The sequence below is a fragment of the Oryctolagus cuniculus genome, chromosome 13 (assembly GCF_051225735.1).
Source record: "Oryctolagus cuniculus isolate XC-2025 breed Fujian yellow rabbit chromosome 13, ASM5122573v1, whole genome shotgun sequence".
NCBI classification, from domain to species: Eukaryota; Metazoa; Chordata; class Mammalia; order Lagomorpha; family Leporidae; genus Oryctolagus; species Oryctolagus cuniculus.
The window spans coordinates 53,750,408-53,890,017 of NC_142879.1; the positions used below are offsets into that span (position 1 = coordinate 53,750,408).

Genomic DNA, 139,610 nt, shown 5'->3' on the forward strand with positions numbered 1-139,610 from the left:
GTCACGGGAGGAGACGGGGACATGAGGACTAGATGCAGCAACAGGCAAATGACAGCGGTGGGAAAATGGGAGCTCGAATGGGTCTGGAGCTAGTGACCAGCCCCATTACTCAGGTCTGGGTTTGCTAAGTGTCACGTAGGCACCACGTTGGAGGCGTCTGGGTGAAGGGCAACCCTAACCCTTCTGCCAAGCAAAAATTATTTCAAAATAAAGCAATAGAAGAAAAAGGTGATGGACTCTGAAATGTAAACATCATTAAAGGAAGACACATGCAACTGAAGTACAAAGGCAGCATGTGAAAATTCCCAAAAACTTCATATGAATGATCATGGCCTAATCCACGGCTTTAAAAGTAGTAGGGCCGCAGCACCGGCTCACTAGGCTAATCCTCCGCCTGTGGCACTGGCGCCCTGGGTTCTAGTCCCAATCGGGGCGCTGGATTCTGTCCTGGTTGCCCCTCTTCCAGGCCAGCTCTTTGCTGTGGCCCGGGAAGGCAGTGGAGGATGGTCCAAGTGCTTGGGCCCTGCACCTGCATGGGAGACCAGGAGAGGCACCTGTCTCCTGGCTTTGGATCGCTGCAGCAGCCATTTTGGGGATGAACCAACGGAAAAGGAAGACCTTTCTCTCTCTAACTCTGCCTTGTCAAAAAAAAAAAAAAAAAAAAAAAGTAGTGACCAACCAGAGCACAGTGGGTCCGACAGGGACGTGAGCTCAGGACTTGCCAGGTGTGTGTCTCCCGAGGGGAATAAGCAGCTCGGAGACCGAGGAACCCTCTTTACGTCAGCCTCACTGCATCTCCTCAGCACCTATTCATGGACCACAGCTGCTTTCACTCTGCCTCACTGTTCCATCGCCACGTTTCTGACAATACTAGTGTGCAGGGAAGAAGTTGTCTTTTTAGAATACCTTGCTTTATTTCTACAATTGCTTAAAATGTTATTAAAGAAGCAATTCAATTTAGCTAAAAATGTTTATTAAACGGAATAATACATAGCAATATAGTTAAGGCACATAAAAGAGTTTTGGCATTAACTGCAAGAAAAAAATACAAATTCTCCCAGGAGATTTCTGGATCTATTTCCTTCATCAAAGAGTTTTAAAAAGGAAAGGTTTCGAGAGCCCGGCAGGGCCCGGCCCCCGGGCGCTGGAGCAGCCGCTGCCGCGTGTACTCCCAGATCAGCAGGGCCCCGCTCACGTGCACGTTCAGAGAGCGCACGACACCCTGCTGCGGGATCTCCACGCACACGTCCAACTGCTGGATCAGGTTGGCGGGGATTCCTTCCCGTTCGTTTCTGACGAAGAAGAACAGGGGGAGAGAGATTAGGTTAGTTTTCCGTGATAACTACTTTCTTAGATATTCTGAGCGTCATTGAAAGAAATAAGCGACAAATGAAGTCAGGCTGTGGTACCAATAGAGAAAGACGACTCGGGGTCCACGCTGCATCCATGAATGTTCTGAGTCAGGAAACGCGCAGGGATACCACCAGGAGTCCGGGCAAGCTGTGGGCCGGCTCCGAACACACCACTCACCCCAGCAAGAGCAGCGACTTCTCAGGAAAGCAGTATCGCGTCAGGTCTAAGCTTTTGGCCGTTTGCTCCACTCCAATGATGGTATAACCTTCCGCTTTCTTCTGCTGCAGGTAATCAACCAGCTGAGGCGGCCTTACCTTAATATTCATTTAAAAAGAGCAGAATACTAAGTCATTCCATCACAGCCCTACTTCGAGTAAAATGAGAGTTTAACAAAAACCTTATTAAATAAATTTGTTAAAGATCTTTGTAGAAGGAAAATTGCAAGCTGTAAACAAAATCCCCCCAGCATCTATACATTTACAAGAATTATCCCCAAATCAAGAGTGAGCTGGTCTATATTCATTAAATAAAAGTTAAAAAAAATAAAATAAATTACTTAATGTATAGTAAACTGATCTTCTGTGTATAAAGAAAATTGAAAATGAATCTTCATAAGAATGGAAGGGGAGAGAGAGCAGGAAAGGGGAGGGTTGTGGGTGGGAGGGAAGTCATTGGGAGGGGGGGAAGCCAATGTAATCCATAAGCTGTACTTTGGAAATCTATATTCATTAAATAAAAGTTAAAAAAAAAAAAAAAGAGTGAGCTGGAACAGGACGCGTTTTACTGAAAAGAATTCCACATTATTGATGATTTCTAAAAATGTAACACTGTGAAAATATAAGAAAAGGAACAGGAGAGCAGAAACACACCAGTATTCTACTTGTAAGTATTATTTTTAAACTCTTAAAGGCTGGACTACTACAAATTACTGCCAAAGCTTGAGCTACGGCGCAACCAAGTACGGTCACAGGTAAAAGCTTTAGGTAGCACCCACCTCCACTAAAGGCAGCCACTGTTCCGCTGAGACGCTGAGGTGCTGGAACTGTTTGTCACTGACACACTGAAGATTGCCAACAGCCAGCACTGAGGCCCCAAACACCTCACAGGTGCGGCACAGTCCTACGGAGAACAGCCCGACAGCATCAGGGGTGCTTGTGCTGCAATGCCCACAACTCCTCTGAAGCTCCCCCACCCTCCCCAAGAGGGTTAAACGAGGCGGCAGCAGCCAAAAATGGCAGTGGATGGACTAGAGATTATGAGGTCCCAAAGATTTTAAGCCAGTTCCCTGGAAAAACCACAATTTTACCTCCTAAATTGGTTGCTTTGTCAATGAGAGAGGCCACCACAATCAGTCTGCTATTCGACTTTCCAAGTTTGGCTGCACGGTCCTGAAACATGAGCTCCAGGTCTAAGTCCGGAACATTAGTCTTCCACGGGATCACCTTCTTCTGAACATCAGTCCACTCTGCCTCTGCTTCACCTGGGCTGGAGCCTGGGCAGGCAAAGCAAAGAATCCCATAGATGTAAGAGTGCAAATCTCTCTATACGGGTCTATGAGTATTTATGTATTTCTGAAATGACAGTTTCGAATGAGATTTCTTCAACTAAAAAAACCTTACTGAAAAGCTTTAATTGGAGTCAACCACAATTGCCATTCTTAATAGTAATTTTAAGGGGCTAGCATTGTGTTCCAGGAGGTTAGGCCACTGCCTGCATTCCTTATCAACACAGGCATTCCTTATCAGGGCACCAGTTTAGTCCTGGCGGCTCCGCTTCTGATCCAGCTTGCTGCTAATGTGCCTGGGAGAGCAGTGGAAGTTGGCCCAGTACTTGGGCCCCTGCCACCTACATGAGAGACCTGGACAGAGTTCACGGCTCCTGGCTTCAGCCTGACCAAGCCATTTGAGGAGTGAACCAGCAGATGGAAGATCTCTCTCTCTCACTGTCACCCTGCCTTTCAAATAAATATAATGAATCTTTTAAAAAAATAATAATTTTAAGTTTTCAAATTCAGCTCTCCTAACCAACATACTATGGCATCTCATGAAAATATAAGAGGCCATTGGTTTACATTTTAGCATATCAGAAATTGGGAAGCATCTTACAGTCAACAGAACATCTTCATTTGGTAACATTTTTTTCTTGGCAGCACACAAAACAGTGGTGTGTCTTATAAACAAGAGTATATTAGATTAGAATTTCTGTGGAAATACTATATTCCTAAAAGCAATAAAATAAATCTCCATCTTAAAATAATTTATAAATACCTGGGTGGGGGGAACTTTCTAAAATGAAAGAGATTCTATAAAGCGATTGCCTCGTGACTAAGCCAATGAGAACACACAATGGTATCGACCTGTCTACCGGCGGTTTGATCTAACAGAGGACTGAAGCTCCACTTCCGGGGCGCTTCCTCAACCCTGTCCTGCTCCAGACTGATCACTGCGCGATCAAGGAGCATCGAGCCTCCTGGGGCAAGAACAGACATACAACTCACTGCTGCACTGCGATAGTGAAGGTGTGCACAGCCTGAGAGAATACGAACGCGTGGGGAGGGAGGGCGAAGATTAAGAGCCAGGAAGGCTCTAGGGAAGGGGGTGAGGGTCTGCAAAGCAGACTGTAGACACAGCACGTGCACACGCAGGGATGTGCAAGGAAATGACTCGGGCAGCAGATGGGCCTCCAGTGTAGTTCCCAGCCTGCAACAGAATGGAGGGAGATGGCTTGGACCAGGTCAGTGGGGTCCTGCAGATAGTGACAAAGAATTTATTCTACAGATAGGAGCCACTGAAGAGTGTCAAGGAGGGAGATAACAGCAGTGGTGTTGTGTTTTAGAAAAATCCCTCTTAAATGCTATGTGGAGGATATCCCGAGGCTGTGCAACGTTAATAGGCTTTTACAGTAGTCCAGACAAGGACAATGGCAGTCTAAATAAAATCAGTACGAGAAGGGCTAAAGATGTTAAAGAAGACCTGGTTGCAAATTTATAGCGGCTCAGGAAGGATGCTGGGCACGAGCTAAGGATTTGAAAGTTACAGTTACAGAGGTGGTGGTTTCAAAATGCAGAAATCAACAAAAGTGTTCAAGGAGAGCAGGAAGAATGAGAAGACCCAGCCAATGACGAGCTTCTGGGATTACTAGCATCCAGGCTGCAGCTGCAACACGCATCTCTTTACCAAACACCAGCAAAGCAGAAAAGCACTAAGACCCCCTTAGCCCTCACCTCGTCCAGGTAACGGGTCATTTCTTGGCCCCACTCTAGGGCGGAACCCAGCAGCCATCTCCATGGGTTGTCCCTCTTCCCTCTCCTCCCAGTCTCTACAGCACGCTGAGGAAATACCCTCTGGTCACCATCTTTTGCCCCCGAATTTTCCCAGCTCCTGTTCTCCACCCAGGAAAGCTGTTCCCTAGATGTTGGCTTGTCTTGCACTCATCTGAGGTCTCTACGCAGTGTCCACTCCTTACCAAGGTCTTTCTCTTTGCCATGCTCTCTGTACTCTGCTTTATTTTTCCCTAGCGCTCTTTACTACCTGCGTTATATTACGTATTTGTTTATGCCTGTGTCCTCTGTACAAGTGTGAGCTCCAGGAGAGCCGAGACTTACTTATGCCTAGCACATAAGAGCCCATCGGTCTCTGTGGGATGCAGAAATAAACCTAAGATGGTATTACATCTAGAGCACTTGATGAAAACTACACATTCCCAGAAATCTCCTCCAGACATTCCAAATTAGAACCTTAGGGTGGGAGTTGGAAGCTGCGTTTTTAACAAGCTGTCCAAGTGATTCGCAGATAGGAGGGACAAGTGGGGACGCTCACATGGGAGAGTGAGAAGAGTCACAGTTAGGAAGAAAATCAGGAGGGCACAAGACTAGCCGTCGAGTAACACAGAAAGGTCAAGTATGAGAGTGCGTCTATTTGATTTTGTAAAGGAGGAGACTGGTTATGGGTTACAGACAGCCAGGATGGGGACAGAATGTGACAGTGACAGAAGTGAGGGGAAGGGGGACTGGTATTACACGACCATTAGGAGGGTTAGGGGTGATTTTAAAAGTGGAGTAGGGCAGCCTGACTCTGAAGGCATAGATGAGTGACAGATGGAGAGGATGTGGGTTTTCAAGAAACAAGGGGACAAGGCAGGCTGGAGAAGCAGGAGGAGGAGGGCGCGGTGTCCAACCAGACAAAGCTGACATGAACCAAGGGCAATGCTCTATTCCTAAGAGGGACCAAAAGAAAGATCTCATAATTTGGCCCTCCAGAAAATTTCTATGTTACTATAAAGCAGGTCAGGCTCTCTTTGGCTTCTTATAAAAGCACAAAAATTATACCAAATTTTTTCAATGACTTTTTCCTAAGCAGAGAAGCAGAGTTGCCCACATCAATGAAAAAGTGCTATTATCCACCATGTACTCTGAGGAACTTAAATCAATAAGCCTAACTCAGTGCACAAGGAGAGAACATAAAATGAAAATGCTTTTTACCTATGTCCTGCTGAGACCAGTCGCCTGGTTTCAGTTCTCGAAGCTGGGTTTGAGAAAGGTACCACTGAAATCCCGCATCCAGCGGGATGGGAGCGAAGCCGGTCAATTTACCCACGGCGATCCACTCGTCCTCCACGAGGCCCGCGAGGCGTGGAAGGATGTAAAATATGGTCTGGAAAAAGAATGGTAAACTCTTCATTCTTCCCCTTATGAGATAACACATAGGGGATAACACATCACAAGACAGAATTGTAATCACTGACCTGTTCTCCCAAAATCTGAGCTGATCAAATAGTTGCATTTGTATCAGGTAGCCATTGTCCACAGACATGTGTTAGGGGGTTCCTTTGGGAAACTCCTGGGAGCAGACAGAGCTTCTGACTCTATGCAACCAGCCACTGTGTGCAAGCTCCTTAGATGCCAAGTCTTTTACTCTTGCTACCTTTAGACACACTCAGAATCTGAACTCCAGCCTGATCATACAACCTACTGGCCGGGTGACGTCAGGACAGCATTTAGCCTCTCATCTGTGAGATGAGGACACAAAGTCCCTTTGAAACAGCCCATGAAAGCATTTTGAGGGTTCAGAGGGGAGGCCACCATCCACAGTCACCCCACAGGAAGCCCGCTTTCCTCCTTTTACCAAAAGAAAGGTGGAGAACCAGGAAATGATCGACAGTGAAAGGCAACCTGGGCAATTCAAAAATAAAGTGACAGATGCCCAAGCATGAACGTTAATGCACGTCTTCACAGAAGGTTTTAGAATGAATAAGGTTTCCTTTACGCCAGCCGTACTCGGGCAGATTTAAACTGGAACTACGGCTGTGACTGACAGTTCAGTACGTACCACGTCCAGCTCCAAACACAGAGACACAGCTCTTATGAGCCTTTACCTCTCTTAATTTTATTTACATACAGTCCTATTGTCACTAATGGAGAATAAGATACATAAAATACGCGACAGGGCGGCCGTCGAAGGCAGAGACGAGGGAAATGCAAGCGTAGGACTTACTGGAGAACTGAGCAGAAAGGCTGACTCAGCACCAGAGGGTTAGTAAGGGGTCCTGCAGAAAGACGGCAGACAAAGCACTCTGGGCGCTGGGAACAGAGCAGAGCACGTTACAATGCTTGAGAATCCCAACTATTCTTCGCAGCGAAGCAGCAGAAAACACACGTTAATAGTCTACGGTGCACATCTCACAATCTATGTATCTGTATGTTTTAAAAGGCCAATTACTAATACACTAAAAAAACTGCTTATGCACACTAGCCAAAAGTTACCAATACTTACCAGTTCTTTTAGAGAAAAAAATGCCCGATCAAGGGTTTTAAATTCAAAGGCAGTGCATTATAAACAAAATTGAAAAGGGGAGAAAGTATTACTACTTATGCAATTTTTAATAACATGTAGTAGAAGAAACATGTTTATAGCTCTTTAAATCATATCAGCACATTCTGCTGCAATCAGTGAAGTGGTGTCTCATTCCCTATATAATTTTCATTACCCAGATCTTTAAAAAAAAAGCCATGAATGAAAGAGTTGATCTTTTTGTTCTTTCATTAACAACAGGCTTCAGTTCTATAAAATCTCACCTGTATACATGTTCTCACTCATTTCCTTTTACTGTTTAGAGTTAAATATTCCCTTCCAGTGTTTACAAGCCAAATACTATCTGAGAAATAGAAAGTGAAAATGACTAGCCAATTTTCACCGCTTAAGAATGAAATGCAAGCAAGTCATCTGCATAAAGTCACAAACTTAAACGCAGAACTTTAAAATGTTAAGGTGATGCTTGCAAGCAAGGAAAGAAAAAAAATTTAACCTACTCACAACCCTTCAACAACTAGGACAGAAAAGATAAGACAAGGGAGAGAATGTACAAACGATGTTCTCTGCTCACCTCCAGACAATAATCCTTAAGTGGGTGAAACGTTGCAAAAAAGAAATGCTCTTGGATGCGCTGCCAATTCTTCTTGGCATTCCTAAAGATTAAAAACACAGCATGAGGCACAGACAAGTGGAATGAGCTGGGTCAGCTGGGTACCTCGGAGATGTACCGCGGAACTTAGGAGGCAAGAAAAACTGTGAATTTTATCCTGAGATTTACTCAAGCGTATCTCCGGTGCTGACATATTTTAAAAACTGGCATTTTGAAATTTCACATTTTGAAATGGAACTTAAAGAAGAACAGAGAAATGAAGTCTTCCAAAGTCATACAAAAGCCAACCATTCCACGAGAATCAAACCCAGGTCTGCACGCATCGGTCCACTAGAGGACAAGGCACGTGGGAGCCACTGCTCAATCAAACCTAATGGGGTCACAGACAGCTGCCACCTGACTACTGTGGGGAGCACCCCCTGGGCTGGAATCCTGGTCTCTGTCTGGCAGCAAACCCTCCCGGAGAGGAGACCGTTCCGTAAGGCACCTCCTCTACTCTGAAGGCTCCAACGTGGCCAAACGGTGCTTATTTGCATAAACCAGAAACATTTAATGTGAGCAGGGTTTAAATTCTCAACCTATCTGCCAAGTTTTAAAAGGCAGAAGAGGTAGGGATGAAAATTATACAATTTCACAGGCAGGTTTCAGTTTAAAGTCAGGATCATCCACTTCAAGACAAGTTCCTGGCAAGTCCTTCCTCCTGCACTGATGGTCGTGTCTTCCCGCCCTCCAGCTCCTGCCCACGCCCCTCACTCTCCCAGTCCAGACAGCTGTGCCTCCCACGTCACTGGGGCGGAACAGCGGGCCTGAGATGAGATCTTTCATTTTCCCGCTGCCTCCTGACTCACTGTCCATCCTCTTTCTTCCCTTTTGAGAGCCCTTTTCCCATGGGGCCATGTGCGCTCGAGATCCCACTCCTTGGGTTTGCTCTAGTCCCCTCCATGTTCCCATCTATTCTAGCCTTTCCTTCAGCCCATTCAAAAGGCTTCCATGTCTAATCTTTTTTTAAATTTTATTTTAAAGATTTATTTATTTATTTGAAAGGCAGAGTTACAGAGAGGCTGAGGCAGAGAGAGAGAGAGGGAGACAGAGAGAGAATCTTCCATCTGCTGGTTTACTCCCCAGGTAGCCACAACGGCAGGAACTGGGCCGATCTGAAGCAAGGAGCTTCTTCCAGGTCTCCCATGCAAGTGCAGGGGCCCAAAGACCTGAGCCATCTTCTACTGCTTTCCCAGGCAATAGCAGAGAGCTGGATCAGAAGTGGAGCAACCAAGACTCTAACCAGAGCCCATATGGGATACTGGCACTGCAGGCGGCAGCTTTACCTGCTAAGCCACAGTGCCAGCTCCTCTGTGTCTAATCTTAAAAAATAAAATGGGGGCCAATATTGTGGCCACTGCCTACAATGCTAGCATCCTGTATTAGAGCGCGAGTTCAAGTCCCGGCTGTTCCTCCTCTGATCCAGCTCTCTGTTAAGGGCCTGGGAAAGCAGTGGAGGATGGCCCATGTCCTTGGACCCCTGCATCTATATGGGAGAACCAGATGAAGCTCCTGGCTCCTGGCTTTAGCCTGGCCCAGCAGCCATTTTGGGAGTAAACCAGCAGAGAGATCAGTCTCCTTCTCTCTCTGTAACTAAAAAACAAACAAACAAACAAACAAACAAACAAAAAAAAACACTGCAAAAGCGAATCCGATGTCATTCTCAAGTTTAATGCCTTTGCTAGCTTCACAATGCACTAATGTAACCCCACCCCACCCCAGGTCTCCTCAGTCTTGCCGCTGCTCTGTTCCCTCCCTCATCTACTACCCTGGCATCAGACCAACCTTTCTCTAGAGCCTGCCCTGCTAATCAACTTGTCTGGGATGTTCCCAAACATCGCTTCGTCTACCCAGGAATCTCTTGCCTCACTCTTCCTCATTCATTACAACCTTTCCTTCTCTGTGATTTCTTTTAAGAGCTTTTATTTGCATAATTAGTACCGGAAGTCTATCTGCACCTGACCGAGCTACATGAAGACGGAAGCTTCTCTCTATCAGGCCTGCCGCCGACAGCCCAGCACTGAGCCTTGTGCCCATCACAAAGCTGACTCCAAGGAGGTGTGTATTCAAACAGAGGCAGCTTAACACCCAGGGTTCCTTCCTTTTATTGGCTAAATCTGTTACCTGATGCTGGCATTAAAAAAAAAAAAATGAGTCTATTTCATACAAGGTTGATTTACTGCTTAAAAATAACTGAGTTAAGGGAGGAGGTGGTTAAGATGCCCAGGTCCCACATTAGGGGACCTGGATTTGACTACTGGCGCAGCTTCCCACTAATGCTGATTCTAGGAGGTAGCGGTGATGGCTCAAGTACCTGGGCTCCTGCCACCCACATGGGAGACCTGGATTGAGTTCCTGGCTCCTGGCTTTGGCCCCAGCCATCACAGGTACTTAGGGAGTGAACCAGCAGATGGGAGGTTGCTCTTTCTGCCTCTCAAATAATCAAGTAAATCAGTAGAGCCAATTGCTTTTAGCAGTCAAAATACAGCTACCAAGAAACTCAGGATAGGAAACCAGAGGCAAATACCTCAATGGCAATTGATCATGACGAGTCACGGGGGAAAACGTTACCTGACAAGTGCCTACCTACATGTTACATTATGCCAGTTCCCTCAGACTAATCCAACTAAGAGGCTAACAGCCTGTGGATTGACTGTACCCCGTGTCCTCTGGAAACCTACACCTCTAACTGTTCAACACAAGTTGCGCATCACAAAAAGAATGTGTCCTGTTAACATATAAGTTCATTAACTTACGCAACTACATTAAAAGGAATGACTTTCGTCGCTTGAGTTTGGATCACTATGCGTTAACGCAAATGTGACCCTGAAAAACATTAATGCCCAAATCTGTGCAAAGAAACAAACTTAGCCTTACAGTCACCAAACATTAGAAGTGATAAAGACATATCCCCATACAAACCAGGCAGAGAGAATTCTCACTGCCAGATTATACCTGGAGGGCGGGCGATTTCTAGGCAATGCTATGGTGAATTATGAATGCTAATCACCAAACATTGCTAGGCCCTGTGTCATGTGGGGTTTTTCCATGAACTATGCACGCATGATGTGCCAAAGGTGCTCACCCAGGCTTTGTTCTCTGTCCCTCGTCTGTTACATATCTCCCTGCCCAACTCTTTCTTCTGCTCCCTCTCGTTGTGAATATATTTTTTGTGCTTTTATTTGCTGAAATGAATAGCTTTCTCCTGAGCCCCCTAACCCTCTTACCCACTTAAGCACCCAAATGCCTCTCTTCAACAAATGTTATCTTAAGTTATGGTAGGAAGAGGGCAACAAGGCAGTCTGTGGCCAGGGAAGACCCTCACCCAGCCCCACATGAAGCCAAGTAGTGACTTTCCAAGGGTCTCACTGAGGCCACTATACCTGTTCCTGGTTTCCAAACACTATTTCATTTGCTGCTTCCAGCCTTTAACTATTTGTGTATATAAATCGGTGAGTGCTTTTTGGCCTTTTAAAGACTTTTACGCTGACTGATTCTGCCCAGGTCTCTGTCATGTAGAAACCCAGGCATTCCTGGGTGGTGATAATCAATGTTACTAATAATAATAGAAGCAGAGCAGCACCTCAGAGATGAGGAAGCCAGCTCAGATACCAAGAGACGCTGAGGACGCTGTGGCTGCCTGCTAGCGTGCCGTGCTGGGGGTGCAAAGGAGAGACCTGTCTCAGAATCGCCACGCGGGCTTCTCAAAACACAGGCACATGCACGCCTCACTCGCATTTCACCTGCATGATGTGCAGCTTCCGCCTGAGACTCTGGGGAACAGAAGGGTTCTCTGAGAAAGGAGAAAGGAGACAGCCCTCGACTTAACCGGGCACCCACGGCCGAGAGGCACAGCCGGCCCGTGCTGCTTCTCAGCGGTCCTTGGACAGGAGGAAGATGGCACTTGGCCATACTGAAGAGCAACATCTGGATATAAAAGATTATTTGTAAAATAAAGGAGGAGAAAACAACACTGAAAGGTCACGGTGGACCTGACAACGGAAGATGCCATTGTAAGGGCTACCCCAAACAGGGAGCCTGGCGCTCTGCTCCAGCACAGGTGCGGGCCGTGCCCCCGTCTCCGTGGCGCTCGCTGGGAGGAAAGGGAAGCCGGAGAGCGGGCCTTACCCGGCTCCGTGCATGCTCTCCACTTGATCGAGACTGGATTCAATCACGGGCGCCAAGGCATCGAATTCTTCAACACGCTGCGCTTTACACATGTTCCAGATTTTCTTTAGAGCCATTAAAGCGTACAGCCGGATGCTAAAATTGTGGTTGAAACACCACTGCAGCACAAGAACAAGGGCCTGCTTCAGGATTAGCTTCTGAAAAGAAAGGGAAGCTTTCTTCAGCATAAACGAGGGCTATTTTACCCGACGGTATGACAAACCTGTCTACAGAAGATAAGGTTCTAGCAGGAAACCTTGTTCCGCTGGTGTGGCTGGCAGGGCTTCTCACTGCTACTCCTGGATAAACCAGGTAACACTGGCACTCACAGCTCTGTGGTTTTCATTACGTGGCCACACATTTGTCCACGTACTCCAGTATCTACGTTAATGTGCACAAAGTACTTTTATGCTAACCTGCAATGTGTTAAAAACATTTTGTACAGGAGATTTTGTGTCCCCATTTATTCAATCACTTATGTACATAGCATCGGCCCAGGGATGTTCATTTGAATCTCTGGGCTGCAATCCAATAATACTTTACTTTGCTGCTCACATAGTTTCAGCTTTAGTCACTGGCATTGCCTTCACTGGTTCTTGGGTCCCTCTGCATGCCTGTCCCACATCAATACACACAGGAATAAAGCACTTTCTCACTTTCTGATTTAACAAGATGCTCCAGGCTCATCTTGTATATTCCCAGTCCCAGTTCTAGAATGAATCATTTCCCCAAGGAGCTCTGGTTCCTTTTATTAAAGAATGATGTTAGAAACCACAATCTGGAATCTGGTTACATAACAGCTGTAAATGAGGGTGAATAGTTTTCAATAGGGAATACAGTCCTTCTGAGACTCCTACACTGAAAAATGTTGGTATATTCAGCAGTTGTTCAGCCGAGGCTAGGATGGGTGTAAATGATGCTTCTACTGATATCAGTATAAAAAGTTCTGCTGCTGAATTCTCATATTTTGTTCACTGTATTTGCTGACAAGCTTTGCAAATACAAAGAACAAGCCAACAGGACAATACACAAATATAAACATAAGTAAGAACAGTGCTTTTTCCTTTATGGTTATCTTCTGTAGAACACTGAGTATCCTGATCTTTGGTCCTGTTGGAGAAGTTTTGAATCTCTGACGACTTAGTACAGATCCTCTATACTGTTTAGTTGCGTACTCCGAAGCAAACAGAAAACCTCATATGACTATTTCCAAGGAATCTTTTTTTGAGAAACCCACGTTGATCCAACAATGGACTTTACAAATTGGAAATGGTAAGTTTGGCAAAGTAAACCAGTTTGGCCCTTTCTTGGGCATGTCAACTTAGATTTTTTGTTTGTTTTGGGAGATGTTGAAATTGAGATCATTCCATCCTACTCATCAACATTCCTTTTTCGATACTTTGAAAATTTGATGGGGCCAGCGCTGTGGCACAGCTGAAGCGCCAGCTTGAGACCCAGCTGCTCCACTTAAGATCCAGCTCTCTGCTATGGCCTGGGAAAGCAGTAGAAGATGGCCCAAGTCCTTGGGCCCCTGCACCTGTGTGGGAGACACGGAGGAGACTCCTGGCTCCTGGCTTCAGATCAGCACAGCTCCGGTCATTGCGGCCAACTGGAGAGTGAACCAACAGCTGGAAGACACCACCCCCTCCCTTTTTTCTCTCTCTCTGACTCTCCTCTCTCCGGGTAACTCTAACTTTCAAATAAATAAATAAATATTTTAAAAAAAGAAAATTTAATAACCAAAAAGAAACACCTATATTATGTAAGACACAGCAAGCACTAAAAGGGTTTACCCCAGACTTTACGTGGACATCATTTAAGATGACTCTGTTTCCAGAGCTTGTCTCAACTACTCTGTCAGGCCATCTACTTTGAAATGGATAGTGCCTGCTCTGTGTTAGCTTTCTCTTCCCTGTACATATGGAAAACAGAAAGATAACATTTGAGGTTATGTGCTGCCAGTTAGAGCTTTCTAGATCTTACTGGAAGGTGTGAGCATGTTTCCCCTAACACGATGCCACCTGGCTGGTAGACACAGTAAGATGCCACCAATTTAAGATGCTACCATTTTAGAGGTTAAAAAGTGGTGGGGAGGAGCATTTGCCGCACAACTGATAAAACAGCTTAATAAAAATATACTGCTGTTTAATACCAACACGTTTTGAAAAATTCAAGGAAACCTTTTTTGCCTTACATTTTTATGTTACTTTCTACACTTAACAACACTTCTTATTTCACATATTAAGTTCTCTCCTAGAATTTATAAAGGTATCAGTAGGTTCTTCTCTGTAGATTGAATAGAGGATCCTGCTCTCAATCTTTACTGGCAAGTTCTCCTAAACTGTTGCCATAGTGATCAACCAGAATTAGCTAAGATTTCTTCTTATCTATGTTGATAATCACTAGGGAAACTGCTATGCACTCCAAATGATGACAGTCATTGGCTATTAACCTCAATTCCCCAGTACCCTTCCATTCTCTGACCCTAGTTTCTTTGCATTAGCATCTGTTAAACAACTACCATTCAGTCAAGGAATGCAATAAATGAAATCCTATCTAAGGAAGCCTGAGCAAGTAATAATGTGAAATTAAGAATCACGTATATCAATAATAATTACCCACTAACATGTCTATGATTTTGATATGTCTTCAGGCACACCTCACAGTGTGAGTGGGTAACACCTTATTGTGTATTTGTGTCTAATGCATGTACATTAGAGGAGCAGTGGAAGGGAAGGGGAGAAAATGCAAAAAAGGGTACAAATAAATAAAATTCATTTTTGATAGTGTAGTTTAAACTCTTCTTACAATTTAAACTCACCTTTTCTGGAATATTCTGAGTAATGACATCCAAATGTGTCAAAACTGATAAAAATGTACAAATGCTGGTTTTAAATTTATCTTCACCCTGAAAAAAAAGAATCAGAAAAACAAAAATGTTCACGCAAGGCACCGTGCTAGACTCTCTGAGGGTGCGGGTGGGAGGTGGCTCTTTGCTGAAGCAGCCTGTGCACTGGGAGGGGACACAGGACTGAGAGGAAAGCAACTTCCTGGAGACAAACACCAAAGTGTGCAGATAACACAAAGCACTACACAACCCAACAACACGTGTAGAACGGGAATGCTGGAGCCAAGGGCCCACTGAGTTCAGAAGTGGCCGGGACTCTGAGAGGGACTAGGCTGGAGAAGGGACAGGCGAAAAGGGGTAGGAAGGAGGCAGAACAGTTGGAAATGAGTAAGACAAACAAAGAAGAGAGGCAAGAGGAATGCAAAGGAAGGAGGAGGTGACCAGGAAAGCTGGGCAAAGGAGTGAGAGGGCAAGGCTCAGTTAATCGGCACTGTATTAAAGAAGACCTGAAACAGCCACAGTGAAAAGCTAGGTAAGAGCATCAAATTGGAATCTGGAAAACTTCCCTACGTCAGTGATTGGGAACACTGCATTGTATGAGTGCTAATAAGCTGAGGGAAGCCAGGCAGATGGGAAGGAGACTACAGGCAGGAAGAACAGCTCGGAAGTCTCTCCAAGAGGTGCATCCAAGGGGGTGATGGATTCCTTTCTTTACCAAGCAGTTACTTGATGTCTTCCCTGGGACAGGTATTAGGGAAACAAGAGAAAGCAACAAGAGACAAGGTTCTTGCTCTCACGGAATTTAGAATCTGGGAGGAAGGAAAAGCAAAAACGCAATCAGATAAAAATTCTGATTGTAAGAAGTACCATTTACATGCTACAAAAAACTTAAAATGAGAAGATCCTAATGCTGCTTTAGGAGTGGCATATGAACCCAGATCAGAAGGGAGAGACTGCTAGAGAAGGAGAAGGAAGACCATTTCGGGAAGAGGGCACAGCTTGTGCCTGGCCTGAGCACAAGAGGCTAATGAGGAAAGATGGCAAGGGCCAGCGCAGTGCCTGGTGCTGCCAGCCGCCCGCAGTGAGCCCGGCCCCCACACTCACGCCCTGCTCAGGCTCCGCCCACACCGGGAGGGCTGGTCCCGAGATCTGCTTTGGCCAGTGAGACCTTCACAAGCATGATGCAACCAGAGGCTGGATGGACAGCTGCACTCCAGGCTGGGACCTCTGGAACGCTCATTCTTGCAACCCCGAGCGACCAATACAGAAGTCTGATTACGCTCTTGCAAACTTGGAGCAAGAGGGACGCTGGCTACCAGAGCACTTGCGGTCACTACAGCTAAAGAGACAAATACGTGAGTGGTGCAGCTATCTGGTAGCTGAAGCCCCAAGAGACATCACATGGCATTTCTTCGTGTGTCTTGGAACAGGCTCAAAGGGATGGATCCTCATTTTCCCCACCTCTCTGCCACCAGCAAGAAAGCTCCTGACCTGGTTCCAAAGACCCCCAATTCTGAATCGAAACCCTGCTTGCAAGTGGCTATGGCGGGGGCACTGCTGTGATGGCACCAGGTGTCTGGTGGGGTGAGGTCCCCTGTGGCTGCGCCCAGGAAGCTGTGGCGCCACCTTCATTCCCGTAAGCGTCCCCGCCTGACCCTGTAGCCTCCCTAGCTTTCTGTAAGCTGCCTAAACCCCTCCACGGCTACGTTCTTTTTTGTTTTAACTTTTGGTTGATGCCATCAGCCAAAGTTTCCTTTGCTCACAACTGAAAACTCTCGGCCCCAGAAAAAAAAATCAGAGATTTGAAGAGAACATACAAGGCCTACGGCAAACTGAGAGGATGAGCTAGGTGGAAACACTTGGCAGAACTGCTGGCACCGCTGCTGACCCGTGGCCTCGCAAGTCTTAGAGGCCCACTGGGAGCTTCTGGGGCAGGGTTTCTCCGCCGAGAGCAGGCGAAAACCGGAGTAATAAGGCAACGGATGTGAGGAGCAAGCAAGGAAAAATGATGCAATTTTTTTAATTACACAGTCCAGAAAAAGGAGAAAAGCCAGAGGAGGCACCTTAGAACCATGGAGGGAAACGCAGCTTTTGAACGAAAGCTTTGTCATGTCTTCGTAGAGTGACAGAGTACTTAAATCTTTGGTTCCTTCGTGAGTAAGATGTGCACACTCCAATCGCTCTGCCAGCATTCCTGTGAGGATACTGTGCTCGCTGTACACCGTGATCTCCAGGCTCCAAGCTAGGAGACTGGGGGCGTGGAGGAGAGGGGAAAGGGGCAGCAGCGTTTGCAGTGACTACGGGGAGGGCTTGTAGGTGGACAAAGACGCGGGGGATCCAGCAGGCGCTAGAGTCTACACAGCAACGGGGCCGGAGAAAGAAAGGCACAGGACTACGTAATGAGTCTTCAAGTAAAGCCGCGGGTAAGCGCTGAGAGGAAGAAGGGAAGCACGCAACGGCAATGGAGCAGTCATCAGCCTACAGGATGGGGCTGCAGACAGAGGCGCAGCCACCAGCTACAGAGAAGGCAATGGCCAGTGTGAAAAGCTACTGTGACAGAGAGGCAGGGGAGGAAAAGGAAATGGCTGTGCAGCTGAAGACGCCCATTAGGATACCCCTGCTGCGAATGCAGAGGGCCCCAGGGGCTTGTGGAAGGCAAACCCTCATCTGCAGGGTTAACGGTAAAGAGAGGTCAACACCCAACCATGGCTGGGGGTTAGGGGGACAACGGGGAAGAATTCAGAGCGAGCAAAGCCCCAAAGGAAATACCAATAAGGACGCAGGGACAAATGTGGAAAGGGGAATAGTGATTTCCTCACCTTGAAACAGAAAGGAAGAAGCAGGGTACTGAGCAAAGTACCTCCATGCTCCACTTTCCAACAAAATAGGTAACTTATTAAGCAAGGAAAGGACATATTCGAGAATGAAAAGGCATTCAAGGCTAGGATTTCAAATTGGTTTTTAGAAATAAGACATTATTTGTCAGGAAGCCAGATTATAAAATTCATCACTAATCTTAATTCCTTAAAATCTGGAGGTTGATACAGCACAGCAGTTTCAGCAGCTGCCTGCAACACTAGCATTCCATATCAGAGGTTTGAGTCCCAGCTCCTCCGCTTCTGATCCAGCTCCCCTAATGGGCCTGGGAAGGCAGCAGAGGACTGCGCAAGTGCTTAGGCCCCTGCACCTACGTGGGAACGCCGCATGAGAGCTCCAACTCCTGGACCTAGCCATCATGGCCATCTGGAGGGTACACAAGCAGAGGGAAGAGTCTCTGCCTCCCTCTCTGCCTTTCAAATCAATAAATAATTCTTTTTTTAAAAAAATATTTATTGTATTTATTTGAAAGACAGAGTTACAGAGAGAGGTCAAGACAGAGAGAGAGGTCTTCCACCTGCTGGTTCACTCCCCAGATGGCCGCAACAGCTGGAGCTGTGCCGATCTGAAGCCAAGAGCCAGGAGCCTCCTCTGGGTCTCCCACGTGGGTACAGGGGCCCAAGGACCTGGGCCATCTTCCACTGCTTTCCCAGGCGATAGCAGAGAGCTGGATTGGAAGAGGAGCAGCTGGGACTAGAACTGGCGCCCATATGGGATGCCAGCACTTCAGGCCAGGGCTTTAACCTGCTGTGCCACATGCTGGCCCCAATAAATAATTCTTTAAAAAAATTATATTCAAGCTATAAGAAATTCTGGAAGGGGTGAGGTTAGGAAATGGGTGCAATACAGATGAAACAAGAATGGAAACAAGCTGGTATCTGTTGCACTGGTTGACAGGGGCTCCTTCTGTTCTCTCCACTTTGGTTGTTCTTCAAACTTTCCTAACTGAAAAGGTTTTTTCTTTTTTTTTGGTAAGAAATGCACTGAATTATTCATTGTTATTTCTAAGATCAAACAAAGACACAGCTTGGTAAAAAGAAGATAGAAGTCTTCTATTTCTGCCCTTCTTAATAACAAAGCCTTTCCTATCTTTTGTTTATTGGAACAGAACAGCTCTCAAATAAATGCTATGATTGATATACTCAAGACGAACGCCAGGGATGTCTGTCTTCTGAATCGACTCATGTTTTGCAAAACAATGTAAATGTCAATGCATTTTGGTAACTGAGAACCAAAAACAACTACTAAAATGAAACCAATCACCAGCACAGTCAAAACCATTTCCTAATTAAAAAAAATATGAAAAAAATCTCTGTTACTTACACAAGACAAACAATCCCAGAACTTTGGAAGAAACTGAGGGAATTTATGAAGAATCAATATAATAATCCATTCTATAAAGTATTTTATGGATGCTTGATTGTTGACGAAACCAGCCTGGAAAATCTTGTCAATAATTCCGTTCAAGAAATTCTGAGAAAAATAAATTTTACAAATTAAACTATTATGAGATGGTAATTAAATTTAATATAATAGTCCCCATTCAAAAAAGACTAAGGTTTCATCCTAAGCAATGTATTGAATCTACAGCCCTCTGGGCACAGCTCCTAAAACAATCTGATGATGAAGCTCTTCCCTTATTAAGAACTTCCCGATTTGCACATCAATTTGACCATCAGAAAAGCTGAATAATTTCTCCAGAGTCACAGACCTATTAAAATCATGGACCTACTAAGTGGCACAACCCAGATGCACACCAAGATGTGCCGAGATGCCAGGACTAACCCCGGCACTGAGTCCCAGAGAGGGAGGTCTCGGGCCGCGTATACTCCTTTCAGACGGCGGGTCCTCCTGCCTTCAGTCACTCCACCCACCACTTCCTCTGCTGCTTCCTGGCTAAGACCCTGAGCTCCAAAACCACTCCTTCCCTTCCCACCTTTCTCTCAGAACCATGCTTCTCCCTGGGTAACTGAACACATCCACCTACACGAGCCTACAAAAATAATAATGTTTATTACTCTTGCTTATATTTACATTAAAGGAGAAAAGCCCATCTTACAAGATTTCCTGATCAATAGAAAAAGAGCAGAAGAGCTCACTTGTAGCCCAGGGACAGTGTTGAAGAGTGCAGCGTGAGCTCTGGCATAAGACTTGGTCTTAATCTACTTCTACCACTCACTGGCTGTGCCCCTTTGTGTCAAAACGGAATATTTATGGCCTGCCTTGGAAGACTACTACAAAGGTGAAATGAAACCATAATATATAACAATGTAAGGCTCTTAAAGAAGCAGGTTTTGTGATGCAGTGGGCTCAGCTGCCCCTTGGGGTGCCTGAATCCCATTACCACCATGCCAGTTTGAATCCCAGCCATCAGCTCCCTGCTGATGCACCTGAGAAGCAGCAGATAACGGCTCAAGTGCATGGGCCCCTGCCACCCACGTGGGAGACAGCAATAGAGTTCTTGGCTCCTGGCTTCAGCCTTAGCTATTGCAGCCACTTAGGCAGTGAACCAGCAGATGGAAGATCGCTCTGTCACTCTGCCTTTCAAATAAATAAATAAATCTCCAAGACACTTAGTGGTGCCTATTCCCTAACAGGCAAGGGAGCTTTCTTCTTTCACAGCCCACACGCCCTCCAATATCATACCTCTACAGTCTCAACAAACAAAGTGCTCAGTAATCCAGCGAGGCATTTCTGAAATGTTTCTTTTTTTGAATGCACTTTTATGTTCAATGACATACAACACCAACAAATCAAATCATATTCAAAGGCCTCGGATACGGAGCAGCGGACCCGACCACCCACTCATGAGCACCACTCCCCACATAAGCAATTCTTTGAGCTGCCATGAAAACTTTGAAAAGTTCGTGAAAAATGGGTTACAGATAAATAATATAAACTTAGTATCTCAACATGACCTCCATCAGGGTCCACTTTTTATAAACAATGACGTCAGCCATTAAGTCCATCCCTAAAAGAAGGGTCCTGGGAATTGGACCCTTTTGATATTATTAACTGCAGACAAACGGGTGCTCTCTGCAGATGTTCTGACGATCAGCAAAGAGTGGATCAAGACTACAAGGTGCACGCCCAGTGATTTCCCGCGGAATTCCCACAGAACTGCCCCTGCCTGATGGGAGGAACGCGCAGGAATATTGTTGTGGTGGGGAAGGACTCTCTAGTGAAGCTTTCCTGTGCGTTTTTCTGCTAAAGCTTTGGCTGCATTTCTCAAAACAATCTCCTCATTAGCAGAAGTTACCATTCTAGAAAGTCAACAAGCAAAATCCCCTGAGCATCTAAAATACTGTCGCCGTGACCTCTGCTCTCAATGGGCCCGTCTGTGCCTGACTGGACCACTCTTGCTAACCACTGCTTTAGGAAGACACCTTGCATTTCCTTTGAATATCCAAATATCTCATGTGGATACCTATACACACTTGCACTGTGACTGAACTACTCATCTCTCACAAATACAAGACTTTATAAACTTGTAATTTAAAGAGCCACCAATTACGTTTTTTTTAATTAAAACTCTCTTAGGTATTTAAAAGAAAGCACAGAGGACAGTAGCAACCTTAAAGTCTGAAGGGATTATTTTGCATTCAAAAATGTTTTCAAAAGTTGAATGAGTCATATACCATCACTTTCTCCGAATGGCGGTGTATTTTCTGAACAGGAATATGAAGCAAAGCAGACAGCCCACCCAGCTCTCCCTTGTGTCCCCAGGGAAGAGTTAACTGGATAAAGACCCTCTGCCATGATGGCAGGGATCTTGGACTTTGCTTCATTGGTTTACATGGCCACGCTACTCTATGAAACTATGGGCAAGAAAGCCTGCAACAGAACATGAGACCTCCTCCCAAATGATGCTGTTTGCCAGGTTTCTAAGTACAGATGAAGAGTACAGGCCTTGCATTTCTAATCAAATAGCATCTGATAATTTAAATAGTTTCAATGTCATGGGCCCAGTGTTGTGGCATAGTGTGTGCAGCTCCAGCATCCCATATGGGTGCCAGTTGGAGTCCCGGCTGCTCCATTTTTGACCCAGCTCCCCGGTAATGCACTTGGGAAAGCAGTAGAAGATGGCCCAAGTGCTTGGGCCCCTGCACCCACATAGGAGACCCAGAAGAAGCTCCTGGCTCCTGGTCCAGTTCTGACAGTTGTAGCCACTTGGGGAGTGAACCAGTGGATGGAAGCTCACACGTTTTCTCTCTCTCTCTCTGTAACTTTGCCTTTCAAATAAAATAAATCTCAAAATAAAGGTCATATTAAAATTTTGAAAGGGAAAAATATTTGTTGGGGCCATGTAAACCAACTTCCAATTTGTTTCTACAATACCTAATTGCCTTACTATTCTTTCTATTGCCAAAAAAAAATTAATAACTTCCACTTGATGCTCTTAAGTATATATATATATTTTTTTGGGACAGGCAGAGATAGTGAGAGAGAGAGAGACAGAGAGAGAGAAAGGTCTTTCTTTCCATTGGTTCATCCCCCAAATGGCCGCTACCGCTGGTGCGCTGCGCTGATCAGAAGCCAGGAGCCAGGTGCTTCTCCTGGTCTCCCATGCAGGTACAGGGCCCAAGCACTTGGGCCATCCTCCACTGCCTTCCCGGGTCACAGCAGAGAGCTGGCCTGGAAGAGGGGCAACCGGGACAGAATCCGGCGCCCCAACCGGGACTAGAACCTGGGGTGCCGGCGCCACAGGTGGAGGATTAGCCTTGTGAGCCGAGGCACTGGCCACTTAAGTATAAATTTTAAGTAGACTACTTTCTCAGCTTTAGAAAAGCACAGGACAGTTGCTACAAAATATCTACTAACGGGAGACAATAGGCTGAAAAGGTACCAATACGATAAACATCCTACCTGATCAAACCTGGGGAAGAGCACGAGCAGCGTCTGCCATATTCGGTTCTTCACTCTGTGCTGCAGAGAATTCACACAGCAGCGAGCTCTGGACTTGGACACCAACTCATCCTGGAGGGGAAGGGGTGAGGAGCAGTGCTAAGTTACCTGCTGAGGCTGTGATGGACAGAAATGAAATCAAAGGCGACTTCAAATGTACAAGCTTTAAGTGGGGCACAGAGGCCTTTTGTCCCACCAAAAGTAGTTAGGATAAGAATGGCAAGCGATAACATTTTAAAATCTCCTTTCAAAACACCGAATTTGGTTGCTTTTGTTTAGTTTTTTGGCTTTTAAAATAAGGGAAGGACCGTGAAACTGGAGCAATGGGGTGATAGGAGCGAGGAGAGGCAGAGATATCCGACAGATATTACTACGCACCAACTTAGGCACTTCTCATGTTACATCCCCGGTCCTATTCACCTTTGAATAACGGAGTCTGTGATCTGATACAAATGTCACTGACACAGGAGCCATCCCAGGAAATGGACAGCACAATGCAGTCTCTAGTTGCAGACAAAGGCTGCCACGCAGCTCTTCCTGGCTTTTTAATGGATTATGCTGTCCAAATTCAGCCACATGCAATGTTTACTTTTGTGACTGTAACTAATAGTGTTCTAGCTGCCAAGCCAAGATAGCATAGAAGAGTGAGTTTAAAACATCTGAAACTGTATTCAAGGTGAACAGGTAAGTCATCCAGCACCTCCAGAGCCATTTTCATCTAAGGCAGATAAAAAACATCTCTGTGACTTTACTTCTTCCATAATCTCAGGCTATAAATGTCAGTGTGCAGAAAATTTCACAACCATAGCTAAATCCACATAGATTCTAATGGCTCCTGCCAACGATTGAATCTCATAACCTCCCTCCTCTATTACCATTTCTTGGGGGAAATTTTCTTTTGATACAGGCCCTTTTTAGGTTTTGTGTACTGCTCAGCCTCCTTCCACCTAAACACAGAATCCTTGGGCAGATCACTCATGCATTCAGACGCAGTATCCTCATGCCAATCAACCTGCATTAAGGCCTCACCGAGTCACTCTCCTCACTTAGAAGTGGTACAATTCCCTTCTCAGCTCGAAGGCTTCCCTCTCAACATGCTCTTTTATTCAGAAAGAGCTTTCTTCTCCCCACTAGTCTATCAACTCTCTCCTAGGTTGGCGAGCCTCTTGAGCCAACCTGCACCCCAAGAATAATCTCCACAATATCATCAAAGGCACAGTCCAATCTTTCTACTACAACCTCAAAGCTGTTTGCAGATTCCCTGCTTCTGAAGCAGCCCTGGGGTTTTAAATCCTCTGACCCCTTTTTTCAAGTTGCCAGGCATGAAGTGAAGAAAGAGAGAATCACCTGCCCCCACTGACTTCATTAAAAATATGTATTCCAGCGGTAACTGGGCCCGTATTACTGCTAGACCACTGGTTCCAAACTCTGCCGCGCTTCAGAATCACCCACAGGCTTGACGAAGCACAGGCTTCTGATGCAGTCGGCGGGTGGGGCCTGGGAGCATGCAGTTCTCACAGCTCCCAGCTGATGCCACTGTCCTAGGCAGACACTTGCAGGTCTGAGCTTTCCAAAGCAGCTACACCACTTCCTATCCCACCACCAATGTATGAGGGTTCCAACTTCCCTGTCTCCTCACCAATGCTTGCCATTTTCAGTTGTTTTTTTTTTTTTTAATAACGATCCTACTAAAGAAATCTGCCTACATGATTATTACCAGCCTCTCCAATGTTGTCATTTTCTCCTCCCTACCGGTCATTTCCTCCAACATACTAACATGCTCTGATTATGTCCTATCTTTAAAAACCCCCTCCTTGGTGTGGGTGTGGTGGCACAGTGAGTTAAGCCATACATGCAATGACTAGCATTCCCTATCAGAGTGCCGGTTTGAGTCCCACCTACTCCGCTTCCTATCTGGCTTCCTGCTCACGCGCCTGGGAAGGCAGAGCAAGGTGGCCCAAGCAAATAAACAAATACATGTTTTAAAAAGCAGCAGCAGCAGCGCCTTCTTTAACCCCATGCCTGCCCCCTCCAGGCACCACCCCATTTACTCCTCCCCTTGGATAGCAAGTGTGCAAGAGTGCCTACCCTCACTGTCTCTGCTAGCCCAGCTCACTTCTCAGCCAGTTTCTGTTTCAGTGCTCATCCCTGCCGGGTCACTGAAACGCCTTTGTCAGGTGACCTGTGACGGCCGAGCCAGCAGCCCACGGGCAGCCTCCCGTCCTCCACCCAACACTCTGCTCACTCGCTCCTGACAGTGTCTTCCCACCTCCCAGAGAGCTCACCCAGAGCTCAACCCAAACATCACCCTGGAGCGGAGATCCTCCCCAGCCCCCTGTCTGAAGAGCTAAAAAATACATCACAACACATGTTTTTGGTTTTGATGAAATACCCTGCTCTGATCACTTTAAATCTATTCTCCTTTAGGAAACCGACACAGAACTCTTTCCTCTGGGATGTCTCCCCTGACTCCTGCAGTGAAGAGGCAGCAAGTGTCAACAAGAAATGCTTTCTGCGTCTCACATGATAAATCCAGTCTGCTACTTGCAGGAGACAAACGGGTCCTGTTTTAACACAGGTGGCCTAGGGGTTCCGCAGTCCCCCAGGTGGCCCAGCCAAGGCTAGAAAGCAGAGCGTGTCAGCGTCCAATTCTACATGTCATTCAAAGAACAGAAGGGAATGGAGCATCGCACTTTCTCTCCCCAAATATATTCGGTCCATTCATCAGAGCCTGTAATGTTCATTTCTAAACAATTCAGCAGGCCCAAGGAACTCTAGTTGGATTATTTTTATCTGAATAAGAAATTGTCCTCAATCTTGGATAAACATCACAAACCTGTACCTAGAAAAGATAATAGATTACATTAGAAGCAAATCCTCAGGTAATCCTTCATGACTCTCAAGGCACAGCCATCAGCTCTTCACCTCTTGCCATTTTCTAAATTTTGCCTTTTGCCTCTCATTTCTTTCATAAAACAGTGCATGGATATAGCACTCGAAACATAACAGGTTTTGACTGGTACTGGAAAATACACAGGATGAAGTTTAAACCGTGTAAGAAAAACATTACTGTTCTCTAAAATCAAACCTAACTTGGACAATTGCTAACCAATACTTAACTAAAAATATAGAACTTAAACTTCATGCTTTCTCCTGATAAAAAATAGTTAGAAATAAAAATGCATGTAATTGCTACAATGTACATGATTGAGGCTACTGTGAAAGTGATCTGTGACTATTGGTGCATTCTGTTGAAATTTAGAAACAGTTTGCTGATCTTGTTTTAATTATTTTTTACCTGGTGTTTTCAGACTGTCTATTTTGAATTAAAATTTATTACATCACTACAAAACATACTATAGCATTATAAATACTGGACTCTGACTTGTTAAAAACAAAAATAATTTAAAGTAAAATAAAGTACATTTACTTTATCTAACAGCTTGACTGCAAGATCTTCCAAAAACAACTTATGGGATACATTTGAGCCATCTAATAAACACAGGAATTTGATTGCACAAATTCTCACATAATGGTCTTCTCTTTTAGCACTGAAAGATATAAAATGGTAAACTATGTTAATTGTGAAAGTAGAAAAACACATCAAATATTAGTTTCAAAATATCATAACAAATATCAAAACCTCCCCAAGTTTTCTAAGATTAAGTAGGTTCATATTCAACGACAATACATTTTGTCTCAGGATATGCAGCAGGAGATAACAGATGGATACATCAAAAGGAGAACCTGGACAGAAAGTAATCGTGAGCACAAATTCACGCAGACTGCTGGAAAAACAGCGCGAGTGCATGTGCTACTGATCCTGGGCTGATAAGGACAAAACCGGGCACAGCTCATGGAGGCACTACTCCCAAAAGAGGACCAAAGACACTGTCCAGTTGGGCAAGAACATGCTTCAACTCAATGGAGTGCCTTCACCACGAACCATAAATGCACACTGCCACATGAGGCCCAACTCAGCAGGCACCGTGTGCTCCCAGCACCCCGGCACTTTTAGAATCCAAAGGTGGAAAGGAAAGCTACAGAAAACCAGTAGTAAGTATTCCCACATTGCATTACAACTGTTAGAAGGTGAACAGATGCTATTTAGCTTAACAGCTTATCTAGTGAAATCAAAATATGTGGCAACCATGAACCAGAAAAGTCATTCTTATTGCTACATTAAAACAGCCAAGAAAACAAAAAATACATTCAATGAACAGGGGTTGGCGCTGTGGCATTGCAGGTAAAGCCACTGCCTGCAGTGCCAGCATCACATGTGGGTGCCAGTTCAAGTTCCAGCTGCTCCACTTCCAATCTGCTCTCTGCTATGGCCTGGGAAAGCAGTGGAAGATGGACCAAGTCCTTGGGCCCCTGCACTCACATGGGAGACCTGGAAGAAGCTCCTGGCTCCTGGCTTCAGATTGGCCCAGCTTTGGCCATTGTGGACATTTGGGGAGTGAACCAGCACATGAAAGACATCTCTCTCTCTCTGACTCTCCCTTTCTCTGTTTATAAATCTGTCTCTCAAATAAAATAAATAAAATCTTTAAAAAAAACAACAATGAAAATAATGTGTATATTTAATGAAGACTGTCAGAGGATTTAAAACTCAGCTAGGACACTCAGAATAATAAGTACGTGGTGATAATGATGCCAAATAATGATCTGTTGTCCTAAAGTCTAAGATCACAGCGAGTCATTCAACACTAGTTTTATCTTCTATAAATACCGGGGGCTGGGCGGGGGGGTGGGGGGGACGACAGTGTCAGGCACTGTGGCCCTGTATCCCATAGCAGAGTGTTGGTTTGAGTCACAGCTATTCCACTAATGCACCTGCAAAAGCTGCAGATGATGGCCTAAGTACTTGAGTTCCTGCCACCCATGTGGGAGACTGGATGGAGCTCCTGGTTCCTGGCTTCAGCCAAGCCCAGCCCCAGCTGTTGCGGGAATTTGGGGAGTGAACCAACAGATGGAAGACTGTTGTCTCTCTCCATCTCTCTCTGCCTTTCAAATAAATAAATCTTTAGAAAAAAATAAATATACACACAAATTGTTGAAACCGATGAGAAAAAAATAAAACATTAAAAAAGCTATTTGGCAAGCACCAAAAAAATAAAATAGTTTAGAAGTTAGATAGTAACAGTCTTATCTCAGAAAACAAAATTGTAGGACCTATCACCAAACTCATTGAGTTATATACATTAAACATGGACAGCTTTTACATGTCAATGAAGTGATTTAAAACATCAATAAAGTAGTATGAAAACAACAGCAACAGAAACACTTCAGAGCTTATACCAATTCTATTTCGGTGTGTAACATACTGAGTGCTTAAATGCTGAATTTTGATTGCGTGTTAAAACTAAAAATATGCTGATGATCACCTCGTCTCTCAAAAGAAAAAGGACAGGGGTTTCATGTTATCCACAGTCACTTCCTTATCTATGTTGGACTTTGCACTAAAATCTTTTTAAAGTCTACTGAATTTTAATAAATGGTGAAAGATGTAAAGAAAATATATTAGCAAAGGAATATACTTTCTAACATAATTTTGAAGGTTCAATCTGTATCTTATAATAGGTTAAATATCACTAGTAAATATTTATTAAATTTAACAAATATAGAATGCCTGTTATATTTTGAATACCTCATTTATGTCCAGACATACTTACTTTTCTATAATAGCATTTGCTGCACAGTCATGTCCAAGATTTTCTACAAAAGTCTGTACGTCCTGAATAAGTCTGTCCATAAAAAATATTTGATAAAAAAAAAAAGCAGATTTTAGATAGGGAAAAAAAAAATCAAAGCCCCAAATGTAGCTTCTTATTAAAAGCTTTAAAACAGCAGCAAGATTCTACCCAAGCAGGCACTTAGTGTAAATGAAGGAAAGTTGAAAGAGTGGCATCTTTTACCTTTGATCACGCCTAAACACAGTTCCAAATATACAAGCCTCAAGGACCATTTCACTATAATGTTTAGCGCTTGATAACAAGTCTTGGGACCCATGTGAAGCAGACACTATCCAAGATTGGCAGCAATAATTTATCAGTGTATTGAAGACTCCAGTTTTTAGAGCAGACATTTCAATTATTTTGTACATAATCTGAAATGAAATATAACCGCTGTTTTATTTTGTGATCTATTTAGTTTAAAAAAATCAGTGTTGTTAAAAAAATTTACTTGAATAGCTTCAGATTATACTTTCAACACAACCATGGTTAGTCTAAAATATTTAAACTCACTGTTGTTCAAATAATTTTGCAAGATGATCAATAATGACAAAAAGCTAATTTTTCTTTTTTTAAAGTACCTTTCATTTTGTTATTTATTTATTTATTTTACTTGTTTGAAAGGCAGAGAGACAGAAGGACGCAAACAGAGTTCCCAACTGCTAGATCATTCCCCAAATGCCCACAATAGCTGAGACCAGGCTAGGCCAACGCCAGGAGCTGGGAACTCAGAGTGGGTGGCTGACACAGGTGACAAGGACCTACCACTTGAGCCATTACCTGCTGCCTCCTAGGGTGTACAGCAGCAGGAACCTGGAATGTAGAGTAAAGCCAGGACTCAACCCAGGCACTCCCATATGGAACTCAGGCATCCCGAGCAGCTATATCGAACTGCTAAACTGAAGGCTCAGCCCCAAGAGTACTAGTTTTTCATCTCTCGATGATAAAAGATGAAATTTTACTACAATAGTGATATTCATCCCTATCCTTCATGAGAAGCAACTGCCCAAAGCAGCAAAACAAAAACAAAACACCTCCTCCCGTACATTTCCAGTTTCTTTTGCATTTTGCAGTGGCTGCGGTTTGCATGAAGATCACGGTCTCTAAGTTGGTACTGTGACCGAGAGGCAGCACAGGACGGCAGGGTAACAGCGAATTTGGCTCTCCCTTTCCCCTTCGGATCAGGAGGCACACAGGATGGAATTCCATCATGTTACGTTCCCTGCCACGTGAGTGGTTGCAAATGCAAATACAGTGGTCCCTCAGTATCGCAGGACACTGGTGCCAGGACATGCCCTACACCAACACCAGTGGCTACCCCCAACTGTATAAAACGGCATACTACTTGTACATAACTCAAGCACATCCTCCCATATACTCTAAATAGTCTTTAGAGGATTTCCAATACCTAATATAATGTAAATGCCTCATAAATTATCATTATACTGCATTGTTTAGAGGATAATGACAAGAAAAAAGTCTGTGCATATTCACTCAGTACAGCTGCAAATTTCTGAGTATCTCTGATTGACTCCATGGATGCAGAACCTGTGGGTCTGGAGGACTGACTGCCCATCCAGAACCAGGAAGACCTCTGCATTCAGGGTTATAATCAGAGAACTCTATCTCTACATAAAGAAAAACTGTAGCATAAACTCCATGACAAACGGCACCTGACACCTGCCTTCAGTATCTAGCAGAAAGCAGAATGGGTGTGGGTGGAGATAAAGGGCATGCTGGCTCCTACTCAGTGCCAGGTGACTGCTGGCATCCAGGAATGGCGCTGTAGTGTTGCCAGGGCGTGCAATTTTCCAAGAGAAGGAGAAATTAGATTTTAAAAAAAATTTCATGATTTTATTTACTTGAAAGGCAGAGACAGAGAGATCACTCCAATCCACTGGTTCGCTCTCCAAACATGCCCAACAGCCAAGGCTGAGCAGGAACTCAATCCAAGTTTCCCAGGTGGATGGCAGGGACTCCGCTACTCAAGGAATCACTTGCTGCCTCCCAGGGTACTTGTCAGCAGAAAACTGGAACGCCCACCCTAGAAACCCACTGCATGCAGGTCCCCCAATTCTTAAAAGTTGCCAACTAACAACATTCTACACACTGCATGAGTCAAACAAACTATCTGGCAGATGAGAGGCAGATGCGACTCACGGGCTAACATTCTGCACCTCTGTTTCTACATCTTTCAGGTTTCTCGTTCTTATGCCATTAAGGACGGTTCAAAAATATTAGTTTGCTGAATGAAGTAACAAGAAATCTGATTGTTGGTTTCGAATATAACTTTCTCGTGTCCTGCAGATCACACAGATGAAAAAGGAAAAGAAAAGTTACCTCTTTTATTTTGAAATACACCTGGCTCTTGGTTTTTGCAGCAATGGTCAGAATGTTGTTATCAAATACAAATTGAACAAAGGCTTTTAAATTAGGCCAGAATGTCAGCTGAGTGTTGCTTAAAGAAGATATAATTTTCCAGGCCATGTCAAAAGACTCGATGCAGAGAGATTCAGAGGAGGTAAGGAGCTGGAAAGGAAAAAAAAAGGAGATACTCTTCACAAAACAGACACTCATCACTCATCTTCAGGAACCTGGGTTGCTGCCCCCAAAGTCATTCTCCAGTTCCTGTTGCACTGGCTCTTACCTTGGGAACCAAAATTTTCATGCACTGGAACACAGGTAAAACCTGATCAGAAGGCAGAATTGTGAGGGCTTCCAGTGCAGACTGCAAAGTCCTAACGGGCATTTGAACAGCAGGCAGCAAGGGGTCTGGGATTTCGTTCTCTGTGGCAGGTATCAGAGTGTGATATTTTTTCAACAGGAAAGACAGGCAGACCCACTGATCATGGATATATTGTGCAACGATTTTCCCCCATCCTTGGGAAGACGATGACTCTTCAAAAAAACTGAAATAAGAAAATGAAGTTACTGCACCATTCTTCCCCACGTTGCTTCCATTTTTTTCACGTGTAATATACTACTCTTATAAGGCGGGGGAAAAATGCTACGACTTGTCCCCAGAAAAACTCGCCTAGAGGCTTAACTCCAATGTTGGGAGTTGGGAGCTAATGGGGGCAGAGAGCCCCCATAAATGAACTGATTCTCTTGTTGGAATGAGTTCTTGCTTGCAAGGGACTGCATTAACCAGGGTAGACTGGCATACACTTGCCCCTTGAATCTCTGCCTTCCACACACACCCACTTGCCCGTCTGCTTTTTCTCCCAGGAGGGGGAACAGCACCTGGCTCTCATCAGAAGCCATGCTCTTGGAATTTGCAGTCTCTAGAACCATGAGCCAAAATATACCTCTGGCCTTTATAAGTTATCCAGTCTTGAGTGTTCCGTTACAGCAACAGATAATGGACTGGGATCACATATACAGTCATTAACAAATATCCTAACTACTCAAAAAAAAAAAAAAAAAAAAAAAAAAAAAACCTGAAAAACCCTCTTAAGCCTCCCTTTTCTAACTACCCCAAAAGTAAAGCTTCCAGGTATGTTCACCATAAAGGACTCACTGATAACTAAATGCTGCAAAGTCAACGGTTTCAGCAATACAGATCTAAAACACATCTGTGTCCCAAATGGAGCTCATCTTCAAAATTCTGCAACCTTAAGCAACCTTGGGCGATCACTAATTATCTCAGCGACAACAACAAAACAGGACTGTTAAACCTTAGTAATGAAGATGCCCACGCTGTACCTACTGCTCTCTGTGGGGTGAGCACACCTGCTCTGTTCCTCTGTGTGGGGTTTCTGCAGGGTCTGATTGAGCTGAAGACAGGACAGGAACCGTTCTGTGGGTCCAACATCAAGAGAATCCAGCTGCAGTTCGGGCTTCCGGTCTACGGCCTCACATACCACGGCCAAGGTGGCCATGCTAACGACTTTCTGAATCTGAATACCAAGGGTTGGCTCCTAAGGAGGAAACACGTCAAGGCTTTTCTTAACATAAGCAAGTCTTCATCCCATGGACCTGGCTGCCAGTCTAAGAAATCCCACACCTGCTTTTCCCTCCTTCCCCTGACACTGAACATCATGGGGAGCACATGGAAACTCAACACACGTGACTCAGTTTTGCTTCTTCTCTACAGGTTGGCAGTGAATAAACTGAAAGTGGTGATCAGCAATTCAGATTAAGAAGGAAGTTTGGGGGCCCAGCCGTGGCTCACTTGGTTAATCCTGCGCCTGTGGCGCCAGCATCCCATATGGGCGCCAGGTTCTAGTCCTAGTTGCTCCTCTTCCAGTCCAGCTCTCTGCTGTGGCCCAGGAGGGCAGTGGAGGACGGCCCACGTGCTTGGACCCTGCACCTGCATGGGAGACCAGGAGGAAGCACCTGGCTCCTGGCTTTGGATTGGCGCAGTGCCAGCCGAGGCAGCCATTTGAGGAGTGAACCAACGGAAGGAAGACCTTTCTCTCTGTCTCTCTCACTGTCTATCTGTCAAAAAAAAAAAAAAAAAAAAAAGGGCCAGGGCACAGTCATAATTAAAAAAAAAAAAAAAAGAAGAAGAAGAGGAAGGAAGTTTGATCTCTTCATTGGCAGCAGGGTCTCTGGAACTAGTACATGACAGAGGGGCTGTAAATGTTTGTCAACCTTTCCCCTACTCAAAGCACATCTGTGTGCAACATTCCTAGGGGAGCCCACTTTAAACTGTATGCATCCTGAAGCAGGAGTTTAACATGACAAATAATATCTTCAATCATCTGCAGGCTATTTTTGGAGAGGTCACACAGCACAGCAGTGGAAAGCTGGACCACCGCGCCACATAGCCTAAGTGGGTCTGGAGCCAATTTTTTTTTAAAGACTTATTTTATTTATTTGAAAGGCAGTGTGACAGAATGAGAAGGAGATCTTCTATTCACTGGTTCACTCCCCCAAATGGTCACAATGGTTGCAGCTAGGCCAGGCCAAAGCCAAGAGCCAGGAACTCCATCTGAGTCCCTGATGTGGGTGGCAGGGGCAAAGTACTTGAGCCATATTCTGCTGCTTTCCAAGGCACACCAGCAGGGAGTTGGATCAGAAGCTGGGCAGCCGGGACTTGAACTGGTATTCTGATATGGAATGCTGGTGCTGCAGGTAGCCGCTTAACCCACTGAGCCACAACACAAGCCCCTGCCATCTCTAATCTTTTCTTTTTTCTCTAATCTTTTCTTTTTTTAAAAGAATTTATTAATACATTAGATTCTCAGGGTCACAGCAAATGCATGATATTACTATAACACAATTTTCATCAATTCTCATATTAATGTGATATTAATACAAACAGAATAGATTCAATGTAACTCATAGATAAAATTCTAACATGTTTCCTTTCTCCCTCCCTCCTTTCTTTCTCTTATAAACCTTGAATCAGAAAGCATTACCTGTCCACCGTCCATCTCCTGAAGATGCCGAATGGATGCATTTTTCAAAGGAGAAATAACTCTCCAAATGGAGTTACCCCCTTTCCACCCGACATTTGAATGCAGATTCATTAGCTCAGTTAATACCATCAGGTATAAATGGCAACGCTCCAGGTCTGAAACCTAAGAAAAACATCAAGATACTTAAGGGTACAAGCATGGTCCATGACGTTCACAGAACTTCAAGAGTTTAAGACCAAAGTGAATTCATTCACGCAAAAGTAATAAAACCAGACATTGATGGGAGAACAAGCCATTGCCTCCAGGCAGCCTTCCAAAGACTCAGGGGAGACCTATGGATCTGCCTCTCTGTGCTTATGTAATGACTGCACATCCAGCACAATACAGCACATTCCACACTGGAGTCTTCTGTCTCCCCAGAGATTAGGAACCCTGGAAGGCAGAAACTACGTTCTACTGATGCTTACGGACCACAGTCAGCACGTACATAACAGTAACCATGACAGCAACTACTACTTCCTTTATTAACAAAGACCAGTTCTCACAAGGAAGACCACTGTTCTACTTTCAACATCAGACTACTATCCAGAGAGGTTAGACGAGCTGCCAAGATCTCAGGGTTAGCGGATGGGATAACAGCATTAGACACAGGTCTTTTTGCTCGTAAACCCAAGAAGGGCTGGGTTCAGCCCACCTGTACCAGCCACTAGCTCTGTGACTGAGGGCAAGATACTTAACTGCTAAAGGCCTCAGAGTCCTCATCCATAAAACAGACAGTGACACCTGCCTGCCCCAGGGTTTTGAAATGATCGAGTGAGACAAAGTCTGATAAACACACTGAGTGGTGGCCTTACTCATTACTGCCACACCAATATATTATTACTACACCACAGGACGCCCCCTGGGGCACACAGAAAGCCCTCTGGAAGCAATGCATGCATTTAGTTTTTACTGAGCAATCACTGGACGCCAGGCACTTTGCAGGTGTGAAGGCAACAAGCAGACAGAAGGTAACAATTCCAGCACCTGGTGACAGGGAGGAATAAAGGTGTCAGGGAGGATTCCTATGTTTCTGGCTTGAAAAATCAATTGAGTGGGGCCAGCGTTGTGGCGTAGTGGGTAAAGCTGCAGCCTGCAGTGCCAGCATCTGATACGGGTGCCAGTTCGAGAACCGACTGCTCCACTTGCAACCCAGCTCTCTGCTACGGCCTGGGAAAGCAGTAGAAGATGGCCCAAGTCCTTGGGCCCCAGAACCCACATAGGAGACTCAGAAGAAGCTACTGGCTCCTGGCTTCGGATTGGTGCAGCTCCAGCTATTGCGGCCAATTGGGAAGTGAACCAGCAGATGGAAGACCTCTCTCTCTCTCTCTCTCTCTCTCTCTGCCTCTCCTTCTCTCTCTGTGTAACTCTTTCAAATAAATAAACCTTTAAAAAAAAATCTACTGACTGGTGGCAGGGTTACTGAAAGGGAAGCTGGAGAACCTCCTGTGGGAATGATGATAAGGGGTTTGTTTTTAATAGCGTGCATGAGAAATGAGAGAGAGACAGAGAGAGAGACAGAGAGAGACACAGACAGAGAACAAGAGGCCAGGGCCAGGCTGGAAAGAATTCTAACTTACTCCAAAGGCTAGACAGTAGAGGACTGGTGATGGGGGGAGAAGCGATGGCCAGCTGGACACAGGAAACCAAGATGATGTCACAGACACTAAGGAGAGGCAGTGTTTCATGGAGGAAAAGGTACAGTTTGGAAAGCACCCACTAAGTTCATGATTCAGGAATGCCTAACAATGTTAGTGAGAGTCTGTCAGTATAAAACCACTCTTCTCCTGCTTCCACACCTGCTTAAGCTATCAAACAACGGTGCTTAATTGAGTATTCAAAAAAAAAAAGTTCTCAAAAGTAAGTACATTTTCTCACTTTGTTGACAATCCAAGCATTCTTATTGCTTCAGCATTTGACAAAAATTGACAATTCTCTAAGAACTGGAATTCTCAAAGAATCTATTTTTTTTTTAAAAGACTTACTTATTTATTTGAAAGGCAGAGTTACAAGAGGCAGAGGCAAAGAGAGAGAGAGGCCTTCCATCCGCCGGTTCAATCCTAGATGGCCACAACAAACGGAGCTCCACCGATCTGAAGCCAGGAGCCAGGAGCTTCTTCCTGGTCTCCCATAAGAGTGCAGGGGCCCAAGCATTTGGGCCATCTTCTACTGCTTTCCCAGGCCATGGCAGAGAGCTGGATCGGAAGTGGAACAACTGGGACTCAAACAAGCACCCATAAGGGATGCCAACACTACAGGCAGCGGGTTTACCCGCTATGCCACAGCACTGGCCCCTCAAGGGATTCTTTTTTTTTTTTTTTTGACAGGCAGAGTGGACAGTGAGAGAGAGAGAGACAGAGAGAAAGGTCTTCCTTTGCCGTTGGTTCACCCTCCAATGGCCGCCACGGCAGGCATGCTCCTGCCGGCACACCACGCTGATTCAAAGCCGGGAGCCAGGTGCTTCTCCTAGTCTCCCATGGGGTGCAGGGCCCAAGCACTTGGGCCATCCTCCACTGCACTCCCGGGCCGCAGCAGAGAGCTGGCCTGGAAGAGGGGCAACCGGGACAGAATCCAGCGCCCCGACCGGGACTAGAACCCGGTGTGCCAGCGCCACAAGGAGGAGGATTAGCCTAGTGAGCCGCAGCGCCGGCCAACGGATTCTTGAAGAGGAAAAACGTTGATTCTTTTTAGATGCCCTAGAAAAAGCACATTATGGGGAATGCAGGAAGAGACATACAGCTGCATTCACAGCTCTCTGTACAGCTTCTATATCTAAAACCTACAGCCTCAACCCTAAGTGCATTTAAGACTCATTGATGGGAGCTTTAAAAAATGGTGTACAAGGGGCCGGCGCTGTGGCACAGTGGGTTAACGCCCTGGCCTGAAGTGCGGGCATCCCATATGGGCACCAGTTCAAGACCAGGCTGCTCCACTTCTAATCCAGCTCTCTGCTATGGCCTGGGAAAGCAGTAAAAGACGTTGGGCCCCTGCACCCACGTGGGAGACCCAGAAGAAGCTCCTGGCTCCTAGCTTCGGATCGGCACAGCTCCAACTGTTGTGGACATCTGGGGAGTGAACCATCAGATGGAAGACCTCTCTCTCTCTGCTTCTCCTCTCTCTGTGTAACTCTGACTTTCAAATAAATAAATAAATCTTTTTTAAAAAATGGTGTATAAACACACACACACACACACACAGGTTCCATTCCATACCGGCCCTCTGAATATGGGGCCCAACTATACGCTGTCTGTGTGAAGTCCAGTTTATTTCATTTAAAACTCTCCTGGGAAGCAGAAGACAGCTCCTTCAGAAAGTTCATGGAAGATTTGTGCTACAAAAAGACCATGCATGGACTTCAAACATTTTTTGGCACCAAAATAAAATCTTTTAATTTGATTTTTCCATGAACTTTTCAGAAGCACTCTTATTATGTCCGTGTTGCAGATGAGGAAACTGAGCCTCGCAAGGGCTGTCTAGCGTCCAGGCCACAGAGTAACAGATGGAACCAGAACTAGGAGACTCTCAAATCTTTTTTTTTTTTTCTCTGCTTCCTAAGCTGCTTCTTGAGAAAATTAAAATTATTCTTTTGGGGCCAGCAATGTGGCACAGTGGGTTATGCTGCAGCCTGCAATGCTAGCATTCCATGTGAGCACCACTTCTAGTCCCGGCTGCTCCACTTCTGATACAGCTCCCTGCTGATGCACCTGGGAAGCAAGACAGTCCAAGCATTTGGGGGCCCTGTCCCCAGTGTGGGAGACCCAGATGAAGCTCCTGGCTCTTGGCTTTGCCCCAGCCATTGCAGACATTTGGGGAGTGAACCAGCGATGGAAGACCTCTCTCTCTCTGTCTCTGCCTCTCTCTCTGTAACTCTGCCTTTCAAATAAATAAATCTTTAAAAAAAAAATGTCCTATTCAATTCAATACAATGACTGCCAGACAGTAATTACTCAAACAGTGATGAAATGAATGAAAGAACTGCAGGTCAAAAAAGAAAATTACTGCAGCAAATACTTACACTGCTTAGCTCGTTCATTGTAAGTCTTCTGAGAATGAATTCAGAAATGCTCTCTGTAGCAGACATGACCGAGTTCTGAAGAAGAGTAGACACCTCATCTGCAGGGGAAAAACAGTGGGCAACTAAAATGACAGAAACAGGGTCTCTGCTACTGTGTAGTCTAGTAAAGGTACAACTGTATTAGGCACACGGGTAAAACACTCACCGGAAATGAATTCCAATAACATGACAATCATTCATACCAGGGGGAATTCTTAATCTGTCATAAAAATCACTGAGGAGTTCCAGTTCTACCCCCTCTACCACCGAAAACAGCTCTAGCAGCTGCACAGAACACATGGGGTGGCAGTTTGAAACATCTGCAAGGTGAGAAGTTGCAGCTGAATTCAGAAAGAAGGAACACTGAAAGGTGGTTTGGGTCCTAATTCTGATCCCTCTGCTCCTACTGAGTGGAACCACATGCAGGAGCAATGGAGAAAGTGAGCAGAAGTTTGGGTCCCAGAGGAGAACCCCAGGGAAGCAGACAGCAAATAATACTGAGGGGATTACAGGGGAGGAGAAAGCCAGGAAAGCAGCCTCAGAACACATTTATGAGCTCAGAGGTTCATCTCCCCAAGCTGCACAAGCAGGGATCTGATGTCAATCAGCACACCAGATTTTCAGAACTGAACTAAGAGACTCCACCACCCAGGCCCCAGAGTGGCCTCTGCACAGGACGACCTGGCTTAGGTCCCAAGAACACTGCAGAGGACTTGAAAACAAAATGAACACTGGAACCAATGTCCACAGAACCTGGGTCAGAACATGAGGACTGTACAAAGCCTGAGTGACTGTTGGCTGAGTAAGAATACTGAGATTCTCCAAAGCACTCAAACAAGATCCAGAGTCTCACACTTAAAACAACTAGAATACAGCCAAAATTACTGGACATGTGAAGAATCAGGAAGAAATGATCTGTAATCAGCGCCACCGAGATGATGCAAATGTTAGTCATCTGGCAAAGGCTCTTTTTTTAAGATTCATTCATTTATTTATTTATTATAAATAGTTATAGGGAGAGAGAAGGAGAGACAGAGAGAGAGGTCTTCCATCCACGGGTTCACTGTCCAAATGGACACAACAGCTGGAGCTGGGCCCATCCAAAGCCAGGAGCCAAGAGCTTCTTCCTGGTCTGTCATGTGGGTGCAGGGGCCCACGCACCTGGGCCATCTTCTACTGCTTTCCCAGGCCATCAGTAGGGAGCAGGATTGGAAGTGGAGCAGCTGGGACTAGAACCAGTGGCCATATGGGATGCCAGCATCACAAGCAGAGGCTTAACTACTACATCACAGTGCCAGCCCCTGACAAAGGCTTTAAAGCAGCTATTATAAACATGCTTCAGCTAGCAACCAAGAACACTTCTGAAACAAATGGAAAAATAGGAAGTTTCAGCAAGGAAAGAAAATTTAAGGACAAACCAAATGGAAATTTTATAACTGAAAAATACAACAACTGAAATAAAAACTCACTTGATGGGATCAATAGCAGAAAAGAGATGTGAGGGAAAACTGTTAACTTGAAAACAGATCACTAAAAATAGGCTCTCTAAACAGCTGACAGAAAAATGATTGAAAAAAATACAGATTTTCAGGGACCTGTGGGATAATAACAGGGATCTAATATTCATGCCATCAGAATCCCCAAGGGAAAAGACAAAAAAAATCTCTGAAATAAAATCTGAAAACATATCTAAATAAAAACTGGCTGAAAACACCGCAAATCTGGTAAAGTGTACAAACCTACAAATTATAAAGGATAAGCCCAAAGAAATTCACGCCTAGACATGGCATACCAACCTGCTGAATCTAAAGATGAAGAAACAATCCTGAAAGCAGAGAATGACAACCTATTACCAAAGGGAAGAATAATGTGAATTACTACGAAGTTCTCAGGAGAAACCATGGAAGCCAGAGGCAAGCAGAGGGACATTTTTACCTTATTGAAAGGTAAGATTTAGCAAACCAGAATTTTATATCCAGCAAAAATACCCTTGACAAATATCAGTGAACTAAAGATATTCTAGATACGGGAAACTAAAGGAATTCATTGCCAGCAACGTGTTCCAAAAGAAATGCTACAAGAAAACTTGCAAACAAAAGCACTCTGATACTAGACAGAAACAGGGAACACCAGGAATGAAAGAGCAAAGAAATCTATAAACATCTGGGTAAATATAAAAAGCTATTTTCTCCTGAGTTCTTTCAAAGTTGTCTGTTGGTTGACAGCAAAAATTATATACTGTTTGGTAGGTTTTTAATGAATGTAAATATAAAACAGTTACAGCAGATGGGGTAGAAGAGAAAAGGCATCTATAAAACAGAAAGTTTCAGGGCTGGCGCTGTGGTGTAGCGGGTAAAGCCGCCACCTGAGGTGCCGGCATCCCATATTGGCGTCGGTTCCAGTTCCAGCTGCTCCACTTCTGATCCAGCTCTCTGAGTCCTTGGGCCCCTGTACCCACGTGGGAGACCTGGAAGAAGCTCCTGGCTCCTGGCTTCAGATTGGCACAGCTCTGACCATGTGGCAATCTGGGGGGTGAACCAGTGGATGGAAGACCTCTCTTTTTCTCTCTCTGCCTCTGCCTCTCTGTAACTCTGCCTTTCAAATAAATAAATCTTTAAAAAAAAATACAAAGTCTCTATATTCATTTCAAGTGGTAAAATATTAATTCTAAACAGACAATAAAAAGTTAAGTACATACATTGTAATCCTAAAGCAACCACTGGGCTGGCGAGGCAATCTTTGGACATTTAGTTTAAAAATAAAAGAGAACTTGAAACAGAATACTGAATAATGTACCCAAATGAAACCAACAGATGGGAAAGAGAGAAATAAAAACAGAGGGAATAAAAAGAACATGAAAAATAAAAATGATAGAGCAATCAAAGATATACAAGATGACAAGGGAAAGCTCTGGTCCGGCAGGACGCGGAACGAAGTCACACAAACTAAAGCGCTACCTGGGATCAATGCTTCAGATAACTACTGTGCCGCTCCAGGGGCTGCTCTTACTGAGCACCACACAGCAGAGCCTCTCCGTCTCCAGACACACGGCCCAGTCGCTGCCGCATCTCCAACATTAATAGCACGTCACAACAGCACACACGCACAGTGCAAAGGCTCAGCCATGCCTCTCAGAGCTGACAGTATCTGAATCTTGAAGACAGGATGACCAGAACAGATTGAAAGGCTATTTCAGTCAAAATCATGACAAGATACCGCTTCATAACCATTAGAATGGTTATTCAATTTTTAAAACCTAGGAAGTAATTCATTTTAGTGAGGATGCAGAGAAACTTTGATCCTTGGGCATTGCTGATGGGAATGTAAAATGGCAGTTCTTCAAAAAAGCAAGCATCGAGTTATCATGAGACAGCAATCCCACTTCCAGATGTTTACCCAAGTGAAAGCAGAGACTCGAACAGGTGTTTCCACACCCGTGTTCGCAGCAGCAACACTCGCAAGAGTCAGAAGGAAAGCAATGCAAACAACCACCAACAGATGAAAGAAAAAGCAACTGTGGCACGTACATACAGAGAAGTATTATTCAGCCTTTAGAAGGAAGGAAATTCTGACACAGGCTGCAATGTGGATAAACCTGTAAGAGATTATGGCAAGTGGAGTCAGAACAAAAGGACAGATAATGCAGGATTCCACCTGGGAGAGGAACAGCTAAACTCACGGAGTCAAATATTAGCATGGTGGCTGCAGTGGCCGGGCGTGAAGGGAGTGGGCAGTTAGTGTGTAATGGGTACAGAGCTTCATCCCGGGAAGATGAAAATGTCCCGGAGATGGATGACGATGGCTGCACAACGGTGTGAGGGAACTTAATTCTGCCCTCAGCTGTAGGCTTAAATACAAATTTAATTCTTGTGTCTTTTGCCATAATAATTTTTTAAATGCTCTCACAAGAAGAAAAGTACAACTAGATACAAGAGATTAATCAAGGGGGCCGGCACTGTGGCATAGTAGGTAAAGCCGCCACCTGTGGTGCCAGCATCCCATCCATATGCGATTCTAGTCCTATGGCCTGGGAAAGCAGTGGAAGACGGCCCAAGTCTTGGGCCCCTGCACCTGCGTGGGAGACCTAGAAGAAGTCCTAGCTCCTGGCTTTGGATCGGTGCAGCTCCGGCCACTGCGGTCAGTAACTGGGGAGTGAACCAGTGGATAGAAGACTGCTCTCTCTCTGCTTCTCTTTCTCTCTCTAACTCTGACTTTCAAGTAAAAATAAATAAATCTTAAAAAGAGAGAGAGAGAGAGAGAGAGAGATTAATCAAGACCAGAAGACAAAAGCAACCCAGGAAAAACTGAGACTCGGGAAAGCGGATCATCTCCACCATCGTGACAAATTCAGCAAGTAGGTAGGACAGGAGTGTGATTATCTAAAACCTGGTACTTTGTCCTACACAATCCAGTGTAACTAAAGAGAGAGCTATAATGTAACTAAAAGTATATTTCTTCAAATATAAAAATAAAATCACATGGTTATTTTGGATTTAAAAAAATAACCACAGAAACATCATTACACAAAAACTCTTTAGATAAATACATACGGATCCACCAAAAGTAGAACAACTAACCCTGAATCTCATCTGACTAGGCACTGAGACAGCGCCGACTGCTGTCACTGCCAATTCACCATCTCCAACCTCAAGCGTACCCTCAGCGATCAAAGCCTCTTCTTCAAACATTTCATACCTTGTCCTCACACCTGCACCACTTCCCCTTCCTTCCTCACTCTATTTCCTCACCAAAAATAAATAAATAAAATTAAATTAAATTTAAAAAAAAGATATATCAAAATAGAACTTTTTCCTCTTACAACTGTTAGTTATTTACTTTCATTTTATTTGAAAACCAGAGAGACAGAAAGCCAGACACAGATTTCCCAACTGCTGGTTCACTCCCCAAATGCCCACAATAGCGAGGGCTGGACCAGGCTAAAGCCAGGAGCCCAGGTCTCCTATGTCAGTGCTAGGGACCCAAACACTTGAGACATCACCTGCTGCTTCCCAGGAATCACATTAGCAGGAAGCTGGAAGCAGAGCCCAGGCACTCTGTCTGATGTGGGATGCGGGCATCCCAACCAGCATCAACCACTGCACCAAATGCCTACCCCAGAAAGGAACTTCTATCACTTACTCTGCCACCCACCCGAGCGCACTGAACCCCTGTCAGTGCCCCCTTCTAGAACCATCCTGTCCTCCTGGGCCCTGGATCCCACACACTCACCCACACTTGGACACCAGTTAGCTCCTCACCCCCAATCATCTCCATCAGCACATGAATGCTGATGTCTTTACCATCTTAAGGAAACAAAGAAACTTCTTTATTCAACCAAGTAACTACACCCAGCTTCTCTGCTCCCTCCTGCACAAAACCCCTTGACAGGGCTTTTGGTACTCAAGGCTTCCAAACCTCTCCATGAGTGGCCCCGGCCACCACCGCAAAACTGCTTCCGTCCACGTCACTGGTGACCGCCATGCTGCTAAAGCCAACGGCCAACTCCAAGACCTTGTTTTAGTTTCTCATCAGAGACCACACCCTCCCTATGGAAACTCTGCACTGGTTTCCTGGGTCTTCCCCCTCTTACTGTAAATTCTCTGTGGTATCCTTTTCTGGTTCCCAACTTACTCCAAAATCTTCTGTCTTTCTAATCTCAGCTCATTGTAAATCCGCCCATCCAACTTCTCCAAAATGAGTTTTCTTTGCTTCTCACAACCCACATGCAACCCTTCCATAAATCCTGTTCCTAACACACCCAAAACCTTAACACTCTGCACCCACACTAGCACCCTGGCCCAGCCTGGGAGCTGGTCTTCTGCCTTCTGCTCACAGCTTATTCTCAGCAAGACAGCCAGAGCGAGCTTTTTACCTTCTTTTTTTTTTTTTTTTAACACAGGCAGAGTGGACAGTGAGAGAGAGAGACAGAGAGAAAGGTCTTCCTTTTTTGCTTTTTACCTTCTAATAAAAACTCCCAGTGCCATTAAAATGGCCAACATCCCACAAACTCTCTTATCCCTGCCCCAGCCACTCTCTTCCCAGAATTCGTCTCCTGTTGCTTGGACCTTCCTAGACCTGCTGACTGCTCCCACGGTGCTGCCTTTCCACTTGCCATCTCTCTTTTCAGCAAGCTGCCCTACACAGCTCGTGGATCCTCTCTCTCAGCTGTAACTCTTTAAAAAAAAAAAAAAAATTTTGATTTTATTTATTTAAAAGAGTTACAGAGAGGTGGAGACAGAGAAATCTTCCATCCGTTGGTTCACTCCCCAACTGGCTGCAATAGCCAGAGCTACGCCAATCTGAACCTAAGAGCCAGGAGTGCCAGCCGGGTCTCCCACATGGGTGCAGGGGCCCAAGGGCTTGGGCCATCTTCTACTGCTTTCCCAGGCCACAGCAGAGAGCTGGATTGGAGTGGAGCAGCTGGGACTCAAACCGATGCCCATATGGGATGGCAACACTGCAGGCGGGGCTTTAACCCGCTGTGCCACAGTGTCGGTCCCTCAGCTCTAACTCTTATATTCTACAAGTGAAGACACATGATGTGTGCAAACTGCCTGGGAAAACAATCCCTCGTGAGCTTACAAAGCTGCATCTGCACATACTGAGGAAGGATCTATTTCATTCCTGGGTCTTCCATGCGTGGGGAAAAGTATTCACAGAAGCACCCTACCTGACACCATACTAAACTACACATCATCCAATGGCCAGACACAGGAGAACGCATAAACCGTGGTGTCTTCACACAATGGAGAATTGTCCAACAGGGAAGATCACAAAGTATAACAGGCATGGATGGATCTCAGAAGCATGCTAAGTGAGAAAAATTATAGAAGACTTTTACAGGAAGATATTATTTCCATAAAGCTCAAAAGCAAGATAAGTCAACAGCATATTGTTAAGCCCTTGCATATAGTCTACCAACCCTCAACAAGGGCGCCAACAATACAGAATGGGGAAAGGACAGTGTTTTCAATAACTGTTGCTGGGAAAACCAGATATCCACATACAAGGAATGAAACTAAACATCTATCTTAGACCACTCACAGAAATCAATTCAAAATGGATTAAAGACTTAAATGTAAGACCTGACAGCAAGAAACTACTAGAAGAAAACATAGGAAAAGAGCTCCTTAGCATTGACTTGGAGATGAATTTGGAGATTTTTTTTTTAAGCACATGAGACCAAAAGCACAGGCAACGAAAGGAAAAATCGCGGGAGTCTACCACACTAAAAAGTTTCTGAACAGCAAAGGAAATGACTGACAGAAAAGGGAAGCTATGGAATGGGATGGGAGGTGATGGGCAAAAGCCACAGCTTTCAGTTATGCTAAATAAACAAGTTCCAGAGATCTACATAGCACAGGGATAAGAGCTACTGTGTCGTGTTCTTAAAATTGGCTAAGAGGGTAGACCCTATGTTAAGTCTTCTTACTACAAACAGTAATAATAGAAAGGGTGGGAGGAAACTTAGGAGGCAATGGAGTTGCATACAATGGCCTTAATGGTTTCACACGTGTATACTTATCCCCAAACTCATGAAGTTGTATACTTTAAATATATTCAGCTTCTTAACATGGCAATCATACCTCAATAAAGCATTTAAAGGAACAACATATTAAAAAATATCTATATATGTGATAAAAATTCATTTCTAAAGTGAATGGAGGACATAAAGATGAAAATCAAAATAAGGAGGCCAATGGAAATTCTTAAGGAGTAACAGGAAGATCAGTTCTTAGACTGGAGGTGCCTTCACAGGTGTTTGACTATTTTGCATCATAAGTTAAATATAACTATCACACATTATTTTGTTTATATCAAATATTATAACAATTTTTCAGACACACATGACCCAGTCCTACCCTAAAAGCACTCTAAGAAATAGCCAAGATGTCAAATGAATCCAAATTTATGCCCTTAAAAAGTTAAATGTTATGTTCACAGTATTTGATTCTGCTACCATTATAAAAAAACCTTTTTAATTTGGAAACTAGCTATAATATTTCACAGGCATATATTAAAATCTAATCTTATCAATATTTTCTCAGGTTCAATCTAACATACTTCTCGAGAATTTTTAAACTGCAAATTTCTAAAATGCAAATGAAATTTGTCAGAAATGATTAGTAGTTAAGGTTCACTCATGAGTATTCTCATCCCTGACATCCATGGGTTTTCCACTGTTTTTACGAGTATCTTAGTTTAGGGAGAGAAGAGCTCAATCCTTCTTGAACATCACTAATCCAGAAACTCAAAATCTAAAATGCTGACATGATGGCACAAGTGGAAAATTCCACCCTGGCCTCACATAATGGGTCACAGACAAAATACAGGCTCACTAAAAATATGACATAAAAGTATTCTCTGGCTATGTGTATCAGGTGTAAGTAAAACACTGATGGATTTTATGTTTAGACTTGGGTTCCATTCCCAATATACTTCATTATGTATGTGTAAGTATCCTAAAATCCAAGAAAATCCAAAACACTGTTGGTCTCAAGCATTTTGGATAAATCTTTTTTATCCCATGTATTTTTAAAATTTTTATTGATTTAACTGAGGGGAGAGAAAAATAGAGACAGCTCCCATTTATTGGTTCACTACGCAGATACCAGCATTAGCCCCCAGCTAATGGCCCAGCTAGGGCCAAAGCTAGCAGCTGGGAATTCAATGCAGGTCTGCCACATGTGTGGCAGGAGTCCAATCACTTGAGCCATCAGTGCTGCCACCCAGAGTCACACCAGCAGAATCAGGAGCAGAGCTTGGCGCTGAACCCATATACCATAACATGGGTGTCGCAATAGCTAGGCCAAATGCCCACCTCTCACTACACTTTTTAAAATTAAGTAATTATAAATTCGCTGCCTTTCTCATGCTTTGGCTTATTTGCTACAAGATCTAGCAGAGTGGCAATTAGAAATGAATCCTGCTGAAACACACATGAGATAGTAATGATTTTCAATGATCTGGAAATCAATAAACAAGATAATTTTTTAAAAAATCAAATGAAATCGGGTCTGGCACTATAGTATAGTAGGTAAAGCTACTGCCTGTGAAAGTAGAGTCCCAATGAGCGCCAGTTCAAGTCCTGGCTGCTCCACTTCCGATCCATCTCCTTGTCAATTGCCTGGGAAAGCAGCACAAGTCCTTGGGCCCCTGCACTCACATGGGAGACCTAGAAGAAGCTCTCGGCTTTATATGGACCCAGTTCCAGCTGTTGCAGCCATCTGGGGAGTGAACCAATGGATGGAAAATCTCTCTGCCTCTCTCTCTCACCCTCTCTCTCTCTCTGTAACTCTGCCTTTCAAATAAATAAATAAATCTTTTTAAAAACAAATAAATAAAAGTGCTGTACCTCTGTGAAGTCACAGTGCTACTTTCCACTTTAAAAAAAAAAGCAAATGAGATCACATTCTACAATCAACAGTAACCAACGCAGGTGAACCACAAAAATGTCAACTCCCCGGGGGTAGAGGGTTGCTCCTTCACCACTGCATCTCAGCACCACCAGGAGACACTCATTAAGCATTTGCTGGAGGAGTGAAGTTTTCTATCTTAAAAGGTCGGGAATTCCCTCTCGTTCTTGATTCCAACAACATACGAAGCAAAAACACCAACAGAAACTATGCATCCTCACCATCGTGGGCACTGGAACCCTTCAACATGCAAGTGTGCAAGAGCTTCCACAGCAGCTGGAGGCATCTGTCAGTTTTCAGCAAGGGCATGTAGGCATTTGTACCCAGCTTCATTAGGGCATCCAGCAGAGGATCTAAGAATATCCTCAATACATTCTGTGTCCTCCGCTTTTCACTAGACATTGAAAGACATGCCCAAATCAACCACTTCAAAAGTATAAACAAACTGTTCGCCATCTATAATTTGTGGAGTGGGTTGGCTACGGGAGTCAGGTAGACAGAGTCCCTCTGAGGGATGGCCGGAACGCCCGGCACTAAGAGACCTGATCTCGTGTAGTGAGGGACCAGAGGGGAAGGCTAGGGAAGAACCACGTCCCGGCTCTAGGCGGCGGCAGGAAGAAAAGCCAGACTCGATGCACATGCAAATTACATCACTGAGGTTCTCTCCAAAATACAAAGAAACAAAAACCAAAGCGAAACATGCCATCGTCATTTTAAAAATACAGAGAAAATAGATGGTGAAAACTGTTACAGCCAACTTCGGTTGGCTAAAACTTTGTCCAGAAAAGAGGTTCAATGTAAATAAAATTAATTGTAGTTTATGCAAATGTCCTAATTTAACCTAATGAAGCTGCTTATCACGACAATTACAATCTGGTGAGGCCTAATGTGCTCACATTCTCAAAACAAATAAGATTGTTTTATTATTATTTTTTAAAACTGTGCATTTTACAAAGGGATCACATCTACTAAATTTCTTTACCTAATCGTATGCTAGGATCTTACAATCCAGCCTTCAAATACCCTGATAGAAAACCAATGATGGCTGTATATTTATTTTCAAACCTTCTCTTATCTAACATTAAACTGTTAGATTTAACTTTTAATGTATCACTCCAGAAAACACAAACATGCCCTTATTCCTATTTATTTCTTAATTTTAAGCATTTAAGTATATTGACAAGGTTCTCGTTCTCTCCTTCAATACCTTGCGATCAACGTTATCAATCATGAAAAGCCTGACCGAGCATTGTAAATCGGAGCCTTTTTATGAGTATAAACTGTCTTTTCAGTTGCAGAAATGATTACCTAGGCTGAGTCTTCATTCCTTCCACATCCACAGCCAGCAAGATCATCGTAGCCGTCAGCCTGGCTTCAAAGCCATCAGGCAGAAAGCAATTTTCTCCTGCTGAAATAACAACAGCTAAGGTTTGCGAAGTATTAACAGCAACTTCCAAAGATGATGCTGCCAACCAAAACAGCTAGGCGATTATCCTGTGTCAGTATCAAACGATTAGCGGAATACAGTAGAGTTGAAACACAGTCGAACAACGTACAGCATGGCTCATTATTCCAGACACATATCTAAATAGGAAAAAAAACAAATCCGTGTGGGTCTGCTACTTGCCATGCACTGCCCCAGGTGCTGCGGACATGAGGGATCCCGTGGTCCTGGAATTTGCAGTACAAGAGAAAAGCCTTAAAGAGTAAACAAATATAAAACTGTAACTGCTGTGCTGTAAAAAAGGTGCAGCTGGAGTGCAAGGGAGGAGGAGGTGCCCTCGTCCGGGTCGTCAGGGGCAGTTTCCCTAAAAGAAACGGCTCTTGGGCTGGGTGTGATGGCTAAGAAGGCAGACAAGGACTTTCCAGACAGAGGAAGGAGGGTGTGCAAGACCATCCAGCAGCCGGGAGTTTGCTGTATTCCAGGAAACAGAAGGATGCCCGCATGCCCAGAAAACCCAGTGACACCCACAGGAGGGAGAGGCCAGGAAACCACGTAAGAGACAATTCCAGTGTTTCAGCGAAAATGCAACCAGAAAGAGGAGAGTGGGTAAGACACGGAGGTTGCGGGGTCCCCGGCACTCCCCTCATAGTGTGTGCTCTGGCAAGGATGGCACTGTGTTGACTTTCATAGGTCTCACAGAAGACAGCATGGGAAATTTACTAGACAATAGAGATAATAAAACAGGAGAAATGTTCCAAGAAGAGAAATTCATGCATTTGGGAAGGATAATTATCATTTAAGACCAATCCCACGATCAGATTAGAGAAATCAGTAGATGAAAATGACTTGAGACAAAGCTAGGAAATTTAAGACACTTAAATTCAAATTCACACTAAATGCAATTTCCCCAAATTATCACTAATGACTTTAATGAAGAGGAAGCATTAGAACTGTAAAAAGAATTCTAATTAATGCATATGCTAAGATTCTTCCCTCCTGCAGTCTGACACATTTCCCCAAAGAAGGGATCTTTACAAAGTATCTGGTGAAAAGAAAAGATTAACAAAACCATCCTTTCAAACATAATTTTCCTCTAAAATTGCTTCTCATAATTAGTTCACACTAAATATTTTCACTACAGAGTCTCCAAAAACACATCTGTAGTATTTTGCTCACAAAGCCTCAGTAACTGTAGAAGAAAATAATAAAGTTGCATCCAGTTCCTACTGTGGCAACTAATTAGCTTCTTAAAACAAGAAAATAGTTTAAAATCTCAAGTCTTGGAAAAGGTAAATTTCAAGTTAAAAAACCCAGTATTTTACATTCTTTTATTCACAGTATTGAAATGAAATATAGATTTGACATCAGTAAGTGGAAGCACATTTGGCTAAGTCTAAAACTCAATCTGGAAAACGAGGTAGAATTTCTTGAGAAACATTTTGGCTGTAACTCCACAGAAGATGACTCCAGACTTACTTTCCCACGCAGGCGACGTCACATACTCTTGAACGAGGTTCTTTACGTAAGCATTTAGTGACGTCTCACGGAGTCCAGCAGAGCCACAAACTGGAGATTGCCTAAAGTGGCTTTCATTCACTCGCAACCAGTCACAGAGCTAGAAGAGACAAGATATTACTGTCTTTTAAAACCCTAAAGAAAAAAGGCTTCCTAACTTCCCCTAGCCAATTTTTTTTCTCTTCCACAATAAACTGAATTTTAATCATTCAATACAACCAAGTACTAAAACATTTATTGCCATGACTGAGTTTGACAGTAGATATTTTTTTTAAAAAGTATATGTGTACACCATATGTGTGTTTTCTAATCTCCTTCAGAGAATTTATAAACTTCATTAACAGGCAATAGTTTCTAAAGTACCTAGTATAAAATGCACATTTTGATAAAATATCTCTATGAAAAATAACATGGGGCCGGTGCTGTGGTGCAACAGATAAAACCACCACCTGCAGTGCCAGATTTCCATATGGGTGCCAGTTTGAGTCCTGGCTGCTCCACTTCTGATCTAGCTCTCTGCTATTGCCTGGGAAAGCAGGGGAAGATGGCCTAAGTCCTTGGGCCCCTGCACCTTCGTGGGAGATCTGGAAGAAGCTCCTGGCTCCTGGCTTTGGACCGGTCCAGCTCCAGTTGTTGCGGCCATCTGGTGAGTGAACCAGTTTTATAGAAGACCCCTCTCTCTCTGCCTCTGCTTCTCTGCAATTCTGCCTTTCAAATAAATAAATAAATCTTTATTAAAAAAAAACTATGTAAAATAACTTACAACCTTAAATAAAAACTGCTTTAGCTTCATATACTAAAATAAGGACTTAAAAGACTTGTAAAAATATGCCACAGAATTTCAGTCTTTGATACTGTAATGATAAAATATTTTTTAAAATCTAAATATGTTCTCAATTTCCTTTTCATAACTCAGTAAATGTGCAAATTTAATACCTGATCTTAAACACAAAAGAAATAATTATCAAATGAATATTTCCAAAAAGAATATTTAAAAAATATTTTTGCATCAAGATCATGCAAATGTACATGCAAAGGAAGCAAAAATAATAATATATCACTTGACCCAAGACAAAATTGATGAATGCCTAATGAATTGATTAAGGCTAAAACTGATACCTTACAGGTACCAATGAATGAACAGCTCAACAATACTAACCAAAGTTGTTCTGTGTAAGCCTTTATCAAGTCAGATAATCTTAAATACAATGTGTCTTACAGTGAGTTCAGCCAGGATTTATCCTTAAACTCTTCTTTATATTCCAGGCTAAGCTTATTAACCACTGCCATAAAATATGGGAGGCTTTCCAAACTATATTTCCATATGTGTGATTCTGTTATATCAATATTATTTTTGACAAGTAGACTCAATTCATATGAGTCTGTCTTTCTATCAAATCTGCCACAAAAATTCAGGACATTTTCCCTTCAGGGTTTTCACGTCGGATGGAAGGTTTAACGTGGCATCTACTAGCAACCTCCAGCAGGCAGCCTCCCCGGAGTCACCACCACACTGCCAGTCACAGTAGCTATTAGGACATGGCAAGAGAGCAAGAAGACAAGTCATAGACTGGGAGGACAGAGCCACAAAACACATAACTGATAAAGGACTGGTATCTAAAATACACAAGAAGACGACAACCTACTTAAAAACTAGGCAAAAGAGCTGAACAGACACTTCGACAAGGCCACATACAGATGGCACAAGCATCAGAAAGATGCTCCATGGCATACGTCATCAGGGAACTACAAATTAAAGCAACAGGATACCACTGAACAGCTACTGGGATGCCTGAAGCCCAGCATGCTGACAACACCAAACGCTGAAGAGGCTGTGGGGTAATAAGAATGGAATGCTCCTTTCACTGCTAGTGGGGATGCAAATGGCACCATGATGCCAGAGGACAGCTTGGCAGCTGCCTGAGAAACTAAACACATGCTCACCATACAATCCAGAGATTACCCTCCCAAATGACATGAAAAGTTATGTCCACACAAAAACCTGTGCATGGATGTTCATAGCAGCTTTATTCAAAATTGCCAAGCTTAGAAGCAACCAAGATGTCCTTAAAATGAACATCCCAGGAAAATATCCAGACAATGGAGTATTGGTCAATGCTAAAAATAAATAAGCTATCAAGCTGTATAAAAACACAGAGGATCCTTAAATACCTAATACCAAGCAGAAAAAAAAAAATCTGAAAAAGCTACATTCAAGGGTATTTCAAAAAGTTCTGGAAAAGTTGAATTAAAACATATGCTTATTTTTCTGTAAAACATTCTGGAAATCCAGGCATAGTTTTTTCACAATATGCATCTCCTGTGTACTTTTTGAGGACCCCCACACTGTACGACTTCAATCATATGACAACCTGGAAAGGGCAAAACCAGAGAGACAGTGGAAGGTGCAACGGCTGCCAGGGTCTGGGGGCGGGGGGGTGGGATGAACAGGGGGCACACAGAGGGCAGCTACAGCAGGGACACTGCTCTGCGGGACACCATGAAGGCGACTCATGTCAGTAAGTATCTTCCAAAACCCACAGAATGCATCACACAGTAGGGACCCCTAATGTAAACTGCCGACATTAGCTAAAGATAATGTATCAGTGTTGCGTCATCAGTTGGTAGCAAACATGCCTCTCTAATGCAAAATGTTTTAATAACAGGAGAAACTGCAGGAATGGAGGGAGTGCTGAGGGCTATGTGGGAGCTCTTTCTACTTTCTGTTTAATTTTTCTGGAATCCTAAAACTGCTCCAAAAATAAAGTCTAATAATATAAAATTATTTAGGTTGAGCTAAATGATACTGCCATTTCTACAGATGAAAAATATGTCAAGGGTAGACATTTAGCCTACTGGTTAAGAAACCCACATCAAAGGCCAGCACTGTGATATAGTGAGTGAACTTGCTGCCTGCAATGCCAGCACCACATATGGGTACAAGCTGAAGTCCTAGGCTCCACTTCTGATCCAGCTCCTTGCTAAGGGCCTGGGAAAGTAGTGAACATGGCCCAAGTACTTGGACCCATGCACCCAGTGTGAGATCTGGAAGAAGCTCCTGGCTTCGATCTAGCCCAGAAAGAAGATCTCTGTCTCTCCCTCTCTCTCTAACTCTTTCAAATAAATAAATAAATATTTAAAAACCAACCAACCAACCAACCAACCTATACCCATTGGGCAGGTGTTGTGTCATAGTGGGTAAAGTCATTACCTAAGTTTCTGGCATCTCATATGGGATCTGGTTTGTGTCTGGGGTGATCCACTTCCAATCCAGCTCCCTGCTAATGCACCTGGGAAGGCAGTGGAAGATGGCCCAAGTGCTTGGGCCCCTGTACCCACGTGGGAGATATGGAAGAAGGTGCTGCCTCATGGCTTCGGTCTGGTCCAGCTCTGGCCACTGGGGACATTTGGGGAGTGAGCCAGAGGATGGAAGATGCCTCTCTCTCATTCTCTCTGTGTAACTCTAGTTTTCAAAAAATAAATAAATCTCAAAAAAATAAATAACCTATACTTATCAATCAAAATGAATAGGCCTTAACTGGATACTTGAACAAAGAAAATTCAGGATTTGCACAAAAATTAAAACACATTTAAAACTCACATTTATAAACCAGCTAGAGGAATTTAAACATTACATATTTGAATTTGAAAATTACTGTTAGTTTTTTTTAGATGATAAGAGTCTATTTTTAGGCCCTTTAAAGAATCCCTGTCTGTTGGCAGCACATCCTAAAATATTTATGGATAAAATAATAAGATTTTATAAGATTTAATCAAAAACAGTTGGGAGAAGGGAGAGGAGAGAGGCCCGGACACCCATAAGCAGTCATTGAAGATGTTGGTGATGGGTTTACAAGTCTGTATCCTCCTCTTTAAAGAATGTTTAAATTTTTCATATGGAAAAAACTAAAGGGAAAAAACAACTTTCCACTAAATTAAAAATCAGAAAGAAAAGATGCCCATATTCCTTATAAATAGAGAAACACGGGGCTGGTGCTGTGGTGTAGTGGGTAAAGCTGCAGCCTGCAGTGCTGGCATCCCACATGATCACCAGTTTGAATCCCCGTTGCTCCATTTGCAATCCAGCTTTCTGCTATGGCCTGGGAAAGCAGTAGAAGATAGCCCAAGTCCTTGGGCCCCTGCACCCTTGTGGGAGACCCGGAAGAAGCTCCTGGCCCCTGGCTTCAGATGGGTGCATCTCCGGCTGTTGCAGCCATTTGGGGAGTGAATCAACAGATGGAAGGCCCCTCTCTCTCTCTCTCTCTCTCTCTCTCTTTCTCTGTCTATAACTCTACTTCTCAAATAAATAAAATCTTTTTTAAAAAAAAATAGAGAAACACAAATCAAAATTACACTGGATGCCCTTTCTCATGCACCAGATTGGTAAAAATCCAACTTTCACAACAGGTACCATCATATACTGCGGAATGCAGGTAGCCCTGGGGAGGCTGTGCAACAGCCCCCCGCGACAGCCAGGTCCTAAGCACCAGGACCTAGAACACAGCAGAGACCATCGGGAGGGATTTTCCATCTCACCTCTGTCCACAGGGAAGTTCCTCGTCCCAATGACTCCTCTTGTCTCAGAGACATGATAAAAGTCGAGACATCAGAAAGTGATACCTTCTCCTGGGCGGGGTGGGAGAGTTTTTTAAAAAAAATTACTCATTTTAACTCATTTTAATCAAATCAAATAAAATCACTGAGAAAGCAATCAAGTATACTAGCTAAAGTAGAATACCATTAATTATATCAAAAGAAAGGAATGTTTTAGAAGTATATTACTGGGGCTGGCGCTGTGGTGTAGCAAGTAAATCCACCACCTGCAACACTGACATCCCAGATGGGTGCCAGCTGCTCCACTTCTGATCCAGCTCTCTGCTATGGCCTGGGAAAGCAGTGGAAGATGGCCCAAGTGCTTGAGTCCCTGCACCCATGTGGGAGACCCGGAAGAAGGTCCTGGCTCCTGGCTTCGAATCAGCACAACTCTGGCTGTTGCGCCCAATTGGGAATGAACCAGTGGATGGAAGACCTCTCTCTCTCTCTCTCTCTCTGTCTCTCCTTCTCTCTCTGTGAAACACTTACTTTCAAAACATAAATAAATAAATCTTTAAAATATATGTACTATATATATTTTATTATAAAGTATATAAAATATATACTATATATTTTTATTATTTATTTTATAATATATATACTATATATTATATATATATATATATATATATATTACTTGGGGGCCAGTGCTGTAGTCCAGTAGATTAATCCTACGCCTGCAGCGCCAGCATCCCACATGGGCACCAGTTCTAGTCTGGCTGCTCTTCTTCTGATCCAGCTCTCTGCTATGGCCTGGGAGAGCAGTAGAAGATGGCCCAAGTGCTTGGGTCCCTGCACCCACGTGGGAGACCCAGAAGAAGCTCCTGGCTCCTGGCTTCGGATGGGCGCAGCTCCAGCCACTGTGGCCACTTGGGGAGTGAACCAGCAGATAGAAGATCTTCCTTTCTGTCTCCTCTCCCTCTGCTGTGACTCTTCCTTTCAAATAAATAATCTTTAAAATATATATATATATATATGTATACTACTTGACGTTTAAAATGAAGATTTCAGTTGCAATCCTTTAAAATGAAAGACTATCTTAAATATTTTCTTTAAAATCTTACAGAAAAGATAGCTTTAATCTTAAAAAAAAATGCTTTTATTATATGAAAAGCACAATTTCCCACCAAAAAATGATTCCTCTCAAAGCCCCAAAGTGACCCCTAACTGAAGAAACCATTTAGGTCTCTCTCTCCCTTACAGCGGTGCAGCTTGAATTCCGATGACTTCCTCTGCCCAGGGGTCAGTGAGACTACTGGAAACCTGTTTTGTAATGCAAATTTTGCTGGAATACAGATTTACTTTTAAAGATTCACTTTAACTGTCTATGGCTGTCTATGGCTCTTCTTAGCTACAATGGAAGAGTTCAGAAGTCAACAACAAAGACCACAGTATGCTCTGAAAAGTCTGAAAACAATATTAGCCATCTGGCACTTCACAGAAAGCCAAACCAAAAGCAGAGCAAGAACCACAAATATCCCTTGGGTGCCAATGAACCAGACATGGGTGGCAGGGGAGGTCTGGGGGAAACAGACCCAGGTGGGCCACCTCCTTTCCCAGTGAGCACCTGGCACAGGTAGGGCTCCCAGGAGCAAGCCGAGAGAACTCGTAAAACGCTGTCCACCAGGCAAGTCTGCTAGAGGCTCAGTGCCCAGGCTCGTTACCGGCGCCTGGTCCTGGAAGACACCACCTGCCTCTTATACACTGAAACTCCAGGCTCCCAGGACAAGCAGGGGTGCGGCATAAACCACATGGTACAAACACTTAAGGCAAAGCGAGTCACTCTTACTCATCAAGCTGGTACAGGCCCTCCCCGAACCCAAATTTCCACATGCCAGCCGACAGCACTCTCAGGAGCAGGCCTCCCGGATGACAGTTCTCACAGCCTGCTCCGTTACCGCATGTCCATACACCCCTCCATGAAAACTGACTTGCAAATGGAAGCATCAAAAGATGAACTCACCACATCCACCAAGTGCATGGCTGTTTGAAGAAGATAGCACTGAGCTGCCCCTCTCAGGAGAATCTGATGTGTGATCATGGTGCACTGAATAACGTCCCTGACAGCAAAACACAATAGGTGCAACTCCGTAACCCAAAGACAGGTCTGCTCGTTCGTTAATTAACTGGTCTGTTACAACATCTACAATTTCTTTTTCTTTTTTTTTTTTTTTTTTGCTTTATAACTTTTACTTAATAGAAAACTTTTATTTAATAAATATGAATTTCCAAAGTACAACTTTTGGATTATGGCAGTTCTTCCCCCCCATAACCTCCCTCCCACTCTCAAACCATCCATCTCCTACTCCCTCTCCCATCTCATTCTTCATTAAGACTCATTTTTAATTATCTTTATATACAGAAGATCAACTCTATACTGAGTAAAGATTTCAACAGTTTGCACCTACACAAAGTATAAAGTACTGTTTGAAGATTAGTTTTACTGCTAATTCTCATAGTATAACAAATTAAGGACAGAGGTTCTACATAGGGAGTAAGTGCACAGTGACTCCTGTTGTTGATTTAACAATTGACACTCTTATTTATGATGTCAGTAATCACCCAAGGCTCTTGTCATGAGCTGCCAAGGCTATGGAAGTCTCTTGAGTTCACAAACTCCGACCTTATTTAGACAAGGCCATCATCAAAGTGGAAGTTCTCTCCTCCCTTCAGAGAAAGGTACCTCCTTCTTTGATGGCCCCTTCTTTCCACCGAGATCTCACTCACAAATATCTTTCAGTTAGGTCATATTTTGCCACAATGTCTTGGCTTTCCATGCCTGAGTTACTCTCATGGGCTTTTTAGCCAGATCTGAATGCCTTAAGGTCTGATTCTGAGGCCAGAGTGCTGTTTACGGTATTTACAACATCTACAATTTCTAATGCTGAAAGTCACCACTGGTAGAATTTCAAAGCTATTAATTTTCCATGAGGACTTCTAGAAGGGCTCAATTTTAATACGAAAAAATCTCTTCCAAAATAAGACTGTAGGAGTGTGTGTTGTGGCACAGCAGGGTAAGCCACTTCTGGGAATCTGTATCCCTTATTGTAGTGCCTAGTATAAGTCCTGGCTAGTCTGAGTCTCCAATCTAGTTTTCTGCCAACATGCCTGGGAAGCAGCAGACAATGGCTCAAGTACTGGATTCTTGCCACCTACTGGCAGACCCAGACAGAGTGCCTGGCTCTTAGTTTCAACCTAGCCTAGGTCCAGCTGTTACAGGCATTTGGAGAGTGAACCAGTGGATGAAAAAAATCTGTCTCTCCCATCTCTGTTGCTCTGAGGCCTTCAAATAAATCAATACATCTCAAAAAAAAAAAAAAAGAAGAAGAAGAAGAAGAAGACGACAACGATGACTATGGGCCAGTGCTAATGCATAGTGGGTAAAGCTGCCGCCTGCAGTACCAGTATCCCACATGGGCACCGGTTTGAGTCTTGCCTGCTCCACTTCCCATCTAGCTCTCTACTACGGCCTGGGAAAGCAGAAGATGGCCCAAGTCCTTGGGCCCCTGCACCCACGTGGGAGACCCAGAAGCTCCTGGCTCCTGGCTTTGGATGGGCGCAGCTCCCACCGTTGTGGCCAATTGGGGAGTGAACCAGCGGATGGAAGACCTCTCTCTCTCTCTGCCTCTTCTTCTCTATCTGTGTAACTCTGACTTTCAAATAAATTAATTAATTTTTTAAAAAAAGACTATAAGGAAGACACTTTTAAAATAAGAATTTAACACATAAAAATAATCTGAAATTGGTATTACTGTTTGATATTTTACCTTTAGTTTTCTACTCATCGATGTAATAAAAATACTCAGTCTTTATTTATTTATTTATGTATTTTTCCCAAAGAAACTTTCTATTTAATGAGTACAAATTTCCTAAGTACAACTTTAGGAATATAGTGATTCTTCCCACCATACCTGCCCTCCGCCCCCCACTCCCATCCCACCTCCTCCTCTCCTTCCCATTCCCTGTCCCATTCTCCATTAAGATTCATTTTCAATTAGCTTTATTCACAGAAGACCAACTCTATACTAAGTAAAGATTTCAATAGTTTGCACACACACACACACACACACAATTTGAGAGCAAGTTTTACAGTTAATTCTCATATACACACTCACTGAAGACAGAGGTCCTGCATGGGGAGTAAGTGCACAGTGACTCCTATTGTTAATTTAACAATTAGCACTCTTAGGAATGACGTCAGTGATCACTCAAGACTCTTGACATGAGCTGCCAAGGCTATGGCAGCTTTTTTGAGTCCACAATCTATGTCAGTATTTAGACAAGGCCATAAGCAAAGTGGAAGTTCTCTCCTCCCTTCAGAGAAAAGTACAACCTTCTTTGCTGATCACTGGCCTTATTTAAACGGGCCATGGCATAGCGGGTAAAGCCTCCGCCTGCAGTGTGGGCATCCCATATGGAGGCCAGTTTGAGTTCTGGCTGCTCTGCTTCCGACCCAGCTCTCTACTATGGCCTGGGAAAGCAGTGGAAGGTGGCTCAAGCCCTTGGGCCCCTGCACCCACATGGGAAATGCAGAGGAAGCTCCTGGCTCTTGGCTTCAGATTGGTTCAGCTCTGGCCATTGTGGCCATTTGGAGAGTGAACCAGTGGATGGAAGACCTCTCTCTCTCTGCCTCTGCCTCTCCGTAACTCTGCCCTCCAAATAAATAAATAAATCTTAAAAAAAAAAGAATAAAATAAAATAAAGGGGCCAAAATCTAATAGTATATATCATATATATACTAATTTAAATATATGTACATATATGTACATAAATATATACTATTGTATATATCATATATATACTAAGTTAAATATGTACATATTTAAGTCAGTTATTCATAAAACAAAGTAAGTTCAACTATGCAAATAAAAGATGTTTTAAATATCTTTCTTTCATATAAAATTAACAGCTCAAATATCCCAACGCCAACATTAACAAAAACCATTCACTGTCATTGAAAGATACACTCGTAGAAAATCATGGGAAATAACCAGGGGTCAGCATGAATTACCTGAGAGCCAGAAGCCCTTCTATGCCCAGGGCCTTACATCTTGGGATGTTTGCCAGAGCCTTAGACAGAAACAAAATGGGAACAGCACACCAATGTCTACTCGTCATCTTCTGAATAAACTTCAATAGGAAACCACCTGAAAGAAAACATTTTTAAAAATCAATGTCACCTGAATGAACACGGCAAGATGTTCCGCATCACTAGTCATTAGGGAAATAACGAGACAGCAGGTCACACCCTCAAGGGTGGCTCCAGTCAACAAGGCAGACAACAACAGGTGTCCGGAAGGGTACAGAGAAACCGGAGCTTTCTTCCTACACTGCTGGGAGGTGTGTACACCAGCACAGTCACTGAGGAAATGGGGGGGGGGAGGGGGGGTGTTCCTCAAAAAGCTTACACAGGATCACCACCCGACGCAAGACCACCCTGAGCGTATATGCAAAACAGCCGAAGCACGTAATCACACAAAAACCTGCACATGCATATTCATTATTATTTGTAATACTGGGAACAACCTAAGACCCACCAACTAGTGAACAGATAAACAATATACGGAACACCTATACCACAGAGTGTTATCCAGCCACAGAAAGGAATGAAATACTGCTACAAGCTGCAACACGGATGAAGCCTGAAAAATGCACACTAAGTGCAAGCCAGACTCGAGAGGCCACACATTCAGTGACTCCCCTTCTAGGAAGCGTCCTATAGATATACAGAAACAAAGTGGCTGTCAGGAGCTGTGCGGAGAGGAGAGAATAAGCGAGTGCTAATGGATGCAGGGTGTCTTTCCTGGGGTGATAAAAATATTCTGCAGGGCTGGCACTGCGGTGTGGTAGGCTGAGTCTCTGCCTGGAATGCCAGTATCCCACATGGGCACCAGCTGGAGTCCTGGCTGCTCCACTTCCAATCCAGCTCCCTGCTAATGTGCACAGGAAGGCAGCAGAGGATGGCCCGAGGGCTTGGGTCCCTGTACCCATTTGGGTGACCTGGAAGAAGCTCTTGGCTCCTGATCAGCCCAGCTCTGGCTATTGCAGCCATTTGGGGAATGAACCAGAGGATAGAAGACCTCTCACTGTGTCTCTCCCTCTATCTGTAATTCTGCCTCTCAAATAAATAAATAAATCTTAAAAAAAAATTCTGGAATTAGATGGTACCGATGTTTACACAACTTTGTGACTATGCTAACACTGAATCAAATACTTAAGCAGAGCGAATTTTAAAGTATGTGAATTATAAATCAGTAAAACTAGTATAAAAATATTCCATGTTATACCAAGTTTACTCCTATTTAGTAATATAAGTATTCTAGTTTACATTGTAGGGACTCTGCTAACCATGCAGGCGAATGGTACTTGTGTTATTGTTGGAAGCCATTCTCCTGCTTGAAATGCAAAGGAGGGGCCGGCACCTGCAGTGCTGGCATCCCATATGGGCACTGGTTTGAGGCCCGTCTGCTCCACTTCCGATCCAGCTCTCTGCTATGGCCTGGGAAAGCAGAAGATGGCCCAAGTCCTTGGACTCCTGCACCTGCGTGGGAGACCCAGAAGAAGCTCCTGGCTTCTGGCTTTCAGATCGGCACAGCTCCAGCCATTGTGGCCAGCTGGGGAGCGAACCAGTGGAAGGAAGACTTCTCTCTCTGTCTCTCTCTCTGCCTCTCTGTAATTCTGCCTTTCAAATAAATAATCTTTGAAAAAAAATGCAAAGGAAAAACAGGAGAGTCCTGATGGTTAAGCGGCACTGAGTATGTGCAAACTAAAACACTACATCTTTTTCACAGGCTATTTCTGACCATCCTGGATCTCATCATAACATCACTTCCTATCTGAGGTATAAGGAATCATGCTGTAGTCCTACTGTCTTCTCTACTCATGTGTGATCTTCAAGGCCCTGGGTCACGCAGTTGGTGGAAATGTCTGCCTGTTTTCTCAGATCAGCACTGTAGAATGGTTTAAGAAATCTTCAGAAGCTCCTAACAAGGAATTATGTCTATCTTGCAAAGTACCTAGCACAAAACCAGATACACATAAGATCTTCACTGGAAACGGATGACTGAAAAATAACCAAAAACTGCAAATAAATATTTTAATTGCTCTGTCTTCTGCAGACCCTAATGAAACCCAGTTTCATTTTTTTTTTGCCTAAAAAAAATCACATTTTTTTTTTTTTTTTGCCTAACACTTCACTCACGCCACAAGGAAGATGGCAACAGCCAAGGTTTGATTTCACACTCATTCAACATATTTATCAAGTGTCTACACCATGCCTACCCATGAACCACAACCATGAGGCACTCAAATTCTAGAAATGCTTCCATTATTTCACTTGTGTGTGCTGTTGACGTGGGACGGACCAACATGGGCTGCAAACTAATCCCCATGTTGTTGGAGCCCCATAGCTTGAACTTCTGCATCTTAGCAAACTAAAGAATGGCTCTCAGAGTAAAAATTATCTTCTCTATTACCTAATTTAAAAAAAAAGAAAGAAATCAAATCAATTTTCTATATATTAAAATCTTTATATTCAGGCCGTATTTTCTCTTCTTTCTTGGCTTTTGAATCTATTACCAGTGGTCATCTTGTCTCCCTCTTTGCAGATTCAATATGAAAGATATATGTATTTCACACCCAGGGCCGTGCTGTAAGTCACAGAGGCAGGAGTGAAACAAGGACCCAGAAAGCACGGTGAGTCTTGCTGCAGCCCAGCAAACAAAATCACACTGGTTTTGTGCTTCACTTATCAACTTATCTCATCAGAAGGAAAATAAATTGCTGATCTGAAGAAGCAGCACACTTGTAGTACAGTCTTAGCACAAGTAAGTGTATTTTTCCTGGTCTTTCAAAATTAACATCTATGAAGGGACAACTTGCCACAACTGACACTGTTTATAACACTTTCCCAAAACCAGGCATCTCTTTCTTCAATTTATTATACTAATTCTTAAAAGTGAACAGAAAAGATGACTAATTCCAATGCACTTTCCAATACAACTTCCATGTTACTTATGTCAATCCTGGAAATATGTTGCAAATGAGGGTACTTCCAAAAGCTCAGAGAAAATGGAACTAAAAGATGCTTATTTTGATGCAAAAAAAATCCATGCATATAAGGGGTACTCAGAAAATTCTTGGAATATAAGTATTCTGAAAAAAATTATGCATGGATTTCTAAAATTTTTTGCACCAAAATGAAGTTTTAATTACATTTTCCCACAAACTTCTGAAGTACTCTTGTATACTGGCCAAAGTATATATATTCACAATGGACACTACATAATTCTGACAAAATGTGCACAATCCTGGAAAAAGGAAACTTTTTTGAAAATATTGATTATGACAGTCATATGATGGTCCTTACAACCAATATGCTAAAAAAAGCTAATACATTAAAAAAAACTCTTTAGTGGCACATACTCTTTATTTCTTCTGGAAGAAGAGAAATATAAGTGACTAAAAACTTCTGTAATTTCAATCCTAATGGAGAACCACTTCCTATGAGCTGGCCTGGGGACCTAGACAAAAGAGGAAGGAAAAAAAAAACAAATATTGAAAAATCTATCTACAAATAAGTGTACTGAAACAAACAACAACAAAAAACAGACTATGGCCCAAAAGTTTTTCAATAATAAATAATACAGTCTTCTTTTTTTCTAAACCCACATTTATTTTTCAGTAAAATTCTGAGAATCTTTCTGGCTATAGAAATATCAGGACCTTTTAGGAAACCAGATGAATTAATAAATTCCTATCCAAAACTGGCGCAGATCCTATTTATAATACTTTCCCTTACAATTACATATATACAAACATCACTAATTAAAATTTTAAAGTAGCCTAAAATAATTTTAAATTATATTTAACTGTTCCCAACATATAATCTGGTCATTTTAAATTTTGAAGTCTAAACTAAGAAAAAGGCATCCACAGAAAACACATATATTGGTTAATAAATTGACTTTTGCAAGAGCACTTTTTAACACCTACTAATGTCACATTTTTTTTCTGCTACATGCGTCTTCCAGGAACACTGTCTGTTAACTGAATTCATCAGAGTGCTAGAAAACTGATGGCACTTCATAACAAATGTGTCTGTCATCTCTTTTAGAAAGTACCAAGAGGTTCCCATTGGTTTTACTGATCTCTCCAGCTGTCTAACTGCTTAAGAAAACTATTCAATAGTCATATGAGTTATTGAAAACAAAAAACAATTGGCCAATCAAGCATTGCTATCCTTTTACTAAACACAACTAAATACTAATATCATCTGGCCCAGATTAATTAAAAAACTTTAAAGAAAGTGGTGTGTTAGGAGGGAGGGTTGTTTAGATATATACCATACAGAAGACTTATAACTGTAAATGCAGTTAAGCAACATTAGAAAGACAACATTAGAAAAGTGGGATATTCTGCGGCCAGCAGAAGGGTTTGAGTCTTGGCTGCTCTGCTTCCAATTCAGCTCCTGCTGATGTGCCTGGGTAGGCAGCAGATGATGGCCCCTGCCACCCACGTGGGAGACCAGGATGGAGCTCCTGGCTCCTGGCTTCAGCTTGGCTCAGCTCCAACTGTTACGGCCATTTGGGGAGTGAACCAGTAGATGGAAGAACTCTGTGTGTGTATGTATGTGTGTTTCCCTCTCTCTGTAACTCTGCCTTTCAAACAAATAAAATAAACCTTTAAAAAATTTAATTAAGAAAAGAAATGTACAAACACACAATTACTAAGCAAAATCAAAAGTTGAAAAAGGAAATATGTGTGAAGTGTTGGTTAGTCAAGTCACTACAATCTCTAAGAGGACAGAAAGCAAGAACAAGGGGGAATAAAGTAAGCTACATAAGATTTAGTTACCAAAAGCCCAAGAATGGAGGGATTCAAGGTAAGAAAGAAAACAAAAAACACAAACAAAACAACAACAAAACAAATATAGAAGGAACTACATGATTTTAAAAACAGTTAACTAGGGGCAGGCACTGTGGTTTAGTGGGTAGAGCCACCACCTGCAGTGCCGGCATTCATATGGGTTCAAGTCCTGGCTGCTCCACTTCTGATCTAACTCTACTATGGCTGGGAAAGCAGTGGAAGATGGCCCAAGTATTTGGGCCCCTGTACCTTCATGGGAGAGCTGGAAGAAGCTCCTGGCTCCTGGCTTCACATTAGTCCAGCTCTAGCTGTTGCAGCCATTTGCGGAATGAACCAGTAGATAGAAGACCTGTCTCTCTCTCTCTCTTTCTCCTCTCTCCTCTCTCCCTTTTCTCTCTCTCTCTCTCCTCTCTCTCTTTTCTCTCCTCTCTCTTTCTCACTCCCTGCGTCTGCCTCTCTGTAATTCTCCCTTCCAGATAAATAAATAAATATTTAAAAACAGTTAACTGCTTATTAGGCAACATAAATTATGCCCCATGGGGCCGGCGCTATGGCATAGCGGGTAAAGCTGCTGCCTGCAGTGCTGGCATCCCATATGGGTGCCGGTTCAAGACCCAGCTGCTCCACTTCTGATCCAGCTCTCTGCTAATGGCCTGAGAAAGCAGCAGAAGATGGCCCAAGTCCTTGGACCCCTGCACCTGCATAGGAGACCCAGAAGAAGCTCCTGGCTCTTGGCTTCAGATCAGCCCAGCTCTGGCTGTTGCAGCCATTATAGGAGTGAACCAATGGATGGAAGACCTTTCTCTCCATCTCTCCCTTTCTCTGTCTCTAACTCTACCTCTCAAATAAATACATAAATCTTAAAAAAAAAAAAAAAAAAAAAAAAACCACACACATCCAGTACTGTGTTAATGCTGAATAACAGAACACCTGCTTACCTGCTGTACAGAGAACTCTCTGAAAGAGCGTCCATCAATGGTCCAATAATAAACTAGGAAAAAAGGAGAGATACAACTGATGTTAGGTTGTAAGAGCACTTTGGAAAAGTCAGCTTGTCCTACTGCACAGCACTGCAGATGAGCTACTGTGAACAGAGCTGATCTCTCACCCTGAAGGTTAATTCAGTGATGGTTTGTCTTGGAGTGCACCTCAACTGTACTAGACCAACAAAGTGAGTACAGAATTTTCCCACAGGAGAAAACTTACAGCTTACTAACAAGACAGTTCATGTGCTGGGTCAAGAAAGAAGAAATGAGGGGCTGATGTGGTGGTGCAGTGGGTTAAGCCGCCACCAGCAATGCTGGCGTCCCACAAGGGTGATAGCTCATGTCCCAGCTATTCCACCTCTGATCCATCTCCCTGCTAAGGCACCTGGGAAACCAGAAGAAGATGGCCAAAATGCCTGGCTCTGTGCACCCATATAGGAGACCTGGATGAACTTCATGACTTTGGCTTGGCCCAGGCCTAGCCATTGAGGTTATCTGGGAGTGAACCAGCAGATGGAAGATCTCTCTCTCTCTCTCTCTGTCTCTCTCTCTCTGTTACTTTCAAAAAAAGTAAAGCTTTTTGAAGAAAAAAAAATGGCATGTAAGGAGAAATGCATACTGGGAAATAAAAGTAGTAACAAAGGAAAAAATGTTTAAGCCCCTATACATAGTGATTAAAGGGGAAAAATCCATAATCCAAAAATATATTAGACACTGGTCAAAAACGCAAGTTTCCATGAAGAGCAGGGATGATTTAGGACACAGAAAAACGGTGTATATGAAAATACAGCAGCACAAACTCAGAGACTCAGAAAAGCAGACTCAGCAACCTCCAAATGGGGGAGGCTATCTGAGCTAAGGAGGTGATCATGTGATTCACAAGGCACTGCAACATACAACAAAGTCACAGCTGCAATCCCCGTAAGTCTCCTCCTGACAGATGAAATATCGACTCTAAGAGACATGGGCCCGAAGGCAATCTCTGCTTAACACAGTAGACAACAGTGACTCGGTGACTGACGCTAGGCGAGTAGCATCATCCAACAAATCACAGTCGTTCAGTGATTCAGAGCTGGCGGGAAAGCATCACCTGAAGTCCTCAACTGTGGTTTTCAAGCTGTTTAGAATCCGGACAGCACAGAACCACTTTCTCACAATGGTCATGACGCAGGCAGGGCTACCACTCAGCGTCTCCACAAACCCCACGCGCTTTTTTCCAAATATGAGAGCTAGCTTTAGAGAAACAAGATATGCTATGTACAGATCTATAAAATGCACCTTGCCAACAGAGTCCTACAAGACGCCTTTACCTCGCGAGGTATCCCAAAGACCAGGATAGGCTGCCCTCACCTCAGAGAATTCTGGCGAAAATGGAAGAAGCTTTGTTTCATACAGCTCCAAGAAATGGATAACACCTTCTTTGGTCAGGATTTTGTTTTCACTTTCAAACATTCTTTTATAAATACACATGTGCCATGATGGGTGAAAGAGCCAACATCCTACAGAAATAAACATTTAATGTTGATATTCAATTCTTCGTTTCTCCATGTGCATGAAATACTTATGGAGGCATACTCTAACTTGTTCTAGGCAAAGGTGAGCTTGTTTTTAACCATGTGTAAAGGGTGTTTACTGAATATGCAGAATAATTTCACTACTCAGAATTCCCCATTCAGTTGCACTTAGAGTAACTACAAACAAATGTTACAGCTGCTACTGTGTACAAATATTAAATATTACCCCAGGTCTGCAGGTTGGAACTTGAGATCTGGAGTGATTTCAACCAGTTTTTATCTTACCCTACTTTGATCCATTTTTTAAACAGAAATCTCAAACTCCATTCCTCTGCTTAAAACCCAGGGCTTTTACTGTAAAATCCCAACAAGGCAACAACCGACCCTGACGACCACTCCGGCCTTTAGCCCCTCCTCTGTGTGCCCACTACACTGCAGCCTCTCTGGGGCTTCTGCTCTGCCCAGGGAGCTCTCCCACCTCAAGGCTTGTGTCCCAGGCGCCACCTCCTTTGCCAGGGACCCTACACAAGCCTCCCTGGTTACCCGTCTCTCTCTATGCTCCATTTCACTCCCTTCCAAGTTCTCACGGAGCTTACAATCAAAACTGTTGCTCATGGAAAACAGACAAAACTCAAGTGAAAAATACTGCCTCTGTGTCACCACTTCACCCCTATTGCTCAGCATACAGTGTTGGACCCCAGGTAAGTATCTGTTCATATCTATTAAGGAGGCTTCAGGAAGTTCATGGACAAATGGAATTAAAAGATAGTGTGAATTTTCCATCAACTTTTGGAAGCCCACTGTATACAAATACTGAGCAAATAAAAAATGGAATAAATGTGTACCCTAAAGGTACTTTGACTCTTTATAATATCCTTTAATTCTGCTACAAAAAAATTCAGGGGGCCGGCGCTGTGGTGCAGTGAGTTAACACCCTGGCCTGAAGCACCAGCATACTATATAGGCACCGGTTCTAGTCCCGGCTGCTCCTCTTCCCATCCAGCTCTCTGCTATGGCCTGGGAAAGCAGTGGAAGATGGCCCAAGTGCTTGGGCCCATGCACCCGCGTGGGAGACCCAGAAGAAGCTCCTGGCTCCTGGCTTTGGATCAGCGCAGCTCTGGCCATTGCGACCAATTGGGGAGTGAACCATCGGATGGAAGACCTCTCTCTCTCTCTTTCTCTCTCTCTTTCTCTCTCTCTGCCTCTGCCTCTGCCTCTCTATAACTGTGCCTTTCAAATAAATAAATAAACCTTTTTTAAAAATTTCAGAATTTTTAACTCTTGATATACTATAAGGGTTTGGTCCACTGCTTGCCAAGTTCATGTTCAACTCTAGCAACAGTAATCTTTCAAACTAATTCACTGCTATTTGATATGATTTGCCAAGGGCTGTTGACCAAATGTGCTAATAAGAACATAATTTTAATAGTAAATGCACAAGTGAAGTCACAACAGAATTCAATTAAATTCTAGCCCCAGGTGGGACTGTGGCTGCTTATGATCTGTGAAAAATCCCAGGGTATCAGAAAACAAGCACAGCAATCAGCTGAATACAGCTCAATTCCTGGGGGTCAAACTATTAAAAGTGGCAATTATCTAGAGTAGGCACTAGCACCCTTTACCTAGGTTGATTCTCCTGTGTAAACACAATAGTGTAGCATTTTATCTTCCTATGAAAACACAACACCACTGACCTGCATTAGTTGTTTCATCTAAACATAATTCCGTAAAATCATTTTAGGAAGCTTCAGCTTCATATTATTTATCCTAAAAAGTCTCATAATACCTGTGCAGTAGTGATTAGGGGCTTAAAAACTGTATTTAAAATTGAATCTTGGGCCGGCGCCATGGCTCACTAGGCTAATCCTCCGCTTTCGGCACCAGCACCCCAGGTTCTAGTCCTGGTTGGGGCGCCAGATTCTGTCCTGGTTGCTCCTCTTCCATCCAGCTCTCTGCTGTGGCCCGGGAAGGCAGTGGAGGATGGCCCAAGTGCTTGGGCTCTGCATCCACATGGGAGACCAGGAGGAAGCACCTGGCTCCTGGCTTTGGATTGGCACAGCGCTGACCGTAGCAGCCATTTGGGGGGTGAACCAACAGAAGGAAGACCTTTCTCTCTGTCTCTCTCTCTCTAACTCTGCCTGTCAAAAAAAAAAAAAAAAAGAAAACTGTATCTTGGAATTTTCTCTTCCAAAGAAGGCCACGATACAGAATAATCACTGAAACCTTCCTAAAAAAGGAACCCTAACATCAATGGAAATGAAGAATGGAAAGCAGTGAAAACATATTCACACCAAAGGGCTGGGATGAGGAATGTGGACAGGCTCCAGCATCGTGGCGCAGCAGGTTAAGCCACCACCAGCAACACCAGCATCCCTTATCTACACTGCCTCTCATACCCCGTATCAGAACACCAATCCAAGTCCCGGCTGCTCTACTTCCAATCCAGGTCCCTGTTAGAGCACCCAGGAAGAAACAGAGGATGGCCCAAGTACTTGAATCCCTGCTACCCACATGGGAGATATGGAGGGAGTTCCTGGCTCCTAGCTTTGTCCTGGCACAGCCCTGACCCTAACAACCATTTGGGGAGTGAACCAGTGGATGGAATTTCTCTCTTTCTCTCCCTCTCTGTCAATCTGCCTTTCAAATAAATTTTTTTTAAAAATAAAATGTAGAAGATACCATTCTTATAACATTTCCAAACGGGCCAGCACCTTGGCACAGCTGGTTAAGCGACAGTCTGCGGTGCCAGCATCCCATATGGGCACTGGTTCTAGTCCTAGCTACTGCACTTCCGATCCAGCTCTCTGTTAATGGCCTGGGAAAGCAGTGGAAAATGGCTCAAGTGCTTAGGCCGCTGCACCCATACGGCAGACCTGGAAGAAGCTCCTGGCTTCAGCTTAGCCCAGTCCTGGCCGTTGCGGCCATTTGGGGAGTGAACCAATGGATGGAAAACCTTTCTGTCTCTCAGTCTCTCTCTCTGTAATTCTATCAAATAAATAAATAAATCTTAAACACAACACATACACACACACACACACACACACACAACCAAAGAGCCCCTATCTTTTAAGGGGATTCTCGCATACAAAAGTATTTGCAGATGAAATGATACGAGGTCGCAGAACAGGCCTCAGAATCACTTGGTGCAGGAGGAGGAGGAGTGTCTGCACATGACACAGGAAACAAGGCTGGCACAGTGGGCTGCTGAAGCGGGTGAAGGATGCACTGCTTACACTAGTCTCCTTCTGTAAATGTTTGAAATTTGCCAAACAAAGTTTAAAAATGTAACCATATCTCCAAATGACAGACAGATCTGCAGCCACGTGAGGCTATGTTCCTGCAGACGATTTAGGGACGAAGACAAAGGGATGTGGATATACTGCGGAGGGGATAAACACCGTGAACAACCTCACGCGGAAGGGTCGATCAGGAGTGCTAATAGCTGGTAGCTTCCTTTTGTCTGTTTTCTCCCTTACACTTTCTTATAGCTTTTCCCAATTATCTCTAATGAGCAAGTCTGAGTTAGAAAATCAAGGGGAACATATCAGTGCTATAAAAGCAGTAATTACCATTTTCCTCTGACACCGCGTATTCAAACAGATTGTTTAGCTTTGGTAAGACTGGCTTTATAACATGTATCTAAAAAATAAGAACAAAAAAAATACAAAATGAAAACATGCCTTTAAATGCTGGGAGGAATTGTCATTGATTTTTATAACAGCAGCCATTTTCTTTTTACCCCTTTGTCAACAACAACGAAAACAAAAATCCTGTCTAAGGAGCCTATCCTGCCTGTGCCTGAATCACAGTGTGGTTCAGATATGAAAACTGAATGGCAAAGCTAACAAACATAACCTAGTGTATAGTTACAATAGTGTTTACATCTAGAGAGGACCACTAATTACGTCACATAGCCTCAACTGTCCTGGGAAGCAGGTAGGGCTGACAGTACCAACACATCACAAAGAGGAAAAAAACTGAAATACTTTCTGCAGTCACACAAGTTGTTCGAAGTCACATATTGAGAAACAGCTCAGCGTTCAATGCTCTTCATACTATTCTGACTTTGCTGCAGATAGCTTTGCTGCCGTTTAATTTATGTGTCTTTCAAAATACAGGTAAATCCAAGTTTTTACATAAATTATCGGGGGCTTTAATGCATCTACTAGTTAAAGTTTATTTGAATTTAGGAATGCTTTTGCTTTTCTTTTTTTTTTTTAAAGATTTATTTATTTATTTGAAATCCAGAGTTACATAGAGAGAGAAAGAGAGGCAGAGACCTGCACCCCATGGGAGACCAGGAAAAGCACCTGGCTCCTGGCTCCTGCCATCGGATCAGCGCGGTGCGCCGGTCGCATCGCGCTGGCCGCGGCGGCCATTGGAGGGTGAACCAACGGCAAAAGGAAGACCTTTCTCTCTGTCTCTCTCTCTCACTGTCCACTCTGCCTGTCAAAAAAAAAAAAAAAAAAAGAGAGGCAGAGAAAGGTCTTCCTTCCACTGGGTCACCCCCCAATTGGCCGCAACGGCCGGAGCTGTGCCAAACCAAAGTCAGGAGCCAGGAGCTTCCTCCAGGTCCCCCACGTGGGCGCAGGGGCCCAAGGACTTGGGCCATCCTCTACTGCTTTCCCAGGCCATAACAGAGAGCTGGATCGGGAGTAGAACAGCAAGGACTCAATTCGGCATCCCATATGCCGGCACTGCAGGTGGCGGCTTTTCCCACTACACCACAGTGACGGCCCCACTTTTTCTTTAGCCCTCATCTTTGCAGCCATATGAGCACATATGTAACACAGATGAGTAATTACTTTAGCCCACAAACAATGCATGGTACACAAGTGGAATGCACCTTTCAGCTGACCCCTTAGCGGTCCACAACTTACAGACTGAGAGCCCCTCCAGCAGAGGTTCTCAAAGTGAACCAGGTAAAGCAGTGACTTGCAACGCTGGCATATGGGCTCTGCTTCGAGTCCCCGCTGATCCACTTGTGACCCAGTTCCCTGTCAATGGCTTGGAAAAGCAGTGGAAGATGATCCAAGTGCTTGAGCCCCTGCACCCATGTGGGAGACCCAGAAGAAGCTCCTGGCTTCCACTTGGTCCAGTGTTGGCTGTTGTGGCCATCTGGGAAGTGAACCAGCAGATGAAGGATCTCTCTCTCTCTCTCTCTCTCTCTGTTTCTCCCTCTATGTAGCTGTGACTTTAAAACAAATATTTTTTAAAAATCAAATAAGACTAAATTTTTATGACAGTCTAAGTCAGTTGAAAATATCAGTTTCCTGAAATAATTTACACTCTAATTTAAATTGCATTTATGCAAGTAAATAAAGTATACTTAGCTTCTATTATGTTATATCCAAGTTGGTCTTTTTCACTGCTTTTAATGAACGTTCAAGAACAATAAAAATTGCATCTTTTGTAGGATTTTCTAAAATATGAAAGTACTTACCTGATTTCCTTCAAGAGTTTCCATAATTAAAATATAATTTTCCCAAAACTTTAGAAGTTCATCCTTTTTCTTCTCAGACCACCAAAACAGACTTGGGCCTAACAAGGTTTAAAAGAGAAATTTAGTTCTTCCTCTTGGAAATGCCAGTTTTTTAAATTTTAAGTTTTTAAAATAATGCCATTATTATCAGATATTGTAATCTCCAATGATGAAGGTTACCCCTGTATCAAAACTTAACAGGGGCCAGCATCGTGGCATAGCTGATAAAGCCACCACCTACAATGCTGGCACCCCATATGGCTGCCAGCTCAAGTCCAGGCTGCTCCACTTCCCATCCGGCTCCCTGCTAATAGACTGGGAAAGCAGGAATAGATGGCCCAGGTGTCTGAGCCCCTGCCACCTATGTGAGGTACCCAGATGAAGCTCCTAGCTCCTGGCTTAGGCCTGGCTCAGCTGGCTGTTGTAGCCACTTAGGGAGTGAACCGGAGATGGAAGATCTCTATCTCTCCCTCTCTCTCTGTAATTCTTTCAAATAAATAAATCTCACAAAAATAAAATAAAATAAGCAGGACTTGGGAATTCAAAAGGAAGCATTTTTCTAAAATTAAGATTATTGTTTTGGGGGCTGGCACTGTGGTACAATGAGTAAAGCCACCACCTGTGACACCGGCACACCATATGGGCACTGTTTTGAGACCCAGCTGCTCCACTTCCTGTCCAGCTCCCTGGAAAAGCAGTGGAAAATAGCCCAAGAGTTGGGGCCACTGCACCCACATGGGAGACCTGGAGGAAGCTCCCAGCTCCCGGCTTCAGCATGACCCAGATCTGGCCATTGAAGCCATTTGGCGAGGGAACCAGCAGATGGAAGATCTCTCTCTGTCTCTGTCTCTCTGTAACTCTGTTTTTCAAATAATAAATAAATCTTTTTGAAAAACTGTTTTGGAACACTGGATAAGATATGCAGATTTGCATATACAAATCCCACTTTCTCTCCCTAAGAACCTAAGAACAGTAAAAGACTTTTCAAAGACAAGAATGGGAAAAGCAGGAGAGCAGACAACAGCAACAAAATCCAGAATCTGAAAATCAGAGAAAGTCAACTCAAGAAAAGGAAATTTTAAGGTGACCTAGGGAAAGCCAAGAAACAATTTGATCTGCACTATAAAATTCCCAAACCAAAGGACTTGGCAGAAAAGCTACTTCTGAAAAGTGGGGCTAAACAAAAGAGGGCTTTGTGCACAGTGTTTTAACAAAAGCCACATCCTCAAAAGGAGTAAAGGTGGTGTTAGAGAAAATGGAGGCAGAGAAATTATTGTTACCTCGGTTCTTTGTCTCACACGGAAGAAGAATTTCCAAGCAAAGAAATTTAAAAGGATTTATTAGAATCAAGGACCTCCAGCCAGAGCAGCGTGGAAGGGGGCTTCCAAGAGAGGAAAACCCAAAGGGACTGGTGGCAGTCAGCTTTAAGTACAATTTCGAAGGAAAAAAAAAACTTGACAATCAGAATGGCATTCAGTTACTGTGTGGGGACAAAAACCATCAAAAGACCTCTTTAATAATTCTCCAACCTGTCTGCCTGCGAAGGGTGGGATAGGTAACTTGTTTTCACAATAAGCTGTGAGTTCAGGAAGAGCTCCCTTGCTATTCTCAAGGTAAATTTGGAGATTCTGAAGACAGCCTGTTTGTTCTTGCTGAAGATACTATCTATTAACTCATCTGACTCCTCAGTGGGAACTGATTATCTGGAGGAAGTAAAATAGTGGGTCTCTGGATTGAGGCATGGACACAGCTGAGGCCAGTCCTAATGAAAGTAGGGTTCCGAAACCATGTGTACTCCTTAGGGTGCTCAGACCCCTTTCTGCCCCCTTAGGTCCCCAAATGCTGGCCAGAGCTTCACTGTCCAGTAGAAGACCTCTCTGCCAATCCAAGAGGAAAGATCTGAAAACACACCAGAGATGACCCAAGGAATGGGCATGGCCAGATCCCTTCCAGTGCTGTTCACGTCAACCAGCACCACTCATGCGCTTACAGCTTTACGTATGACTTTGATTCCTGATTTTTAAATGCAGGCATCTAGGGATCATCAGAACTGGGGAAACGTCTACTTTAAAGATCAAGGCCAGGGGACAGCATTGGTTCAGCTGCCACCTGTGGTGCTAGCATCATATATCAGAGCACCAGTCAGTCCCAGCTGCTCTGCTTCAGATCCAGATCCCTGCTCAGACACCTGGGAAGGCAGAGGAAGACAGTTTGAGTGCTTGGACTCCTGGGTCCCTAGATGGAGTTCCAGGCCCAGGCTGTTGCAGTCATTTGGGGAGTGAGCCAGTGGAAGGAAAATCAATCTTCTCTCGCTCTGCCTTTCAAATAAATAAATAAATCTTTAAAATAAAGATCAAGGTCAAAACAAATAGAAAACAAACCTAGGAAAACAAAATCATGCAAGGAGAAGAAAACTTAAAGAAAAAAAAAATATATCTTGGGCCCAGGGCTGTGGCACAGTAGGTTAATCCTCCATCTGTGGCAAGGGCATCCCATATGGGCGCCAGTTCTAGTCATAGCTGCTCCTCTTCCGATCCAGCTCTCTGCTATGGCCTAAGAAAGCAGAGGATGGCACAAGCACTTGGGCCCTTGCACCTGTGTGGGAGACCCAGAAGGAGCTCCTGGCTCCTGGCTTCAGATTGGCACAGCTGTGGCTGTTGTGGCCATTTGGGGAGTGAACCAGCAGACAGAGGCCCTTTCTCTCTGTCTCCTCCTCTCATTATCTGTAACTCTACCTCTCATATATATAAAATAAAATCTTAAAAGAACAATATTTTAAAGGAGATAAGATAGTGTAGTTATAAGAACAAAGAACTATTTAAAAAGAGACATTTCAAGAACAAAAAAAAAATTTCACAAGCACTAGAATTTGATAGCAAAAACAAGAAACTCACAGAAAGAGGAAATAATAAAAATTGCATGGGAAAAAAAAAGATGAAAATCCTTGGGAAAAAAGATGCTTTGAAAATCAGTTCAGGAGGCTTAACATCTAAAAAGAGAACAATTGAAAGGGAGGAAATTGTCCATGAGATAATTCAAGTTTTCCTAGATCCGAAGAACACAACTTCCAGATTTAATAGGTGCACCAAATGCCCCAAACCATCATGACAACAGACCTGAGCCAAAGCTGTGGAATTTCAGAATGCTGAGAACACACATCTCACACATGCCCGCAGCAAAGATGTTTTAAAGAAGCAAAGATCCAGGACCATTTCAGACGAACAGCATCAGAGACGCCGTTAAACTTTAAACTTCGGAATGGACGTGTCTTCCACACAGGAATTCCACCCTCAATCAAACCATCACCAAATGCGAGGGCAAAATAAAGGCACAGCCTCAACTTCCACTTAGGGTCTGGAAAGCTACCTGGCAACCTTGCTCTTACCAGCAAAGAAACAAACGCTGGAGGGCCGACAAAACCCCACACTTGTGAGGGGCTCCTCAGAGAGCAGCAGGACCGAAGAGGCCCAGCCGTGCCTTACCAGATGCTGATCAATTGTCAACACCTGCCTGCCCCTGCACGAGGGGCAGGGACCCCTGAATGCCCAGACACCACGCAGAAAGCGACTGCCTCAGGGGTACGGTAGGGAATCCTGCAGTGCACAGCTGCTCCGGCGGGAGCGCACGACGCCTGCACCCACGACCTCACAGGGCTGACCTGAGGAACACGCTTGATACTAGTAAATCCTGCTCCTAACATAAACACCAAGGAAAATTCCATGCGATGGCCTCTACGATGCTTAATTCTTACACCCAAGACTCAATTCATAGGCTCATAAATAATTCATAATTGAATCAGAAATTATAAAAATTCTTTCAATTTTATAGACATCAACCCCACTTCCTACTAGAACGGATCTACCACGAAACAGCGTAAATCGGGGAGTGCATGGGGTCAGTCATCTTCCTGAATCATCTCACAGGTGCACTATTCCACCCTGTTCTCAGGCCGTCCCCAACTGCAGCGACTTACGCCACTTCGGAGAGCCCCCTCGAGAGGAGCAGCCCAAGGTTTTCAAGCTTTTGAGGGGGCCATCCGGAATAACCCAATTCTGTACGGATCACGCAGACGACCCCCGAAGAGCTGGCCTTTGGGGGCGAGGGCTCCCTCGGGGGAAGCCACATCAGGCCGGGCTGTAGGCGCAAAGTGGCAAGTACCGTTTGCCTCCTGGGGGCTGCAGGTGCAGTCGGCCCCCAGCTCCGCAGACACCTCCACCGCCCTCTGCAGCAGGTAGCGCGCTCGCTTGCGCGTCAGGGCGTCCTCCGCCTGGCCCAGCCCCGCCTGCACCGTCCTCCAGAAGCGCCAGCAGCGCCGGGCGTCCGGCCCCGCCTCGCGCGCGCAGGGGGCGCGCTCCACGCCAGGCTCGGGCAGCAGCTTCTCGGCCAGCGCGCTCAGCACCAGCAGCTTCGGCCCGACGTGGCCCGGCCCCGAAGGCGGCCCCGTCGCGGCCAGCCCAGCCCACACGGCCCTCAGAGCCGCCCCGCCGCAATGGCCCAGCGCCGGCAGCAGCCGCCCGGCCACCAGCGCCGCCGCGTTCTCGGCGATCTCGGCCTCATCCTCGTCGCCGCCCAGCGCCAGGGCGACGGCGGCTTGCGCCACCCGCTCCAGCAGCGGCCCGTCCTCAAGGGGCCGCAGGCAGGGCCCGATGGCTGCCAGCACCTCCACGGCCGCCTCGGCGCCCGGCGCGCGCAGCCCAGCGAGCAGGTCCCGCAGCGCCTCCTCCGCCAGCGCGGCCGCCAGCTGCGGGCCTCCGGCGAGGCGGGCGCACGAGCCCAGGGCCGCGCCCGCCGCCCTCAGCACGCGCCGGCGGTGGCGTGGCAGCGGGCCGGCGTCCGGGCAGCTCGCGGGACGCCCGCGCAATTCCCGCAGCAGCGGCACGAGGTACCCTGCGGCGACCTCGCGCGCCGCCTCCGGGAGCGCGCCGCCGCCGCCGCCGCCGCCGCCGCGCGCCTCCTGGTCCTCGAGCCGCTGCAGAAGGAAGCGCAGCGTCTCCACGCGCTCCGCGGACGCCTCCCCGCGGCACAGCGCCCCGAGCAGGATCCGCGGATCCCGGCTCTGCGAAAGCAGCGCTTCCGCGAGCACCCACTCCATTTACCGCGCGCGCGCTACCGGCACCAGGCTGCCGGAGGAAGGCGCAAGCGTGCGCGAGTGCGTGCGCGTGCACCTGCCGGGTCGGCGGCTGGCTGCGTGCGCGTGCACCAGGAGGGGGAACTGTAACCTGGCTTCGTTTACCCTAGAGTGCCTTGGGCTGTCTCCACAAACAGGGCGTGGACCCTACCTGGTCCCTCCTTTCAGAAGGAGAAAGCCCTCGTAAAATGTTAATGGAGCATCTACATACGCCAGCTCCATTGATTTCTGACTGGAGGTTTGCCTGGCCAAGGCGTTGAAGCAGGTGTCAGCTGTGAGAGTAGGCCAGACGGTCAACTGTGAGATGTGCATCCAGTCTACCTGCAAAACAAACACACTGCCTCCCCTGAAGTGGATTCCGGAGATCCTCACTAAATGTAAATAATGAGAAGTCAAGAAAGATTTAAGGGCAAGGCCAAGGGTGAGCAGTGCTTAGAATAGCTGTGTGCTGGGATGAACACATGAAGGTGCCCACACCAGCTGTCAGCGCCACATGCCCAAGCTGCCTGTAGGGTGCAGAACTTTTCACACAGTGCATGTGCTCCCGTGTACAAACTCAGCAATAGTCTGAGTGCCTGTGTTTTCTGCCTTTCTGACAACATCTGCTAAATATAGAAACGGGAAACCTCATCTTAGCGTGCAACACGGCAGGGATGGTTCCTGGTTCAATACCAGGCAAACTGAATCAGCGCCATGGGTTTTCTGCTCATAAAATCTGTATCTCGTCAAAGGAGAAGACTCAATCCCATTTTCAAGGAGCTTGACCTATAATAAACGTAATGGGTAAAAATAAGCTGGTTATTTAAAGTTATTTTGTGTAATTGGAAGTTACTTAAAGGTATTTATCATTACTTATGCAAGACTTTTTCCATATTTCACTCATTCTATTTTCCATTGACAGAATGCATTATTGATTATGCTAAGTCGATTTAGAATGTCAACAAATGTCAAAAGCTTTTAATGTCATGTACCAACAAATATCATTCACTTCAGCATATATCAAACAGAAGTAGGCAAAAGTCTTAACAAATGAAAATAATAAGCCCTCGAAAGGGTATTCAGTGTCAACAGTCATTAGAGAATGCGAATTAAACCCATAATGAGACATCACTTCACACTCATGAGAATGACTTACATTTAAAAGATTGCAAACACCAAATGGCAATGGCCAAGGATGGGGGACAACTGGAACTCCCATCCACTACTGGTGGGCAAACGGTACAACCACTTGAGAAAACTTTCTCAGAAAGTCAAAATATACCTATCTACTCCATGATTTGAATATCACCCTCTAAGTATTTGCCTAAAATAAGAGAAAGCATAAGCCAGCAAAAAGGCTTGTAGAAGAATGTTTTGGCAACATTTATCCTTATGTCCAAAAGCTTTTAACAAAGTAAACGTCCATCAACAGAAAAGGGACAAATTGTATCTCTGTATACTACAGTGCAATAAAGGAGAATGAATTACTAATCCGTGTGACAACATGAATAAATCTCAACACAAAAGAAGCCAGACACAAAATTCACATCCTCATAATTCTAGGAAATTTAAGAATGGACAAAATCTGTGGGATAGAAACGAGAAGAGTTTTTGCCGAAGGGCGCGTTGAGATTGACGAGACAGGGGCACAGGAGGACCTCCTGAAGAGATGGGAATGCTTTAGCTTGATAAGGGTGTTTGATTACACAAGTTGCACATTTGCCAGAATTCCCTGAAACCCCCCCCCCTTTTTTTTAAAGGCAGAGTGGACAGTGAGAGAGAGAGACAGAGAGAAAGGTCTTCCTTTGCCTTTGGTTCACCCTCCAATGGCCGCCGCGGCCGGTGTATCGCGCTGATCCGGAGCCAGGTGCTTCTCCTGGTCTCCCGTGGGGTGCAGGGCCCAAGTACTTGGGCCATCCTCCACTGCGCTCCCTGGCCACAGCAGAGAGCTGGCCTGGAAGAGGGGCAACCGGGACAGAATCTGGCGCCCCGACCGGGACTAGAACTCGCTGTGCCGGCGCCGCAAGGCGGAGGATTAGCCTGGTGAGCCGTGGCGCTGGCCTGAACCCTTAAGATCCACGCATTTCACTGTTTTATGCATTTCTACTTGGTTTTTTAAATGATTTTATGTAAAACAGTAAGTTGGCCTCAGTGTCCTTCCTTGTTGCCCACAGATCAAAGCACAGCTGCAGAGCATGGCATGGAGGCGCCCAGGACCTGTGGCAGACGGGCCAGGCTCGTGGCCCGATCCACTGCCCTGCCTGGGTTCCTGGCATGCAGACCTCTCTCTTCTTCATGCTCACACTTGTCAGGATCTCAAGCCCGATGCCAGCCCCTGACCAGCAGGGGCAGCGCAAGCACTCCCCAACAAGGCGAATGGGAAGGGTAAGGTCAACAGGTGATGAACACATCACAAGCACCCGTGAGTTCTGTCGAAGCAGGAACTGCTTTATTGAAGAAGTGTGCAGGCTTATAAAGCTTACAAAGGACATGAGCAGTAGGGGAGCCAATCAGAGAAAAGGTCACACAGGCATGGGTGGACCACGCACAGGGGCACCTTAAGTAAAGTATAGGGATCACGCACTGTCCATGTGTCCGGAACTAAAGCGGACCTATCCCTGCTGGTGGTCTGATCTTACGTAGCTTAACCACAGCAGCCGCAGACACGCCCCTCAAACATCCGCCAGGCGCCATATTGTAATGGAGGTTTTAGGCAATGCCCAGCACACACTGGCTTCTCTGCGGGCATGTTTCTGACCCACCGAGGTAGGCCGGTGTTGTTTTGCTTTGTTTTGTTGTCCTGATCCATATCTGATGGCCTTATTTCCTCTTTTTCTTTTTTTAACTTTTTTTTAAACTTTTTTTTTTTTTTTGACAGGCAGAGTGGACAGTGAGAGAGAGAGACAGAGAGAGGAGCCAGGTGCTTTTCCTGGTCTCCCATGGGGTGCAGGGCCCAAGCACCTGGGCCATCCTCCACTGCACTCCCAGGCCACAGCAGAGAGCTGGCCTGGAAGAGGGGCAACCGGGACAGAATCTGGCGCCCCGACCGGGACTAGAACCTGGTGTGCTGGCGCCTCAAGGCGGAGGATTAGCCTGGTGAGCCGCGGCGCCGGCCATCCTCTTTCTTGAAATGTGCTCTTCCTCTGGTTGCATGTTTTAGCTTCCTCCTGTTTTTTCTTTTCCCTACTCCTCCAGCTGCAGCTTCTCCATCTCTTGAAAATCCCTTTTTCCCTTTATCACCTCTTCACACTGATGTCGCCAGAGTTAAATCTTCTGATCTGCATTCCCCTTCCCCTATATGTTTTCCCTGAATAGCTTCCTTACAACTATAGATTTGTCTACCATTTACACAAAAATCCTCTATATGTCTATCCTGGGTCCCTTTCTTGAGACCTAGACTCAGAAGATAGCTCCAACCCTATCTGTGTACTGTCTTCCAGATGTCTCCAGTCGATGGTAATCTATTAGAATATCATTCAAGGCATTGTTCTTGGTCTCTACGTCCCCCATGATCATGGCATCATCATGTCTCCCCATCACCGAGCCTCTCCACAGAAATTCTCTGTGCAAGACAAGGGCCATCATTCCGAGTCGCCCAAGCCCAAAACTTAGAATCCAACAGACTTCCTGCTCTTTTCCTTGGCTCTCAGCTACAGTCACTCCTCAAATGTATCCATGCAGCTTTCTAAATCACTCTTAGTGGCCATACTTTAGTTTTAGCACACCCTCAATTTTTACTAAGATAATAATCTCCTATGTGACTCATGTCCAACTCCAATACCTATGTGATCTTCCTAAAATTAAACCATCAGGTACACATAGCCTTCAGAACAGTGTTTCCGTTTCTTAGCATGAATGTCCATGATCTCTCTGCCTACTTCTCCAGCCTTACCCTCCCGCAAGCCCCAGGTGCACCTTAATTGTAAAGTCCTAAAACATGTCCCATGCTCTTTTTTTGTCTTTTCAAAAGCCCTTCCCTCCTCTGAAAAACTCTCACTCCTTCTCTACCTGATTAGTTCTTTCCCTTTGAAGACCCAGTTCAAATGCCATCTTTCTAGAAACTCTTAACATCTCCCACCACCAACAGCCCATGTAAGTTAGGTGACCCTCTTCCAAAATCTCCAGACACCCTGGCATTTCAGTCACACAGCATTGTCACACCAAGTGGTCATTGAGGGTTATTTCTCTTTTTCTTGCCTGCCTCTCACTCCTCCATGAGCAAGTTTTTTATAGATTTATTTATTTGAAAGGCAGAGTTAGAGAAAGGCAGAGGCAGAAAAAGAGAGAGAGATCTTCTACTCATTGGTTCACTCCCCAAATGGCCTCTGAACCAATCTGAAGCCAGGAGCCTGGAGCTTCTTCTGGATCTCCCACATGGGTGCAGGAGCCCAAGCATTTAGGCATCTTCCACTGCTTTCCCATGCACATTAGCAGGAAGCTGAATCAGAAATGAAGCAGGGGCTGGCCCTGTGGCATAGCAGGTAAAGCCACTGCCTGCAGTGCCAGATCCCATATGGGCACCCGTTCGAGTCCTGGCTGCTCAACTTCTGATCCAGCTCTCTGCTATGGCCTGGGAAAGCAGTAGAAGATGGCCCAAGTCCTTGGGCCCCTGCATCCACATGAGAGACCCAGAAGAAGCTCCTGGCTCCTGGCTTCGGATCAGCACAGCTCCAGCCATTGCAGCCATCTGGGGTGTGAGCCAGCAAGTAGAAAACTCTCTCTCTCTCTCTCTCTCTCTCTCTCTTTCTGTGTGTGTGTGTGTGTGTGTGTGTAACTCTGCCTTTCCAATAAATAAATAAATCTGAAGGAGGAGGAGGGGAAGAAGAAGAGGAGGAGGAGGAGGGGGAGGAAGGACTCAAACTGGTGCCCATATGGGATGCTAGCACTGCAGGCTTTACACGATATGCCACAGCACCGGCCCCTCCATGAGCAATTTAAGGGTAGGGCAGGGATTGAGCCTAAATCTATCATCACCCAAATGCCAGTAGCATCACACTCAGGAAATGTTTACTGAGTGAATCGTCCTCTCCTACTCCTCTGTAAAGACCCAAATTTCAAGAAATCTCTAAGAAGCCATTCCCAATGCCCCAGTCATAACTTGCTTCCACTTCTCTCCTCCCTGAGATTCTGATCATAGTAATAATAATGGCTATTAGTTGCTTATCACACATTACAAACCAGACATAGTAATATCTTCAGATATATTATTGCATTTCATTTCCAAAACAACCCATGAATGAAGTGCTCTTGCTTTTCTCATTTTGTAGATGAGGAAACTAAAGGTGGGAGAGAGTAGATGACTTCCCCAAGTTACCTTGACTCAAGACACTCTGCTGCATTACCTCCAAGAGAAAAACACACAACTCCCTTGTTCAGCTGACTTCCCAGAGCGTCTCTGTACCCCCTCCCCCCCGCCCCGTGTCTACTACACAATATGTACTTTCATGAATTACTGTCACACAATGAATGACTATGTATGGGTCTGTGATATCTTATGAGCTCTTTAAGAATTGAGGTTGTTGGGGCCAGTGCCGTGGCTCACTTGGGCGCCATATGGGCGCCGGTTCTAGTCCCGGTTGCTCTTCTTCCAATCCAGCTCTCTGCTGTGACCTGGGGAAAGCAGGGGAGGATGGCTCAAGTGCTTGGGCCCCTGAACCCACATGAAGACCAGGAGGAAGCACCTGGCTCCTGGCTTCAGATCGGTGAGGTACGCCGGCCGCAGCGCACCGGCTGTAGCGGCCATTTGGGGGGTGAACCAATGGAAGGAAGACCTTTCTCTCTGTCTCTCTCTCATTGTCTAACTCTATCTGGCAAAAAAAAAAAAAAAAAAAAAAAAAAAAAAAAAAAAAATTGAAGCTGTGATTGAATTCATTTTGTATCCCAAAACACCACAGTACCAGCAACAAGGTAGTTATTCAATAATTACTTGAAACGGGATGCATAAATACAGTCTTTAATAGAGATAGTATTCCAGGTCGGTCAGCTGGAAAATTTCCAGCGACATCATTACCTTCCAGACATGAGCATTTCCAGCTGAAATCCTTGTTTCGTGGTTTGACATGAAACAATACGCCACTGTGATAGACAGAGGAGACCCAGTATGACAGCAGCCAGCAACTGCTCCTCATCCTCACGGAGATGAACAGTTGTGTTACAAATAATATATGAATGGGGCTGAGAATAGTTTGTTTCCCCTACTCCCTGCAATGTTCCTGCTTCGTCCATAAATTAGGTCTGTGACTGGCTGGTCTTTTAATATCAAAAACAGATGACAGTACAGACAAGTGTCTGAGTTTTCCCCCTTCCTGCTAAGCCACTTGCCTCCAGCTCAGATATCCCTTTACACTCAAGATCTGAGAAGCTCTACACCTGCTTTTGTCGCTGCGCATGTGAATGTCCAGTGGAGGCCCCTCCAGAGCCATCTCCCTGCGTCGTGAGCACCTTCCTCCACCTCTGGCTTCCACAGCTCCGCTGCCATTGTGCTTGGGCCCTGACAACACTGGATCCAGCTGATGCCGACTGCATCGGAGTTGGTTGTCTATGCCGTAATCATTCCAGGAGACGCTGGGATGGACATTGCTGTTTCCCTTCTAGTCTGAAACGGGGTTGCTCAGTTGCACCTCTGAGTTTCAACTCCTCTCACTTCTCCCTTCCCCAGCTTGAAATGGACCGATTTTCTCTTAGCAAGAGTGAGGGAGACAGGAGCAAGAGGGAATGGGAAAGAGAAAGTGTAAGTTAGGGAAAGTGATCCAGGTAAGCACTCTTTCCAGTGCCTCCTTCCTTGAAAGGCATTTGCATGAAATCAGAAATCACTGTCCGAGATTGTCAAGGTATCCTGGAGGTCTCTGAGTTGGTCTTTACTAATGCAGCCAGGGAAGCAATGGATAAAGGCAGCAGGCACTGAGAATGTTATAGGACTAAATAATGGTGGAAATACTGGCCTGAGAGAGGGACACAGGGCTCAAACCCACTGAAAAGCCTCTGAAATGCATGCATCCTGTATGTACTCGTGTTCCACAAAGCACATGCAGTTGCATAACCAGAAACTAGGATCTGCTTAGAAGCTGCATTTCTCCGACACAAGATGGCGCTATTGTCAACACAGTGTGTTTTTCCCATCCTTTCAACTTAATGCTCTTAGCTGCAAAGTGGAAAACAAGCATAGAAGGAGAGAAGATGATGATTGCATAGCAAGACTTACCTGTAAGGGTCGAAGAATGGAGGAGCCGCTTAGTGGGTTCTGTCTGAGATTGTTGTCTTGAGGTGTCTCCCCCCAAAAGCCCTCAGAGAACCTCTATGGAGGAAATTGCTGCAGCAGACTGCGACAGGTTTACTGTAAGGGCGACACGTAGGAAGCTCAGAGTCGCTGTGCAGATCTGTGGATACGCCATCAGTTATAAACCCAACGACCATCCTCCCTTCTCCCTTGCTCTCAAATCCTGATTTTGCTCCAGTGGCCGTGTGTTCACTCTGGGTCAATGAGTCGTGCTTAGCCAGCCAACAAGGCAGTCCTGTTCCCTGCTTGTCCAACCATCCTCACAGTTGGGGAAGAGCCACAGGATGGGTCCCAGTTCTAGACAATGCAACATAACAGAGCTGCTACAGATGTGTCTGGTAAGGCCTGTGCTTTCTGGGAAAAAGAAGAGAGAGAGAGAGAGAGAGAGACAGAGAGAGGTCATGACCACAGCCCCCCCCCCCCCTTCTGCCTCAACACTGTGCTCTCTGCACTTGCACAGCCGTCCTGACCCATGAGAGAACACACACACACAGCGACAGACTCTACAATGAAGGAGGCAGGAAGAAAATGCAGAGAACTTGGGTCTCTCTCTTGGAGCTGCTCTACCAACGCTAGCAAGCACCTGTTTCTGGGCTTGCTGTTACATGAGGAAAAGAAGTTCCTATTTGTGTAAGCTTCTGGTGTTGAGTTTCGTGTTCCTGCAGCCACGTCCTTTTACCTGACACCAAATCCCTGCCCAGTTGCTTACTGTTTAATATCAGGTCAGTTCGTTTTGAAGATCGTAATCGCCCCCATTATTTCTGCCTTGAAACCCATCGTGGCTATTGTTCAGCCCTGTTGTCTCTGGCTAGACATCCACAAGTGGAAGAAGCAGCAAACTGGATTCTCAGCATCTTTCTTCCCTGTTCTCTCTTTGTCAACTCCTACTGGAATGATAGACCACAGTGAAGTTTATCAGGGAGTGCCCTTAGTATCTGATGTGTCTATGTGATTAGTGCAGTCTCCCTAGGAAATGAGATGTATTCACTTTTGTTCTCAACTTGGAGAGTCACCAGGAGTGTTGTTATTATTGTTGTTTTTAAGATTTATTTATTTATTTGAAAGGTGGAATTACAGAGAGGCAGAGGCAGAGAGAACAGAGAGAGGTCTTCTGTCCATTGGTTCACTCCCCAGACAGCCGCAACAGCTGGAGCTGCGCTGATCCGAAGCCAGGAGCCAGCAGCTTCTTCCGGGTTTCCCACGTGGGTGCAGGGGCGCAAGGATCCAAGGACATGGGTCATCTTCCACTGCTTTCCCAGGCCATAGCAGACAGCTGATGGGAAGTAGAGCACCTGGGACTCGAACCGGTGCCCATATGGGATGCAGCTTTATCCGCTATGCCACAGCGCCGGCCCCCACCAGGAGTCTTTAATCACTGGGAGCCACATGTTCATATTGTATGTGTGGGCCTCACCCGAAACCAATTACACCAGAAAATCCTGGTGTGGGCCACAAGCACCTGCATGGTTTTAAAGTACCACAAGTGAGTTGAGAACTGCTGGTCTTACTAGTGCTTTCACTGTGAAGATATACCCTCATGGATATCGGGCAGAGAAAGAGAAAAAAAGGTAACTATTTGGGAACAAGCCATCTTTCCAACACCCGTGTGGGCGCACAATCTTCTGCTTAGGGCGGACTGCCTTGTTCTTTTGAAGGTGGAAAGAGAGAGATGCATGGACTACTTTGAGAGTCCCTGAAAAAAATAAGGGGAGGGCAGCGGTGGTCCTATCTCTCTTCGAGTCTCCAGCTTCTGTGTGTATCACTGAGACCCCAATCGACTGCCATGAAAGATTACAGTTACCAAATTTTCCATCAGTTTATCTTTAAAAAACAGTCTTGGGGCTGGCGTTGTGGCACAGCAGGTTAAGCCACTGCCTGCAACTCCAGCATCCTGTATGGACACTGGTTCAAGTCTCAGTAGCTCCACTTCTGATCCAGCTCCCTGCTAATGTGTCTGCGAAAGCACTGGAAGATGGCCTAAATCCTTGGGCCCCTACACCCACATGGGAGACCCAGATGGAGTTCCAGGCTCCTGGCTATGGCTTGGCCCAGCTCCAGCTGTTACAGCTATTTGGGAAGTAAAGCAGATGGAAGCCTCTCCCTCTCCCTCTCTCTCTCCCTCTCTCTCTTTCTCTCTCTGTGTTTTTCCCTCTTTCTCTAAGTCTGCCTTTCAAATGAATAAATAAATCTAAAAAAAAACCCAACAACCCAAGAGCATTTTAAAAGGAAAAAAAAAAACACAAAAAAACACTTAGTCCCACTACTCACTCCCCCCACCCTTTTTTTGCTCTACTGCAAAAAAGGAGGGGGGGCCTTGCATCAGAGGGCTTCACAGTTCCAATAAGTGCAAAATCACCCATGCATGTGTTTCTGTCCATGGGCCCAGTGTCTGCAGTCTTGAGTCACATGTGTAAGGACTTGGCAGGCAGAGAATACAGGATGAAACCTGCTTGTCCACGCCGGTGCTGAGGCAGAATCGGAATTCTCAGGCTCTCTGCTGCTGTCAGAATCTCTCACTCCACTGCTTCTAGCACAGGGAGGAGATGGCAATATATTCAGTCACGCGAGATTCCTATTAAATGATGAATTGTGATTCCATAGCAGACAGCACATCACTGTAGGGAGAATTTAAGCTGAGGGAGTTCTCACCAGTGTGAGCGCCGGAGGCGCCTTTAATGGCTGCATTCACAATAAAGAAGGAGGCGAAATCCATTACGACTGTCTTTATCTTGCTGGCCCACTGATAAGCAATTGAAGTCTTCAGAAAGCTCTTCCTAGCGGGTTTACCTGCTTCCTTAGCCAGAGATATGGATGCACTAGGCCAATCCAATTTCCCCAATAACAGCAGCTACCCAAGCAGCTTTGCCTGGAATCCTGGGAATTCCCTTTCTCTGCTTGGTAAGTGGATGTCCTTGGAGAGGGTCTGCCATACGGAATTACATTTTTGTACCTGGGCTCAGAGCCAGAGGACATCGCCTGCCTATTAAGTAGATGTTGCTGATTCCTCAACGAGAGTGTGCCAGGGCTTTTAAGGTGAGCTGTTGAAAGTGTGCAAGATTGCTTTCCATGGTTCGATTTTGTGCCCTGCTTAGCTTGGGAGAAGAGGGCTCCACTCTTGGCACCAGTGCCCTCCGTAAAACCATTTTCAGGTCTTGTGCTGGTTCTTTGGCTGTGTGGCACCTGCATTTTTCTCCACCTTAAATATGTTCTCTGCTGGGTTCTCTTTCTTTGTAAATGGGTGCATAGGTGTCAACAGGAGGATGTCTTTGGGTGAAATTAACATTGTGTTGTGTTTACTCTAAGTAAAGCAGATCGTCCTCCCTCATGAGGGTGGGCTTCATCCAATCAGTTGATAAAAAGACCTGGCTCCCCCAGCAGGAGGAATTTCTTTAGCTTCCAGCTGTTGGTACCATCAGCCGTCCTGGGCTCCAGGCTGCCCCAGCAGATTTTGACTTGCCAATCCCCGAAATCATAGGAGCCAAAATAATTCTCCTTTTTGGAAAATATATTTACTTATTTATTTATTTATTTGAAAGGTAGAGTTACAGAGATAGAGGAAAAGAGAGAGAGAGAGAGAGAGAGAGAGAGAGATCTTCCATTCGCTGGCTCACTCCCTAGATGGCCAAAAAGAGCTGGGGCTGGGCCAGGCTGAAGCCAGGAGCCAGGAGCTTCTTTGGGGCTCGCACCTGGGTGCAGGAGGGAGCAGGATGGGAATTGGAGCAGCCGGAATGTGAACCAGTGCCCATATGTGATGCCAGCATTGCAGGTGGCATCTTAACCTGCTTTGCCAGAGCCCTGGGCCTGCAGTTTCATTTTTTTAAGGTCAGCGTTGCTCTTATCAGCTAAGGACCACATCTGTGTTTCTGAGCATGTAGGAAATGGCGGCTGCGTAACTGTTCACTTTTCTCCATCAGGTAATCAATACACCAAGGTGGTTTCATTCCACACGCGTCCACTCCAGATTCCCTAAACATTGTACAGAAATCCGTGACAGGGCAAGCCTGCCTCCTTCTCTTTCTCCCCAGGCAGCACTCACCCAGGCCAAAGTGAGGCGGGGGGAGCTTCTGTCAAGTTCATCAGGGATGGGAGGGAGACAGGGAGCTGTCAACAAGAGACCACACTGGATACACACGAGTAGGAGGCGGACTTCGCAGAGGGCAAGGGGGGATTGCTGTGCAGTTCGTTATCCAGAGCCAGACCTTGAAAAAGCCCTCCTCCTGCTTCCTACCTCCATGCTCGGAATTGAAGGCTGATGCTGTTTCGGTCTCTCCCTGCGCATGCGCGCACACACACACACACACACGCACACACACACCCATACCTCCTCTCCCCTCCCCACGCTCCCGCAGCACACACCACCTTCCACGCGGCATCTAGCCGCAGATATTGAGGGCAGAAAAACACAGAGCGGTCATAGTGGCGGGAGGCCTGATGCAAGTGGAAGAAGCCGTTGGAGGCAGGTGCAGTGGAGTTGGAGGTGATCTGAGCAAAAAGGGTTAAAGGGCAAAGAAACTGGGAGAAGGACAAGGGAGTTGCTGCGACAAGTCCTGCCTCACTGCTCCCACCCAGTTCCTTTTGGTGAGGACGACAAAGCCCTGGCATTACCTGTAACAGAGGTAAAAGTGATAGCCCTTGACCCCTTGCGTTCCGTTTGACCATCTAGGCGTCGGGACTTCAGCACTCAATCTAGCATTCTTTGGGCAATTTCTTTTTCCATCTAGAGCTGATGGGAAGGGAAATACTGATGTCCGTGTGAATGAGCGGGGCGGGGGAGTTTAGCACTTGACCCCAGTCCTCTGCAAGCATTGATGCCCACCTGTTAGATTTGGCTAATTTTTGCTGAACTTCTTGCTGCCTACAGCTTTGCCCGTCTCTCTCCCTCCCTCCTTCCCTCCCTTCTTTCTCTCTCTTTCTCTCAACACGGGGGACCATCCAGTGTTGATCCTCAGAAAGAATGTCCCTGTGCAGCATCTTAGCCCCCGTCACACCACTGCAGATGCGGCTGGCAGAAACCGAGTGGAGATGGGGAAGGAGTGTGAAATCAGGCTTGCTCACCCTGGAGGTGTGAGTATTGAGATGCACCAGCCGCGTCCTTGAGGCGCTTACAGGCTGGTAGAAGGGGTGAGGCGGCTCCCCGAGGTCTCTTTGAATAACGGGGCAAGTCCCAGGTTTCGAGGGCCCCACCCTCGTGACCTCCCCACCTCCCCAAAGACTCTCTTGTTAACGCTGTCATCTTGGGAGGTTAGGAGTTCAGCATTAGAATTTGGGGGATGGGCGTTCATTCTGTAGCAGTTGTCCAAGTAATTTTATGGGCAGTTAATGATTTTATGACAACTATTCTGCAGAGAAGTAAAACACATGGTGTGAAGATGTGGGCAGAGGCCCAGTGCACGCTGGGCAGCAGGACGGGGCTCCTGGTAGATGGTGGAGCAACTGATAGCCAGCGAGGCACGAGGCACGAGGCATGAGGGGGAGGGGGCCTGGAAGAGCCAGCGTGGACGGCAAAGGAATGGAGTTGAGAGGTGAGGGAGGATAGGCAGGCCGGCAGTGAGTGTCAGACTTGGGTCCAGGTGATACGCCCCTGTCCGGTGTCTGGGGGGAGGAGATAATGTTGAGGGATTTGGGGTGCACCATGCACAGAGTAGCTGTTATGCTGAACAAACAGGACAGCCTTCAAAGAGGCAGCCTTCAAAGGCTAGTCCCCCACCCTTTGTTTCTTCTTCTTCTTCTTCTTCTTTTTTTTTTTTTTTTTTGGCCAGGCAGAGTTAGGCAATGAGAGAGAGAGTTACAGACAGTGAGAGAGAGACAGAGAGAAAGGTCTTCCTTCCGTTGGTTCACCCCCTACATGGCCATTACGGCCAGCACGCTGTACTGGTCCGAAGCCAGGAGCCAAGTGCTTCCTCCTGGTCTCCCATGCAGGTGCAGGGCCCAAGCACTTGGGCCATCCTCCACTGCCTTCCTGGGCTACAGCAGAGAGCTGGACTGGAAGAGGAGCAACCGGGACAGAATCCAGCGCCCCAACCAGGACTAGAACCCCGAGGTGCCAGCGCCGCAGGCGGAGGATTAGCCTAGTGAGCTGCGGCGCCAGCTGTTTCTTCTTCTAAACAATTGTAGTAACAAGCACATAATGTAGCACCTTTGCCAGTGCTGGGGCATTGAGGCAGTTTACAGTGTTGTGCAACCATCTTGCAAAACTGAAACTCCATTAAACACTAACTCCAATCTCTCACCTCCGCCCACCCCTGGCCACCACCATTCCACCCTTGTTTCCATGAATTTAAGGATGAATTTGATGATGTACCTTATATTAGTGAAGTCACACAGCATTTGTCCTTTGGTGTCGGGCTTATTTCACTTAACATTATGCTATAAAATGCATCAGAATTCCCCTTGTGTGGCTCCAGCATGCTTTGCTTATCCCTTAGACACCTGGATTGCTTCTACTCTGTGAACAATGCTACCGTGAACATTGGTGCCTTGGGTTATCCTGTGTGTATCCTCCAAAGCTGGGTTTTGATCCCCAGTTCAGGGGGCGATAACTGCACTAAACCCTACTTGAGTTCAGTAACACAGTAGTGGCACAGTCACTGCCACTCCAGTGAGACAGGAAAATGCCCTCGCTCCCTCCCTCTCTCTCCCTCTCTTTCTATCTCTCTCCCTATCTCTGCACCCTCTTTCTCTCTCTCTCTTCTCTCTCCCTTTTCTCTCTCTCTCTCTGCAGCTTTTACCCAAATGGGTGAATAGAGGTGACTGATATGGAGAGAGCTGGTTAGCAGGACTGGGTAAGGGTTTCAGGTTAATTCAGTAGAAGATGGAGAATAATGGAAAGGTTTTTGTCTGTTTCCTTGCTCAGTTAATTGCTTGTTTGGTTCTTTAGTTTGTTAAAAAAATTTTTTAATTAAATTAAAAATAGACAGAATGACCTGAACTGAATTGGGTTGCAGAAAAATGACACTGGAGTCCCTACACAGGATGAAGGGGGATGGGGTGGGGGCCTGGAGACAGAGGGCCAAGATTGGGGGAGGGGCATGGCACTAGCTTGGGTAAGAACAAAGACGAGGCCTTAAATGATGTGAAAGGAGAGGTAGGCACAACCAAAGCCCACCTGCCAGCGGCTGACCCGGATTTCAGGGTAGCCTGGTCTCGGAGCCTGCGCTGGGCCTCTGCCTCTGCTTCTGCGTGAGCAGCCTCTTTGGAGAGAAGGTACCGCCTCCTCTCAGGGATCTGTCCTTTAAGGACCAGGGCGTCTTCCCCAGCCCCCGCCTCCTTGTGACCAAAGGGAAAGCACCCTGGAGAGCCAGGGAGCCCAGGCCAGCTCTCAGGGCTGTGTGCAACGGTCTTTGAAGGACAGAGTCTAGCAGTAGGAGCCCCCGCTGGGCAACCCGGGGAGCCTCTGGGCCGCTCGGGCCCTTCAGCTATTTTTAGTGTGCCTTTTAGATTGGAACCAGCAGCATTCTGTGCAAACTCATTTCTCTCCGCTTCCCTCAGGCAGAAAATTTCAATCCTAAACCTTGATGCTAAATGACACAGTGTTTGAGAATTTAGCTTACTTTTTCCCCTCATTGTCACGAGGTTATTCAAACCCCCTAAGTATGCTAACAGCTCCCAATTTTACAGTCTCTGTTTGAGCAACAGCCAAACAGCAATTACTAGGGTCCTGAACTGTGTGGAGACCACGCTGTCTAGCTGGGGGCAGGGTGTGCAAAGCTGTACACTAATTAAGGGGTAGACCTCAGGCCCCCAGCCCCACCTGCATAATGTAGCACCCTCAGCTTGAACATCAGCACCCTCTGAGAGGCCCTGGGATCCAGGCTTCACCTTATAAGTTTATTTATTTCAAAAGAATTCTTTGAGAATATGAGGTATCTGGCTTTAAAAAAAATCTCCATCTTAGCATCTCACACTTGGTACTATTAGAAATTCTAACAGAAATCGAGCCACGTGCCAATAGAAACATTAATATTTCATTGACTTACTCTTCTTCACACTACCCACTGCAAGAAGACAACTCACAAATAGCTATAATTGGCTTCTCTCTGAAGTCCTGAAGAAATATCTGGAAGAATGGGACACAAAGCTGGCCACATGCTTCACTGGGAACTTACTGTCCCAATTTTGTTTTGAAAATTGTCAAACCTAAAAAGTTGACTGAATTGAACAACATCCAAGGACATCCTGTGGCCTCTACCTGAATTCACCAGCTGTTCATCTGTTCATCTTTTATCATTCTCTCTCTCTCTCTTCCCCAAGATGACATTTGTGTATGTACATGTATGCATGCTGGTTAGAAGTCATTTGTAGGCTCCATGAATGCTTCTGAGAGAAAACCATTGTCCTTCCTAACCCCAGTGCCATGATTACACTCAAGAAGTCTAACATTGAGATACTAAAAGACAATTTTTAAAAAATACAAAAAGTATGACTCTTCTATAGATACAAAATTAACACATTGAAGGTTGTATTCAACTCATTATTTTTTAAAGTGTTATTTATTTATTTATTTGAAAGACAGTCACAGACACACACACACACAGAGAGAGAGAGAGACAGACAGAGAGACAGAGCAGTAGCCAAAGAGCTTTCCATCCACTGGTTCACTTCCCCAGTGGCTACAATGGCCAGGTCAAAGCCAGAGCCAACAGCTTCTTCTGGGTCTCACACGTGAGTGCAGGGACCCAAGCACTTGGGGCATCTTCCACTGCTTTCCCAGGCACTCTAGCAGAGAGCTGGATCATAAGTAGAGCAGCCAGGACTAGAACTGGAGTCCATATGGGATGCCGGCATCACAGGTGGCAGTTTAACCCCTTCCACCACACACTAGCCCCTCAACTCATAACTCAGGAGGGAACCATAGGATGTTACAACCAGTTCAAAAGAGTAGCCGAGGAAGAGACATGTGTATCTATGAGGACACTGAATGGAGGAAGCAAAGTGAGGCGAAATCGCCAAGGATGAGTGCATCGCTGTGCAGCCGCTCAAAGGCAACGGGAAGTGTAGAGTTCCTACTGGAGTCTAATTCGAGAATCCTGAGTGTGCTCCAGCCCAGGGTCAGCCATCCTTTTCCATAAAGGGCCAGACAGTGAACGTGTTGGGCTTTGCTGGCCACCGGTTTGTTAGACCTACATAAGTCTGCTGCTGCATATGGCAGTCGCACACGGTGGGCGTGTGAAGGAATGAGAACACGTGACAGTTGGATCCGCCCACTTTCTGTATTTGCTAACTCTAAACAATGCGTCCTTTCCACGGAGTCAGAGTAGATAGGAAAATAAGGTGTTGGTTGCCTTGGGCTGAGTTGTGTCCCTCCAAAATCCCTACGTTGAAGTCCTGATCCCCAGCTTATCAGAATGTGACTGGAGGGGCCAGCGCTGTGGTGCAGTAGGTTAATCCTCTGCCTGCAGTGCCGGCATCCATCTGGGTGCCGGTTCTAGTCCTGGCTGCTCCACTTCCAATACAGCTCTCTGCTATGGCCCAGGAACACAATGGAAGATGGCCCAAGTCCTTGGGCCCCTGCACCTATGTGGGAGACCAGGAGCTTCAGACTGGCCCAGCTCCAGCTATTGTGGCTGTTTGGGGAGTGAACCAGCGGATCAAAGACCTGTCTCTCTCTCTCTCTCTCTCTCTCCCTGTTTCTCCCTCTCTCTGGCTGTAGCTCTGCCTCTCAAATAAATAAATCAAATCTTTATTTAAAAAAAAAAAAAAAGAATGTGACTAGAGTTGGAGATGGGGCTGTTAAAGAGGTGATATGGGCATCAAGAGGCCATTAGGACTGGCCCTGACACAGTGGGGCTGATGTCCTTGGGGGAAGAGGACATCAGGACACAGATGCACACAGAGGGGTAGTCCTGGCTGGACACAGGGAGCAGACGACAGCTACCAGCCGAGGAGAGAGAGGCCTGGGAAGGATCCAACCCTGCCGACATCATGGCCTGAGGCTTCCGGCCTCCAGAACCCTGACCTGAGCCCAACCTCCCACCCTGTGGCATTTTGTTGTGGTAGCCCTAGCAGACGGAGGCTCACATCTTCCAGTTCTGAACAGACAGCTACGTGATCAGCAGGCGCGTGAGTGGCACAGACCAAAGCTTTCTCTGAAGTTGTTGTATCTGCAAGATGTCCTTCTGAGGCAGAGGTGGGCCTGTAACCCCGAGTTTCCCAAGTTTTGAATGCCTTTTCTAAAAATCCTGATTAATAAAACGATTCTTGGAATACACGCTGGAAACACAAGTATGGGCCCAAAAAGTGGGGCGGACTTCTGAGGATGTGAAAACGCCTGTGGACCAAGCCTCGGGAAGTGCGGGATGCAGAAGCCTGGAGAAGAGTGGGTTCAGCAGGGGAGAGAGGGGGGCTCAGACCTGTGGGGTCACTAGGGAGGGGCCCAGGTGCTCCGTGCTGGGTACACCCATCGTCCCTGTGTGGACGACGACCTGCGGTATTGAGTATCCAGCTGTAGGATAAGGAACAGAGTACAGAACATGAGGCTTTCAGCAGCTTCCTTCGGGGCCTGGCGATCACTTCCCACAGAACTTAAAAGCCCACAATGGACTCCTGTGAATTCTGTCAATGGGGTAAAAGCCCGGATGATGCGCGCAGTGTCAGCTCCGAGCCACCAGATGGCGCGCGCAGTCCACCCTGCACCTGAGCCCGGCCTGCGTCTGTGCCAGCAGTGGCCCAAGGCCTTAGGAAATGTGTTACCGTGTCTCTTAAGGAGTGCCCTGCAAGGTGGTTTTTTAGAAAGCTCCTCTTCAGAGAAACATGTGAAACTCCACACTGCACAGCTGTGCACTTCCCGCTCTTTCCCTCCTGGGGACTCGCCAGCCGCATTTCCCGAGTCTGAAGAGTTTCAAAGCCGTGGAGTCTGTTCATTTGTTCTTAGGAACTGGAGACAGGGAGCACCGAGCTTCCGTGTTGAAGCCCACAGCGCCGAGGAAGCACAGTCGTGAAGGAAAAAACACCTCCTGCTAGCGCAGTGAGACATAAGATTTGTACGTAATCCCAAACCTCAGCCTTGAAGAGTTAATGATGTTATTCATGCCACTGGGGCATGAGAGACAGACTTGCGTGTTTGGGTGGTTACTGCTTGCCCAGAGCGGTGGAATGAGCCACAGGCTGAAGGCCAAGAGACTCAGGCCACCCATGCAGTGAAATAATCCCCCAGCAATGCAGTGCCCAGAGTGGAAATGAAAGTCAAGGGAATTGCTCCTGCAAGGCGTTCAGCAAATGTTCGGGGTAGCCACCCAGTCTGCAGCTGGCCCAGCTCTCGGCGCTGCACGTCTCAGCCCTGGGGTGGCACTGAGAGAGCAGGAAATGGTCGGAACCGAGCAATCGGATCACTCAGCTTGTGGAGTTTTGGGTCTTGAGCAGGGAACTCTGTTCTTAAGTCTGGTTCCAACAGCAGTGAATAGTTAATAAGCTGGTTTGGAATGGAGAGTGCATTGCACTGGCTGGAAGGAGCCTTCAACAGGGCTTCTGACAGTTGCTGTTTATTTCCTTCTCTTTTTTCCTTTTTTGGAAGTAGGACCTGGGAAGGGCAGACAGACGCGATATTCACATCCATCATGGCCTAAGTTTTTGATGCATCCGAGACCTACAGGAAGAGAACGTGGTGGACTGGAACAAGTACCCTGGCGGGCACGCACTCTGCATGCCGGGTGCTCTGTTCCACTCGCGTATGTCAGTCGCTCCTGGCGCTGATGTGGCCCTTGGCATTGGCCCAGGTTTTCACCTGAGAAACCCACGTTCAGAGAGGTTAAGCAGCTTGCCAACGTGGCACAGCTTGTATGCGTGAGAGCTAGGAGGTGGGATCCAGTAGGTCCCTGACTTCAACACCCGGGTTTGTTTTCCTTCACTCAAGCATTTCGTGGATTCCCAGTGAATTTCCCCGGCAGGAGGAGGGACCGACCCAGGAAAGCATTTAAAGGAATGTGAAAATAGAGCTCACATCGCGTCTGCAGCATTGTCCCCGAGGGAAAGCTAAACCACTGTGACTGTGCCCGGAGCCCAAAAAGTAGGAGCAAGACTTCGGAATTCAGACAGAGAGCCTAAAATACATGCAATAGATTTGATTTCCGTTTTCTCTAAAAATGGGACACACGTGTGTGTATTTTTAACAGGCTGCAAGAGGACCAAAGACGACCCTAAGGCATCAGCACAGTTGTCCTCGCCGCCCAGCTGGAAGGCGCACAGGCGGAGACAAGTGACCAGGAGAGCCAGGCGCGCGGTGGCGTGGGAGGGATCTCTGGCATTTCTGAGGACGCCCGTGTTGTGATTAAAATACGGTCAAAGGAATGCTGCTAGCTCAATGGCCATCCCGCAGCCCCAGCCAGTGTTCCCAGCGGGATGAGGCATGGTATACACATGCACACACACAAACACACGCGCGCTCGCACATGCATGTGCACCCACACCCACGCTTGCAAAAGGTAGCTGCGTGCAGTGAGGGTAGGTGACCAGCCTCGGGCCGCACAGCAAGTAGGTGGCAGAGCTAGAAATAGCACTGAGCACCGTGTGTCTCTGCCGGGCCTCGTGCTGCCTGAGCTGGCTGCCTCACACGTCTCTTGTCATGACTGGCGCTGTGTGAATTCGGTAAGGAAACCCAAAACCAGGCTTCAGTTTTCACTGCATACCGGAAACTTGGCCTCTGAGCGCTGCAGAGTTCACCGTGGTTTGTGAACCCTGTCAGGCAAACAGAGCCAGGTTTCTGCCATGCGTTGTCCCGATCAGGGCCAGGAGGGCACTGGTGGGCTGCAGAGGGAGCCGGGCGGGACTGCATGGTCTCAGCGGGTGCAGCATGTTCCGGGGCACACGCTGGCCTGGAGGGACACCGGGAAGCAGGGGGCCTCGGCAAATCCCGCTGCTCTCAGATCCAGCCTGTGGATAGCTTGGGGGGGGGGGGGGCGTAGGGGAGAGGCAGAGAGAAGGGAATGATTTAGGAGGTGTGCATATTCATTTGCAAATGAAGTTACGGAAGTTGCTTGTGAGATTTATATTGGTAATTAAGTGATAATGGCTGTGACAAGCTGCTTGGGTTGGAATTCCTGTGAAATACCAAAGGCACTGAGGCCCTGCTCCTTGTTCCGCGTTGTCAGAACTTAGGTTCCTACAGCACCTTACATCCTCCAGCCAGAACTCAAAGCATCCTTGTGAGGCAGGCCATGGACTATCTGCCCCTCTCCTGAAGACTGTTGATTTATATGCAGAGCATACATGAGATCACACATGCACACACACACGCAGCCCCAGGGTAGTGGAGCAAAGACAAGAAAGTGTCCTTCAAACGGCCCCGGCCAGGTAGAGGATGTTTGTTTAGTTTTAAATCATTAAGCGCCTCTAAGCAATCACCTTGAAATGATCCAGTTTAATGCACGGAATTAGAGGAATTATGAGGGAACTCGATGCAATGATTATCTTAAGATCTTGCAAGACTCTGTTTGAAATGCTTAGGAAAAAAGTCCTCACTCACTTCCCTGGAGAGCTGGCGAGGGTGGCCCCAGCATCCCCGAGGCTGGGAAAGAGGAAAAAAGGAGACGAGTCAGAGGTTGGACCACTCCAAGGTAGCAACCGGTCCGTGACGAATTAAAGGCTGCTTGTTGTCTAAATATATTCTTTAATGTTTGGAGAGAGAGAGACTCACGTATCTGCACATGTGCACTGCCATGTGTTACATCCCTTACAAAGAAATGATGCTGTGGTTTTCGTCTTTCCTCTTTTTCCTTAATGGTTGAAGCCTAAATAAATACTCAAGGCTGGGATGAAGACGGCTGTGAATGTGCAAGAGTCCAATACTATGAAGCACCAGGCTGCAGCTTGCTTGTGGAAGACAAGCTCAGCTTCCTTGGTCCCCTTCAGGGTTCAGAAACACTTTCGGTTCTCAAGTCTATGAGAGAAGGCGTGAGAAGGCGCACATCTGTGAGCTGAGACAGAGAGTACAGAGGACTGCTTTTTAATAGCGTGCTGTGGAACAAGCACTTGGTGCAGTGGTTAAGACGTTGCTTGGGACAGCTGCATCCCATATCAGAGTGCCTGGCTCCAGTTCTTGCTGCTCCACTTCTGATCCAGCTTCCTGCTAATGTGCATCCCGGCAGGCGGCAGTACTGGCTCAAGTACTTGAGTCCCAGCTACCCGTGTGGGAGACCCGGATTAAATCCCTGGCTCCTGCCTTTGGCCTGGCTCAGTCCTGGCTGTTGTAGGCATTTGAGGATAGAAGATCTTGTCCCAAATTTACATTATTTTCTATGACCTTCCTCCTAAGCCATAACCTGAGAGAGGTGAGGGAGCATGAGACCTCTGAGCTTCCCCTACACCGGCTCAGCCACCCAGCAAAATCACAGCATCTCTCAGCCTCAGCTCCCTCCTCAATGAGAGTTTACTCTCTGCAGCTGATGTGAGTGCAGCGGTGTCCCCGAGAAGACACGCCAAAGTCCTCACCCCAGTACCTGGGAACATCACTGATTTGGAAATAGGTTCTTTGCCTGTATAATTAGGTCACAGTGGCATGGGGGTGGGGTCTTAATCCAACCCCTTCAGTCCTGGGGTACACAGGCCCGGGATGCAAGGAGATCACACTACACTACGGTGGGAGAGGCAGAAGTGCTGCACCTGCTAGCCAGGGATTGCCCAGACTGCTGGCAGCACCAGAAGCTAGAAGAGGGAGCAGGGATCTCCTACCTGCAGGATGCAGAGGGAGCCTGACCCTGCCAGCAACACCCTGGGCTCACACTTCCAGCCTCCAGAACTGGGAGGCGTTGAGTTCCTATTGTTCCAAGCCACCCAGTCTGTGGTAGTTTGTTACTGGCACCCTTAGGAAATGAATACAGGGTGCCAGGGGGAAGAAGGTGAGGACAATGGGCTTTGAAATAAGATCTGGATTTGAGTCAAGGTTCAGTGACTTAGCAGTTGATGATTTGTGGCAAATTTCTCACTGAGCCTCATTCCTTTCCTGCAACCTAAGTGGCCCATGACAGAGGAATAATAAGCCTAATCTTGCAAGACTCTTGCAAGAATGAAATGAGATAAGGTATGTATATTAGTCAGGAATGTTTTTATGGAAAGGAACAGAAACTCAACGTGACTAAGTAAAAAGGGCCCTGTGGGGTGAGGGCCGGGAGATGTGCGGCCGAGTCCCCTGTGCGGAAAGGCAGCTGGCCCCAACCTGAGCTCCGGCTCCACTTCTCACCCCTGCTCGCTCGCTGGAGACTGACCCCTGGCTGCTTCCTCCTTGCCTCTTCTCTCCTCCTGGAGACCCACTGCCTCGACTTTTCAGCTCTTCCAAACCTTGCCTCTTAGAGCTTCAGCTGCCAGAAAGAAGCAAAGCTGAGCCTCTCTCTTGCTTTCCAAATCCAAACCTCCAATGGAAGGGACCGAATGGCCCAGTTTGGGTCAGGTGCCCCTACCCTCATCCCAAGCAGCTGTGCCTGGGAGCAGAGCTGTCAATCACGGGACACCCTCTGCAAAGCTGCTAGGAGAGCTGTGGCAGAAAGAAAGTAGCCTTGTTTCCCATTTCAATTCTACATATCCTAATGGGGACCTTTCATCCTCCTGCCTCTTCCATACTCCCAGGCCTCCCCCAGTGCTCTCCTTCCCCAGTCCATCCCAGGTTTCCAGTCCCTATTTAAATATCACCCCTTCCCAGCCTGCTTTCCTCCAATTCTCCTCCTTCTTCAACTCCTGTTCCCCCCACAGCTGTTCTCATGTCGTGCAGTTTTTAATTGTCTTCCATGGGCTCTTGGCTTGCATCTGAGGCAAGCCAAGGGCCAGAGATGAGCCTGCTTGCTCTGACAGAGGCCCTGCACGGGCAGTGCTGGCCCTGTGGCCGCCTCCTCAGCTCTCTGGAAGGTGCTGTCCACAGGCTCCGTCCCCAGCACCTGCAACTCACGAGAGGCTCTATGGGAAATGCCAACAAAGGTCCTTCGATCTGTAAACCAGGAGATTTAAATAGCTTGACCGCTACTCCGGGTCTGAGGGCTGTCTCCTCCAATACCGTCAGCGGTAACCAAGTCACCTAATTGCTCACCGTTTCAACTCCAGGGTCTTGCAATGTCTGTCTCCCCAAAGTCCCAAATCCCAGAAAGGGATTAGTCCTCTTTGGATCCGCTGGCAGGCAGTGTGGGTGCTCTGGGGGCCTGGCACTGACACTGGGGCAAACTCAGTGTGGGGGCTGCTCTCACCATGCAGCAGATACAAACCTCAGTGAAGAAGACGAAACAGACATGCCTGGGAAGAAAGGATCACACCCCAAATGACAGGGAAGAGACCAGGACAATGCAAAAAAATGAGGCAGGGGAGGAGAGGAGAGGGGAGGGGAGGGAAGGGGAAGGGAGAGGAGGAGGGAGGGAGATAAGAAAATGAAGCAGGGCTGGTCCTGTGGCGCAGTAGGTTAATCTTCCACCTGAAGCACTGGCATCCCATATGGGCACCAGTTCTAGTCCCAGCTGTTCCGATTCCAGTTCAGCGCTCTCCTATGGCCTGGGAAAGTAGTAGAAGATGGCTCAAGTGCTTGGGCCGCTGCACCCACAAGGGAGACCTGGAAGAATCTCCTGGCTTTGGATTGGCCCAGCTCCAGCCGTTGCGGCCATCTGGGGAGTGAACCAGTGGAGGGAAGACCTTTCTCTCTGTCTCTCCTTCTCACTGTCTATAACTCTACCTCTCAAAGAAATAAATCAAATCTTTAAAAAATCATAAAATACAGGATGTTCAGGTATGCTAAAATTAAAATAGTGTTTCTAGTTTCAAGTGTCAACAAAAGTCCTGATAATTCTCAGGATGTTCATTGAAGCTGAGCTTCTGTTCTCTCCCTCTCTTCTCCCCTCTTCCATTCCTTCCTTCTTCTTCTTCTTCTTCTTTTTTTTTTTTTTTTTAAGATTTATTTATTTGAAAGTCAGAGTTACACAGAGAGAGGAGAGGCAGAGAGACAGAAAAAGAGAAAGAGAGAGAGGTCTTCCATCCACTGGTTCACTCCCCAGTTGGCCGCAATTGGGCCCAATTGGCTGGAGCTGCACTGATCTGAAGCCAAGAGCCAGGAGCTTCTTCTGGGTCTTCCACGTGGGTGCAGGGGCCCAAAGACTTGGGCCATCTTCTACTGCTTTCCCAGGCCACAGCAGAGAGCTGGATCAGAAATGGAGCAGCCAGGACTTGAACCAGCACCCAAATGAGATGCTGGCACTGCAGGTGGCGGCTTTATCTGCTATGCCACAGCGCCAGCCCCAACATTCCTTCCTTCTTGTCTCCCTCTCTAGCTTTCTGCCCTTGTAGGCCATTTCCCCAGGAAAGAACATAAGCCACCTGCCAGCTTGCAGCTTGTGGAGAAGGCCGGCGCTGGGATTCACACGTTACCTGCAGTCTCCCTCCCACCCCGGAGGTTCCGTGAGTCTGTGCAAGGCTTCGCTGAAGGAGAGAGAGCACAGCTTTGAAGTCAGACAGACCTGGTTCTAACTGCCAGCTCTCCCAGACTCCAGCTGCGTGGCCTTGGGCGAGCTCCTTAACTTATGTGAGCCTAGGTTTCCTTACAGGAAAACCTGAGCCACTGCCAACTACCACGTCACTGCCGTGGGCATTCAGAAACAACTCCGAAAACACGGAGCAAGGGTGGGTGTGGAAGAGTTAAGTCCAAGTCTGCACTGCTGGGAAAGCGGGGGAGACTGGGCTGTAGAGGGTGTGGATGTGGCAGGGGGAGGCCAGCGGCCAGCGGCCGCCAGCTGGCGCCCAGAGGATCAGCCTGTGGCTGAGGGTTCCTTGGACCGCTTCACTTCCCCAGGGCTGGACTCTGCTGTGCTCTCCTTACCCTTTTGCACAGCTGGCTTCGTGTGCACACCCAGGGTCTGCACCGTGGGGTTTGCGCCCTACTACGGAGATTTCTCCTGGACTCTTCTGCTTCTCTCTGGGCTGGATCAATCCCACCTCTATTTGGACTTCCAGTTGTCCCCGTTTAATTTGCATACTCATTCATTCTGTGAGATGCTTCCTCAATGATGCTGCCAGCTTCCCACCCTCTCCTCCCAGCCTCCATGCCCTCTCCCTGAATGCCTACAGGGCCCAGGGTTACCTTGGCCTCCTGCCGTGAGCAGATTCCACCACCACCACCCCATTGATATTTATTGATGAAATGAACACACAGAATAAGGCTTTTTTTTTTTTTTTCTTTAGTTAGTGCTTCTTCCAGCTCCCAGCCCTGCCTTGGACTGATGCAACCCTAGTTACTGTGCACAGTCATGGGTGCAATGCCTGTGATTTTGTCACGGGCAACAAGCAAGCTCCCCAGCTCTCAGGCAGCCATTACCAGCACCTCTGCAGATTTCTGATTTGCAAGTCTCCCTGGGGCTTGCCGGGAGATGCTCACTGTGGCTCTCTTCTGTGATTGACATAATAGTTAGCACTTGTGTCCCCCAACAGGAAATCAGTTCAAGCGTGCCCACACCCCCTGGTGAGATAGTGTCCCTTGTTAGCACCGGCTGTAAATGAGCAGTTCAAAGGCACTGAGGTTTGGCTATGGCTGCACTTGGCTTTGATCTGAATTTCCCAGATCCCCAGTCTCTGACTCTGCGGCAGGCAGCCCACAGCCCTGGAGGCGTGTGTTTGCCGCTGGCTGTGCGCATGCGCAGCCCTCCCTGGGCGCCCACCTGGTGGAGGCCAAAGGCCGCTTGTGGGAAGGGTCGCTGCTCTCCTTCCTTCCCAGAGGCAAAACCAAACAAAACCCTGTCAGACATGATAAAACCATCCTAAGTACATGAAATTAGCCGTGCAAATTGAGAAACATGAAGTTACAATTCTACCGACTGTGAAAATGGCAGGCTGCCTCAATGCGGAGAAAGTTAATAAGCACTGGGGGCCGATGCACAGGACACCTAAGTGTCCCAGGTGAGGCGAAGCCTCGGGCTGGGAAGGCCCCGCCCCCCACACTTGGAGGAGCCAGGAACACCTGCACTGCTGGCAGCCTCTCTCCTGGAGGACCTGGGAGGAAATGGGAAAACCCATTTGCCCCAAAGCGTCCCTCCCACAGTGTTCCCCTCACTACCCTACGGGTTAAAAATAAAAACAAAACGAAACATAAAATTCACTAAAACGCACACCGCGTCGCTAAACTAAAACGCACACCGGGTCGCTAAATACAGCATAAAATACAACTGTATGGTGGTGGTGGTGGGGGGGTGCTTCATGGAGTCCAGCAATGCAGCTAGCTCTTCTTCAAGCTGCACAGCGCTGGTCGCATTTCTTCTGTGTTTCTTGAGCCAGGGCGCGGGTTCTAGGAGGCAGGTCTGCAAAGGTGTGGAAAGGGGAAAGTGGGGCTCTGAGCGTGCCCTAAGCCACGGGACAAAGGCAGCGCCTTTCCCTGGGGCTTCGGGCTAACTTGTAAGTTAGTTTTTATATTTTTTATTTATTTTTTTTTTTTGACAGGCAGAGTGGACAGTGAGAGAGAGAGACAGAGAGAAAGGTCTTCCTTTTTGCCGTTGGTTCACCCTCCAATGGCCGCCGCGGCCGGCGCGCTGCAGCCGGCGCACCGCGCTGATCCGATGGCAGGAGCCAGGAGCCAGGTGCTTTTCCTGGTCTCCCATGGGGTGCAGGGCCCAAGCACCTGGGCCATCCTCCACTGCACTCCCTGGCCACAGCAGAGAGCTGGCCTGGAAGAGGGGCAACTGGGACAGAATCCGGCGCCCCAACTGGGACTAGAACCCAGCGTGCCAGCGCCGCAAGGCGGAGGATTAGCCTAGTGAGCCACGGCGCTGGCCTAATTTTTATATTTTTTTAAAATCAGCGCCTTTATATCAAAACAAATTAGCGGCTGGCGCCGTGGCTCACTAGGCTAATCCTCCGCCTAGCGGCGCCGGCACACCGGGTTCTAGTCCCGGTTGGGGTGCCGGATTCTGTCCCGGTTGCCCCTCTTCCAGGCCAGCTCTCTGCTGTGGCCAGGGAGTGCAGTGGAGGATGGCCCAGGTGCTTGGGCCCTGCACCCCATGGGAGACCAGGAAAAGCACCTGGCTCCTGGCTCCTGCCATCGGATCAGCGCGGTGCGCCGGCCGCAGCGCGCCCGCCGCAGCGCGCCGGCCGCAGCGGCCATTGGAGGGTGAACCAACGGCAAAGGAAGACCTTTCTCTCTGTCTCTCTCTCTCTCACTGTCCACTCTGCCTGTCAAAAAATAATACAAAAAAAAAAAAAATTAGCATAGTACAGGGCAGAATGCAGACTGCCTGAACTTTAAGTGGCAACACAGTGTTTTCAAAGACCTGTCTCTCCTCTGGCCAGCAGGTGTGTTTACATCCTCTGGACTCCAGGGCTCCTGGCTGAGAGACCATGGGGTTTGTTTTCTTCATGGAGGGTGCAGGGAGTCTGACCTTGCTGGAATGAGGGTCCCTGGGGGTGTGTGGGGTTGGGGTGGGGGACTTGAGGAGTAGAACACTGGTATAGAGGCGGGATCAGGGTCAAGCTTGGGATGACTGAGTGGCAGCCCAGATTCTGCAACAGCAAGTGGCCCGGGCTCTGTGGGTCTCCTCCACAAGGCTTGTGGGTCTCAGCTCTTGGGCTGGGGAAGCAGACCCAGGAAAGGCTGGGAGGGGACCCTGTCGGGAGAATCGGGGGAAGGGGTGGAGAGCAGGGAGGAAAGGAGGCTCTGTAGAGGGGCGGTCACAGCCCAGAAGCAGAGAGAAACATCCCTCCAGCCCCTCAACACGGCAGCTGTGAGCAGTTCTGCTCTAAGCCACCCACTTGGTAGCATTTTATTTATTTTTTTTAAGATTTATTTATTTATTTATTTATTTATTTATTTGAAAGGTAGAATTACAGAGAGGTGAGGGAAGGGGGTTTTCCACCCGCTGGTTCACTCCCCAGATGGCCACAATGGCCCGAGCTGTGTCAATCTGAAGCCAGGAGCAAGGAACTTCTTCCAGGTCTCCCACGTGAGTGCAGGGGCCCAAGCATTTGGTCCATCTTCCACTGCTTTCCCAGGCCACAGCAGAGAGCTGGATGGGAAGTGGAGCAGCCGGAACTCAAACCGGCACCCATATGGGATGCCAGCACTGCAGGTGGAGACTTTACCTGCTACACCACAGCGCTGGCCCCCCAGGCACACTTTAAAACCACAGAATGAGAACCTGCGTGCAGCAGGTTAAACCGCAACCTGTGACCCTGGCATCCCATATCAGAGCTCTGGTTCGAGTTCCGGCTGCTCTGCTTCCAATCCAGCTCCCTGCTAAAAAAGCCTGGAAAAGCAGTGGGAGATGTCCCAAGTGCCTGGGCCCCTGCCACCCACGTGGGAGACCCAGATGGAGTTTCTGGCTTCTGGCTCCTGGCTTCAGCTGGGCTCAGCCCTGGCCACTGCAGTCATTTGGGGAGTGAACCAGCAGATGGAAGATTCTCTCTCTCTCTCTCTCTCTCTCTCTCTGTAGCTTGGCCTTTCAAATAAATAAAAATAAAACCTTAAAAAAAAAAAAACCCACCCCATAGAATGTTGAATGAAAGGATTTAAAAATATTCTAGCCCAATTCGTTCATGTTGCCACTGGGAAAACTGAAGTTTAAAACATTTAAGTGACTTGTAGGCAGTCACACCTAATTAGTGGCAGTTATATTTTTAATATTAGCAAGATTATTAAAGATTATATAATGAAGTTGCAATGCATAGCAGTATGAAGCATTATTCTGCTGAAGCTAAACAAATTAAAAAAAAAAAAAACAACTTAAAAGCAAAAAGGTTAAAACCATAGTAAGGAACAAGAGAGATTGCTGATCAGGTCAGTATCTGGACTCAGTGAGCAAATGAGTTTGTTGTCCCCAGATTAGTCTGCAGGGTTCAAGGACATCAGAGCAGTGTGAGCTCTGAGCTGTGTTTTCTTCATTTTGGACCAAACCAGATTTAAAATGACTGTTACAGTCCCTGAGAACATTTTATTTAAAAAACAGAAAGGGAATTAAAAATAAAAAAGCTCATGCCACTTGAATTTGTACTGCCTGACTTTTTTGCCTACAAACTGGAAACTTCACCTCATTACAAAGATGCAAGGCAGAGAGGCCAAACCCAGGGTAGGGAACAAGCCATTCTGAAGAGGAGGCCTTCACAGGCGGGTGGGGCTCTGCCCAGCGGCGGCCTGGGGAGTTTCCATGGTGTCTTTCTGGTGTGCTGCGCTGGAATGGGGAATTCACGCACTGCGTTCTCAAACAGACCAGCCTTGCAGTCCTTCTCCCTCTGCCCCTGTCTCTGTCAGCCATCCCCAAATGGCAAAAACTAGGTGCGCACACTGACTGCATGATGAGAAAAATAAAAGGCTCCACTCCAAATTGCCTGCTAATTATTCTAGGGACATGCTTCCTGTCAATCTCTTATTAATTATCCAGGGGAAGTGATTCTGCAAAGCAACACACAGTGAAATGATTCATCTGACATAACTTCCTTCATTTCTCTTCCAACTGAAACAATTCCAGGAGTCTCAGCAAGCAATAGAGTTGGGAGAAAACCCAACCGACTGTCCCCGACACACAGCCGAGCTCGGGGCTGCACCATAGCAGAGGGCTGAGCGTGGGGCTGAGGTATATTCCCTTCTCCCAGATGTTCGTCATAAATACTGGGCTCCATGGATAAACTCCAATAAATGACTGATGGCACTTTCGCCACTCACGATGACAAGATAAGTGAGAGCTCTGCAGAGTCTCAACTCTATTTTTTTTAATCCTGGAAATTAAAAAAAAAAATTGTAAGCTGTAGACTTAAAAATAGTATTTGGGTACTTGTTTAAGATAAGCAAAAATGTGTTATACATTTGTTGTCAATTTACACTGTCTTCTACACCCTAACCTTGCTATAGGTGCCAAGTTATCTTAACCATAGATAGATATCATCCTACTGCTTCTACTATCTAAGCTTTGTTTTTCTTTTGTCTTTTTCTGTCCCACTTTCTTCCCTGTAAGATAAGTGTATGTTTAGCTACTCCTCTAAGTTACTTCAGCCAGGTGAAAACCAGAAGGCAGAGATCACAGGTAACAGAAGTGCTCTTTTAAATGTGCAGACTGAATTCAAGAGAAAGACACCAGGAAAAGATAGGGAAGATGTGCCCACACCACATGACTAAAAATACACGGGCCCATAACCACAGGCAGTGGCTGGGTGTGCAGAATTTCAGGAGCACTTAAAAAAGATTTCATCAGTCATTCAAAGGCATGGATTTTAAATGCAATTACTGTGTATAATTAGCTGTTTCATCTTCAGTGTCAGTGAATTTGGAATTTAATCTCTGATTGCACAAAATAGAATACTAAGCAGCTTACCCCAGAGAAGGGCTGCTCTGGTTGTCTATTGGTGGCTGGGTAATGTGGCCAAACTGCATACAGCCATCACGGGACAGTGGGTACAGAGTAAGGGAGGGAGACCCAGTACTGGCTCTTGCCAGACACACTGGTGCCTTTGAACTCGTAATGAAGACACGGCTCATGAGTCATCTCCTCTCAGAAAGAATCTCACCCCATGTCCGCGCCTGTGCCAGGTGGAGGTGACCACTTCTGGCTCAGGTGCAGCGGTGAACACAGGCTGTGCTGCGTTTCTCCCTGTGACTGCCTTTTTTTTTTTTTTTTTTTTTTGACAGGCAGAGTGGACAGTGAGAGAGAGAGACAGAGAGAAAGGTCTTCCTTTGCCGTTGGTTCACCCTCCAATGGCCGCCGCGGCGGGCGCGCTGCGGCCGGCGCACCGCGCTGATCCGATGGCAGGAGCCAGGAGCCAGGTGCTTTTCCTGGTCTCCCATGGGGTGCAGGGCCCAAGCACCTGGGCCATCCTCCACTGCACTCCCTGGCCACAGCAGGGGGCTGGCCTGGAAGAGGGGCAACCGGGACAGAATCCGGCGCCCCGACCGGGACTAGAACCCGGTGTGCCGGCGCCGCTAGGCGGAGGATTAGCCTAGTGAGCCGCGGCGCCGGCTCCTGTGACTGCTTTTCTTACATGCTTATGAGCTTCTTGAGGGCAGGGACCAGATATTTTTTTATTTTTAAATATTTATTTATTTTATTTGAAAGGCAGAGTTACAGAGAGGCTGAGGCAGAGAGAGAGAGAGAGAGAGAAAGAGAGAGAGAGAGGTCTTCCTTCTGCTGGTTCACTCCCCAGATGGCCACAATTGCTGGAGCTACGCCGCTCTGAAGCCAGGAGCCAGGAGCTTATTTCGGGTCTCCCATGCAGGGTGCAGGGGCCCAAGGATTTAGGCCATCTTCCACTGCTCTCCCAGGCCATAGCAGAGAGCTGGATCAGAAGTGGAGCAGCTGGGACTCAAACCGGGATGCCAGCACTTCAGGCGGTGGCTTTACCCACTACGCCACAGTGCTGGCCCCTAGGGACCAGCTCTTTTTAAACTTTGTGATTTTCCATGGAGCACAGGGCCTGGCCCACCACAGCATTCAATAGGTGAATGAATGAATGAATGAATGAGCCATCAGTTGATGTCAGCCAGAGGCCAGATACACAAAAAGGAGCAGTTTATTTTAATAGCTATTTTCTATATCTATAAAGAAAAATGAATTATCCAAAGTATATTGATTTAGCAGTTCTTCTCCGAGACAGACCATCAGAAAAGCCCAATTTTTCCACAGGCCGGGTGGTGCCCACTCAGCTCTGCAGCCCGACACATGTAACTGCAGAGGGTTCCCGGAGCTGCAGACTTTCGGCAACACAGCCTCCATCGGCAGGCTGCCTGGTGGACAGCTGTGGACAGCCAAGTCCAACAAAGCCATGAGATGGGCGTGGAACTTTCTGAGAAGAAATTCATGCTCAATCCAAGTACCAGAGTGACTCACTCGATAGCAATCTTTATCAACGTACGGGGATGGGCGTGCCGTGAAGCAGTTAGGGTGCTGCTTCGGGTCACTTCACCCCTTCTAGGACTGCCTGGGCTTGAATCCCAGCTCTGCACCTGACTCCAGCAAATAATGGCTCAAGTGGCTGAGTCCCTACCACCCAAAGGGAGGACCTGGACTGAGTTCTTGTCTCCAGGTTTGGCCTGGCCCAGCCTCAACCACTGCAGGTATTTGGGGAGTGAACTAGTGGGTGGGAGCTCACTGTATCTTTCTCTTTCTCTCTCTCTCTCTCTTTCTCTCTCTCTCTCTCTCTCTCTCTCTCTCTCTTTTTTGTTCTGTGTGTCTCTCTGGCTTTAAAATAAATAAAATAAATTTTAAAAAATAAAATAATGTATGAATAAAGATAGGCTATCAAGTTCAAGCAATGCTCCATGGATTGACCTTAAACCTAGTTTTGGTTGATGATTTATGTAAGAATCTTTTCAGTCATTTCTGGAAGATAGGCTTCCCAAGGACAAGAATTGTGTCTGTGGTGTCTCCAGTTCAATAAGCACTTCCCAAGTGACTGAATTTATATGGATATCAGTCACTGGGATAAAAGTTGGCAATAAAAAAGTGAGGGGCTGGCACTGTGGAGTAGCAGGTAAAACTGCTGCCTGCAGTGCCAGCATCCCAAATGGGCACTGATTCGAGTCCCGGCTGCTCCACTTCTGATCCAGCTCTCTGTTATGGCCTGAGAAAGCAGTGGAAGATGGCTCAAGTCCTTGTTCCCCTGCACCCACACGGGAGACCCAAAAGAAGCCCCTGGCTCCTGGCTTTGCATCGGCGCAGCTCAGCCGGTTGCAGCCATTCTGGGAAGTGAACCAGCAGATGGAAGATCTGTCTCTCTCTCTCTCTCTCTCTCTCTACCTCTCTGTAATTTTGCCTTTCAAATAAATAAAATAAATTTTTTTTTAAAAGTTAGGATTGGCTTTAAAAAAAAAAAAGTGAGCTACTTTATTGTCTCCAGAAAACGTTTGTTCAATGAGCCACCCATGCAAAGAGCACAGATATCATAGACATAAAAAGACTGATGGTTTCATCGTAATGATTTGTAAACCCAAACAGTAAAAGAAAGCCCCTGACACTTGTACAGAACCTCAAACAAGAACAATTTCACTCAAAACACATCCCAAGGTTTTCCTAATCACGTCTTTCCCTTAGCTCCGGGGAAAGGCAGCAAGTCCTCTCAGAGCCCCAGGGCAGGCCTCTAACTCACTCTGGCAGTTGCCTGGCCACACCTGGAACTGTTTCTCATGGGACATAGGCTGCTGAGAGTAAAGACCCTGGGATGTGGGCAAGTGGAAGGGGCCATCTCACAGGCCCTGCACACTGAGCTAAGCGTGGGCAACCTTCTGCAGCTTGGACAGGTGTAGCACCTGTGGAATGTGTGAGCCTCACCCCGATGCCCACTGTGGGAATGAGGGTAGTGGCCCAAAACAGAGCCCACATTGGTTTCAAAAGAAATGGTGACATGAACAGTGTATGATTTCCCCCATGAATTTCCTGGCCAAATAACTCATTCCAAAGTGTGGGAGAGAAAGATCCTCAAATCAGCCTGCTCTCGTTTATCACGATTGCAAAAGAGACATGGGGAAGAGGAATCAGGACAGGGGAGGGGGACATTCCTATTTTTCCTGTGCTCAGGCCCCAGCCCCAGCCACTTTGAGAATAACAGAAGCTCTGCGTGCAGAGCTGGTTTATCTGACTCTCAGGGTGGTGCCAGGGAGCACAGAGCCCTAACTCTGCAGCCACCTCTCAAGGCGCTGCAGACTCCTGGGCAGCTGCAGCAGGTGGCACAGACCTGGCACTTGTCGGACGCAGGCCTCATGCCCATGCATCACTCACCCTGTGTGTGCATGTATATATTGTACGCATGTGTGTACATATGTGCTGGGGGAAAGTGGCACCTTGGAGATAGTGCTCTGGCCAATGTGTGTGTGCACATATACATATGCATGTGTGTGCATGTCAGTGTGTATGTGTGGCTGCAGGGCATGTGCTGAGGGACAAAGATTTAGAGGCAGGAGAAGAGAGACAAGGGCTAATTCCCAGCAGTTATTCCCCCTCCAATCTGAGGCAAGTCCTTTAGCCTAAGACTTTGTTTTTCATTCATACAAACATGCCAGTAAAAAAACACTATGTTGGCTCCTCTACAGAGCTCACTAAAGCCCTCCCCCGATGGCAATGTCTGCAGAATATGCTAAGTGCTATTACTTTTGTGCTTCTCTTATCTCTTCGCCACAGCCACATCCAATGGTTAGACTGCATGGTAGAGCCAACTGCCCAGAGCTTGGGCTGTAGGCCGTGAAAAATAGACTTCCGGGTTCCCTGGCCAGGGTGCACTGGTTCTCACTCTTACATGGGATTTTTATTAACACGCAGCTGGCTCGGGGACAGGACATAGGGTCTGTTTCTAGCACCCTGTCTGCCCTGTCTATAGCTACCCTCACTATTCATCAAGCCAACATGTGCCTGCACATGCATTCCAACCTGATCACTGAAAACATTGGTGTTTGTGAACTCCCTCGAGAGCTCTCTCCAAAAGCCGTTCTCTGTGTGAGAGTAGTAGCATCGATAAGGTGTACTGATCACACGCTCTGCCAAACATACAGCAGACTTTATCTTACTTAATCCTTGCAACATTCCTTAAATTGAGCCGTATTACCTCCAGTTTACAGATGAGGAAATTGAGGCCTGGAGAGGTTGTGTTCTTATCCAAGATCACACAGCAACTGAACAATAGGTAAAAGGTCTGGCCCCAGTGGAACCCTCGTCGTGGTGCTTGGCTGGCTTTTGGGCTTCCAGTCCATGGAGACACTGGAGTTTGGGGGAAGGGAAGAAATGGAGGATTGAAAAACTCTTCATGCGCCAACCAAGCCCCAGATTGTTGTCCAAAGGCCCCTTTCCACATCCTTGCATGTGCCTATTTTTTCTCCATAGCCCCTATAAGAAAGGGATCAAGAGTCCAATGAAATGCTATCCCCAGTATGGTCCAGCTTCTCTGCCATTGGCCCTGCACCAACTGCTAGGCTGCCCCTTGCTGCCTCTCCCATCCTGCCGGGGCAAAGTGTCACCTTGGGGTCAGCGTGCCCCAGCCGGTCTATGTGGAGTACAGAGAAGAAAGCTCTCCTCTGGACACACAGCTAAGCGAGGAGAAATAGAAATGGGCTCAGGGGACCCCTCGGGGTTGCACCCTACCCTTGCTGCTCACATCCATGCTGCACGTGGCCGATTAGTGCTACTTCCTTGCACTCCACAGGACAGGGCATTGTACTGGAGCAATAAGGCCCCAGGTCTGCCCCGACCCAGGAGCATGCTGCTAGTGCAGAGATTAGCATTTGGCCCTAGTTCTGAGGCCAACTTGGCCATGCCCACAAAGTCATTGACCTTCCCAGGAGGTCAGATTTCTTAGTCTTTAAGTGAAATTAGAGAGGCCAGCGTTGTTGTATAACAGGTGAAGCCACCACCTGCTACACTGTCATCCGATGTGGGCGCTGGCTCATGTTTTGGCTGCTCTGCTTCCGGTCCAGCTCCCTGCTAATGGCCTGGAGAAAGCAGCAGAAGATGGCTCAAGTCCTTGGGCCCCTATCACCCATGTGGGAGACCCTGATGAAGCTCCAGGCTCCTGGCTTTGGGCTGGCTCAGCCCTGGCCATTGCAGCCATCTGGGGAAGAAACCAGTGGCTGGGAGATCTCTCTCTCTTGCTCTCGCTCTCTCTCACTGTCTCTCCATATCTGCTTTTCAAATAAATAACTAAATCTTAAAATAGAAGCTCGGGTTTCATTCCAACTCTAAATGTTCCTTTCAGTTGTAAAGGAATTCATTCTCCTTGGGTTCATCAGGAGGGGGCCTTCTCCAGTGGGGCTGGTTGGTCAAAGAGCTCTGGGGTAGGAGTGAGGGGCGGTCAGGCTCACTCAGGGAGCCACGGGTTGTGGAACAGAAATGGGATTGTTAACAGCAGCTGGCAGAGTGAGGAAGCAGCACTCTTGGGAGTCCCAACCCAGAGGCAGATTCCATGGCTGCAAAACCCTCAGGGCTCTTAACATGTTTCCAAAGAAGAAGGCCCAAGCAAGACCCCACCAACAGTACTCTCACAGTGGAGTTCTATGGCCAAGGTCACTCTGGGGACAGTGGCTTTTTTCTCCATCACCCATCATGGTCATTCATGATCTGGCAAATTTAATAATACTTCCACCACAACCCTGCCTGCCCTCAACCAAGGAGCTCCTCTGCACATTTAAGCTGCTCAGACTCTTCACTGTGATTAACTGCTATAGCAACTGCACAGCAATCTGGAGCGTTTTGCACAGGGGAGACAACTGATCTACCATGCAGATGGGGTGAGAAGGAAGGGCTGTTAGATGGAGGCTCCCTTCGCCTGCTTGCATGCGGTGCTTTTCAATGTCAAAATGTGCCAAGATGAGAGCGAAGATCAAGTCAGGGAGCAGCAGATAAAGATTTCCAGAAAGCGAGGAAGAGGCCTCTCATGGCCGAGGGTTGACGAGGTTTGCTTATTGTTGGCTTGTAGTCGGCAGCGGATGGAGATTCTTGGAGCAGGTGAGAGAGCAGACCATAAACAGGGCCAAATTCCAGCCGTTTCGTCCTCTGGCTGTCACAGGGTAACAGGGCGATTGGAGGGCGTGGGAAGGGAAGATACACGCAATCAGAGAGGCAACTCTCAGCTCCAAGCTGCCTGCCCTGTCTCTTCAGAAATCGGTCCTGTAACACGGAGGAGCAGACATCTAACCCTTCTGAAATCTTCTCAAGTGTTTTGAATAGAACAAACACCTATTTCGTGGAGGAAATGTGTGTTCGAAGATCACAGCCACAGGACGCACTGACGTGTGGGCACCTAAGTGTTTTTGGGAAAGGAAAAGAGCTATTCAGCATTCGAGATTCAGGAATGCCTGTTGACATATTAAGGAAACAGCCTCCAGGGACAGCTGACAAGCCTCCAAGCATCACCAAGGGAACAGTGACGCAGACGCACTCCGTTGTCACAGGCTGGCACGCGGCCAGGCTCCCTCGCCTGGCGGCTGATGTAATGCTAATCTGTATCTGGGTTAGCCTTGCTTAGATAGCAACTCAAGCAACTCAGTCGGCTGCAATCAATAGCAGGCTCCTTTTATAGAAGACAGCAAAGAAAAAAAATACATATCCATATATATAAAGAGAAAGCGAGAGCTAACTCTGGAATCCATCATGCTGAAAAGCTATTTGTGGTGCAAAAAAAAAAAAAAAAAAACCAGGGAAAGGCAGGTCTAAGGTAAACCCCAGGAGCGCAGTAAGGTGCACACACTGGCTCCACGTGGGGTGAGCCCAGTTGTCTGCCATGCACATTCCCCTTTTGTAGCAACACCAGTACCCTCCCCCCTTTTTTTAGAGCATAACCAAGGAATGTGCCTAATTCCCAGCTGAGCTAAATAATGATGCAAGAAAACAGAAGACATTAGGTGAGAATGTGAACATAATGATCTTTTTCATTATGGAATAAATGGGCTGATTCCTTTTAAAGCTAGGCATAAAGTGTCACTTGTTAAAAACTTCTGTCTTGGAGACCTCTGCCTTTCAGTTACTGGAGAATAAATAATAAGAATCATAATTACACAGATTTTAATCCGTCTTGGATGGAATGCATATGTGCTGAGGGCCTACTCGTCAGCCTCTCCCAGGCAGAGCAATTTGAACTGTCCCAGTGCAATAGAAGATAACCCTTTTTGAAAACTCACTTCAGTTATGCATATTCTTATTTCTCTACTGGATTATGCTTAGATGGAAGGAATCTAGATTGGGCTGCATGGAAGACCCTGAGCAGACAGCTTCCTGGTCCCGAGGCCATCACATCCAGGGCATGGGGGTGGAGGGAGTGCCAGAAGGTGATGACTTAAGGCAACAGGCACCTGCACAAAGCCCCCAAGGGTGGCAGGGATGTGACAGGAATGACACAGCTTTCATCTTCTCCGTGTTTATAGCATTTTTCTTTAAAGGTAGTTTTGTTTTCAATTTATGAGAAATTTAAGGACAAACATCAGGGGTTCTATGAACCATCTGAATTTATATGAAAAGGTGAGAACCACATATATATTTTTCTGGGGGAGGGCTCAGGGATTTCATTAGACCCTCGAAAGGATCCAAGAGCTCCTGTCTCAAAGTGAAAACCGGCAAATTTGAAGGAGTTCAAAATCCTTTGGAAATCTGATCTCCATCCTCCCAGTGAGATCATTTATTTACAGGTAGAGAAAGTGGGAAGCTGAGAGGCCACGTTACTAGCCCAAGGTCAGTGAAGTGGCAGGCCTATTATTATCTAGGCCACTAGATCATGGGTTTCTACAGCACGTCCATTAGACAGGGAGGGCTCATTAGAGCGGTGCTCCTGAGGGTGGGGCCGGGGTGGGGGCTCAGAACCCCTGCCCATGAGCTCAGTTTCAAGTTCACGGGTAACGTCACTCTCCAGCATCTCCATGCCCAACCCCCCTCCCTCCACACACTCCTGCTGCCCCAAATCTCCCTGCAGGCAGGTCAGGGACAGAAGACTCAGCCTCGGTAGTTTAACCTCTTAACAGTTTCCCAGCAGAACACCATTTGAGTGTCTCCTTTCTTTGAGAAGGCAATATTTGCTTCAGAATATTGAAACACTTCCTATCTGTCAGGAAGGACACAGAACCGGAAATGAGAGGACACAGATGTGAAGGAACTGCTCAGCCTTGTAGAGAACAGATTCCAAGTTCAGTTCTCCAGGCTCACAGCCCTGTGTGTGTTACATTGGCTTCCACCAATCCAGCTTGTGAAGAGTCACGCATTCTCTGAGCACAATACCTCGTGCTCAGGGTAAAGACCCTAATCAATGACCCAGGAAAGTCCATTCCAGCTAAGAAAAAGGGTATGGGCTGGGGCTGGCACTGTGGCATAGCGAGTAAAGTCACCGCTTGCAGTGGTGGCATCCCATATGAGCGCTGGTTCGAGTCCTGGCTGCTCCACTTCCCATCCAGCTCTCTGCTGTGGCCTGGGAAAGCAGTAGAAGATGGCCCAAGTCCTTTGGTCCCTGCACCTGCATGGGAGACCCGGAAGAAGCTCCTGGCTCCTGGCATGGGCTGAAAGTATGAGGGTGAAGATTCTGTCCTTTCTTGAAGCAATAATATTTATGTCATTTTTGTGGTTATAAAATAATATTTCTTCATTGTAGAAAATCGGGGGGAGGGAGAGTAAAAAAAAGAAGGGAGATATATCTGTTATCCCATCTCTCCTAGATGCCATCCTAAATAAACAAATACCTTGGGCATTTGAACTGGGTCCTCCTCTTTCGAAATGACCCTGAAGAAGTCACAAACCCCTGGTTTCTTGCCTCTTATTAGGAAGCTCGGCCATTTGGGGGGTGAACCAATGGAAGGAAGACCTTTTTCTCTCTCTCTCTCATTGTCTAACTCTGCCTGTCAAAAAAAAAAAAGATTATGGATTTGGAAATAATTTGTAAATCACACAGATCCATGCGACAAAGATGAGAGACTCATACCATCGTCCTGGTTGCTTTGCCCTCATCACACTCACAGCTGTTAAGAACTCTCTCTTGGGGCAGGCATTGGCCATAGCCCTGGGGATGCCCAGATCCAGTGTCTGAGTGCCTAGGTTCAAGTCCAGGCTCTGCTCCCACTTACCTAAGCATTCTGGGAGGCAGCAGGTGGCGGCTCAAGTAGTAAGGTCCCTGCCACACATGTGGGAGAACTGGATTGAATTCTAGGCTCCTGGCTGTGGTCTGGCCCAGCTCTGGCTGCTGCAGGCATTTGGGGAGTGAATCAGCAGATGGGAGCTCTCTATTTGTCCATCTGTCTCTGTCTCTCTCTGCCTCTCAAATAAACACAACAAATTCTAAGTTATCCTTTAAAAATATTTACTTATTTATTTATTTATTCCAAGAGGAAAGTGATGGGGATGGAGAGAGAAAGAGATCTTCTACCTGCTGGTTCATCCTTCAAAGGCCAAGGCAGGACCACATTGAAACCAGGGGGCTGGAACTTATCCAGGTCTCTCATGTGGACAGCAGGGGCCCAAACACTTGGGCCACCCTGAACTGCTTCACAGGTGCATTAGCAGGGAGCTGGGTCAGAAGCAGAACAGTAGGGACTCCAACCACTCGTGTAGCACAGGGGCATTGCAGATGGCTGCACCACAATGCTGTCCTCCAGCTACCCTTAAAAGCATGGCTTCCTGTGCTGAACCCCTGCTGTAGAATTTACCATGGCTCCCCAAGGACTGTATGTCTCATGTCAAAACGTCCCTAGTCAGACTTCTAGATGCTTTTTCAGTTCACAACCTGATCTTGCCTTCGTTGCCCCAAAGCTTGCTCCTTATTGATCTTTGACACAAACTACTCCACCCAAGTAACTCTCAACATCATTGCACACATATCGCTCATTCTGGATTCTGAAACTTTCTATATGTGTTCCCTCATCAGTGGCTTTTCAGCCCACCTCAAAATGCAGATCCCTTCTAATGCTTCATTTAATATCACTTCCATCAAAAGGCAGTCTGCCGGGCGGATGGGGTAACCTGTTCAGTGCTATCAGAGCTAGCCTTATGCATAATAATTACAGGACACAACACTGAAATTTGTATCCATCTTCTGTTTTTTCTTTTCTGCAAAGTTTCATCTTAATTCTCTATATCTTTTTTCCAAAATGCTTAAAAAATAGATTTTGCAAAACATTGGACATGAATGTCACTTGTTGTGTATGAATTTGCTAAGAAATAGGATGTACCACAGCTGTTATTTTTTTCCACATACCCTACTCAATCTGCCATGCATTTACTGTGTTTTATAAATATGTGACATATTTGAAAATATATTGTTCACATATCTTGCATGTTTTCCATTCAAAACATGCTAAAAATATGAGCATAGAATCCATTTGTCAACATGGCTTTCCAAAACAAAAAGACCCCTTCATTTAAAAATCCCAAGAAAGTTCGGATCAAACAGTTTATTAGACTTTCTGTTTCTTACTTTCCTAGGTTTGTTTGTGGTCATCCCAAAAAGTTCATGGAGAAATGGGATTAAGAGACAAGTGTATTTGGATGCAAAAATATTTTGAAACCCACGCCTACAAGGCATCTTAAAAAAGTTCATGAAAAACGCGTACTATGAAAAAACTATAATGAATTGCAAAATGTTTTTACACTAAAAGAAGCACATCTTTTCATTCCATTTTTCCATGAAACTTTTGAAGTACCCTCATATGTGTCCCTGGCTCACGTGTGAATTGTACTGGAAGCATTTCAGATACAAAAATATCAGACACGTGACTCAAAAGCAAGGTGGTTTGCTCATATTGCTTCATGTTCTGGAACCTATGTTTATCCTGATACAGGCACACATGAGAGAGAATCTGGGTTCTCTGCTAAGCTAATTTTTTTCTGACGAGTCAGCAACGTGCCCATGAGATAGTGCTACTGGACTGTTTCCATGAACCGAAAGCTTTGAGGTATGCAAATCATAACCTAAGCTGGCTTCCATGTCATTAAAAATGCTTGTGTTCATTTCATGGAAACAACAGCAGCCCTGGATTGACATTTAAATAATGGCGCTTCCTGGAGAATTTAGAATCCAGGCACAGCCTTGTGGCCATTACGCAATTGGGGGAACTAAAAAGAAGGTGGGACATGTAGACCATAGAATCTGAAAATCCTTAAAAAAAAAAAAAAAGACAAACTTGTCCTCTCTAAGTCAAAAGAATAAGTCAGTGGCTGAACCAGGAACATGAGCCTATGTTCTCCAATTCTTTCATTTTTAAATTCTCTTCATTTTTATAAAGTACATCTGTCAGTTGCTTTTAAGTACGGGCAAAATTATCCTAAGAAATCTATAGAGCAGATCTCATATATTTTCAACAGAAATAAGCGTTGCAATGACAAGCACTATTATTACAGTATTATTTGTTACATGTTTATTTCCTGCATTAATCTGATCTTAACACATTATCAGCCAAGGCTCTCCTTGCAGGAGGGAGGCCTGCTCTGCAGGCAGCCGACCAGCAAAGCTGTCTCCCTGGCCCCAGACTGAGCCGCCTTCCTTCTGTGCAGCTGCGCGCAGCTGAGAGGGACTCCACGTGATCTCCCTGCTATCTCACTTCCTTTGTGTGCTGGGTAGAGACACACACAGGGGACAAGGGAAACCAGCAGTGGAGGCTCCTTGACAGATCTTTGACCCAGTCCTCAACTTTGGGGTAAAGCTTTGAAGGCTGTTTGGAAGGAGCTGCAGAGAAAAAAAATGCGATGTCCCAGATTTGAGGAGCAACGTGGGCTGATCTGCTGAGAATGTCTCACTGTGGATCCCTGGGGAAAAAAACTCACGTCCAGCTTGTGAGATAGCAGCGTATTGTGAACCACCAGCCCCTTGGCGATCTGCGTCAGGACAATGAGACCTTTGTACCCACAGTGTTTCTGCCCCAGCCCTCGCTGCCCGTCCTCGCATTCTGCCTGCTCAGCAGCCCGGCCAGGGAAGGCGGGTCTCGTTCCCCCACTCTGCACTTGGGGAAGGCTCTCTCAGCTGTGGTAGGAGGATTGGAATTTGAGTCCTGATTCCCTAGCTCCTTTTTCTTTCAGTCCCTGCGTTCTTTCGACTGCTACCCATCCTCATGCTCCTCCACCCCAACCTGTGAAGACCCAGGGAGCAAAAACAATGACAAAATGGAATTTTGTATCTCAAAAGCATGAACACATTTCCAATCACTAAATTCTCCGTGTCCATCCATTATTTTCCTATTGCGCGCCTATTGCTCTGCTACGCACGATGACAAAATGAAAGATCCACAAGACAAGTTTCCTGTCCACAAGTAGTTGATTGTGGCCGGCAGAATTCCAAGACGACCCTCTGTCCCTCACCGCCCCCCTCCCATCTTCTTTAAACCCTCGAGGATGAGAAGGACCTCAATCTTCTAACCAGGAGAATATAGATAGAGGGGGATATTGCTCCGGTGGTCAGGTTATGTTATAAGGCAAAGGCGAAGGGATTTTGCAGATCTAATTATGATCTCTAATGAGTTGACTTCAAGTTAATAAAGGGGGCGATTAATCTGGGTGGGTCTGTCCTAATCAGATAAACCGTTGAAGAAAGGTCCAGAGGTCAGACACATGGAGCCGCCGATTCCTGCTGTCTCGTGCTGGCCTTGAAGAAGCAAACCCCAGGAGTCGTGCGGCTTCCCTGTGGGCTGGGGAGAGGACTACGAGGCTGAGGCAAGGCCTGAGCCCTGTGCCAACCTTTGAGCCGGGCACCCAGGTAGTCCTGCCTGGACTCCCCGCCCACGGAAGCTAGGAGACAGTGGATGTGTGCCGTTTAGATGAGTTAAGTTTGTTATGTGGCGCTTACGATCTAGGAAGGAGCTGCTATTCAGCCTAATTTAGTAAGTATCTATAAAAGCTAAGATTTGTTAAAAAAAAAAAAGGAACTTTTTTTTCCTTCTTGGTGTCTTACGTCAATAAGATGTAAAGGTGATATGTAACACTAATAAGCATGCCACGGTGATAAGACCAGCCTTGTCATTTTCGCAGCTATAGTGACAGCTATATTTTCTCCCTTTCTCTCCATCTCACACACACAGTTGCTCAACCAACTGCTAATGGAAAGGTCCTACTGGAACATCAGCAGTCACATTTAGAAGCATCAGATAGCTATTCCAAGAAGGCATTTTTAATTTCTCTCACAGCTAGACCTGTCACTTCGGATGGGAAGAAGTGAGTACTATGCCAAACCACAGGAAAAGCTTTCTCTAGAACACTGGATTTCAATAGGCACTCACGTTCTCTCTTAGGGCAATGCCTTAAATAGTGCCTGGCAATTAGTAGGAACACAGGAAGTGCATAGTAGGCTCCCGGCAAATACCGAATATACCAAAGTAACATCAGCGCCTGAAAATAATCTTCATTTTAAGATGACAGATGAAATGTTAGTCTATCAAGCACTTATCCATGGATTTGGCCCCAAAGCTTACATTTTAGTTATCCTTTGCATTATTGACTTTATTAACAATGTGTTGAGTTTTCTTGTGGCTGCTGTGCTGGCTGGTTGCTAGAATGAGGTGGGGGGTGAGGGAACAGGAGAGAGGTGGGCGGGGGCAACACAGAAACCCCAGCCAGGTAGAAGGTGTTCCGGGCCTGCTCTGAACAAGTCCTAATACACCTGGAAGACAAAGCAGCTGATACAGTACAGGATGCAACTGAGCACACAGATAGAGAACAGAAAAAAATGCACTTCTGTGTGCTTTGCTCTGGGGGGCCCAGTTGGACAGCAATGCAGAAGCTGTAATTGGAGCAGCCTGGGCTGTGGCCGCGTGACAGCTTCCCAGGACCACCAGAAACAGGCCCTGCCACTCGCGAGCCCCATGAGCTCGGCCAGGCCACTTAGCTGCCCGAATCTTGGTTCCCTCCTTTGAAAACCTGGGCTACCTATGGTGGTGACATCACAGGGTCCTGGGGCTAGGGTGACTGTGAAGTTCCAGCTGGGGTAACGAAGTTGTGCCCAGCAGATATTGGGGATTATTATTTAGGAAGGGAAATCTAAGAGCTAAGTGACAGGAGTGAAGGGCTGAATGCTACAAAGACGGGGGAGTGTTTCCCAGTCCCGTGCTCATTCCAGAAGATTCCATGCTCATCCTTTTGATGCCACTCACGTCCGTGCCAACTGCTGTTGACAGACAGCACCGAGACTCCAGAGCCCTGGGCAGGCAGAGCCCACGTGCTGTGCAGGGGCTCCGCCTTCATCCCTGTCCCCACCTGCCCTGGCAGTGGCAGTAGCAGTGGCCAGGCCTTTTCTAACGTCTCATTCTTCCCTGTTGTCAGCCCCAGACCCCGGCTCCCTTCCGTCCTCAGTAGCCGCCCTGTGGGTGCCTCCCATGTTGCTTTTTGTTCAGTGCCTCTGTGAGGACTGGGACTCACTCTACTCTTGTAGGCTCTGGAGTAGCTTTGGGCCACCCGAGGGCACTCAGGTCAAAGCAGGCCAGGCTTGGCAACTGACGGGGCGTGGTGCTTAGAGGGGAGTCCAAGAGTGTGGCTTCCTCCAAGCAGAGAAAGCCAAAAGCCCCCTGAGCCCACCTGACTTTGAAATGTGAAAATGACGCCAGGGTGAGAAACACAACAGCAAGCGGACGGGCGAGGAGGCGGGACACGGTGGCCGTGCGGTCGGCAGGGCCCAGGGTGTCTGAGCCGGACCCGAGGCCTGCGGGGCGGGGAGAAAATCCTTTTTGGCTGCCTCTCCTGCCTCCGTGTTTCCTACCATTCTACAACAAAGGCCCAGGAACATGAGAAAAGGAAACTGAGAAAATGTGTCCCGTGATCCACATTTAAGCCAAGAACAGGACAGACAATGTGAGCCAAATAGAAATGAGGCCAAGAGCGCTTTCTTGGGGCCCCGGCTGTTTTGCAGATGCCAAAACCTGTTCAACTGCTTAGCGTGAACTCTGGTTCTGGGATACAGTTCACTATGAGAAAGGAAATTTAATTAGCACTGGTGACCTCACCTTCAGTCTTAGGTCAATATAGCCAAATGGTACACTAACAGTGATTGCTACCGATTGATTCCCGAAAGAAAGATGAGAGGCAGCGGGAAGAGAGAGAGGGAGGGAAGGCGAGTGACACACTTTAATTAAGAGTTATACCGGGAGGTCATCCCATACCAAGTGCAGAAAGCACCCGTCACTTCTCATCGCCCACCCTCATAAATTCCCGGTTACTTATGCATGTGCATTGACTACTTCAACCTACACTCTCTAAATCACGTTCACAGTCATTTAAGTGATCACATGTCTACAATTAGGAGCTGCACGTTCATACTAACAACTGACATTTGTGTATCGCTCCACTGTTTGCAAGGCAGTTGCATAATTATCGTCACACTCGGTTCTTCACCACCGTGCTCCGAGGGAGGTGTTCCTGTCCTCGTTTCAGAAGCGAGGACGCAAAGTTACAAGTGTCTCAGCCAGGAACTGATGCCAAGTCCCATGACCTCTCTGTTGTAATCAGCCCCACCCACCCTGGGAAGATGGTGCTGTGTGAACAGAGCCTTTTTCCCCAAGGAGAGGGAAACTGAGGCACAGCTTGCATCACAGCCTGATGGGATGGCACAGATGAGAATGTTAGCTCTTAGTTGGGATGTGTCAGTTTTACTGTAGTAAAATGCACGTGGTCATCTAAGGCCACAGAGCTCTGCTGAAGACAACGGGCGTGCGGGGAGCCTGTGACAGAGAAGAGACCAAACAGTGGCCGTGGACAAGGCTGTGAGCACTGCACCTCATGGGAACTGGAAGGGCTTTGCTGCATTTATGTCACATAATGTGTGATACGACTGTTTGATATTAGCTGTTATTTGTGTCCTGTGAGGTGGTCATCCCAGTCCTGCAGGGGAAGAGCAGTGCAGCCCCGGGTCTGTAAAAACAGTCCTGGGCAGAGTCTGAGTCATCTAGCCCATCTGAAGCCCAGGAAGACAAGCCTCAATCTGGAGGCAAAAATACATGATGCAAACATTCGGCAGCCCTGCAAGGGAGGGAACGTGGGTAGAGCCAGGATCTGACTAGAAGGGCTGGCAGCTTCTCTCCCGCCTGCTCTCCCTTTGACCCGCCTGGCACACCCTCCAGAGCCCACTCTCTGCTTCAGAAATTGCCCACATGGGTGACAGTCTGCAGGGCTGTGAGCTGGAAGCCAGGGCTTACTTGCTGGTGAGTGTGCCATGAGGGTAGCCGGAGAGACACGCTCATCACCCACAGGGTTGCTCTCTAGTCCCAGCCAGCTCCCTCAGCAAGGGCCAGATGCTGATGACGGGACGTGCCCTGGGCAGGGTCTATATGTGTCTCCCCTCCCACGCTCTTTTGTTGCATTTTATTGCTTTTCCCACCTGGGTATCAGGCAGTCTCCGTGATGGGAGATATCCTTCTTTCCTGAAATTTCCAGGAAGCACACTTGCCTCCCACATGTTCGATGTTAATGTAATTCAAACCAAAGTTTGAGGCTATTTCTCCTAATTCAGGAAAAGTCAGGAGTTTGGCAACCCACATGGAAAAAGACAAATATATATGTATGTGTATATATGGTAGTGGATTTTTTTGTGTTTTTCTCATTTTGGTGGTGTGTGTGTTTCATAAAGCACATAGGAGAATGAAGCTTAAAAAGCAACTGCTTGGAGAGATAGAAACTCTTGTAATTCATGTTGTGCATAATGGATTTGGCAGGCCCAAGCACAGAAATTTCCAGAAGTGTTTGCGTGGCAGCAGTCTTAGCCAATTCACATTTTTTAGCTGTGCTGGCCAGCTGCCCGGCCTGCAGAAAAAGTCTTGTATCTCCACAAGTTTGGCTGGCCTCACTGACGAGTTTCCAAACTGCATGGCAACATTGGATGAGCTTATTTTCTAGTGCCAGAAAAACTCCTGCTACTTATATTGTTACTAAATACCAGATGTGCTTAATAAAGAGAGAGCCAAGCCAAACCTAGGGTAATCAAATAACCTATCATTAACATTTTCTAAAAACAAAAAATGCAATTGGAACACCAGATTACTGTTTTTCTTTGTTTGCTTTACGCCCTATTACTGGAACCCCTAGGGTGATGAGAACAGGACACGGCACGGAGGCCGGCTCTGAAGACGCTGTTTACAATCACACCCCGATCATCCGAAACATGTGTGGGAACTCAAGGCTTGCAGACTTCCTCTGGGCTCTGCTCCTCACCAGCGCTCACCCCCCCCCCCGCCCCTACCCCACCCCCATCCCCAGCCTCCCTGCCCCATTGCCTCCCAGAGGTGGGAGCCTGCCGGTTGAGGTTCTCACCACGAGGCAGAGCACTGTAAGGTTGACCTTGACAGAGGGAAATGTGGTGGGAGACGGGAGGGTGGCGTTGGGGACTTGGCAAAGTAGAGAATACGCAAGAGTTGGAAGCTGTTGGGAAAAAAAAAAAAAAAAGCAGCGATTCTGAAAGGCTCCGTAGCACAAGAGGATACGGTGTGGCTTTGAGGCTGGAAGCCCCTGCTGGCCTCCGCTTGGTAGACCTCGAAGGATTTCTTAATACAGAAATCTCCAGTTCCATTTGTTCCCCGTTCTCATCGCTCAACTTTTTTTTTCTTTTTCTAAAAATTCTGGGAATCCAATGGGTTAAGAATTGTGGCTGGCAGATTCTCTCTCTCCTGCTCTATTCAAGGTCATTGCTGGGGTCCGAGTCCCCTAGGGACTGACTTCTCCAAACCTCTGCGCCTCTAACCTGTCTCTTTCCCCCTCCCCACACTCACAGCGCTGAAGAGATGAAAAGCCCCTCTTTCTCGCACCCCAAGGTTGGTGGGTAACCTCGATAGATGGTGAGCGCTGTGTTAGGGGCGATTATAGAGAGAGAGAATATTGCAAAATGGAATCTTAGAGATGGAGATGGAATCTTGCAGTAAGAAGTTTTAGAGTTAATAACTCTTCAGGAAATAGTTGTTATCTGCTTCAAGACAACTATACAAGAAAGGGAATATGTGACTTGACCACTGGAGAGTTGTCTTAAAATCTGGGTGGGCGTGTGGTGCAGTGGTTAAGTCATGATTGTGATGCCACATTGAAGAACCTGGTATAAACCCTGGCTACACAGCTTCTGATCCAGCTTACTGCGAACGCACACCCTGGGAAAGCTGCAGATAATAGCCCAAGTACTTGGGTCCCTGCCACCTACGTGGGAGACCCAGATAGATAGAGTTCCAGGCTTCTGACTTGGACCTGGCTCAGCCCTGGCTGTAGAGGGCATCTGGGGAATAAATCACAAGATGGACAATCCGTTTCTGTCTGTCTCCCTGTCTCTGTTTCCCTCTCTATCTTTCAAATTAAATGAGACATATTTAAAATGGGTTACATTCCAACTCCACCTTGAATGCCATCGTGCCCAGCTAAGCTGAGAACAAGAGGATGTGTGGTGTTTCCCCATGTGCATAGCCATTAGGGGACTCTACCATGAACTTGGTCTGATCAGCAACATAAGGCTTTGAAAAGGTTGTCGCTCCCCCTCTTCATGGAGGAACGACACTAAACCCTGCCTAGGCTTCATATCCGAGTCACAGCACCATTTTGTCGCTCCCCCTCTTCGCGGAGGAACGACACTAGACCCTGCATTGTTCTTTTGTCTGCTCGGCCCTCCCCGGGTTTGCTGCTGGTTCTTCCTGGGTTGGCTACCGACCCTTCCACCTCCGTGGAAGGGCGGTTCCCCTGCCACTTTCCCCACTTCCGCGGGGGAGCGGCACACTGCTGGCCGGCTCTCTCGGGGGCTGCTCAGGTGTTCCTTCAGATAGATGTTCCTGGTGCATGGTGTCTCTCTCCTCCTTTATAGTCCTCTTCCACCAATCCCAACTCTGCTACCCACACACCGAGCACACTGCTCTCCTCCAATCAGGAGCAGGATCAGCTCCTGCAGGTCATCACTCAAGTTGGCGAGAGGCAGCTGTGTAGAAGCTGTTTACTCCTCTCCCAGTGCCATATTGTGGGAGAGCAGATGCATAGAATAAGTCTTAATTCCAGTAACTTAGTCTAGTCCGAGTTGCTCCCCACAAAGGTTAGATTTAAGTGGATGCGAGTAGTGAAATAATGTGGAGCTGATATCTCCCATACCTTTTGAATTTCCCTCCTAACTGCTGTCACATGTGTTTTAAACCTCAAATGTGGTCCTGAAAAGTTGGGGACAAATCCCCGTACAAAGTAGAATCACGTTTCAAACGTTCTAGGAACAATCCTGATTTTCAGCACCCTCATGCTGGTGAGGAAGCCACGGAAAAAGCCAGTCCCCACCCCCGATTCATATCTGTTCAGTTGGGAAGCACCCCTACCCTCCAGTCCCTGGGCCCCCCACTTTCACTGCTGGGCCAAGGCAGGGCTGCTCTATTCTCCAGTGGCAAAGCAGAGTTGCTAGAGGGAACCTCCCAAGTGAGGAGCTCTGCAGAGGGCAAGCAAAGGCTGAGCCAAGAAACCAAAGTGGAGGAGCCCATCTCCCCGGAGCTGTTTATGTTACATAACTCAGATAAGCACAGCAGGCAGCGGCAGTCCCCTGGGGAGGGCCAGGACCGCGAGAGAGGCAGACAAGACAAGGGCGTCTCCTCCTCCTCCGGCTAGCCTGGGCAGACATGGCTTACTCAAACGATGATGATAATACTTCGCTGGCCACACCAGGGCAATTCAGCAAGGATATCCTGAATAAATGAGAGAGAGGGGAGTCACTCAAATCAGGTCTCCTTAGGGCCCTTTATTTTCTCCAGCTAAGGAAACAAATCCTAATCAGAGCACCTCAGAAACAAAACAGACATCAGAGTGGCTATTTTCACTCGCAAAGCAGGGAAATGAGGCATTTCCAGCCGACTTTCTCAGCTCCTGCAGGCTCGGTGAAATCAGACGGGAGTGAGGCGGCTGCTTCCTGGGGCGACAGAGTGGCAGCTGCCTCTCCAAGTCCTCAGCCCCAGCCCAGGCAGGGGGACCCCAGCCCTCATGCACGTGTCAGTCAGTTTACTTGGAATAAGAATATGTAAGTATGCATAATAAGTATGAAGAATAAAAAAAATAAAAAATTCTCGACTTGGTCAATGAGCACAGGCCACAGCCCCACCACGAATGAATGAATATCAGAGTCCTGAAATTGAGAGCAGGCGAGGACTTAATGGAAACCTTCTTTGTCATCAGTACCCTGTGGTCTCCGGGGACAGCTGCCCCTCTCCTACGCCAGGGGACACGAATAGAAATGAAAACAGAGAAGACAACCCTTAGCTCCAGCTGAGGGTAAAGGACTGCCAACAATTGCCCCACTAGTAGGCTATAGGGATGTTCGGGGAGAGGCTGTATTTAAAAAGGGATCTTCCATCCTAGCTGGCCCCGGGCGTGGGTGGAGTCAGAAGGTTTCCCTGCCTGTGTAGATCAGGTGCTGACTGGATCCATGAATTGCTGCAGGTCCCCAGCCCCTCTGAACCTACATGGCCCACGTGCAGGGACTGAGACCCTCTCCTGCTAGCAAGTAGATGCTTCAAATCATTGCTGGATGGAAGCTGTGCTCCCGAGTCATCCTCCCTGTGGGTTTGCTGCATGTGCACCGAGCCCGGGATGGCGGAGAAGGGTGGCCAGAGGTGAAGTTCACTGCTAAGGGCTCTGACTCCTTCTCACTCCATGGAAGTGTCCCCCAAAGACATTTCTCTCCTGGTTTTCTTGTTCTCAGGGGAGGGTAACTCTTCCCCACCCCCTAAGGATGTTTAGAAGTAATAGCTAACAGACACACACGCAAGCACCTGGCAAATAAAGTTTAGGATGGAGCGCTGAGTGATGCCCTCCCTCACACTGCCCTACCTAATGCATTACCTACGTGTGCCCCTTCAGAGTGCTTTGCTGACAGACTGCCCTGCAGGCTGTAGGGCTGGTCTGTACAGAAGAGGTCTCCGGCTGCTCCTGAGAAGTTTGCTTTGCAGGAACCACTGAAATCCTTACATGTCCAGACTCATGTTCTGGGCAGAAAACAACAGGTGATGAGCTGCGAGGCTGACAGGTTGCCAGGATCCACCCATGGGCACCCAGGGCTTGGCACCCCCTTCCCCAGGGGTAGACAACAGTGAACAAATCAACATGGCAGGGTCAAGTTCAAGGCTGCCTCAATGAAACTCTGGGGACTTCCTTCTTGAAAAACAACTGGGAACAGTGTGACAGCTGCTTAAGGATGCCAAAGAGAAATGTCCCTGGGGAAACGTCCCGGAGGACCACTCTGCTTGTGGGAGTCTGCGCTGAATGACACGAAAGAAAGAGAGCAGGAGTGGGGAGGGGGAGGGCAGGCCCAGGTAAATGCTAATTAGCCAGCAACCAGAAGCAAACTCCTGTCATCTCTGCAATAGGGATAACAATAGCAGCAATGACTGTTATTGCTGTCGTTGGAGTCTATTAAGCAATAGATTGCCCTGCAGCCTTGGCTCCTATCAGAACCTTTGCTGTGAAGAGTTTGCCCCTTGCCCTGCACACAGCCCCTCCCGTTGTTTCCCGTGGGGTCTCCATAAACAACACACAAGCAGCTGTCCTGGTTGCCAGACAAATATTTGCAACTACTTTAGAATCTGGTTCACTCTCTGAGTCCCATGGCAAATGGGCGGTGAGATGTGACAGTGAGAAAGCTGGAAGAAAACCCCTGCCTGCAGGTGCGATGCCCTGGAGGTGAGAACAGGAACTGTGGCCCGGAGCAGGCCAGGAGGATGCCTGTTCCAGAAGCCACTGGACTTAGACCCCCAAAGGCCTGGGTCGGACTCCCAGCTCCACCACTTCCTAGCAGTGTGAACCGGGGCCCCCAGTGATGTGGGTGAGGAGGTACTAATGTATTTTGCTCAGGCTCTTGTCAAGCACAAAGACAAACACACTAAGTGCTGACACAGATAAGGTGCACAAAGTGATAAAGTTTATTTAAAAGGTGAGAAAGCAAACACACACACACACACACACACACACGTGTGTGATCATAGGTTGTCCCACACAGAGAAACACCCATCATGAGTGGGCAGTGGGCCAGAATATTTTCCAGAAAGAAGGGGTTGGGGAAAGGGGACAGGGAGGGCTCCTGGCAGCCCCTCCAGCAGTGGTCTCCTGGGGAAGAGGGAGCCCCTCCCACTTGCTGGTCTCCTTTGTGAGGTCCGGCCGGTGCCTCTCCAGGTGTGAGGCCACCTGAGAATTAAACGGCACCTCCACAAGTTCCACGTGGAGCTCAAAGTCCAAATTTTCATGGCGTTGCCCGCTCAGGTTCCGGATGAAGCAGATGCAGCCCAGGAAAGGAGGTATTTTGATTGACAAGTAGAAAGTCAGAATTCTACATGGGGGCTTGTGGCTTCCAGCTCAGCAAGGCTAAACTAGCTTCCAGCCTATTGATCCACACGGGGAGCACCATAAATGTTAGCTACAACAGCAAACTCTGAACCAGAAAAGGCCTCCTCCCTCCAGGGGTGTGAAACCTCACAGCCAACTTGGCAGGTGGGCGTCCTCGGTGTCTCCTGTCTTGGCCACAGGAGCAGAGGGACAGTGCTAGCAGGTCAGCCTGCCCACTTTCCCCCGGAGAGCTACAACAGAGCCAGGAGTCCCATGCGTCTCCTTAACCCCGGGGCGCTGGTCACCAGGCTCTCAGGGCCCGCTCAGTGGCACACCAGCGGACAAGATTGGCTTCTGTTCCCTCCCGGGGCTAAGATGCTCCCTGGCTTGCCTGGGCCCCTGCCTCTCCCACAGCCCGAAGGAGCCACCCAGGGAACTGAAGGCTCAGAATGAGCGAGAACAGGGAAGCAGCAGGGACACCAGGGAGAGGGAGGCTCCTGGTGTTCTTTCTAGAAGGCTCTCGGGCTCCGGTGGCCCTGGGCGAGTCCCAGGCCTGCAGCCAGGCTGGCCACGGCGGGGCTGTCTCGACATGCTGCTGGGAAAGGCGAGGTTTTCTGTGTCAACTTTGCAATCCTTTCCCTTTCTTTGGGGATTCGCAGATGTTGCTTATTGCAATGTTTCCTCTCCGAGTGTCTTTGGCACTGCCACGGGAGGTCACACACCCTGGAACACGCCCGGGGGCCCAGTGTCCTATCGCAGAGCGCCGAGCGGCGGGCGGTGCTGGCTCCCCAGCTTGCCGTGGTTTGAGTTTCTCAGTGGCACTATTTTTGGCTGATTTTTTTTTTACCCTCGCCCTTTATCACAAGCCCGACGGGCAAATGACAGCGGAACTGCAAGCTTGAATGGACTTGTTTGACAGGCCAACTTTCATCCTGGACCCTGCTGCTGACTTTTAAAAAGGAACTCAGAGAGCAGGAGAGTCATTTCACACTAATTCCTTGCTGTAATTTGCTTCTGCGTTTTAAAATGTCATGTTTCAATCACCCTGGCTGCACAGGGGGGCGGAGGAGGGAGAAGATGGGACATGCGTGTGGCTGATGTGTTTCTTACAGATGCACACAGAGGCACCGCCCTGCTGTGCTCCGCAACACGGGGAACACGGATCAGCCCTGCAAGGGAATCTCCAGCAGCTACAAACAAGGCCGCTCAAAGGAATCCGTCATCAATTGGCAGCTTCGGCAGAAAGAGACAGCTGCTTGGAACAGTCAATGTTTCCATTGCTCAAGCATTTATTAGAATATAATAATGTCACCCCCGCAAGCATCATTGAGGAGTTGGGGTGCTTGTAGGCAAACCAAAAAACTCAGGAGGGTCTGAGACCCTGGGTGCAACTACCCGCCCTGGGGAACAGGTCGGGGAAATGCAGCTTGGAGAAGGGGCAGTGCACAGGTACCGGCTGGAAGAGAAAACACAGCCCCGGTGCACAAGAGAGCTTTTGGGGCGGTGCTCGAAGAAGCCTCTAAGGAAAGGCTGGAGGCTGATGGCCGGACCCAGTTTGGCAGCAGCGAGGGATTATTTTTCCTGATTTATAAGTCTGCCCTGGAAGGCCCTAATCCTGTCTTTCACCACCCAGCAGCATACTGACTGTCGTTGCCCCGCCGCCTGACATTTAATTACCCTCCCTAGGGACAGCCACTACTGTTTCATGGGCTTTCGTCTTGCTCCTTACCTAGACTGTAAATTCCTTGAGGTCAGGAACCGCTCTCCAGCCCCAGGCTCCTTCCCAGGAGTCTGCACCGCGTGATGCTGGGTTCAGGCCCACAGCGTCTCAGAGATCTTCACACACTGCTTGCAGAGCCTCAGAAACGCTGACGAGGCTGCACAAGGGTCAGGCAGGGTGTTTCTGGAGAAGCAGCTCCAAGTTCATCGGTGGGACATCGGCACTTTCTGCCCCCCCCCCCAGGTGCCGGATGCTCCCTTGGAGCAGAACTGAGTGCTCGAGGGCCTCTGTGCCTTTGCACGCACTGTCCCCTCTGCCTGGCTGTTCTCGCCTCATTCTTCCATCTGGGGACTCATCCAGGGCAACTTTTCCCTCCCCGCGGAGCTGCCAGCATCCCTGGGGCAAAGTTGGCAATGCCTGGCTCTGTGGATCCCGAGTACTTCCTGGAGGCTGTGACAGGGGAGACAGGGCCGGCCAGCCACATTGTCACCAGGTGGATGTTGACTGGCTGGCAGGTCTGTCTCTCCTGGCAGGCTCCTTGGTCCCCAGTAGTGCCTGGCACGCAGTTCTGCCGAATGAACGTGCTTCCTACATTTGGTAGACATGGGGAAGGTGGTACCAGGGCTCAGTGTGTAACTTGAAGACTGAACAAAAAGGGACCCTCCTGTGGGGCCAGATGAAAGCCCCAAGGCAAAGCCAGGCCCCAGGGCCTCCTGCTAAGCCAGAGCGCGGGGGTCAGCCCCAGACAGGATGTTTGAGTAAGTGGAGCTTGCTGTCGGAAGCCCAGCCACATTTCAAGACCTTGCTATAGGAGGCTTCCTCTGTTTCCAGCTTCAAATCCTCCTGCAGCCCTCTTCCTGAACCTTGGGTGACCCTGCCCGATGGGACCATTGTTAAGTGCAGAGATGGATGAGGGGTGCTGTGCGTCAGGGGGTCAGGCCTGGGGGAGATGGCACTGCAGGGGAGGGGTGGGAGGCAGGAGAAAGGTGCAGATCCCAGTCTAGCCCTGTGTGATGCAAAGGGCCTCAGTTTCCCCCACCCATTACATGGTTGTGGCTCCCTTGTTGAGTTGTTCAGAAAATCAAACAAATGAGCTCTGCCAAGCACATGGAGGGGGCCTGGCACAAAGCAATGGACGGCCGAGAGTCAGCTCGTGGCATTAGGTGGAGTTGTCTGACCTGGGACAAGTCACCTCCACTCTCGCTCACGTCCTCCAGTCTCTGAAATGAAGCCAATAATGCCCACCTTGCTGGCTGTTGTGGGAATCCAGATCGTGGAAGCGAGTGTGCTTTGTAAGCTCTGAGGTGCTTTCCCCAGGCATCTGTGACGTGGCCTGAGAAAGGTACTGGCATAGGTAGACATCTTGGAGACCCTGCCATGCAAGAGCTGCCCCTTCAAGGGCTCAGTGACTTGTAATTCCTATAAAGGGATGCTTTATGGACCCAAGCAGAGTGCGACTCACCATTGAGGGTGTGACTTTTATGTGTCAGGTTGGTGGGGCCACGGTGCCTAGAGATACGGGCAAACATTGTTTGGGATGCTTCTCTGATGGCATTTTTAGATGAGATTTGCTTTTACCTCCATGGACTGCAGGCAAAGCGGATTGCCCTCCATGACGTGAGTGGGCCTCGTCCAATCAGTTGAAGGCTGAGTGGACCAAAGACTGACCTCTCCCCGAGAGGAGAGAGTTCTGCCATCAGACAGGCTCCTGGCTTGAGCTGCAGCGTCAGCTCTGGCTCTCCATCCTGCTGGCCTGTCCTGCAGACTTGGGACTTGCCAACCAAATCATGTGTCAGTTCCTTAAAATAAATCAGTCCGTCTTGGGTGGGTCCCGTGATACAGCAGGTTAAGTTACCACTTGGGACATCCTCAGTCCGTATTGGAGTGTCTGTCTAGCCTACTTGTTGCTTTTGATCCAGCTTCCTGCTAATGTGCATGGGAGGCAGCCGATGATAGTCCCAGTATGTGGGCCCCCGCCCTCTACGTAGGAGACCCGGGCAGAGCTCCTGGCTCCTGGCTTCCACCTGGCCCAGCCTTGGCTGTTGCTATCATCTGGGGAGTGAACCAGCAGATGGAAGATCTCTCTTTGTCTTCTCTCTGTGTGTGCCACTGTGCCTTTCAAATAGATAAATGAATTTTTTAAAAAACCTCATACTTTTTCTTTCTCCCCTCCCTGCCTTAACACACACACACACACACACACACACACATACAGACACACACATAATTTTGTTTCTTAGAAGAACCCTAACTACTACACCCATAGACGTCTGCAGTCCTCAGATAGCTTTAAACTACAAACTCTAAGAGGCAAATGATCAAGATTCTGCAGGCTGTCTCTTTCGGACACAGGTAGGCAACCCTAGCGTCCCCTGCCTCTCCCATTCCTTCCCATACAAACCATGACAAGGCTCCTGCCCATTGTCCCCTCCCCCTACTTCTTCCTGACCAACCCAGTGCTTTTCTGTGCGGCTTCTCCTGGACCTCCACCTCATCTCCCCATATCTCCTCCTGGGGGGTAAACATGTATGAAGCCACGACTGCAGCGCATGGCTGGGAAAAGCACCGGCTTCCCCCCCCCACCCGTCACACGGCACCCTGCTAGATGCCTCGGCGTGACTCTGATCCCCAAGAAAACACTTTCCCCCAAGTATGGCTCTTACTGCAGGCCCCGCACAAGGGCTAACGAGAAGACTGGACAGAAGAACGGCTTTTACCCACACCCAGTGTTCGTTTTCTCACTGGTTGATTTGTTGATGGATGTATCCACCCGTCCAACTGTGCATCTGTTTATCTGTCTCCTTATCCCGCCGTCCTAGTTCCTCACCTGGGTAAGAAATGGAGGTTGGGGCTGGCACTGTGGAGCTGTGTCCCATATGCACACCGGTTCATGCCCCAGCTATTCCTCTTCCGATCCAGCTCTCAGCTATGGCCTGGGAAAGCAGTAGATGACCCAGGCTCTTGGACCCCTGCACCTGCGTGGGAGACCTGGAAGAAGCTCCTGACTCCCGGCTTCAGATCAGCTCAGCTCCGGCCATTGTGGCCATCTGGGGAGTGAACCAGTGGATGGAAGACCTCTCTCTCTGTCTCTCCCCCTCTCTGTCTGTATGTAACTCTACCTCTAAAATAAATAGATAAAATCTTGAAAGAAAAAATAAATGGAGGCAGGATGTGGAGAGCATGGCTTCGGTTTGCTGTCACCCCCTCCCCTTCCTTTTTGTTCTTTCTCTCATCCAGGAGGAAGATGAGCATCCTGGCAGAGCTCAGTGCATGTGGTGTGGGACAAAGCCCAGTTGTAGTCAGGTCACTGTGGCGTTTCTGAGACTCTCCAAGGCCCTGCCAGGGCCGCCGTTGGCAGCCCCCACGCCCAGAGCATGTGCCAGGAGGGAACTGCAGGAAGGCATCCGAGATGGGCAGGGGCTGAACACGAGCTTTTCCCTCGTCTTCCCAATATCTTCCAGGCCAGAACAACTACTGGAGGAAGCTGAGCACAAATAAATATAAATAAACCGCCCCAGGGACCTGCTGTCTCCCCATTTCCTGTGGTCTGCAGGGGGCCGCTGAGTGAACCGGTACAGCAATGGTGAGAGATGGGTGAATCCATGGTCATTGCTGGTGCGTTTTCAGTGGCTTTTTCAGGAGCTAAGATAAGGGTAATTAAATCTGCTGCTCCGGGCCATATAAACTGGTCTCGGCAGGAGGGCAAGAATTAATTTAATTCCGCACACACAGCCCCGCCCAGCCCCTCCACCAGCCTTGTATAGTGCACTGAGTGCTTGATGGGAGAAGACAGAGGAAGCTGCAAGATTTGTTCCAAGCACCAGGTATTAACCACGGCACACATCAGGAGCCTGGTCTTGATGGGCCTCCAGGCTGAGCCAGGGTGGCAAATCCAGAGCTCCTGACAGCTTCTCTCTGTGCCTGCTTTATTACACACAATCTGTACAGGGGCTGTTTTCACACTTAATGGCAATCCTGAATCACTATCTATTTCCCATCTTCGCCTGCAAAACAGCAACCCAGAGCTAGTGCTGTGCCATAAATACCGGGGCCCATAAAGCCACTGCTGTATAGATTTGCCTTTTTGTGTGTGCGCGCCTGATTCACGAGTGCTTTGGCAGCTTTCCAGGCTGGAGGAGAAGAAAAAAACATCCGAAGCATCCCAACAGCCTCATTTTGATCTGTGATACCGAGCAACGCATTTCCACTTCACAGGCTGTGCTGAGCTGTGCCACAGAAAGACAAATCCCAGACGAGGCAGGGGTGGGAGGAGGAAGGATGGTGCAGGAGAGGAAAGGAGGGGGGAGGCGGGGAGGGCCAGGGGAAGGGAGGGAAGATGAAAGCAGAAAAAGGGCCGCATTTATTAAGCTGTTTTTCTTTTGGTGAAAAGAAGCATTTATCAGTGATTTCATATATCATGTGAGAGGTGGCTTCCTGCCAATTTCCAAGAATCCAAACAACCCGCTGACATCATATGCTAAATATAGCTCAGCCTTTGCTTTAGGTGAATAAATAATGCCTCTGGGAAGAAGTAGGTTCTCTTCGGTTACATGTTTATTATGATCAGGCTGTCAGGCTTGTGTAATCAAGAGAATAACGCCCAGTTAGTTCCAAGGGAGAATGGTGGGTGCAGACGTCTTCAAAGCATTCGGGGAGACGAGCGATGACACCCTGTTCTCGCTGCCTTCCCAGATGGCCAGCTGAGCCCAGCTGAGTCAGGGGAGCCGGGTCAACCGGCTGCAGCCCCCACCAGTGTGTGTGGCACACACACAGCAAGGCGCTGCTGTCTCCCAGGGAGATGCACAGACCGCACACAGACACGCAAACGCACACGCGGTCATGAGCCGTTCACGCGGCCAGGGCGGAGCAGGGTGAAGGTTGTGCAAAGATGGCCAAGGCCATGTCTTTCTAGCCTGCAAGCATTCAGAGAAGGACACTTGTCTGCTAGCCCCCGGTGAGCTCGCCACACTGCTCCGGGGGCCTGGTGCCTTTCGCTCTACCCTCTGGAGCTTGGTGTGGAACACATGGCGTCTGGGACTGGTGCATTGTGTAGGCAGCCACCTGAAAGATTAAGATTCATCACGAGACCTCTGCCAGCCACGTCCTTCTCCCTGCCCGCCCCCTGGGCTCACAGGGGAGAGACGGGGCGTGCCATCCTCAAAGGCGGGTAGGTACTTGGAGGCTCGGGCAGCTGTGAGGAGAAGAAAAGGACAAGAAAATTAGCGCAGGGAGATAAGGAGACTGCATCAAAATAGCTCCTGGAAGGTGTTGGATCCTCAGGAGCATCTGCATGATTTCCCTTCGCAGTCAGGGATTCAATAGAGGTTGTTACTATGGAAACTGGTGTAAAAGCAGCACAGAGGAAGGAGAGAGCTGGGCATAAAGAGGAAAGAGTAAAAGGAACATAACACTTTTAAATCATCAAAGAGGAGTACTATAGCACTTTCCATCTCCGATGGGAGAAAATAAGCTAGAAAATAGGAGAACCCTTGATCACGGGCGGGGTCAGGGACTATCAGACACTGCGATTCTTTCCCTGCACGACTGCGTCCTGAACCTGCTCGCCTGCAGTAGAAACCGGCAGCCAGGAAAGAATTTGCAGGCTGCCCAGGGTGGTCGGCTCTGCGGCAGGCTGTGTGCTCTGTTTGGTTTGGCCACGGCCTTGGAGAGAACAGGTCATTTTTCTGTGTCATGGTTTCATCACCTACCTTCCTGGCAGGGATGACGAAGCACCTTGCTGGGAGAAAGAAATGATAGTGCTGTCTCAGGCAGAGACATTACAGAATGCCAAGTGCCCTGTGTGTGGCTGAAACCAGGCGAGTGAGCGCTGACCAGGGCTCTGAGCTGCTCCAGAGGGGCCAGGACGGGGCCGAAGCCAAGGCCGTGCTCATTTCTAACCAACTCCCCGTTGTTTCGTGGGGGCAATCATGGGCCGAGAGTCTCTTCTCAGACTGCAAGGAGCTCTAACAAGTCACAGGCCCTTCATCCAGACTCGCACACTGCTCTGTAGACCAGAATGTCCAATAGAACTATCATGCGAGCCACCAATGTAATTAAAAACATTCTGGTGGCCACATTCAAAAAGTAAGCAACATTGCTCCAATGTTATTCCAATGTATTTAGCCCTAATATCTCCCAAATAGGAGATATAGAGAAAAATAAATATAGAAATTAGGGGTTGACATTGTAGCATAGCAGGTAAGCTGCCGGCATCCCGTATGGGCAGCAGTTCAAGTCCCAGCTGCTCCACTTCCAATCCAGCTCCCTGCTATGGCCTGGGAAAGCAGTAGGAGATGGCCCAGGTGCTTGGGCCCCTGCACCCATGTGGGAGAAGCTCCTGGCTCCGGGCTTCAGATTGGCCCTGCTCTGGCCATTGTGGCCATTTGGGGAGTGAACCAGCAGATGGAAGATTTTCTGTCTGCCTCTGCCTCTGCCTCTCTGTAACTCTGCATTTCAAATAAATAAATTAATCCTTTTTAAGAATACAGAAATTAATAATGAAATAGTTTATATATTTCTCATGCTAAGTCTAGGAAATTGGATGTATGTTCCACACTTTTAATCTATCTCAATGAACCACTTTCCAAGAGCTTAATAGCTATTGTATTGGTCAGGGCAGCTCTAGAATTTTCTATCATAGATGTGGGGAATACAAAGAATAAGAATAGAGTGTAGGTCTCTGGCTCAGGCACTTCCCTTAGCCCCAGGAGGAGCAGTGATCTCTCACACACACACACACACACACGCACACACACCCTCCCCTTTGCTGCTGACCAGTGACCACCCTGCACTCAAGCTGACGGAGAATTTTCCATCTAACAGCTGCCACCCGTGAGCCCATAGCATCAGACAAAACCCATCGAAGCCACATCCCTCTCATTCTGAGAGTCACTCTCTGAGTTCCTCAGCCTTGCTGAGCAGCCATCAGCTGTGGAGCGGGAACGATTAGGTAGGCCACAGAGTTGTTTTTGGGCAAATAGGGTAACGCCAACACCAGGTCTAGCAGAGAATGGGTGTTGATATGGGGCCTCCCTTCCGTCCCCTAGCCCAGCTCAGTTTACCACCGTACCCTAGAGTATCTCATCTTCTCGAGGCTTCTGTGAAGGAAGAAACTAGAAATGCACATTTCTTTACGAGGTCAGCGAGCCACAAGGGTAGAAATGAGAGCCCGAGGCCTAGGACTGAGTCCCTGTCACCAAGTCACTCCAAGCTAACAGCTGGATGTTTTTCCAATGCAGAAAAATACGAAGACCCAGCCATTCAGATCCTCTTCTTGATGGTCATGGCTACA

General features: G+C 46.9%; 1 protein-coding gene and 2 long non-coding RNA genes across 14 annotated transcripts; all 3 read right to left on the minus strand.

The window, feature by feature from the left end:
• Positions 1-956: 956 nt before the first annotated feature.
• TARBP1 (tRNA guanosine 2 -O-methyltransferase TARBP1) lies at positions 957-77,767 on the minus strand. 12 transcript variants are annotated; one of them, XR_011381509.2, is made up of 31 exons: positions 76,779-77,765; positions 72,582-72,679; positions 70,708-70,777; positions 66,975-67,123; positions 65,577-65,629; positions 63,196-63,293; positions 59,783-59,918; positions 56,735-56,831; positions 54,715-54,804; positions 50,140-50,278; positions 48,528-48,627; positions 47,441-47,613; positions 37,765-37,862; positions 33,711-33,872; positions 32,050-32,264; positions 30,992-31,253; positions 30,685-30,873; positions 28,528-28,718; positions 28,285-28,356; positions 26,040-26,160; positions 22,571-22,681; positions 19,028-19,177; positions 14,801-14,887; positions 11,941-12,137; positions 7,735-7,816; positions 6,846-6,931; positions 5,834-6,005; positions 2,660-2,845; positions 2,348-2,472; positions 1,531-1,667; positions 957-1,292 (listed from the first exon to the last, which is right to left on the minus strand). XR_011381509.2 is itself a non-coding variant. In XM_089312283.1 (30 exons), the coding sequence occupies exons 1-30, from the start codon at positions 77,710-77,712 to the stop codon at positions 1,097-1,099; spliced, it is 4,860 nt and encodes a 1,619-aa protein (XP_089168409.1). In that variant the 5' UTR covers positions 77,713-77,762; the 3' UTR covers positions 957-1,096. The 12 variants fall into 12 exon arrangements, 9 of the variants coding, with proteins under 9 accessions (XP_089168409.1, XP_008266471.3, XP_008266472.3 ...); XM_089312283.1 differs by lacking the exon at positions 6,846-6,931 and having other exon boundaries at positions 32,077-32,264; positions 48,528-48,624; positions 76,779-77,762; XM_008268249.5 differs by lacking the exon at positions 6,846-6,931 and having other exon boundaries at positions 48,528-48,624; positions 76,779-77,762.
• Positions 77,768-83,664: 5,897 nt separating this feature from the next.
• LOC149122597 (uncharacterized) lies at positions 83,665-85,594 on the minus strand. Its single transcript, XR_016219711.1, has 2 exons — positions 84,929-85,594; positions 83,665-84,406 (listed from the first exon to the last, which is right to left on the minus strand). It is a non-coding gene; the product is annotated as an uncharacterized LOC149122597 (long non-coding RNA).
• Positions 85,595-104,098: 18,504 nt separating this feature from the next.
• LOC149122598 (uncharacterized) lies at positions 104,099-132,722 on the minus strand. Its single transcript, XR_016219712.1, has 3 exons — positions 132,329-132,722; positions 112,460-112,611; positions 104,099-104,247 (listed from the first exon to the last, which is right to left on the minus strand). It is a non-coding gene; the product is annotated as an uncharacterized LOC149122598 (long non-coding RNA).
• Between the last annotated feature and the right edge of the window lie 6,888 nt (positions 132,723-139,610).

Excerpts from the sequence above, each read along its gene's own strand:
- TARBP1 (XM_002717327.6), bottom strand. The coding sequence starts at position 77,712 with ATGGAGTGGGTGCTCGCGGAAGCGCTGCTTTCGCAGAGCCGGGATCCG. Across the intron at positions 72,680-76,778 it reads CAGCCCCCAGGAGGCAAACG|GCCCAAGTCTGTTTTGGTGG; the intron begins GTACTTGCCACT and ends AAACCTTGTTAG. Across the intron at positions 26,161-28,284 it reads GCAAATGCTATTATAGAAAA|TGCTAAAAGAGAAGACCATT; the intron begins GTAAGTATGTCT and ends TATATCTTTCAG.